This window comes from Rhipicephalus microplus, chromosome 5 (genome assembly GCF_043290135.1).
Source record: "Rhipicephalus microplus isolate Deutch F79 chromosome 5, USDA_Rmic, whole genome shotgun sequence".
Taxonomy (NCBI): Eukaryota; Metazoa; Arthropoda; class Arachnida; order Ixodida; family Ixodidae; genus Rhipicephalus; species Rhipicephalus microplus.
In genome coordinates, this window is record NC_134704.1 from 124,652,403 (window position 1) to 124,796,581 (window position 144,179).

General features: G+C 45.3%; 2 protein-coding genes across 6 annotated transcripts; one reads left to right on the top strand and one right to left on the bottom strand.

Moving 5' to 3' along the window:
* Positions 1 to 21,258: 21,258 nt before the first annotated feature.
* On the bottom strand, positions 21,259 to 84,527 carry LOC119174256 (26S proteasome non-ATPase regulatory subunit 6). Of its 2 annotated transcripts, none has more exons than XM_075895924.1 (8): positions 84,406 to 84,527; positions 55,519 to 55,724; positions 51,640 to 51,785; positions 46,390 to 46,609; positions 43,323 to 43,431; positions 37,679 to 37,847; positions 35,356 to 35,461; positions 21,259 to 21,368 (listed from the first exon to the last, which is right to left on the bottom strand). In XM_075895924.1, the coding sequence occupies exons 2-8, from the start codon at positions 55,720 to 55,722 to the stop codon at positions 21,300 to 21,302; spliced, it is 1,023 nt and encodes a 340-aa protein (XP_075752039.1). In that variant the 5' UTR covers positions 55,723 to 55,724; positions 84,406 to 84,527; the 3' UTR covers positions 21,259 to 21,299. The 2 variants fall into 2 exon arrangements, with proteins under 2 accessions (XP_075752039.1, XP_075752038.1); XM_075895923.1 differs by lacking the exon at positions 84,406 to 84,527 and adding an exon at positions 57,288 to 57,486.
* On the top strand, positions 63,442 to 76,334 carry LOC119174255 (uncharacterized). 4 transcript variants are annotated; one of them, XM_075895919.1, is made up of 3 exons: positions 63,442 to 63,659; positions 65,782 to 66,391; positions 74,176 to 76,334. In XM_075895919.1, exons 1-3 carry the CDS (start codon positions 63,635 to 63,637, stop codon positions 76,115 to 76,117), a joined length of 2,577 nt encoding a protein of 858 aa, XP_075752034.1. In that variant the 5' UTR covers positions 63,442 to 63,634; the 3' UTR covers positions 76,118 to 76,334. The 4 variants fall into 4 exon arrangements, with proteins under 4 accessions (XP_075752034.1, XP_075752037.1, XP_075752036.1 ...); XM_075895922.1 differs by having other exon boundaries at positions 65,786 to 66,391; XM_075895921.1 differs by lacking the exon at positions 63,442 to 63,659 and adding an exon at positions 63,862 to 64,008.
* Positions 84,528 to 144,179: the final 59,652 nt, after the last annotated feature.

Consider the following 144,179-nt stretch of genomic DNA (forward strand, 5'->3'; position numbering starts at 1 on the left):
ATTTGCAAGAGCGGTTGCAGCGCTGACCAGTCTGGCTCCGAGCTCGCGCAACAAGCGACCTTTATCCTCTTCGTCGGGCACACACGCGCATTGACAATTTGCATTGCGGCAGCCTACATGTAGCAATATAAATTAGAAGGAGAAAAACTACCTTCAACGCGATTATTGGTGCTATATCAAGTCTACATAAATGTTGCTCACTGACAGACGTAGACGTGCGCGCGGGGAGTTGGGTCAAAGGGACGAGAGCGGGCGCAAAGCCAGCCCCATTCATTGACATGATATAGGGAGGGGGGGGGGGGCATTGCGACGAACCTTTGCCCCGCTGAAGCGGACTCCGTGCACAAGGTTGTGCTGACGATGCAAAAAGTCAAGGAGGTGTTCATCGGTCAGTTAAGGGGGGGGGGGGGGGGGGGGGTTCTGACATCGTGTCACTGCGTGGTCTGCATATCAGCGCCCTGCAGGCCACGCATTGCCGACCACTACACTATAGGAATGGCATGGTTCATGTAGCTGCTGAGAAGCTGCCAACGCATTAAGAGAAATTGAGCGGGCTCGTTGAAAACAAAATAAAAAGCTTATGTATTTGATAGTTTTTTTAAGATATGTATAGCTGTAACCACGGTCGCTGTAACGCGCTGAATCTTACAACGCACGTTTGATTCTCTGCACAGCCGGCTGAATGTATTGAGAACCGCGTAAAAGGAGTTGTATTGAGCAGGGGGAATATACAAACAATAATAATAGTAGTATAATGGAGGAATGATGAGAACACCAGGAAACAACAAGCATTATCGCAGAGTAAGGCACAACGAGATCGGCGCTCGAGCTCCTCCATCTTCCCCGTCCAGTGGCTTTCTCTGATCTTCCACCTGTCTGATAGGTTCGCCCAATAAACCTCTTTACATTTGGTGGATCGTGCTGGGTAACCACATCGCCTACACCCTGGAACTCCGATCCCGCACCCTGCCGTTGACCATGCAAGTTGACGCTGCCCAACAAACAGTACCTCTCGCGGCCGGTACTTTCCCCGGCCCCGTTCACCAGCAAGACCCCCGATCTTTGCGGGCACCGAAGACCAGGATGTCGAGGACTGGCTGTCGTCATATGAAAAAGTCAGTAGACCCAACAGGTGGGATGACTCTGCTAAGTTGGGCACAGTCAGTTTTTATCTCACCAACGTGGTCAAGCTGTGGTATACGAACCACGAAACCGAGTTTATGAACTGGTCCACCTTCAAGGAGGCGATATGTGCCGTTTTTGGTCACCCTGCCTTGCGGAAGCTACGCGCCGAACAACGTCTGCACACACGGGCACAGGAGCCAGGTGAAACTTTCACCTCATGTATAGAAAATGTGATCGATCACTGCCGGCGCGTCGATGCTTCCATGAGCGAGAGTGCAAAGGTACAGCATATGAAGGGCATCGACGATGACGTTTTCCAGATGCTTCTCGCGAAGTATCCTAGCACTGTGGCCGAAGTAGTGACTTTGTGTGAGAGCTGTGATGAATTGCGGAGGCAACGAGCTCACACGCGACGCTCATTCCAGACAATCTAACCAGTGACTGCACTGGATGTCATGACTGACCAGACGAACCTTCTCGCACAAATGAAAGACTTCGTGCGAGAGGGAGCGGCTCGGCAGCTTTCTCTGCTGTCTTTTGCTCCATGCCAGGAGCTCTCGCAGCAACAGCCACTGCGACACCCGTCCACCACATGGGCTGCTCCCCTCGTCAACACTTTTTTTTCATTTTATTTCAAGTTATCTTATTACATGAAAATACACAACACTGGTTAGACCCATAGCCACTGGCTAGTAGGGGGTCTAAATAATATGCATTTAAAGGAACAGATTGTGTTAACAAAGCAGATATTTTATAAGTACGCTTCAATCATACAAGAAAAGCAAACTTGGCCAACGCGCGATAACCAGCCCACCTGTTTTGCGTGAGGCGGTCCTGGCCATATAGCCCGATACTGCCATCGTCACGTACCGAGATACGCAGACGCCCGGACACAGAACAGTTTAACGGACCTTCCTTCATCTCGTCTGGAAAATTCGGATTCTCAGTCAAGCTCGTCTTCGCAGGAATGTCCGCGTGCTATGTCTGGTCGCTCACCTTCACCCCGTGGTCGCTCCCTTTCACCGTTGCGTCGTCGGCCAGCTCTTGAACAGGAGGGAAATTAACCACTGCAGTTCAGGAGGCAAGAACTGCGCTGTCGAAATGTTGAAGTCCTGGGACATTGCCGTCGAATATTGTCGAAGTTTTTGTAGAAGGTACTCGAGCATATGCTCTAGTCAATACCGGTGCTGCCGTTTCCGTGATAGACGCTAAACTTTGCTGCAAGCTCCGAAAAGTGACTACGCCTCTTGATATGATGTCCTTACAAACAGCGAATGGGGACCTGGTTCAGCCTGTAGCCGCCTGTACTGTCCGACTGATCAGTGCGAAGGACCACTACACTGTTGAGTTTATTGTCCTTTCATCATGCTCACACGACATCATACTTGGATGGGAGTTTTTTTCGCGTAACCACGCCGTTATTGATTGCGCAAGATCGGAGCTTGAACTCTTCCCGTTTTACGACGAACCAACCGACCACACTCAAACTAGTCGTCAAAGAAGGCACTGAAATTCATCCGACAGCAGCTGTGTTTCTCCCCGTGTTCTGTGACGGCCTTATGGACGAACATGCACTCTTTGAACCATCAAGCCTCTTCCTTAGTCGAAGATCACTTCTTCTGCCTTATTCATCCCTCTCCATTTCTGAAGGAAACTAGTGCTCTTTGCTTAATCAATCCCCTTCCGTATACCGTCGAACAGTTTCAAGGTGAATCTCTTGGACACGTGCATTTCATTGATAAAGAACGAATTTTTACCATGCCACCACATTGTTCCGGTGACTACGACGCCATCAGTGCCCTGAACCCTTCTAACGCACCTCCTTCCGAGCTTTTCAATTCATCGATCACCGACGGACTATCGCCATCTGAACGCTCTGAGCTTCTTCAGCTGCTCTACCAGTTTCGTGAATCCTCTGACGCTGCTCATCCTACCCATGGCCGAACTCCCAGTTTTTTTCACTGCATCGACACAGGCTCCAACGCACCAGCACGACAGCGACCATACCATGTTTCTTCCGCGGAACGTCAGGTGACCACCGAACAGGTTGACGATATGCTCAAGTGCGACGTTATCCGACCTTCCCAAAGTTCATGGGCATCACCTGTCGTTCTTGTCAAGAAGAAGGATGCTGCGTTGATTACAGGCGCTTAAATAAGATTACTCGCAAAGACGTATACCCTTTGCCCAGGATTGATGACGCCCTTGATAGCTTACAAGGTGCCGAGTTTTTTTCGTCGTGAGATTTGCGTACGGGGTACTGGCAGGTGCCCTTAGCAGATGCCGATCGTCCAAAAACAGCCTTCATGACACCGGACGGGCTATATGAGTTCAATGTCATGCCCTTCGGCCTCTCCGATGCACCGGCCGCATTCGAGCTCATGATAGACTCGGTTCTGCGGGGTTTGAAATGGAACATATGCCTCTGCTATCTTGACGATATCGTCGTCCTTGCACCCTATTTCGCAACACATCTTGTACGCCTGAAACATGTCCTCGTGTGTCTGAAGAATGTGTAGCTCCAACTAAATCTCAAGAAATGCCACTTCGCTGCTCGGAAGCTCATCATTCTCGGTCACATCGTATCAAACGATTGCGTTCTTCCCGACCCGGCTAAACAACGCACTGTCGCTGAATTCCCCAAACCGACGACTGGAAAAGTTACGCAGCTTCGTAGGATTATGCTCCTACTTTCGTCGATTTGTGCGCAACTTTGCCTCCATAATCGCCCCTTTGACCCAACTTTTAACCAGTGCCAACGACATCTCGTCATGGTCTTCCGAGTGTGATCACGCATTTACCACTCTTCACCGTCTCCTGACATCACCGCCTATATTGCGCCACTATGATCCCACGGCTGCAACTGAGATCCATACAGACGCCAGCGGTGTCTTGTCGGTCTCGGTGCAGTTCTCGCTCAACGCAAGCCTGGATTCCCTGAGTATGTCGTCGTCTACGGCAGCAGAACACTCAACAAGGCTGAGGTAAACTACAGTGTTACCGAAAAAGAGTGCTTAGCCATACTTTGGGCGGTTTTCAAGTTTCGCCCATACTTATATGGCCGCACGTTTGCTGTAGTTACAGACCACCATGCCTTATGTTGGTTGTCATCGTTCAAGGATCCATCAGGTCGCCTTGCTTGTTGGGCTCTGCGACTTCAAGAGTATGACATCCGCATCGTGTACTGTACCGGCCGCCAACATGCCGATGCTGATGCGCTCTCGCGATCACCACTGTCCACTGAGGCTGCTGTAAGCGGGCCTGCAGTCGGGTGATGAACAAAGTTTTTTTGTGGTTGAAAGAAAGTAGATATAGGCAAGAATGGTGACGTAACAGGTCATGTGATTTCAACGAAATGTCCGGTGACGTCGGAGTGACACAGCCATGCTACATCTCCCTTTTCTTAGGGAAGCAAATAATTACACTGGTCTTTCTGGTTGTGGGTAGCGGCATGGCTCCCGGCGTGGGCTTGTGCTTCTGCGTAGCTCTTGAGCGGGCTGGGCGTCGTCTAGTAGTTCGGACCCGTCACGAGGTCTCTCTTCGGGATGTGTAGATGCGTCTCGCAGACGCTCGCGTGTGCGTCTAATTTCCTGGCCCTCTTCGGTCTTCACCACCACGGAGCGCGGCGTCTCAGTGGCCTTAAAACGACCGCAGGTATCCAGGTCTTTTCATGGGTATCGTATGTAGTCACCCTCTGGCCAGGTGATAGAGGTTTTCCAGGAGCGGCAATTGTAGTAGATCCTCTGGCGTTGGCGGATTTCCCGGAGACGGTTATGGACGGCTCGGTTGGGCACAGTTTCCGGTACCAGGTGGCTTGAGGGTACGGGCAGCAGGATCCTCGTCTGCCTTCCCATCAGTCTCTGCACAGGGGATTTCAAAACAGAATCTCGCGGTGTATTATGCCATTCAAGCGGAGCCATGTGGAAATCAGGCGTTCTAAGAGAGCACTTCTTTAATAGCTTTTTTGCTTCTTGCACGGCCCTCTCTGTCATACCATTTGAGCGTGGATGATATGGGCTTGACGTTACGTGGGTAATGCCGAGCCCTTATAAAAAGTCTTTGAATTCTGTGCTGTTAAATGGCGGCCCATTATCGCTGCACGGTTTAAGCGGTAATCCATGAACCGAAAAACGTTCTGTGCACCAAGACTTCAGCTGATTAGCAGTGATATGGCAAAATTCCCTTATTTCAAAAAAAGAAGGAATAGAAATCGACAATAATGGCAAACTGTCGGCCCCCGTAAAAGAATAGGTCCATTCCTACAGCTTCCCAGGGCAAATTTGAAACCTCATGGCTCAAAAGTGGCATCTTTGCGTTTCGGGACTGATGCTTTTGGCACATTATGCAGTTTCGGCAAAATTGCTTTATGTCGCTTGCCAGGCAGGGCCAGAACATGACGCTTCGTGCCCGCGCCTTCATCTTATCATCTCCGGGGTGTGCGACGTGCAGAAGAGCCAATATTTCTGCTTTCATCAAACTTGGTATGATCACGTTGTTACTGCGAAATAGGAGCCCGTCTTGTGCGTGTATCTCCTCCTGATAAGACCAGTATGGGCGGATGGCTTCTGGAACCTCGTGCTTCTTGTCAGGCGAACTGGTCAGCGCATATTCCCACAGCTTGGAGAGAACGGTATCGTTGTTGGTTGATGCGAGAATACTTTTTAGACGGGGTTCCTAGGCTGAAACAAGTTCCAGCACATTTACTTGCAACTGTGCAGTTTCCTAGCACATGCTCACTGTGTTAGAAAAACGCGACGAAGCATCAGCAAAATAAAGGTATTTGTTTGACTTATAAACCAGTTTGATAGGATAGCGCTGCAAGGTCAGCCTCATGCGTTGCGAGCGAAGGAGACACTGATGCAGCGGCTTATTGGTTAAGTATTGGTACTAAAGGCCTGTGGTCGGTCTATACAATCACTGCTGCCTGACCAAAAACATAGTCATAGAACTTCGTGTAACCATCCACTATCGCGAACATTTCTTCTCAATTTGTGCATAGTTTTGTTGCGCCTCTGTGAGTGACCGGGACGAAAACGCGATGGGGCGGCCGTCTTGCATGAGAACTGTGCCGACTCCTAATTGGCTTGCGTCAACCGAGAGAATGAAAGGCTTTTAGGGTTGAAGAAAGACAAAACGGGTGCTTTCGTCAAGGATTGACGCAAGGTCTCAAAACTCTTTTGCTGCGCCTCCGTCCAATTCCATGCAATGTCTTTTACGCAGCAGTGTTCGAAGCGGAGCGGTTACCTCTGACATGTTGGGAATGAATCGCTGCACGAAATTCATCGTACCAAAAAATACTTGCAGTTCTTTCTTGTTCTTCAGTTCCGGTATTTCTAGTATGTCTTGTACCCTCTCTGGATCAAGGCGTAGGCCTTCTGTAGTGAGTATGTGTCCCAGATACCGGACCTCCGGCTGCAGAAATGCACTCTTCTCTTCTTGGGGTTAAGTCGGAGGTTGTGCTGTTGACACCGGGATAACACAAGTTTTAAGCTGCAGTCGTGCTCTTCTTTAGTTCTGCCCCATAATAATACGTCATCCATCACAACCGCCACACAGGACAAGCCTTCCAAAACGCGGTGCATTGCTGCTTGGAATATTCTGGGGCCGAAGCTATTCCGAACGGCATGCGAAGGAATCGATAGTGACCATATGGAGTGCTCGTGGTGCAAAGTTTGGAGCTCGACTCGCTAAGCCGAAATTACCAAAACACTGAAGCTGCATCAATCGTAGAAAAGAATCTTGCTTCGGCAAGCCTAGGAGGGACATCCTCTAACGTTGGCCTGGGATAGTTTTCACGGAGTATGGCTTGATTGAGCGATGTTGGATCTAGGCAAATTCGAACTTTGCCTTTTTTAACAACGATAACCATATGGCTGGACCATTCTGTAGGTTCAGTTACCTTTGTTATGACGCCCTGATCCTCCATACGCTGAAGTTCCGCTCTAGTCTTGTCCTCCAGAACCACGGGGACTCTTCGAGCAGGTACGACGACACCCACGGCGCCGGGCTAGAGCTTTATTTCGTGCTCGTAGTCCTTGAGCTCACCCAGTCCTGTGAACACATCTGCGAAAGGTTGGGCTGGCTGATAAAGTTGATCGACATCAATGTGCTGTACCCAGTGGATAAATTCAAGGCGTTCGGCTGCTGAACCACTCAGAGTCACTGGTACACTTTGCTCTATGATGTAGAATGTTTTGTGGACCACCCTCTCATTGGCTGAAAGCCGCAGGTGCACTTTCGCTTGGGCGGTTGCCTTGTGAACGAAAAATGCTGTTAGCGCGACCCGGCAAGCCTGCTCTGGTAGATCCGGTAGCTTTGCAACGTCCCTCTTTAAAATGACGCAACAATTAGCCCCCCCCCCCCTATCGGAAAAATTGCCATGGTGGATACTGGAAAACATGGTGGGCGTAGTGGAAATAATAGTGGGCATGGTGGAAATTATGATGGATATGGTTTGACGTAGTGGAAAATATGGTGGGTATGCCGGGACATAGTGGGTGGTATGGCTTACAGATGATGGGCAAAGTGGAAATGATGGTGGAAAGCAGAGGCTAAATAGTGGGCAATAATGGGACACTCTGCCCACCATTGCGATAATGCTGGGAAGCCCTAAGCATATGGTGGGTGGTGCTTATTATGGTGGGCTACATGGTGTACCAAGCTGAGAAACTCTTCCCACCATTGCAATAATGCTGGGAAGCACTAAGCAGATGATGGGTGCTGCTTGCTATGGTGGGCCACATGGTGTACCAAGCTGAGAAGCTCTGCCCACCATCGCGATAATGCTGGCAAGCAGTGAGCAGATGATGGGTGGGCTTATAATGCAGGCAATTTATATAGTGTACCAAGCTGGGATCTATCTGTACACTACATGTTCTACCATTGTGATTTCCACCAAATATTAGGCCTACCGACCGAGCCCGTACAATTGTGTTATCCGTACTTCCGGGTTTCAGAATACACGATTTCAACGATTAAGTATGACAATACAGCGCAGCCATGGCATCAATTAACCTAAATGAAGCATTTTTCATTGTGTATGGTGTCCGCTCAAGAAGCAACAAACATCAATGCGACGCGATTAAAGCACTCCCAGAGAACGTGTCTTCTCAACGACAGCCGCCGGTCGCACTCGCCGGCATTTCTCTAGCTTTTGTACAAGAACACAGACGTGGCAATTCGTATGCTTGGTGAACCAATATGATAGCGTAGTGTTTCCAGCACACTGCATTCGTTTTGGCCAAGCCGTTATGTAGTTGTTGCTTCAGCGAAAGAGCTACAGCATTGCGCTGGCACGACCGCCCTCTACATTGCGCGAAAAGCATCCCAATACTCAATCAAATAAATTTGGCGGGCGTATCTATGAAATGAGCCTAAAGGCGTCATAAAGCGTGAGCAGATGTCGCCGTTTACAACGAGCGCGAAGCGGATATTAAACTTGGCAGAGCCCGCCGGTAAACTGTTGCTGCTCCCCAGTCCACTTGATTTTTTTCTTGAAGTTGTGAATTGTAAAGAAAAATAGCACTAGTGCCATTAACACAGTGGCAATTGTTACAGGCCGCAGTTGCTTGTGTTTAATAAATGTGCAATTTTTAGTAGCAGGTGTAGATCTTGTCTATGTTGTGTACACGACAAACATAACTTAAGTTGAACCTTAAGTTTGTATGCCAACTAAGTATTTAACACACGATCAACGTCATGTTGGTGTGGCGCAGTGGTTAGCGAGAAAGACGAAGACGACGTTCAGAACGGACGCGTTTTTCATGTTCTCCGCTTCGAAGGATTTATCGGCCATGGGCCGAGGTGCTGCTCAGGCTTCAGCCAGCGGCAATGACTACCGTGTTGTACGTCCTCGCCTTCCCACCAGTAAGCTTGTTGTGGACTCTGTTTTTCTACATGCGGACTTAGCTGGTCGCCCCTACCGGGTTCAAGATTTTAGAGATGCTCTTCGGGACATCATTGACTTGAAGGAAATAAGCTCCATAGGTCAATTTCAAATGTCTCATGTTTGGATGGTCACATGCAAGTCAACGCTGGCGAAAACAAAGTTGGTCACAAGAGGCGAATTTTTCGTCAAAAGTCGTCGATGCCTCGTTATAGACCCGGAGCCCACAGAAGTGAAGCTGAAGCTTATGTGGCTTCCTGAGCGCTTGGAGGACGCCTATGTGTGCGAGGCACTGCAAGCTTTTGGGAAGGTCAAGACAATATCACAAGAAAGCTGGAAAGTAGCGGACATTGAACAAATGCGGACGCTAAATAGGGATGTTGTTTTGTCCCTTGCTGATGGAGTTCGCATTGCGGATACTCCTCATATTTTTGTTGTCTGCTGAGTGTAAAGCCTCGTCCTGATACCTGGCCGCCCATCACTTTGCCTTCGGTGCAGTAAGGTTGGACACATCCGTCGAAACTGCAGGACCCCTCGCTTTGACAACTGTCGACGCTTCGGTCATTCGGCCGAAGATTGTGTTATGACATACGCCAACAAGCTGCGACAGCACACAAAACAGCCAGATGATAACCTACAAGAGCATATTATGGATGCCACCGAGGTTCTGGACGCAACGGGAGACACTCCGTCAATGTCATATGCTGCAGGCTCTACCACAAGGAATCCAGAAGAGGAAAGAAAGTCACTCGCTGTTGACACAGTTGAAACTTCTGCGTGCAAAGAGCCAAGTGAATCATGCAAGCAGCATACCCAAAACGACTCCACACAACCCATAGCACAAGTGGAAGTTCCTATGAAGAGAGCTGTTGCGCTGGCCTATAAAGATGCCGAAGAACCACCAGTACAAGATAGAGACTCTGGGCTGAATGCCGCAGAAAGTTCAACACCTGCTTGCGCTGCAGCTCCGCAGCAGCTTTTTCATCATGGTGCAGTGTCGGAAGATGATATGCAGATCTCTACGGATACAGCAATACTGAAACGTCGCGCATCCTCCAGCTCGGATTCAAGCAAAGGGAGTGACCCAGCGTCAGTGACTAGGGAGTCACGCCATCGCCGAAAGTCCATGTCAAAGGGGAAGTGTCGCCGATCCCGATCTAGGAGGCCTGCTGGGGGCTCACGGGAAGCCTCAGCGCCAACTCTTAGGACTGATCAAGAGGGACAATAAGCGAATTAGAAGGTAATCACCATGGCACAGTCTGAGCGACTCAATTTGCCACCTTGAACGTACGCGGCCTTAGGTCTTCGCAGAAACAAGCACAGCTCCGTAGACTTCTCAATCGGAAGCGTCTCGACTTTGTCGCCATCCAAGAGACGAAGATCGAGAGCGAGGAAGAGACTGAGAAAGCCCTGCGACCTTTTCTGTCTCAGTTCAATGTGTGTGTTTCACATGCTAAAGGTTTATCTGCGGGCTGTTGGTTGTTTCTGAGAAAAAGCCTACCCTGTTCAGCATTCTGCACTAGTGTTGATGAAGAGGGCAGGTATATATGCTGTGATTTTTTGTTGCAAGAAGTGCCATGGAGAATTATCAATCTATATGCGTTTAATGATGTTCCGAAACGACTATAGTTATTTGAAAAAGTGCGTAATTTAATTGACGTCGACAGATGCACGGTACTTATGGGAGATTTCAACTGCGTATGTGAAGCTATTGATCGTTATAATTCGTCTGGAAAAAGAGACAGGAGTGGTGAGCTTTTATCCGGTATTGTAGATAATGCAGGACTAATTGACATCGGTGTCTCTAATCGGGCAACAGCTTATACAAGAGTACAAGGCAGCCCTCATGCTCGCCTTGACCGGATTTACGTGTCCTCATCACTCCTATCTCGTAAAATTTCCTGCAGCACCGAGGCTGTATCATTCTCAGACCATTGTATTGTCATAGCGCAAATTGGTGAAAATCGTCACAAACAATTCCGTCCCCAGTGGGCCCTTTGGAAAATGAATGCGAAGCTCCTCTGTGATCAGGAATTCATGAATCGCGTCCAGATGGCATTGAGGCAATCTTTTTTGATTGGTTTTCATATCTTCACTGCTTGGGAGCTTTTTAAACAAGAAGTTCGTGCTATATCTTTAGAAATTGGGGCTGTTAAGTCTTTCTATAGAAAGAATGATGAAAAGATACTATTTAAAAGTCTTTGCAATCTTTATGAGATGGAATGCGAAATGCCGGGAAAGTACATCAAAGATATTGAGAATATTAAGTGCCAACTACAGAGATATGATGCTGCTCGCTACCAAGGGGCACGTATTAGATCTCGGAACCAGCGCACTTTAAATTCTGAGCAACCGACGCGCCAAGCTTTACTTGATGAGCAACGCCATGCGATTTCTAAAGTTATTCCAGACTTGTACTTTAACGATGTGCTCATAAAAGATAACGGAGACATTACTTTGGCGTTCGAAACGTACTATAACAGCTTATTTAGCTCTTCCTCTGATGATCTTGACGCTCACCTCAAGGCTTGTTTTGTTTCCCTTGTGAACCCCTTGAAGGACGATAATTGTGCAGTCATTAATGGGCCCATTACTATACAGGAAATCGAGCAAGCAATCGACAACTTGCCTTTATTGAAAACACCGGGGCCTCATGGCATCTCAGGCTAATTTTACAAAGCTTTCAAGAAAACGCTTGCTCCTATATTGCTGAATATTTTTCAGATGAGTTATGACATGGATACACTCCCACAATCTTTTTGCAAAAGTCACACTGTGTTAATACCGAAAACAACTGACAAGGAAAAACTTCGCTTCGTCGAGGGCTACAGACCAATATCGCTGTCAAATGTGGACTACAAAATTTTCGCAAAAGTATTAGCAAATAGGTTGCAATTTGCTATGTCCATCCTCATTGGGTCTCATCAGACATGTGGGATCAGAGGTCGATCCATACAAACCAATATACATGTCGCTCGAACAGTGCTTCAATACTGTCATGGTTCTCAAAAACATCTTGCAATGCTACAGGTAGACCTTGCAAAAGCTTTTGATCGTGTTCGTCATTCCTTCCTTTTTTCTCTTCTCGAACAAGCTAATGTTGGCAAAGTTGTTCTTAAAGGCGTTAAATTATGCTATAATGAATGCTCAACTCGTCTGATAGTTAATGGTCAACTCTCCAAGCCAGTTTCTATTCGCTCTTCTGTAAAACAGGGATGCCCGATGTCACCTCTTTTATTTGCACTTTATCTAGAACCACTGTGCTTAAGCATAATACAGTCGAGTTGCATTCGTGGCTTTAGAATATTAGGCAGTGAGGTTAAAGTATTGGCTTATGCAGACGATGTCGCATTCTTTTGCACAGATAAACCAAGTGTCGAAAATGTGGTATATACTATTGAAAAGTTCGGCGTAGTATCAGGAGCTCGTTTAAGTGCCTCTAAAAGTTTAGGACTGTGGTTTGGCTTGTGGGGTAGCCCACCGAACCACTTTGCACGGTTTAATTGGACAAGAACTCCTCCAACATACCTCGGTGTACTATTGCATGCATATAGATTCAGTGCGCATTACTGGAAGGAACGCGTCCCTATGCTTGAACGACAGGCCCAGACATTTGTGCCCTATCGACTTTCGATATTTGGGAGAGCTGAAGCTTGCAATACTTTCTTAGCAACAAAACTTTACTATGTATTGCAACTTATTCATTGCGCAAGATTCTATATACAACGCTTTCATCGAATTTTCGCTACTTTCATATGGTCTTCGACTTTTGAGCCCATGCGTCGTGATAATATATTCAAGCCAGTTAGTGAGGGTGGGTTAGGACTAAAACACCTTTATCTATGGCAAATAGTGTCCTGATTCTTCTTTTTTCGAGACAATTCCCATTCTGTAATCCGTTCCTTCTTGCAGGTTACACTCGTTGATTGCTTACCAGATTTAATTGTTTCATCCAACTTTTCCGAACGCCCATGCTTGTGGGGATTCATGCAGGAGGTTTACCTCGCAGTTCAGTTCCTTAAAGCTCGCTTCTCTGTAGAATACCTGTACACAGTATCGCGCAAGGCGCTGTATAAGGACCTACTGAGTACACTCTTCCCACCTCCATTGTACCGTTCACTCTACGCCAATCTTCCAGGTTACGATGTGTTGAAGCGAGTGCGCAAAATGTACATTCCACCGAATTCAAAAACATTCTTCTATAAACTCCACTATGAAATATTGGCGGTAAACACATGGTTAGAAAGAAAAGGTATTTTCATTCCGTCTGTTAACTGCCGTCTATGTGATGTGCCGGAAACGATTGAACATTGCTTTGTTAGCTGCAAAGATGCCATACTGTTTTGGGATGTCCTTCAGCGAGCACTGAAAAAACGTTTCGTCATTAATTCTCACACAATACGTTATCTTCTGCCAGCAGCGCTTGATGAAGTACCATATGATATGTTTTTCCTCATGGGTATGCACAGCTTGTGGAAGACACGAATGCAAGACCGCAATGTAGAGCCCACCACCTCTTCAAGCGCACACTTCATTCAAATGGCTATCCACCTGAAAAACATTTACGACGAGCTAGACTTTAGACCGGACTGGTACTCCGTCTTAGAGAACTGTTTGATTTCATCCCTTTTTTGTTTGTATAACACAATGTGAAGAACTCTCCATGTGAAGAACTCGCGCTGTGTTAGGCATTTAGTGTTTACGAGTAACACTTGAACGCTTACTTTCGCGATTTGATTGTACTTTTGTTCGCTTGATTTTTCCATGATTGCCCAAGTACTTTAATAAATACCATGTTTAAAAAAAAAGCGCAGTGGTTAGCGTCTTCGAATTGGAATCCGCAGGTTGCACGTTCGATCCTCCGTGGCGCCTTGTTTTTTTTTTTTTTTTTTTTACAGGACGGGTGTTTTTTTATACCGTTTTTATAGAATTATTTTTTATTTTTTGTGGCAGCTCGTCACGGTGATTCTGACGTCATTTCGCGCTCAAGCGTTGCCGGCACTGCAGCACCCACCATGCCTACCATGCGCCATGGTGGGCATTTCCCACCATTCACCCACTACATTAATCCACTATAATGGTGGGTGGTGGTTTACACCATGCCCACCATTCGTTTTTTTCCGATAGGGATTTGCAAGTCATTGGTCGGCCTTTAATGTCCACCATCGCGCTCCAGTGGTCTGTGTTGACCGTGCTCACCGTTAATGTTTGCAGAAAAAAATCGCCGTCTTTTGCGCATAGTTCCCGTATAGTTCTTTCTTCTTGTGAGGAACGGTTCGCGAAGGCGTTGCCGATTTGCATGCTCGGGCAAAGTGGTTAAATTTTCCGCACTTATTGCATGTTCTACCGGTGGCGGGGCATATTTGGCCGCGGTGTGCGCGATAGCCGTAGCTGCCGCAGGCATCCCCTTTCTTTGCGACTGCGTTAACTGCCGTGTCCTGCGCTGTCTCCGCGGCTTCACTGATTTCACGGAACTGCTGTTTCCCTTGCTCTTGCGTGCGACAGATATCGATAGTCTTCTTGTACGAAGGGTTTTCCGCAATCAGTTTCTGCTACAGGTTCTGGTCACGAATACCCAGAATAATACGACTGTGCAGCATCCGGTCTTCCATTAGCCCAAATTCACAGTTTGTGGCTAACATTCGTAGCTCGGTCAGCCACTCATTGAAAGGTTCGCCTTCCCTTTGGTTTTTAGACCCAAATAGGAATTGATGATAGGTCAAGTTCGTTTCTGGCTTGTAGAACTCTTCAAACTTGGCAATTAAGACGTCTGCGTTATTTTTGTCCTCTTCAGCCTCAAACGTGAAGGTGCTGTATACCTTCCTTGCCTCTTCGACAGTAATCACTAGCAACGTGGCTGCTTGCACTTTTTTCGCTTGTTTTGTCAAATGGGTAGCAGTGAAAAATAGCGTGAACTCACTCTTCCAAGTTTTCCATGCAAGCCAGGTATTGTCCGATGTGTCCAGCGGCTTTGGCGGCGGCAAGATTGTTGACGGCAAAATTGCTGGCGGCGTGACCATTTCAGCTAGGCACCGCTGCCACCATGTTGGCGGGCCTGCAGTCGGGTGAGAAGTGATTCTTAAGAGACAAAGGAAGAGAAAAGTGAGCCCCGTAACTGTCTGCTTCAGTGAGCGACACCTCAACAGTAGCTCACAAGGGATGGGGGTGAGGAGGGATAAAAGAGGTAGGAGTAAAGGTGTAGAAAAAAGGAAGAAGAAGAAGAAGAGAGGAAGAGACGTGAGGTGGTAAGCCAGAGCGAGCGACAACAAACTGAGGTAGGAAAAACTGAGATAGGAAAGATGGAAGCACGGTCACTGGAGTGCGAGGACGGGGCACACTTGCGAGAGCTCTTGTCTGCGTCGGTAGATAGCGTAGAGCAAGTCTAGTCGGTCAGAGCTACACTGTCGTCGAAGGTCGTCGGCGTCAGGAGGTGACGCAGGGCGAGCCCAGTCGGCCAGAGCTACGCTGACGCCGGAGATCGCAAGCGCACGCGTGCGTGCGCGCGCGTGCACACAGCCGGTCGGCACGGAGTCTAGCAAGCGACTCCCTGCAGTCGGGTGAACAACGTTTATTGTGGTTGAAACGAAGTAGATATAGGCAAAAATGGTGACGTAACAGGCCACGTGATTTTAACTAAATGGCCGGTGACGTCGGAGTGACTCAGCCATGCTACAGCTGCCTCTATATCTTCTATAGAACACACGCTGTCAGCTCTTCACATCGACACAATGTCCTCTGCACAGCGCGACGATCCATGGATAACTTGGCTTCTGGACATTTTATCTGAGGTACCGACACTTCCAACCACTTGAGCAATGCGACGCCAGGCTTCGCACTTCACCATTCGAGGTGGCCTCTTGTACCAGCGCAATTACTCACCAGACGGCAGGAAGTGGCTGCTCGTTATTCCCCGAAAGCTGCGCTCTACAATCTGTGCATCATTTCACTACGACCCACAACGAGCTCACGCTGGTGTCAAGACCTACGAGCGTTTAAGGAAGCGCTATTACTGGCGTGGGATGTTTACTTTTGTTCGACAGTGCATTCGCGGCTGCCACAAGTGTTAGCGACGGAAACAGCCACCGAATCCAGGTGCAGCTCCACTACAGTCGCTTGCGTACCCCGGCCGCCCATTCGATCGCATCGGAATTGACCTTTATGGACCACTGACATTGACTACAGCAAGTAACCGGTGGTCTATCGTTGCTGTAGATCCCCTGACACGGTACGCCGACACCGCTGCTCTTCCTACGGCTACCGCTCAGGCCGTCGCAGCTTTCATCCTCTATCGGTTTGTGTTGCGTCATGGTCCTCCTCGCAACCTCCTGAGTGGCCGGGGCCGTGTATTTCTATCCGACGCAATCCAAGCACTTCTCCACCAGTGCCATAATGTAGACTGGATGAGTACTGCTAACCACCCTGAGAAGAATGGCCTCACTGAGCGGTTTAATCGGACCCTGGGTGACATGCTCGCGACGCATGTGGCATCTGACTACACAAACTGGCACATGGTTCTTCCGTTTGCGACCTACGCGTACAACACGGCTACCAAAGTCACCACCAGCTTTTCCCCATTCTACCTTCTATACGGACGTCAACCATCGCACACAATTGACACTTTGCTGCCATATGCACCAGATGCATCTGAGTACACGACCGTGTCCGAAGCCACCCGTCGCGCCGAAGAATGCTGCCAACTAGCGAAGCAGTTTACTACGGCCGACCTGCAACGCCAGAAAAGGGCCCACGATGACGACCACCCTCCTGCCGCAAAGTTTGCCCCTGCAACCCTTGTATGGCTGTATGTGTACCACCCTGTGCACCTAATTTGTCTACCAAGCTACTTTGAAATTACCATGGTCCATACCGCATGGTAGAGCGCACATCGCCGGTCAATAGCACCATTGAACCCCTTATGTCGCTCGGTGACCATTGTCAGCGTGGGCACGATATTGTTCACGTGGACCACTTGAAGCCGTGCTTCGACCCGCTCGTTCCCACCTGTTAGAGCGCCAGGATTGCTTCATCTTTCTCAAAGGGGGCAATTATAATGAAGGAATGATGGCAACATGCAGGGAACAACAAGCATCATCGCAGAGTAAGGCACCACGAGATCGGCGCTCGAGCTCCTCCATCTTCCTTGTCCTGTCGCTTTCTCGGATCTTCCACCTGCCCGTTAGGTTCGCCCTATAAACCTCTCTGCAGAAGTATTATTAATAATTGTTAGTTTTATTAATATTGAATATAAAAGCTGCGACAGAAAGCAATCTCTTTCGCTCATGCTTGCGCCTTCACATAATAACGATCCATGTACTTCGGGGAGAGTAATGGCATGTATGACCCTGCATAATTACATCGAGAATTTATGATGCAGTGAAAAAATGGCTTCAAAAGTTGAACTAATCGTGTTTCCAACCAGCAACCTTGTTATCTGGAGTCAGACGCGCTGCCGTTGTGCCACTGAGTCAGTACTCAAACCCTCCGCCTTTGTCGGTGCTAGTGGAGATCAGTGAGCTTTATCAACGTTATCTTTGTTTGTCAGCAGCATTTATGCTTCCCTTACAAGCATTGCCGATTGTGAATTTAACCCCCCTGTGGCATTGGTACGCCAGCCTACCGTGGCCGCATGAACACGTAGCGCACCAGAGCGCCATCGTGTAGCTAATCCCAGCACCGACAGAATTTCTGCATGGCCAGGCTAGACACTTGTTTCCTTAAGGCCTTTTTACTCATCGCGAAAGCAATGAAAGAGTTTCTGAGTATGTTTCGCCACCCATCAGCAGTAGGCTGAGCGCTGTGACCCTGGCCTTGCTAGTTACTGTAGCTCAAGACCTTGCATCTCTTGGTCGCGCACACAGCACAAGAGTGTGGTTCGATGTGAAACTGCGGAATTGGGGTTCTAGAGGGAGATGGGGATTATTCAAGAAGTCGGGGGTAGAGGGAGGACGATCGCTTTCAAAAGAGAATGTTATCAGACGGCTTGCTGTATATTGTAGGTATACATGTGCTCGTGGATTATACAAGCTGAAAGTGTCGCCGCTGCTTCGAGTGTTATTATCCACATTGGTCTGATGTGGCCATACTGAGTAGTTCAATTTGCTAGGCAATCTCAACTCACTGAATATGCACTTGGGCAGGATTAGCTTAATCTGGCCTAATCTGTGTGGTCTTATTGTGAACATAGTCATTCAACTGGCTCGGCAGTCTCAACTAACTCAAAATTTACTTGCTATGTTATGGGCCTAATTTGGATTAGCTTAATCTGGCTCGAGGTGGTCATCATCTGGCTTACAGCCGGCTACGCAATCTCAACTCACTCAGCATTCACTTTTTAAGTCAGCTTAATCATGCTTAATCTGGCAATCATAATGTCGCGGCTACGCAAGTTTGTCTTGGTCCAAATTAGTGTGATCCAACATAATCCACACTAATTTGGCATAATCTCACTTAATCAGTATCAATCAGCACAGATTGGCATCGAGCAGGCATTGATTGACCTGTCAAAAGTTAGGCCATGGTTCCCTGGCTTAGCTAGACATTTTGTAATCTTACCTAGGTTTATTTAATTCGATGGTTAATTGGTACCAATTAGTATTATTTATAGCAATTTGTATCATTTACCACTGATAGATTTGACCAAGCTTAATTAGCCTGAACTGTTAAATTGTCTTAACCAGGCTTATTGAAACTCAAATTGGCTTAAGCAGACAAGCTGGCCCAAATATCTGTTCACTCTACACGGCATAATGAAAAGCTTAACAGCCCAGCTCTAATAGCTGTTTCTGACAGTGTTTAAGCCATCCAGCTACGGTGAGAAGTGTATATTATTTGTGCAATAATTAGTTCAACAGCATGTTCACTGCCAGCGATTAAAAAATGCATGGTCATATATGCTACAAGTGAACAACTACCACGCATATGTTGGTGCAGTTGATCAGATGCCAGCAGACACGTTTTACTTGTCCTTCCCATTTTTTTTTTCGCTCACTGTTGTAAGGCGAGTGAAACATTCCTTGGTCTTTTGCAGGTGAACTAGTGCACAGTGGTACACAGCAGCCTGTCATAGTCATCAAAGAACGGATCCCAGTGGCTTCAAAACAACCGTGTTTGCACAACCATTCTTGCGCTATAGCCACTGCTCTCTGCCCGACACTTTTGAACCCAAATGACTGCCCATAAAGAAACAGTGCCGCGGAGGCGGGTAAAAAAGTGTCTCCTATCTGGAGGTGGCAGTGCACCCATTGAGGCACCCTAGTTGCCTTGTAGAACTTGATGTCACATACACAATGTGCCAATAATTCTAGCAAGCCAGATTGGCATTAGGAGACGATCTGTAAAATTTATTTGAAAACAACATGTGAAGCTCTGAAGCCTGTAATTTTGTATAAAGGGCAGAAACGTGCAAATGAACGTACCTAGTGAATTTCACTGACATCCCTCTACATTGACAAAATTGCCAGAGTTGGGTTAAACAACTGTATTTGCAGAAGGCTTCAATAATACATTGAAAAGGCCAGTGCTATGGACAAAATCGTTCATTTCCCTGCTGTACGGTTGAAGCATGCGCCGAGGACCGAATTGAAGCTAGGGATTGAGAAGGTGATGCACATGGGACCCGATTACGCTTTCGCGTTTTGGTTTCTAAGGCACAATCCAAGCGGCCTCGAAGTTTTCATCTTTATATCTATTTTTGAAAGATGTGCAAACTTTAGCGAAGTTCCCACTACACGACTGCAAAGCAACATGTGCACCTAAATAGGTGCGTGCTTTGTTGATGCTGTGGATGGTGGTGCTGAGCCATTTGTATTGGGCGACACTCTTTACATCACTTGTTGCAATAGTCCCGCACTGCAACATCTGCTGCAGTTCGAAGCTTCTGCCACGCTACATTATGCCTCTTAACCTCTCAACGAGACTAGTCGCCTGACGCGATGCCCAACTTTTCTCAAAGCGCTTAAAGGACCTGTGGTGGAACACTTGGGTGCCACGCAGAATGTCTAGTTCGTCCCGGCTTTTCAGTTTTTTAATGTCACGCTTGAGACCGTCACATGTTTTTCCAGGCTACCGTCCGTTGAGGCATGTTAGACCTAAACAAAGGGCTGCTAAGCCTTCAACAGCAACTAACTATAACAAGACCTCCCAGAAGTCTAGTTCCCCCACATATTCTGGGGGAAAGTGTAGTGTACTACACTCAGTGACAGTAGGGTGAAGGTTATGAAGCAGGGCTTCCGCATATTCATGTTGCTCCCAAATAGTACAGCAGATTGCGGCTTATTTCAGTATCGCTCCCATTGATAACAAGTTTACAAAAACATTTGCACGAGAAGTGTGAATGAGAGAGACGTTTTGATCGTTCAGTGTATATTATAGTGCCATTTTTTGAGTATATTTTCTCTTGGCGAACTAAACAGTATGTTTGTGGCACGGCTGAACCACTACGTCAAGAATGCTATGTACACTTGGGAAAATAGGCGTGTTGAAAAGGCGGTGCAGACTAAGAAATGTAATGAAAAGAAAAGCATTTTTGCAAAGTGGACAATAATTCTACTCCTGCAACTGTTTCCGTCTCATCATGAATACAGCTGTTATTTATTTCAGCAAGTCGATTGAGAAAATCATTAAACATTAGTATGTACTATTTTTCGGCAAAGTACCAAACATGCCGGCTTCATAGCTTCCACAGTGCTACCAAAAACTCGAGTATTGAGCTACAGAAAAAAGACCGCGATTTTGTTTTTCCCATTGCTATTCTCACCTTCAGGTAAGTTTTCACCTTCACATAATCCTTCACTCAGAAAAAGCCAAAAGGGGCTCTTTTCCCATGCAGCCTACGACTTTGCTGTCACTTGTAACATTCTATTGTTTATCAAAGAATATTGCAGCCAACAGGTGTTCTTAAGTGAAACGCACCGTGTTTGCCATCGACGAGACACATAAAATAAACATTCAAAGATAGAATGAACTATTTCGAATGTAAATCATTGCCGCGGCACTGCACTTCTCCAGCAAGGCCACATACTGGTGAAATTGCAGCACTACCAGCCATTCATAATTGCCGAGAAATGTGCAGGTCTCGCATACCTAACAATGAACAGGCTTACACACAAATGAGACTCGAGGGCATGACATAATGCACGTTTTCATGACAAAAGCAGCAAAATTACGAGATTCCATCAAAATGTGTGGCTGTGTACGAGTTTGTACACATTTCAAAATGTGCATGTACATAAAAATTTGCAAAGTCAACATGGACATCAAAAACGCATTTATTTGCCTCTGCGGGTTGGGCTTAGATATTAATTACGCGACTCAGCTTCTGTATCCTGTTCAACAAGATGTCTCCTTGCTTGATGCAAGCCTGCGCAGAGAAGAAAGAGGAAATTGATGCCTGTTTTCACACGCTGCAAGTCATGCATTCACAACTTATACCACACACAATTCCTACACACTGCACTTTCCAGTCTCTTGCGTAAGGTTCCCAATATATACACTGGAACCTCGATTATATGTTCCCAGGTTTTGCAAGTACCTGCATTTTATGACGAATGGGCTCAGTCCTTGCAAAACTCCCATAAAAATATTGTATTAGGAAACTAGGTTAAAAGACACAATATTACGCCGACCCCGCATTGTACAATGGCCTTTTGACACCATCAAAGAAAAAGAAAATCACCTTTTTAAACTGATACCTAACTCTGACCAAATATACCCAGGTGCGAAATAAAAACTCATATACTTCTAGGTTGACTGCGAAAAAAGTAGAGCGAGACAAGGACAATATGCCTTCTTAGTGAAACGGGGGTCTGTGTCCACTGCCCTCGCTACATTAGAATAAAAATTTAATTTTCTAGGCCAGAGAACTTCTTTTTTTTGTGATTCAGTTTTCCTGGCTCTAGAGACCTGAAGAAAAACAATGACTTGGTTTAGATTGACAAACTGCGCTCTGAGAACTCTAATACCGTGGGTTTCACTATCATAAGTTCTTTATTATCAAAAGAAATAAAAATTGATGTGTCATTTTTCAATTTTGCTCCGAAATTTTCGCATGCGATGTAACAAATTTCAAAATGTATTTTTTGGATTTTCATAACATTGACTCGATAAAATTTTTGGAAACTTCATATGCTACGCCTATGGCACCTACAGATGATAACCTATTTCAATTTTAAAATTAGAAACAACATAGGATCCAGTAGACTACTTCAAAATCTATGATGTTTATGGTGTTTGGTGTGGGAACTTCAAGGTGCCATTGTTGGAAATCGTGCTCGCGCATCTACGTCTACGAGGAGAAGAAGAAGTTGAGTAGCATAGCTGGCGGAAGCCCAAGAAGAAGTTCCGTCATGTCCTGGCGAGCGGCCTTCTGCGAAAGCTGAGTGAGCACTCAGGGGTTTCGTCTAAGGATCTAAATAATAGAGGATGTTAGACCAATTACAGTTTGCTTTGCTAGCTGAGCTGATGTCGACGAATTCTCCAGGAGGTGGCCACGTGCAGCTTTCGCCTTGGTCGGCCTCTCTTCCACCCGATCAAATGCCCCTTGAAACGTTCTTTTGCGGTGGTGTAAACAGTATTCCTGTAGCTCTAGTGCCCCTGCATGGAGGATCCATTCGGCTTACCAACCCGAAAGCGGTGCAAGCTGAGCTCCAGTCGGCCACGCACCACTATTTTCACATTACTGACGTTCAACAGTTTGGCAAAGGTGGGATAATTTGTTGATCGCCTGACCAAGCTCGTGTGCATGATCTTCTGAAGTGCTCGACATTTGGATCGATGAAAGTGAATCCTTTCATCCCACCACACTTCACATGCACCAAGGGGATTGTTCGCGATGTAGATAATAACTTTATAAGCTGAGAAGAGACACTCAAGACGCTTTCCGCCGCTGGCGCGATAGCCATGCACCGGTGCAACAGAACAGTAGATAAACAACAAATCCCCACTGAGTCGATGATAGCCACATTTGCCGGTATGTCATGCCCTTTGGAAATCAGAATGTGGCTTTTGATTTTTAGAGTAGACCCGGTAGCCTTACATCCATTACAATGTCGTAACTGCTGGCGCTATGGCCATAGTATGGGAGCTTGCAAATCTGCACTTTGCATTGTTGTTCTTGTGGTGAGGGTCACTCCCCGGACGACTGCTCTGCTCAAGTCCTCTCAAGTGCTGCCCGTGTGGAGGCTGATAACCCACACAAGGCTGATAACCCTACATGCCCAGCTAGAAACCAAGAGATACAAGTCTTAGAGATAATGAACAAAAGGCGATGCTGCAGAGAGGCTATTTCAGCGATAAACGAAAGCCAAAGAGAACATTGGTTATGCTAGCGTAATTGCACGTCACCAGGCAATGATTGAGGCGAATATTTTACAAGTGATCGCAGAATCGATCGAGAAAGCTATGGCAAAACTGATGCAACGTGTCGTAGAGACTGTGCCCGAATGCCTTAGCGGGTTATTAGCGTCACAAATGGGGCTATTGCCACAAGTGGGTAGTGTTCCGACAGTGGGTCACAGCCAAGGAAATGTTCCCTCATAAGTAGACAGTGTTCAGATGATACCCTCGAATGAGGGTCCTAGTTCCAGCTTGTCTGCAGAGAGTGGCAGCTCATCAGACTCACAAATCTGCCATGCAGATTTACAGGAATGTGCAAGCGTGGATGTTGACCCGCGTGCACAGAAACGAAGGGGGCCTCCGCTAAAAGTTTCCGATACCTGTACTAACTATAAATCAAAGAAAGTTCTGCCTCAGGTCAAGGGTAGAGCTAACATTTTGGAAGAGGCTGTAGCCTCAATGGTGCTTTTGTCTCCGGACGGAGATAGATGAGAGTGCTGCAGTGGAACTGTCAATCCATATTTGCTGCTTCTACTGACCTCAATGTTTTAATTTCTCAGATTCATCCAGATGTTATCACATTACAAGAAACTTCGTTACCTCCAGATAAATTCTTTAGTCTGTGTAATTACCGACCATTTCGGTTAGATCGTCCATCCAGAGAAGGTGGTTTACTCACTCTTTTGTCTAATATATTCGGCCATAAAGCAAGGCTATCCTTTCAGCTAATGTCTACAGAATGTGAAATATTAGCAGTAAAACTAATTCTTTCAGGAGGTCACATGTTTTCTCTGGTTAATGCATATTTTGCTTTCGGTGTGCTAAATACTAAGTCACTAGATTCAGTTCTTCTAAACTGAGGGAAAAAGGTTGTGCTAGCTGGAGGTTTGAATCCTCATCATATATCATGGGGATTAAGAATGCACAAGAATGGAAAACTTTTATGGGACTGGGTGGCATTGAACAATTTCACCTGTAACAACACTGGATCATTAACCAAGACTGGATCATTAACATTTTTACGGGGCCAGTCCCGATCAGTGCTAGATCTTACGTTTTCTGGTCCAGTACTTCTAGTGTTGTCCTGGGAGACTATTGACACTAGTTCGATCAGCGACCACATTCCCGTGATATTTGAGATCCAGGGGTTGCAGTATAATGCACAGTGTCTCATTCGTTGGTTTATTGATCACAATAGGTTTAAAATAGATTTGCGGACAATTTTTACATCTTTGGCTGAAAATCCAAGCAGCACAGGTAATGTTTGCAATATTCTTGACTCTGCTCGTAAGAGGTCGGAGCTCAAAAAAAAAAAAAAAAAGGAAAACAGCCTACAGCTATTATTTGGTAGAATGACGACTGCTCGAGGGACTACAAACGCCGGAAAGCAGCGTGAAAGCAACTCATGCATAATCAGTCTCCTAGTAACTGGAACAAATACAAGTTTATTGCAGCAAGTTTCAAGCGTACTGTCGCAAAAGCAAAAGATGAATATAACCTTTGCCATTTTGAATTCCTTTCAAAATCAAACTATAAAAGCATACTGTTCCCGTATCTCAGATCTATCAAATCAATTCCAGGTCCCTTAAATGCAGAATCAATAGTGCATACTACCCAAGAAATAGAAGATTCACTAGGTGCAATTGCCAGTGGTTTGGAGGCTAGATTTTCTACCTGCATTCATTCGCCTCTTGTGAAGCAAGAAACTGTCGAAAATACTGAAGATATATCGTTATCTGTCCTCTCGTCAGTTGTAGCACATTTACCAGCGGCAGCACCAGGTTTTGATGATATCACTACGAAGATGCTGAAAATCTTCTTGAATGTTGCTCGGAATGTGTTATTGGATACCGTAAATTATTCTCCAAAATTCTCTTGGATTCCATCTGTGTGGAAGGTAGCTAAAGTGATACCCTCTACTTAAAGATGAGACAAAGCAACCTACTCTCGACAACATTCGACCGATTTCATTAATATCCAATTTTGTAAAATTGATTGAGAGACTATATTACATGCCCTAAATTTGTTACTGTTAATAAATTATTAAGTCCCTGTCAAATTGGTTTTAGAACAGGAATGTCTATCTGGTGTGCTCACGTTAATTTGGAGAGCAGAATCCAGCTAACACGGCGAAAGAAACAGTATACAGCATTAGTTACACTAGATATCTCTAATGCCAACAATAGTGTCGAATACCCAATTTTACTAAGAAGGATGAGAGAGATTGGCTTGCCTGACTTTTTTATTGCGTGACTGAGTTCTTCCTGGACAGGGAGTTTTACTGTGTAAAAGGTGGAATATCAACAGAAAAATTCAGAGACACGAGGTATTCCCCAAGGAGCGGTTTTGTCCCCGCTACTATTTAATATCTTGCTTAGCTTCATTCCTCATCATCAAAGAGTGAACACGTATGCTTACGCGAATGACATAGCATTCTTTGCATCTGCAGATGACATTGATTGATATGTGGAGCTTAACGTCCCAAAACCACCATATGATTATGAGAGAAGCCGTAGTGGAGGGCTCCAGAAATTTAGACCACCTGGGGTTCTTTAACGTGCGCCGAAATCTGAGCACACAGGCCTACAACATTTCCGCCCCCATCGGAAAAGCAGCCGAGATCTGCGGATGGCATTCAACAACTTTATACCCTTTTACAAAAATACTTATCTACCTTGGAAGCTTGGCTAGACAGCATTTGACTCTTAATGTACAGAAACGTGCAGTTCTAGCATTCTCCCTGCAAAACAATATATCATTCTCATTCCACCAAGCAGATATTCCCCAAGTGCCAAAACTCAAGTACCTTGTAATCATTCATGATGGAAAGCTCCACTGGCGGATGCATATTGAACATACAGTGACCAAAGCGTCACGTGCGTTAGGCCTACTCAGAAGGATTAGTAACAGTCGATGGGGCATGCGGACAGATGCCTCAATAATGATTTACCGGATGTACATACGCCCTATACTGGAGTTTGCGTGTGCCTTATTTTCTGGAGTACCAGCACGGAAGATACGTTCGTTAGTTCTAATTGAGCGCCAAACACTTTGCTGGTGCCTGGGGTTACCCAAATTTGCAGCAAACTCTAATCTATATCACGAATTCCTTCTTTACCTGTTAGATTCAAATTGTTAACAATTCAAACATTCTTAAGAGTCTATGACTCACCGATAAGATGAGAAGAGTATATAGTTATCAGTGATCCAGCTCTGTTTTTTAATATAACATGGCCTCGCTTTCATACCCCTCAGGTAATCGTTACCCAGAAGCTGTTGGACCCATTGCAGGTAAGGCTTAATGATATAGTGCCTATGAGTGGCAGGTTCAGTGAATTAGCCATATCTTATGACGATACATTTCCTAACAATGCGAAATTACTACCTAGTAATCTTTTGAATGGCATTTTTCAAGAGCACTTAACTCAAATTGATTGTACAATTGTGATAGCATCTGATGCTTCCCGGTGTGAAAAAAAAGACCGAAATGAGAATTTTTTTTCTATACAACTAGACTGGTCATTTTCTGTTAGGCTTCCTGAATACACCCAAATATCTTTGGTCGAGTTCTTAGCTGCTATATCAGCCATGCTTAAAATTACTTTCACTATAACTTCTGTGGCTATAGTTACAGATTCATTGTCGTTGTGTTCGGCACTACCTGCTTCAACAGATTCGGATATTCTAAGATTATTGCGATTACTTGTTTCTCATCATTTGCGAGTCCTGCGATTAATTTGGGCGCCGGGACACAAATGAAGTTGCGGACTCTTAGGTGAAAGCTTCCCTGTCAGGTCCAGTTGTCTCTCTCCTTCCTGTTATGGCATTTGTTGCTGCGGCAAGGTTCTGAAAGTATGCACTATCTGTGTTTACTCCAAGTCTCGATTCATCACCGGACTTTCTGCACCTACAGTTCCCTGGAGCAGAAAATGATGTGCAGCAAGACGAGCTGAAGTTGTAATAACTAGAATGCGTTGTAGAATTCCAAATCTAAATTTTTACATGCACAGAGCGAATTTGGTAGTCTCCCCTTTTCGCTCCTATTGCAACGAACTCGAAACTATCGAACACTTCTTATTGCGCGGCTGATGTTTTTCTTAACACAGCAAACGTAGTATCGGAATTATATTGCGGCAATGTGGTTCTAGATCTAATGGCTAGTACGTTTGGAAGCGGTCGACCACAGCATGCTCGCCAGGCTAAAATAGTGAGCATTGCACTTCACAGCCAGCACGAGAATACCTCAGTGCAGATAGAAGCGATCGTCGTGCCCTTCATTTGCGAAGATATGATCGAAGGGCCCCAAGACAACCACTTGTTTCGTTCAATCGTTGCGGAAGGCAAGCCACTAGCAGACACAGTGGTTTTCCCTAGGGTCACAGGTGAACCTGGAGCGAGCCTGTTTATCGATTCCAACCAGATATGCAAACTTATGCTGAATGCAAGTGAGGTGAAATGGGACACCGAAAACCACCTCTGGTAGCGATCAACACAAACTTTGGATAGACTCTTCAAGGACCATTGGCGTTCTCAGAGAAAGTTCATAAGAAGACCAGCAGTCATATATGTGTTTTGACAGTAGACACATAGGAAAAGGAAGCACTTTCCTTCCCGTTATATACTGGCAAATGGAAGCCATTGGAATTATGGATACACCATCATCCAAACAAGATGAAAAGTTTGAGAACTCAGCTGACACATTTCCTGACGAAAAAAAACCAACAGATAACGTGGTTCTAGTTGCCCAGAACAGGACGCTGGACCCTCTGTTTTGGGTCACTAAACACAGTCACTGGAAGACGGTCCCTCGAATCACGGCTTGGGTGAGGAGGTTCTTTCACACCTGCCGAGCAAGATTTATTAAGACAAGAGAAGGTCCTCTATCAGCTGAAAAAATTGCTGAAAGTGAAGAAACGTGGATAAGGACTTTGCAAGCACAAAGTTTTGAATATGAGATTGTGGCCTTAACTTCGAACAAAGCTTTCGAGAAGACGTTGGCCATACGAGACTTTCCCCATTTCTTGGATAACAAGGGCCTCACAAGAATCAAGACTCCCCTAGAAAACATTGATGCATCAGAAAATGTCAAATGCCTCATACTGTTACCAGCAGATCATCACTGCACACACCTCATCGACGTCTTCTGCACAGTGGTGTGGGTGTTACACTCGCAGAGTTGCGTGATAGGTTTTCGATTATGCGTGGTCGTCAATGTATTAAGAGAGTGCTTCGCCAGTGCGATGTTTGTGCGAGGTTTCGTTTAAAAGCCGCTTCAGCTTCTTTGGCCCCGCTACCTGTCGACAGTCTCGAGGTGTCTCCCACTTGAAGTCACGGGCCTAGACTTCACTGGTCCAGTTTTTGTAAAGGAAGGCAGTTCGGTGAAAACATTCATTGTGGTGTTTACCTGTGCAGTAGTATGAGCAATTCACTTGGAACTTGTCAGTGTGAATTCTTTTTTATTGGCTTTTCGTCATTTTATTTCACGTCGTGGCTTACCGAGTGTCATTTATTCTGATAATGCTTTAAGGTTTAAAGCAGCCAGTCGGGAACTCAAGCTGTCGTACAGACTTCTACGTGACGAGCAGGTACAGAACTTTTGTGCGTCAAGTACTGTATAAACCGGACTATAGGTCGAGTGGGAATATAGGTTGACCCCCCCCCAAGTTTAGGTTACCGAAAAAGAAAAAAACAAAAACAACCCAAAACTGCCGAACCACATCTATTTGCGAATTGGGCGCACCGCACCCTCACCGTCGGAGCTCCCCACAACCACCATCGCAACAGCTCCTATTCGTCCGACGAAGCACCACTGTCATCTGAAGACGAGAGTTTGTCGCTGGCCGCCTCCCACAGTGCGTAGTCTTCCTAGCCATCCAGCGAGTTGCTGATGCGACATTTCTTGAAAGCCTTTTTCACCATGAAATCTGGCAAGGAACCCCAGGCGGAAAGCACCCAGCCACAAACAGTCGCAAGCGGAGGCCTCTGTATGCGGCCCGTCGGTGTTTTTGGGTTGTCGCCGGACATCCACTCTTGGTACCCCAGCCGCACTCGGCCCTTGAACGGCTTTTAGCACAATGTCGAACAGCTGGAGGGTGGACGTCATACCACTTGGTATCACGGCGAGGTCAGTTTTCCCGTCGCCGAGTGCGTATTTCACAGCGTCTGTAAGTGACCACGAAACGTATCCAACACCAGCATGCTGCGAAAACGCAGCAGTGCGCCTGGCCGACGGTTCCACACCACTCGTATCCATTCGAGCATCATGGCTTCATCCATGTATCCCTTTTTCTTGGCGCGAACGACAACACCGGGCGGGAACACTTCCTTTGGCATTGTCTTGCATTGATGAAGGGCGAAAGCTTTCTAACATTTGCTGTGCATGCCAGCATGACGGTGAAGCACGAGTGCTCGTTGCAAGCGGACAACAGCTTCACATCCTTGGCGCCACGCTGCATGTTCATGGTCGACAAAGGCATGTCAAACCACACGGGGGTCTCATCGACGTTGCCAATCTGCCCCATCATGTAGTCGTTCTGCTCCCAAAGCCGGTTCACGAAGTGCTGAAAGTTTATAAGCTTGTCCTCGAACTCCTCCGGCAACTTTTGACAGATGGATGTGCGCCGCCGGAGAGAAAATCCTTTGCGTCGCATAAATTGACGCACCCAAAAGCTTGGCGCACGAACTCTTCTCTCGTGAGACCAGCTTCTCGAGCGAGTTTCATGGCTTTCTTGCGAATGGTAACCATGGTCACTGGCAGCGAGCGCGCACGAACTTCCCGCACAAAGTTTGCTAGCTTATCCTCCAGCTGCGGATGAACGGCACTTCGTCCACGAAACGACATTTTTGAGGATTGCAGATCTGCAGCTTCCCTTTCTGCGCCCTCCAATAGTGCACGCTTTTTTCCGATACACCAAAGCGGCGCTGAGCAGCCATATCCCCGTTCGCTTTTGCGAACTCAAAACATCTAGTTTAAACGCAGCAGAGTACTGCCTGCTTGTACAGCTACTCACATTCAGTGAACGAAAAAAAAAAAAAAAAGGTTACTAAAAATGCAGCGCAATGTCTAGCGCAGCGAAAACTCAGAACAGATTGGAAGCAAATCACGAACACAAAGAAAACAGACAGAGCGAGAGAAAAAAACCTGCCTGCGATTAGATTTGGATGCGGATTTGAATGCAGATATGGCTGCGTCCGGCTTCTCAAGCCCATGCAAGCCACATGTTGCCAGGCAGCGGCACACTTTTGGCTAGTTACCGCTATATAAGACGAGGGGCGACTTTAGCTTATTGTTTTATTGAAAATATTTCGACTTATATTCCGGTTTATACGGTAATATCACGTGGAAATTCATTGCTGAGCTCGCTTCAGGGTGGGGAGGCTCTTGGGAGCAAATGCTTCGAACGGTTAAAAACTGCCTCAGAAAAACTGTGGTAAAAGATGCTTCAGCTTTGAGCAGCTTGACACTCTATTGAATGAAGTCTAGGAGTGATAAATTCAAGGTCACTGACATACATTTCTAATGATACTGCCGAAGCAGAAGTACCCACTCCTTCACACTTTTTGTCAGGTGGCCTCACGGCCATTCTTTGCTTGCTGAATGGCCGTGAGGCCATTCAGCAAGCACAAGTTAGCGATAACTCAGAAGGCTGCACAGAGACCCTGGACGCCTGGAAACGTAAACAAAAACTAAATGACTTTTGGCAACACTGGCAGAAGGAATACCTACTGACACTAAGAAGCGTGCACAGCAGGTCCCAAAAGCTAGGAAACACTTTAGTGCGTGGTGACATTGTCATAATTAGAGATAACAAAGTGCCTCTTACGTTTCAGAAATTAGCTAGAGGGTTTGAAACCTTAAAGACTAATGATATTCACGTCAGAGCATGCAATGTCAAACTGGCAGACGGTACAGAACGCACGAGGCCAGATCAACTTCTTTGTCCTCTAGAACTGAGCAAGTGATATTGTTGGCCGCAGAGGATGCTGGAAATCGCGCTCGCGCGGTGCATGGAGGACGACGACGAAGTGATGTGAACAAGCAGTGAGCGTGGACGGTTTGCTTGTGACTGATTCGAACGCTATGTTTTGGACAGCTTAGCACACTGCGCCAATAAACCCGGCAGAAGTGTCTTTCGCCTACAGGCATCTCCCCCCATAGTTCCTTTTTGCGTGTTTTCTCACTTACCGAGCGCCATGTCGCAGTAAGAGTGGTGTTTTCGGGATTGTGAAAGCGTACTTTACTAATACGTGAAAAATCGTTATGCTCCCTGGTGTCGTTTTAAGTGGATACTAAAGGCAAAATGCAATTTAGCGTTCACTCTTGAAATGCCATTCCAGAAACCGCGCAGCGCTTGTTTCATGCCAAGAAAGCGCTTAATGTCTTGAAAGAAAATCTCACTTGAGTGGTCGGTTCGCACACTGCTAACCGAATTCAAACTGCCTGCCTCTCAAGGACTTGTGACAGAACCACTCCCAGAGATGCCATTAGTGGTAGCTACACAAGCACCTTGCGTTATCTGGCAAAATTGTGCCTCTACCAGAAACACAGGCAAAAATACTTCTTGCTAGGCTCGTTCCTTTTGCTGGCCGCTGCTGCTTATATTACAATGAGATGTTTTCCGGGGAAGTGCTTGATACTCGGACACCGTTTTGTCCCCTTTGGAAGCTGCATGCGATCTGGCCTTCAGAGGTGGAATATGATTGCTCCGTACGCTTGCACCGTTCGCTGAGCCTTTCTTTTATGCCTCTGGTGAGCCGTGGCCTTGAAATGCAACACGATCAATGCATGTATACCATGGAATGTAAGTGCGCAGCCTTCACGTGTGTGATCCACGTAGGACCAATGTGCTTTCAGACTGAGTAATGACACCCAAGGTGCCCGACACCTCAATTGGCTCTGAGGGGCGGTCAGAAAACCAGCCATGAGAATGATATGTAACCCTTCCTATTAATGCAGTTTTGCTTTTTAAAATCTTGAAATCTGTTCTTTAATGTTCCATGTCTCTAATGCAAGCACACAGCGTCCCGACAAGACTGGTGAAAGAGCACTATGGACAAGCCGTACTTTGAAGGGCGGGTTGCGCGACTAGCTTAGGTTACGCTTAAAAGGTTACGCTGCTAATGCCCATCTCACATTCACAGAAGTGCAGCACTGAACACGCTTCAAGCATAGGAGTTTCCTCCATGGCACCATCGGAAAATCGTTATTTCGTTGTAGCAGCAGGTATTACACGGACGCGGCATGTTCTCTAAATCGGAGTTAAAGCGAGTGTTGGGGGCCAGCAAAACCTGTGCAGCAATTCGCGATAATGAAACTATTGCTAAGATGCAACTTCGCAAACAATAACTACCACTGAAACACAACGGTATGAACGGATTCCAGCCCGGCGAAAACTGAATTTTCGAACAACTTGCGTCACTCCCCATGGTAACGCCAAGTTGCATTCTTCGTAAAGCAAGGAGAAGCGCTTTACTACAACTTGTAGTGCATGGAATATTATCTGTCTTATAGGTGGTTTGAGTACTAATGATTAATTGTAATATAGATTCTTGACATCATCGGTCCCATTCCAAATGTCCCACTGATGTCACATACCTTACATTCACATTGGATTCTCAATTAGTAGAGCACTGATGTTCATAATACTGACATTTTAGATGTTCTCAAACATTGGCCTTTCACTTTGACATGAATCGTTATAAGCCTTTAGAGTCCTTTGGAGCCTTTACATCACTTCCGAACCTGCCTGGATTGCAAGCCTTGTTAAGGACTTGCCTATACAAGCTCGATTTCCATGAAGTATCTTCAGCTAGTTGAGCCATAGAAGAGTTGGAAACCGAGAGCTGGGAATACTAAAAAAGTTCCCTAGTTTGCTATGGGCACCCCGAAAATTCCACGAAGCAATCTCTTCTCTCCAGCACTTTCTGGCTTACGCGGTGACGTGTGCAACGTTGACATGTTGGATCTGTGCCTCCCGGGTTAACATGCAGTTCGGCGCAGACAAAGAACAAGAAACCGATGACACCAATTAGTATACCTACTTGCCCAAATCGCCGAATCAGTTGGATCTGCAATGGTATTGGCAACTCATGCAGCGATTGGCTGAACAATAACTTACAACTTTTGGTTAGTCTACAAGCTCAAGCAGCTGCCTACGCTTCTTGCTTCAAGGTAAACTAGTGTGCGTAAATAAAGACACAGACACAAAAAAGAAGGAACAGGGCCAGCCACAACAGGAGCAGGGACATTGTGTGTGTCCCTGTCTTTAGTTGCATACACCAGTTTACTTTGAAGTGTGAACAAACTTGTCCATTTTCAAGTTTTATTGAATGCTTCTTGCAGTTTTCCGTTATCTTAACCATGGGCGCATGCTTGCAAAGTGGCAACTGCGGCCCATAACACAAGTGCCAAATTGCTAGCATATTGACAGTGCCCACACCATCATGATTCCTACAAGCACAGGCCAATATGGCAACAACAGTAAGCAACCGAGGAGTGCGCCGTTGACAAAGTCACGGTAGCCGGATCGAGCGCATTAGAGACGACGGATGTCACATGTGAGATTGGGAGGGGCATTCGGCGTAAAGGGCAAAGCGGCTTTGAGAGAGGAAACCAGCCAACGAACGAACAGTGGCAAAGGAAAGAGCAAAATGAGCGATTGATGCGTTTCGATCATTAAACGCGCATAACTTCGCTAGTATAGCACCATTTCAAGGAACTCTCACGGATGTGTGTTTATGGTAGACTCGTACATAGCTACAACACCACACCCATATTTAGACCTCTGGGCGGATTAGAGGCCCTTTAAGGGTACACTGTTCGTTGTAGTAGTGAGCTTCATCGATTTACCAAGTCCCGGATCACTCGCGGACGGCCCGCGAACGCCTCGGCTCAAAGGTGGCTACGTCACATGCACGTGATCTAAATGTTTAAGAGCCATCCCGAGCGGCCTCGGGCCATCTGCGCTCTTGATGCTGAATGCATCCGCTGTGGCATCTGCTATGCCTGGCTATGCCGTCTGCTCCCTTCATAGCTGAAACACAGGCCACAACACTGACCCATTTGCAACCAAAACAGCAGTTAGGTAGTGAATTATACCTATTTCTGTTGTGATGCAACTTACTGTAAGTGAACTACTCGAGCGCATGCGCATCGTAGACAGGCGCGGTCGTTCCACCGCTGTTTCTCCCAGCAAGCATAGCGCGTGTTTGCCCGACCTTCGGGAATACGCACATGCTCGACGTGGCTCAGAACACCGATGACAAGAACTGGGTGCCCTAAAAATGCGAAATCTAGAAACATGCGAGAAGCGGACAGAAAAGCAAAGAGAGAACAAGAGCGCATCGAAAATTTCCCGTGTCTAACTTAAGATGGCCGCACAGCATGCGCACTGCGCTGTCATCTGCCAGCTGCCCGAAAAAAATTGTTTGGACGGTCCCAAGCCGCCCGCAGGCCGCCAGGCACGCGAAAAACGAACATGCGTCCGAGCGATCCCGGACCAGTGGGCGGAGCTTCCAGCTGGTCCCCGAGAAAAAACGAATGCACCACCGGCGTCCGGAGCCGTTCGGGACGTGTAAATCGATGAAGCTCACTGACTTACACATCTACCATCTCCCGAGACCACTATTACCAACATGTCATGAAATCACGGATTTCGACTGTGCCAATTTACACCCAGAGAATTACTTCTCGATCAGTATAGACTGCATTGTAGTCTAAGAGGGCCACGTACTAAACTGAGTAAGATTGAAAGCTTTGACTTAACATCAATGGTTAACGTCAATGAGGTTAAATATGCTTTGATATTTCTGACATCACAATTACGATGACACTATGGCTTTGGCACAGACTTTTTCTTTTAATCTTGACCTTAGCCATTTTATGTTGCAGCAGTCAATATGTTTTGGTATAATCCAACAAATACAAAGTTTTCAAATTACTAATCAGCCAGTATTAATTTCCCTTTAGTGCCCCCTTACAAGGTGCACGGTGATGCAAGGCAAATCAATCTCACCTGATACTGGTAATTCTTGCTGTCTGGCCGATTGGTCTCGACCACTTCGCCGACCTTGTCAATCTTGCAGTGCAGTCGCCCAGCGGCAATGTACCGAGCCAACTCCCTGCAAGTGGCAAATGTTACTATGTGACGGCAGTCCTAGTGCGGGCACATTTCATGCAATCAAAAAATACTACTAATAATAATAAAAATAAAAGCTGAATTCTGGGGCACTAACAAATGCTCGCGTTTCGCACACCTAAACACTGATATGGTTATGAGGAGCCCTGTAGTGGAGGGCTCCGAAAAATTCCACCATCTGGGGTTCTTTAACATGCTCCTAAATTCCAAGTACAATGAAATTTTGGTAGAACGAACTATTAAAAATGCCATGCTGACTGCTAATAGTTTCAATGTAAAATTATTTCACTACTACATACTTCGGAATACCAAACTTTTCAGAAAAACGAGCGTTAATTTAGTTCCACGTTATATTAACAACGCCTCAGTACTACGAACTAATGTTCTGAAATCAGTCGTAACTACCAGAGCATGAATGTTCATTCATGTTCATTCAATATGCATGAATGTTCATTCATTCTGCTCTTCATTGCTGAGCTACATAGTATACTAAGTGAAGTAGTTCCTTTAGCAAAAAGATCCGAGTACAATCTACAAGAAAAAAAGCTATTTTCCCAACGGCACAGTACAAGAAGAGTCAAAAGGCCAGCAGCACAGGGCACACTGAAGAATGAGTTTTGAGAAGGGCACCCCATAACCATTACATGTACAGCAGACACTCATTAAACAAAACCCAAAGGAACCAGGAAAACACGTTCCATTTTAAGGGGGGACGCGGCACTTAAATGTTGGAAATCGGCCAAAAAATTGCATTTTCTTTCTCACCGTTTTCGCGTTCCCGAGGCCCTTCTGCATCTATCAGCAAATTTTGGCTTCGAAATTCCATTTATTTCTGGAGTTATAAGAGATAAAAAGAGCAACTATGCGCAAGCGAACCTTTAAATTCAAGTCTAAACTAGCCTTACTTCAACCGCCGACAGCACGCGAACTCCGCGCTCCACCAGCGCCATTTTGGTCTAGTTTGAAAGGTCGCATTTCCACCTTTTCTCTTGTTTTCAGTAAGCAACCATGTGCCCCACGCGGAAGCAAAAAAAAGCAAAGCAAAACCACACGCCTTGCGTGACTCCCTTGGTTGCCTGACGCACGTGACCAAAATGGCGTTTCTCGATTGGCCATGAAAACTTGATGGCAGTGTCAGCCGCCATTTTGAAAAGGTATCGCTCTTGCGATGGTGTCTTATCGCTAATGTGTTCGTGCAGTCAGTGTGTTAGAATATTTTGGTGTGGTTTGCTATGCCCAGCGGTGCGAAAAAGTTCCGGTCGAAGCATCATTTTGGCAGTTCACGGAAGAAAGGCCGGGGTAGAAAGCCCCCTTGGTGCTGCTACTGCATCGCGGGAGCAAGCTCCGACATCGTCTGATAACGTCGACGTGGCCGTAGACAATTCCTCGTGCATGCGCGGCGTGGACGCTGGTCGCACGAGTACTGATGTTATCGTCAACAGAGGAGAGCGCGAAACGGGTTAGCGTACGCTCTGTGGACTATGACCGCGCCGATGCTATCGGAAACAAAGAAGAGCGCGTTGAAACACGCCTCGAGCTATTAGCATAATTTTTGTTTTGCCAGAAAGATAAATGCATGCAGTAAGCAATATGCCTATTTTCAGAAAAATATACATTTCACAAAATTTTTTAAATGGGTCACATATATGATATGTGACAATGGCTTTATTTTCGATAAACATTGATGACCTCTAACTCTTGTTAAAATTCACCAAGTAAATTGATTTATAGCATCTCGCTATCCTTGAACATCCTGCATTGTTTCAATACTATAACCACCATTTTTGGGCTTTCTGATTAGACGCTAATTTTGCTCCAAACAAAGGACCCAGCTTATGCAATGATAGCACAGCATATTGGGAACTACTAGCCCTATCACAAAAGTAATTACATTTTTGGAATCTGCACATCAAAATACACAAACTATGAAAATTCCAACTGTGAAACTGTGAAACTGTTCAGATCTATCCATAAATGAAAAAGTCGCTTTTCAAGTGCAGCTTCCCCCCTTAACAGGGGTTCTGTCTACAAAGAGTAGAACAGGGGTGCCGAATACAGCCCCATCGGAGGCAGTTATTCCTATTAAGCAGCACTTCCGTTCAAGAGATTTGAGTGACTAAACTTTGCTCCATTTTCTATGCTAGTGCAGTACTTTGATTTCATGTCACTGCGGCATGGGCGACAAAACACGTGTACTCACTGATCGATGAAGGCGACGGTTACGCCAAAAGCATTGGCCATGTACTGCAGCGTCAGGCTACGGTAGGACTCTAGCAGCTGGGAGTAGGCCAGGATGCGCATTTCGCGCACGTAGAAGCGCACGTGTGGAGCCCACAGCCGGTCACGCTGGAGCAGCTGTTCCACGTGAGCTGCAGCGCACACACAACGAGAGGAGTGAGAGCAGTTTTTGCAACAAAAAACATGCTAAAGTCTTTACAAAGGCTGCATTTACAGACAAACAGGACTAAAGCATTGCAGTGTATACAGGGTGCCTGAGCTATCGTGCACCGAGACCTCATCGAAACGGCTTAGCTGTCGCGCCAATGCCCACAACAAGCAAACATGCACATTTTTTAGCACGACGAGGATAGTTACAGCACTTTGCACCCGTTTTTTTTAACTGTCACTCATCTAAATGTTTTTCACATACCTGACTTAAACCTAGCAGCCCTGTCTAACGTCCATCTGGTTTTTTCCTACTGGTTCATACTAATTCAAGTTAATTGATTGAAGCTAACCCAATGAGCAAACCTTAATGTTCGCTGATACATATGTAAATTATGATTTTGTTCGAATAAAACGAATTCGAATTTATAAAAGCTAAATGAACGGAGGGCTCACCATGCAAAGGTGCATGCACATTGAGCTGACACACAAGGGGGAAGTTTCAGAAGGCTTACATTTATTCACAAATCACAGGACATCTGTCATTACAGTCAAACCTCATTATAACGAAGTTGAAGGGGAAGTCGTAATTACTTTGTTATAACCATTAGTTTGTTGTAGCCAATATCCATTTTTACCGACAATTAGCCAGCAAGAGAGAATGTACTCGCCAACGAATATCACAGCTGCCCTCCGCGCAGATTAAAATGGCCGTCAGAAGGCAAGAACTAGCAAAATAATAAAAACAAAGCACTTTATTTCCGCCAAATTCAGCATACCAGCTGACAGATCACTTCGAAGAAAAAGAGTCCTTAATAAACTTTTGCCGACTCTTCCTCACACGGATGACTGCTTTTTCAGCTGCAGCAGCTACTTCGAGTCCGTCCTCGCCGTCATCGTAAGCGACAAAGAAGCGGCACAACAGGTCTGTCCCATCCAGCGCTTGCGTGGGCATCGGTACGTTGGGTTCGCCAACATTAGGCTCCAGAGTGTCGACACATACGTCACTGCTGTCATGCACACCTGTAACTGCGGGCACAATTTCAACATCTGACAACTCTTCCGTTGTCACCGCGTCAGCATCGGCATCAACGTAGGTGCAGAAAGTGTTGCAGTCGAGCACAAAGCCAGCGTCAAATAGAGCATCCCACAACGTCTAGGCCTGGTCGCCCGCGGCACCCACACATCGTCGAAATTTTCTGCCACTTTTTTTTTGCTTGATGCCAGACTCAAGGGCCTTCAGCATTGCCAACTTCTGCTTGATTGTTATATTTTTGCGCTTATGTTTGCCGCTGCCGTTGTCCATCTAGTGTCTAACGGCAGAAACTGATGGAGGTGGTGTAGCTCTTCCACAGCGAACGACAAAGAAGAAAGCCACAATCTCCGCCGCTCTGGCGGCACGCGAGGGCACTGCGCCGGGCTGAAGGGGACAAGGAGGTCAGATGCGCGGGCGGGTTCTACAGGAGAGGGGAGGCCGGCTGACGTGCGGTCGAGTCCATCGGTTCCAGAGGAGAAGGGAAGCGGGGAGACTCGCCCCTGTAGGCATGTTGGCAAGCGGCTCCCGGGAAGCGCAAGGCGTGAGTTTTGGATTACCGCGGCCGTGATGAGACGTAAACCGTCGCACGCTACAAGATATTGAGAATTGACCAAAATGATCAATAAATGCTCATTGCAAAAGAGGAACGGTTCGTTATATCCATTGTGGGGAAATTTTCGCTTCATTAAAACGAGGTGTTAAATATATGGGCGTCTATGGGAACTTCAAGGAGAATGGCAATTGCTTCGTTATATCCATCAGCTCGTTATATCCCATGTTACGACCGTCATCATTATTGAAGTTTTTCGGCCTATGTGAACGGGACGAAATATTTCGACGCATTCCAAGCAAGGGTGTGCCGTCAAGACGGATTAATTTCCTCTCGGCGAAACCTGAACGAGGGGTTCGGGACTGGTTCGCGCAGAGAAAACGCACGAGCCAAGAGAGGCCATTGTGGGCTCAACTCAAAAAAGGCCATTGTGTTTGCTGCAAGCAAAGCTTTCGAGGCAGACAAGGAGGCAGCTGGGTCGTTTTCGAGGTCACCGAGGATTTGGAAATTTCGGAACCAGCATGGTATTTGCAGTTCAGGCTGCAAGCTAAAGCCAAATTGGTTGTGGCTGCATCTTGCGAGGACAAGCAGAGCCCCGGGATCTGTGTAGCTAAGCCACAGCTTCTAGCAAACAACCAGGAATGGAATGTGGGGGTGAAGAAAAGAATAATGCATTACCTGCTGCAGCCCTTGCCGGAGCCCGCCTCGGCGATAAGGGATTAGTTGACTACTCCTCCTCCCCCCCCCCTTACTCCATGGGAGCGGCTGAATGGGGTGGCATATTTTGACGATATGCTGGCCCACCGCTATATTGTCCTACCCAAACAGTCAGGCAAGTTTGCCACGTGTACTGACAGCCGGTTTTTCGAACCTCACCCAGCTGCTAGAAGAATCTTGGAAACCAAGATCATCGGACGTGCGCGAAACTTGGTGACGTGTGCGAAAACGTCGGTGCAGTGCGTTTGTGACCATATTTGGGCATGGCGTAGACTGTGCCCTCTCCACATGCATTGTGTGGTGTCTTTCCCCTCCTTCGTGGGTGGAGCACCTAGACTATGGAGAGCCCTATTGGCGGAAGCCACGGACAATGTGCCCAGGGTTGGCAACGAGGCGCTATATAAGCTGAAGACTTTCGTGTATTCTGATCTCTAAAGTTCTACAGTTCAACAGTTCTCATGTACAGTTTTTGACTTCTCATTCCCTTTTCTAATTCTCAGTTACTAATCATGTATATAAATTGTCGTTTTTACGAGCGCCTCATCAGACTTGTTCGATGATGGGTCCTAAGACAGGGGCCCGCTACCAAACTGAGACCCGCAGAACCCGGAGTCACAACACCCACTTTGTTATAACGAGGTTTTACTGTAATTGAAGTAATCGGTGATGGGCGTCTGCACACATTTGCCTTGCAGTCCAATCAATTTCGCATGCAGTTTGCAAAGCATTTCTACTTCGGCTTCAGCATTCTCCTGGCAAGAGAAGTAGCACGCGGCAATGTCCAGCGCCAACACCCTTTAAAGACGACGGCAACGACTGCGTCTCCACTGCTACCCTATGCGCCGTAGCCTTGCGTGGCCAGCACATGACCAGAAAGGAGGAGTGTCTCCACAAGGAGAGAAGCAGATCGGTATTTGTGAAAGAACCAACACTCCGCGGAAGCTTGTTTTTTTTTTCTCTCTCTCTCTTTGCGGGCGGCATTGAAAGGACAAGGGTCTCCACGAGGCAGGGACGAGAAAGGGGGAAGCGTGGCACCGGCCCGTCGCAGATCGGCATTAAGAGAGAGCCAACAATCCGCTACAGCCTTTTCTTTCCTTTTGTTCTTTTCCTCCTTCGCACGCAGCATTGAGGTGTCAGAAGTGCCACCGAGGGATTCGGCGTGGGGCTGAGAGCATTATCAGAGCGCGGTATGTTCGAATTAACTGTAGCAAGTGCTAGCGCATTCAAATTACAGGGCGTTTTCGCCAATTGAAATACACATAGCTCTGATGGGACCACAGCGCGAGTTCGAAATAACAGGAAGTTTGAATTGGGCGTGTTCAAATTAATGAGATTCAACTGTATAGTGAATGTTATTACAAGTATTTGCAATGTAAATGTGAATAAAGAAAAGTGGACGAAGAGATAACTTGGCAGCGGCAGTGCGAACCTGCAATCTTCAAAAACGTTATTAGAAGGTCACAGGTTCAGATCCGGCGTTATTCGAAGGTCGCAGGTTCGTATCCTGACGGTGGCAAGTTACCTTTTCATCCACTTTTCTTCACATTTAAATTAAGATTACTTCTAATAACATTCCCTATACAGTAGACTCTCAGTAAACGGAAATCTGTTAAATGGAATTACTGCTTAAACGGAACTATTGCCTCTACAATGCCTGGTTTCGGACTTGTATTCTGCACCCATGTTCACCTCTCAAGCCCAAACTCCATAAGCGCGAAAATGCACGCGACAGCGACGAGCGACGCGACGTAGACCGGCGTCGCGCGATCAGTCGCTAGCGCAGGCAAACCTCATTCACGCGACGGCTTCGGCGAGCGAATTCCACTGTTGCTGGCATGAGGCCGTCAACTCGCACCAAGAAAACCGCGTAGCGAGCGGTTTCCAATTAAAAAATAAGATATATTGTTGTGTAATGGAACGGAAAGTGTTTATTATTGCCTTGCAGCATTTTTTATATGCGCATGCGTAATAAACATAGCGTTATTTCTTGTTGCGCATACGTGACTCGGGCAGGGTCACGTGCACCTATGTAGTCTTCGTCTTTTCCGGTTTTTCGCTATTGGCTGCTTGAGCCCAGCACTTCCGGGCGATGAGCGACGGTTTCCAAATCTGGAGAACCGAGCGATCGCGCGAAAACGAGCACGCGACACGTCGCGCGAACGCCCTGTTTCGTCGCTCATAGCGTCGCTCGTCGCTGTCGCGTGCATTTTCGCGCTTATGGAGTTTGGGCTTCAGTAAACAGAACGCCTGTTAAATGAAACATAATTTTCCGGTCCCTTCAGGTTCCGTTTACTGAGAGTCTACTGTACTTTCCCTAGCATTATTGTCTGTTATGACTCATTACTACTTAGTAGCCGTCTACATTACCCATTCGTATTTCAAGTATTCATGAATCACCAACACACCCAATCTGCCATTTCATTAAGGTGGGGCGGATTATGATCACTGCTTAGCCGGAGCACAATGTAGGACAACTGGACAACGTGAGTTTCAAAGAAGCAGAACCCCTATGTTGACTTGAAGCACCGTGATAAATTTGTAGATTGTGTACATGGCGTCATGTGTGTGTGTGATCCTTTGAACCTTTGAAATGTGCTGGTCACCATGTGTGTCTAACCGACAGATGGCTGTACAATTACCAGCAAAAAAATTCCAAAATTTAGAAAGCGAAAGAATAATTCTAGCCATGCATTTAGCGCCCGTGTATGCCCATTCCTGTTCCACCAAGCTCAAGCGTTTTTTTTTCTTTTTACGCATAAATAACCTAAGCAGCACCTTCATCATTTTGAAAGCCGTTTTCATGCCTAAAAACAGCTTTCCTTTTATTCAGTTTACGAATAAATGTAGCTAGGCTGAGTGATTAATAATTAAATAATTATTTATGCAGTCGTTCAATTTGATTGCTACAAAATGCACTATAACTTCTATCCTTTCTACTTGCTGCCAATGTAGTCTCCAAAACGTTGGCATAAAATTATGAAACATGTACACATTAACAGACAGTTGCTCATAACACATGGCGCAAAGGAATATACTAGAAAGAGCAAACTGAAGGATCAGCTCACCTAGCTTCTTAAAGAAGACCGCATATTGACAACGCATAACACATGGCGCAAAGGAATATACTAGAAAGAGCAAACTGAAGGATCAGCTCACCTAGCTTCTTAAAGAAGACCGCATATTGGCAACGGTAGAGGGAGAACAGATACTCGCTGATGTCAGGAACACCGTGCAGGACTTCAAGAATTTCAGAACCCTTCACAACCTGTACACAGACAACATAGCTATGAGCACCTTGGCCTTACAAAAAAACACATGTACGTGAGACACTTATTCATATAGAAAGCAAACCCAGGTAATAAAAGCAAACAATGCACACTTGCAATACCACAGTCTTTATAAGCTATAAGCAGGAGCAATGGCACAAATCCAGAAAAATCAGAAGCGGGGACACCCATCGTGCAATAGCGACCATTTTATTTTTATAAATGTAATAAATGTACATTTTATTATTACATAAAAATTGAAATCATGCCTTGAAATCAAATTTAAACACGAACATGCAGATCGACAACAGGGCAGATGTCACGATTTTAGTAGTGTCACACCTACGAGGGGCACAGAATGTCGGTGCACACTAAAAATCCGGCAATAGAATTGTTTAATGTGCTAAACTTAACCTGTATGACATCTTAAAGAGAAATTTCAAGAGGGAGGTTAACACCCCTCCAACCGCCAGCGCACAATGGGGGTCGACACCACCCTGACCTCCCCATGATATAGTTACACCACACAGGATTCATAGCACCTGAGTGAAATTAAATTCAAGGCTTTCCTAGGACTTTCAAGGACCTCACAAGTACTTTTCAAGGACATAAAATAACACTTGAAAACGCAGAAAATGGCAATGCCACTTTCTTACAGCATAAAAATTTGTACTTTATTTTGTACGGTTGGCACCATGAATGCACTCAAGTTACCGTGGACTGTAGTCGCTTTTGTGTTCTCAATGTGTTTTGTACGCTTCATGCGACTTTCAAGGGCAGACTTCCCCATTGATGACACATAGAAGCTCTTCCAACATAAGAAAACTTTGCCTGACAAATGGGCGAGACAGTTATCTCGGCCTCCAGTATGAAGCTGCATGGCGAAAGTAGTTCCGGGGGGTTTGTTGTGTAACCGCCTTCCACAATGGTGATAAGGGCTGCAGCGCGAGCATGAAGGTGCTAGAATAAACGTGAAACGAAAGGCGAGGCAAGGAAAGCAAAGAGGACAACACGAGCGCTTTGCTTTCCTTTCTCTTTGCTTTCCTTGCCTCGCCTTTCGTTTCACGTTTCTTCTAGCACCTTCGTGCTCTCGCTGCAGCCCTTATCACCATGGATTCTAACCAACTAGCCCAAATAGCCGTTCTTCTTCAACGCCTTCCACGCCGCCGACAGCACACCAAGCATGCCGACAGCACACCTTAGGTCAACAGCACAGCTTTTTCCACTGTCTAACCATGCGACTGTGGCCACAGGTTCGACTAAGCTACGGCTGGCAAGGAATTGGCGTGCACTAGATTGCGGCATTTGCAGTTTCGAGTCTAAGGCAGCCGCGGCGCGGTGCTGCTGGCCACCTGCGATGTGAGTACAATAGTTTCGAGGGTACGTAGCTGTTTCCGACTGCACCGGTGCTGAGATCATGGCTGCCGTTGCTGGTGTCACAGAAGTGTACCCGTGCGGTTATGAATATGCCAACGCCTTCCCTGCTGCCGTTAACCAACATTTTGCCGCGCTACAAAGCTTGCATCAGCATTCTGCATCAACGCTGTTGTGGCCGAAGGAGCTGAATTCGCTTACTTAAAAAGCTTCAATGATATTGAGGATTACTGGAACTCGATGGCGTGCAAGAAGCAAGACAAGTCTACAGACTATTTTCATGCGAAATAAAGTGCAGCAACTTGCAGTTCACACCTTGTTCTTCGTTATACTGTGAGCGAATCGCTATGTTAGCGCTTGTAACGATTCGTAAGGCTTTAAATGCTTTAATTTTGGCCTTAGATGCACACAATTTGTATTTCAAATTATCCATGTGTGAAACTATTTCACGATCTCTTCGAGTTTGATATATACAGGATCGACTGTATACAGGCACCGTCTCGTATGTTGACTAAGTTCCTTATACCTTGCATCAATACCAGAGCTGTGAGAATACCCAAATTTGTGGTGTGAAGCGAATTCAATTATTGAAGAGTGAGCGCAAATAGAATCGAATATATCTTAAAACATTTCTTGAATATTTCTAGAATATTTTTTGAATACTTAAAAGCAAAATTCAGGACAAAAAATTTGGACGGGATTCCTAAGCATATTCTTAGTGCTTCTTTTCGCTATATTGATGAATGCTTCTTTTCGCTAGGTTGATAAAGCCCTGGCTGGGTAATGTATGAGGCAATGGAGAGACTGAACTGTATTGGTACATGATTTGGTACAGACAAAGTGTTGCCGACAACCCTTTAAATGTGAAAGGACTGATAGTTGGACTGATAGTTGTTTTTATCTTATGTGTTCAGATAATTTGTGTGCTTCAATAAATTCTTCAATTGAGAGTCAGCACTTGTTTGTGTCTCTTCTCTTCGTCCCGTGAGTTTGTGCGCTGCTGCTGCCCATAATGTGAAAAGCAAAGATGCTATTTCGTGTGCCTCTCCTCATTTTCAAACTTCTGTGGGAGCCCACCTGTAGTGACCAACAAGGTTGTTCTCCCTTTGAGTTAGGAGGTTCAGCTCAGTTTCATAGATGTCAACATACATGCACATTCAAAATTTTGCATGCTAAATATCTTTGGCATCAACTTTTTGAGCTTCCTGCCCGAATTTCGGGTCCAAAACAGCATTGATTGAGCTCCCACATTTGTTACATCTTTCATCTCCACGTTGGAGTAAGCTTTGTCTAGAGCCAATACATATGCGACCTTAAGGGAGCTTGAAAAGCAGCTTTGCCGCAATACGAGATTGTGGGGAAGTGCAGATCATAGAAGATTTGAAAAGGTCACTTTTAATCGGATGCTCACCATATATGTCTACATAAAGTTCGAACAGTGAAAAATTCCTGTGCAAATCTAATCGAATAGCAATCACTATTAGAAAAATATTCGAAATTTTGAAGATTCTCACACACCTAATCAATGCCTCAGCCAAAAGAATAATTTACATTTACATAAAATAAACAAGTGAAGCAGCCACCTTCTCGCGAAGCTCGACTCGCGGCAGAGCGATGATGCTGACGAGCACGGTGTAGGTGACGAAGCGCTGGTAATCCATCAGCTCGTAGCAGGTGAAGGTGGACACAGTGTCTAGGAAGGAGGCCGCAGCTGCTTTGAAGTCCCGCACTGCCAAGCTGTACAAGCCCTGGTACACTTTGAGACGGTTCCTACGGTCCCAGTCACCACCTTCCTCGATCAGGCTGCACACAGAAGACGTGAACACAGTTCATTGCAGCGATCGTTCTTCCGCATGCAGGGGGACCGGTAAACTGGCAATGCCTTCATTGTTCCCTTGAAGACTGTCCACTTGGGTTGCTGCATAAAGGAGGTGTTGACAATAACACAAACAGCCTAGTTTTAAAAGAAAGCAAGATTCAGTTCGTTCGACTTATGTCCTCTCAGCCAAAAAGAGACTTTACTACAGTCTAGCCCACATATAACGGCCCCCCTTAAGCCGAACTTTCGCTTAAAAAACGAACAACATCGGCGTGACCGTGAAAATGTACATTTTTTCAATGACACGAAATCGCGCTTGCAACGAACGCCTCCGAGTGCCGCCCATCGGTTGCAGCGAACGTAGTCGACGCTCTGCCGACTTCCCAGAAAACCACTTTCGACCACCGATCAGGCATCGGTGAGGTGCCCATAGATTCTTATTGTTAAACGCCGACCATGCCACCGCACCCCTCTAGTTGCCGCTCTCCCCTACCACTTTTTGTTACGCACCCCTCTGTCCTTTTACCCCCGCTACTCCAAGCACCCCGCATCGCCAGTCGCGGCCCTTGTTTTCACACTGCCACCAATCTTTCAAGGACTGGTCCGCCATCTTCCCTGTTTTTAATCACTGGTACTGTCGTTGGCGTCGCCGCGCTGAAGTAACCTGACCATTTGCCAACATCGTCTCTTTTCAATCGTTTGATTCTTGTCTCATCGTATCGTTCTAGTGCACGCGTGTACACTACCCCACCCACTCTGATAATTCGTGATTTCTTTCGTGTCTAGAGCCTGTTCTCGCTCACTTTGCACTCGGCTCAACATGCCCTCTGCACGCGTGCAAAAGCGTAAAAATGGCTGTTAATTTGCGTGGAACAAATCGCAACATATCGAAGTCGGTGAGGCCAACTCGGCGAACTCGGCGGCGCAAGAAAACGATTCTTTAACCACAGCCGCTAATTCTTTGAACACCGCCATGCGCGCCGATCCAGGCGGCCGTGCTTAGACCTCTGTGCGCGCACGCCCTCTTTCAAGATTCTCTACGCGCGAGTTGCGCGTTTCGCAACCTTTCAAGCAAGCTACTCGAACTGCCTCCTTTCCGCGTGTTTTGGTTTTCAAGGTCGCTTTCCCAACCGTTTCCTCCCCTCTCTTTACTCTATCGCAACTCCTTGCCCTTCTCTCGCGAATCTGCTCTCTTCTTTTGATCACAACTCCTTCGCCCGTCTCCACAGATTCGCACACGCTGGCTCGAATTCAGAAGTTTTGTTTTCCGACTAGAAACGGGCCCACAGCACGCGTTCTGGCATGTGCGCTGCATGTGCGCGCCTTGCATGCTCTCGGTCTGCATGTGTGGTCAGGGTGGCGGACGGAAGGCCTTGCACGCTTTTTCCTGCCGCTCAACAAAACTTCGAAAGTGTGACCGCTTGGCTTGGGCCTAATCCGCGCGTTAGGTGCCGCGTTGCGGAGCACTTGCTCATAGCTGTTGACCACCTGGTAGCCAACTTGCCACTTCGGGCGTCTCGGTATTCAGCTGTGGAGATGGTGAATATTACGTGGGCGGCGGCTACATGCGCGCAAAACTGTTTTCGTGAGGCCGACTTTGTCGACGTCGGGCCCGATGCCAAGCCTGAAGCTTCCGAACAGGACCACAGCGGCGGCGATTTGTAGCAGTGCGTCATCGACTCCGCGGAACCGTGCACGGATTAGGGCATTGTGGATGAAGTACGCGGCAAGAGCGTTTTTGGAGGAATCGGATTGCCAGAACGACAAAACTTTGGAGCCAGTGCCTCACGCATTTTATGCAACAGGCCTCGGCGAAGAGCACGCTGCCATTTGAAATAAACTCGAGACCGGCCTTATCGCTCTTGCTCTTCGAAACACGTGCATTACGGACTTTTTGGGCAAAAAATTTTATGTTTTCACTCGACTCTTCTTTAAAAGCTGTGTTTCATTTAGTACGAACTTCGGGATACAGCGAACGAATGCCGTGTCAGGCTCAGGTTCAATATAAGCGGACTTAACTGTACAATATTTATTTGAGGGAACTCTAGGTCTGCGATTGTTCAGTCACCACGGGAATGATGGGTAGTACGTGTCTGTGCCTCATCTTCGTGCTTGTTGTTTCGAACGCACTAGTGGCTTTGTTTATTGCAGTGCTTTGGCTTCAGTCTCAGGTAAAAGAACGAGTCATTGTGAACATAAGCCCATTTGAATTGGCGAGCCTAAAAAAAGTGAAGCGAAACATTAGCTGAACTTCGTCTAGCGACAAAGCACCTCCACACCACATTTAGCCAAATGAAGCTCGAAAGGCATGAAGCTTAGACAATTCCGTGTGCTACCCCTCATTCCCGTGCTGGCTTTAAAAGGGGACCTGCAACATTTTTTGAGCATGGTCAGAAAACGAAGCCGATCGTTAGTAGAGACTTTGAGAACGTGCAAGTCAAATATTATAGTGCATCACATCGGCGTGGAATTTGCAATAAATTCTCAAAGTCATTAAAAATTGCTTTTTCTTCTCTCGACAAATGGCAGCAGAAGCTCAAAAATCACTTTTCAGAGCCAATATATTAGCCATTGGCCGTTTTGAGCATGGTGCCCTTTGGTGTGACGGCGTGACTTGTCCATGTGTGCGTGTGCCATTGCGTATTCGCATATTCAAAGAAAAAAATTCAGAAAAAGTGATAGAGGCACACATGCCGTCTCTCCCTGCTTGGCATTTAGGGCTTTCGCCTGGACGAGAGAAGAGAGAATACAGTTGCAGTGGGCGACGAATTTTTGTAACTCTGCTCGTACAGCACGGTTTTCATAAATTTTTGCAACAGTGAATTTGTGAGGCAATATTCTTTGGTGATTCCATTCTATGGCTACTTGAAAAAGTGCTGTGGGGCCCTTTTAAGTGTCATGCTTTGCAGCTCCCATAGACACTAGCACCAGATTTCCCTCTAGTGAATTATTAGGAAACTCGATGCTCTCAAGAGCTCAATCAGAAATGAATTGTGTCCTGGAGAGAACCAGTTTATAACTGATGCCAGAAAATGTAAAATCACTCCATTCTGTTTCTATAAAGCACCCTGTGATTAGTCAACATGTTCCAATCTATGCACATTAAGCTTGGTTGTCACAGAACACGACAAAAGCCGCGGAAACAAGCCGTCGCATTCATGAGCCACATAAAACAGCTTTTTTTGAAATAAGTGGTCAGTGCCTCCTGCTCCAAATAAAATAAGAGATGGCTGCCTACCAGCTGTTCTGGCACTTGGCAGTGAGAGTGAATTTAATTTAGCATTAATATTATAGTGACCCCGCTACTAACTGCAGCGGATCACCGCGGGTTCACACTTAGCGAGCCACAGGGCCGCGACTCCGTCACCTACACATGTGTAGCGCACCGCTCCGCGTGCGCTCAACTAATAAGGTGTTTAGCGCGGCGCGGCAAACAGACAGTGTTCTAATACAAAATAGACAACACTTTATTGCCTTTGGCGGCACCCCGAACAACAGTATAACGTCCGCTCCCGGGACGCAAGGAGCAAAGGCACCCGCACGCGGACGTTCACAATAAGGGGAAAACCGCGAGCACGTCGCAGCAGGCCATGGCGAGCTTTGACACGCCGGTCGGGAAAAGGTCCCTCGTGGCTATGCTGTGCACTCTCACGATGGCCAATGGGCCTGGTCACGAGTGTTAGGGCAAACCTCGTACGCGTAGGCCTACGGCAAGTGCGGCTCGGTGTGGTACGACCACTTCAAGCACTAGGCACCGCTGTGGGCTTCGCGTACGCTACAGAAGCTAACACTCAAGTAAACACGCCTGCAGAGGTGCCCAAGGTCACCCCAGGCAGGCTACAGTCCGGCGATTCCCAAAGGGGACGCGTACGAAGGAAAACATGTGCTTACCCGGCGCCGACCACGGAGGAGAGAGCCCGCTCCCTCGACACGCGCATACCGCGTGCCGCGCCCGCACGTGGTGCCATCTATCGCCACGCGTCGCTATCAGAGCAGAAAAAGCAAAAGGGTGTGGCTGTGCGGCAGAATGCCTGCGAAATGGTCGCGGGCGCGCTTCAGATTCCCACAATATATCTCACATTCTTGCATAATAATGGCTGTCAACATGCTACTTTTCTTCCAGAACGAAATGTGCTGCAGTCTCCTGTTCCGTTCCAAAGCATAAGCACATGTTTTTGTTTTTTTGTTGTTGTTTTTTCCATGCTCTCGATTATGATGACTTTTCGGCAGTTCCCGCAGAGTCTGAATGAACAATTTATCATTCTATATAAGACACAATGTTGTATAAGATGCACAGCGAAAATATTAAAAAAAGGTGTGTCTTATACTTAGGAAAATATGATATCTATGTTCATGTTTTGATTTCAAATATGCAACCATTTTATTCAGTACAAACCTAGTTCTTAAAATGCCGAACATTTCACGTGCCTTGTTCAGAGCCTATTTTTTCTAAATTGAGTGAGTGACAATGTAAATCAGCTTAATACAATAACTGATATGAGAACTGTAAGCAATAAAGTAATCATGCATGTTCTAAAGCCACTTAACATTAGTCACGGCATATTAAAATTGACGAGTTAGTAAACGTCAAGGTGGGATTACACTGGCAAGTGTAATCCCACCAACGTACCATTACTTTTGTTCAAATAAATTTAGAACACCCATTCTTCTTTCGCACGCAGTAATAATTCTAGATTGTGATATGCCCATCCACTTTGCAACTCCCTCAATTTAGAAAAAATAGCGCTAGAAAGAGCAAATGAAATGCCTTGATATTTTAAAACCTACATACATTTTACAGGCAGAATGATGACATACATGAAACCAGGACCCACATATAGTTGTTGATTTTGTTGACTCCCCAAGTGTCAACAAAATCAACTAAGATTTTAAAAAAGCAATGTTTTAAAAAACTGGCCTCCCCTTCTAATAACCGTGCATTGATGCAATAGAAAACGTAAACCACATTGGACAATAGTGACCCAAAGGGTCAGACAAACGCGACAGCGCTTGCCTCTTTGCTTTGTCAATGTTGCGGGTGATGAGGTCATGGTCCAGGTAGAACAGTCCAAGGCGGATCAGGTGGAACAGCAGATCTAATCGGTGGCCCAGCGATACCGTCTTGTCATACGTCTTGCGCAACTGCGTCAACGCAGCCTCCTGCAAACAGCAAGTGCATTCGACACATTAAGATCTTCTAAACAAGGTGCTTCCTCTAGTGGTAGTCTACCAGACAAAAAGACTCCTGTGAGAAAGAATAAACTTCTATAACTGTGCTTGCTGTTGCTCACTGCAAATGCAACATGCAGCAAAACTTTCCCTTCTCCCTCTTACTAAAGGTTAATGCCAAATAGTGTTGCTATGTTTTGGTTAACGAATGGTAAGTGTTGCCAAATGTCCACTGTTACAACAGCAACATTACATTCATTCGATTTCAACGCAGTGATGCTATTGCACATATGCATACAGCAGCCAGAGTTACTCTAACGTAATTTTTCTTCCCTTTATTAATCCCATAGGTATACACTATGGTTCAACTCATATAATTTTCCTGAACTTTTACTCTATATTTGACACATTAGCATTTGCTAATAACAGATTCAAGTTCTGCATGCTTTAATTGATCTACTTGTCATAGCTGTCTTTTAGAAGTGCAATAAAGCTCAGCAAGTTAGCTTGGAAATGTGAGGTTATCTTTATTTGCTCATCGCAGAAACCTAGTCAACCCTTTGCAAGTCTCGAAGACAGAACATGTATGTAGTCCCTAACAGCCACAAGATGCACACATGTAGGTCATTGACTGTCGTTTTGAAATGCGCGCCTTCTTCAGTCATTTCTTTTGCTCGGCATGTGCCGCCACACTGCGGGAAAACATAGAATCATTTTTCCTGACACAAAGGTCTCCACGTTTTTTTTGTTTGTTTGTTTTGCTTTTTTTTTCTATAGCGGTGTGCCGGCAGTTTCATTCCACAGCCAGTTCCTGCTTAATGTTCTTGCAAAACTGATGCTCTTCCTGTTTAGAATACTTCAAAATGTTTTGAATTTTTTTCATGCTCTCATTCAGTGCTCCTTGGTACACAATTACGCTTCTGTTATTGCAGGCACTGACCGACAAAAACAATGTCACTGAGGTTGCATTTCCTGTTTCAGGGACTCGCAAAAACCCCTTTCATGTCACTGGCGATCAGACAAAGGTTCCTTATGACTGACAAAAACAATGTCACCGTGGTTGCGTTTCCTGCTTTGGGGACTCGCAAAAACCCCTTTCATGTCACTGGCAATCAGACAAATATTCCTTATGACTGACAAAAACAATGTCACTGTGGTTGAGTTTCCTGCTTCGGGGACTCGCAAAAACCCCTTTCATGTCACTGGCGATCAGACAAATGTTCCTGCTAGCTTTCGGACTTGTTCCCACTTCCCGAATGTGCTCATGTTCTCGCTTTACATATATGCCCGCAACTTCAGTTTCCTTCAGTGCACTCACCTGCACAGTTCGCTTTCGGTATGGAAGTGCATGCCAGTTTCTCTGCCAAAAGCGAGTTCTCCAGCGATTCTTCAGACTCACCACTCGACTTCCAAATCGGAATCTGATACGGTAAATGTCGGCCCACCATAAGAGGAGTTACGAGTTGAGACTGCTGTTGACGAGCGAATAGCATCTCAAAAGCGTGCCTGGCAAGCTGATGCTGACTGGATCGGTAGTGGCTTTTTTTGCCCCGAGCTTGCATTCGATGCTACTTTTGCACTTAACACCACTTAATTCACTTTGTTTTGTATATCTGTTGACTACAGAGATGTTTATTTCAATGCATAATATTTTTCAACAGTTGTCAGTCGGTCAAGAACTTAACTGAAAAGTCCAGAGGAGTCCACAAGTAGTACAGGTTTTTATTTAGCATTTATCTTGCTTTTGCTCAGAAATAAACCCTGTATATAATGACAAAAATTACCTTCTGTCACTTTATGGTTTCCAAAACTCTTCTAGACGATTTTTTTCTTAAAGGAGCCCTGACATCAAATTTCAAGATCGAGATGTGCCCATCATTCAATCGCTTGGTATGCATAGGTCTTCTTGGCCAAATTTGAACGGCATCCGTTGCGTGGAAGTTATTTTAATTCAATGTCAAACAGCGTAGAAAAGCTAAGGAGAAAAAACTGAAAATAGACTGCCCTGTGACATCGACACTAGTGCTACGTTTTCGGTGTGATATATTCCACAAATACCATCCTGAGTAACGATGCCCTAGTAGCGATGACGTGTACGATACGAGTGTTCTTATCGTGGCGCCGAAGCGCAGAAACGCACTCGCTCGTTCACGGCCGGGTTAGCGCGCGCAGGTGCAGTCTAGCCCGGCCGTGGCTCGTGGCGTCTGATCTTCATCGCAGCGTTTTGAATGATTTCGTGAAATTGTCAAGATAAAAACCACCTTTAAAAGAATGGCGCAAGAAAAGAGCATGATTAAACGTGTGCATGTCGGGGAATCGTTGTGAGTTGCAGGTGAGTTGCAGCCATCTAGTTCGAAGCACGGAAGAAGTGCAATGAGGGTGTCTTTTCATATCACGTATGTGTTACACATCAACACGATATCAAAAGTGGAATAGCGTGAAGTCAGATATCATCACAAACAAGTAACATGCAGGTATGGTTGAAGTTCAGTTCATCTGTAGACTTTGCGTACACGTAAAAGTGATAATACCGTGTTAACCACGAGAGGCTGGATAGGTAGGGCCATCTGGAGGCGCAAAAAAGAACCTGACAAGCAAGAAACGTGTTCAATTTCTCCGCTGATGCTCATTGGCGATAGCTATAATGCCCTGAACCCTTTGCGTATACCTGAATGCTTTGCAGGCCAAAACACACCAATATAGCTAACTGAGACACATGAGCGAACATGGCTGAAGCGTGCATCCTCGGGCACCTCTGCAGTGCTGCTTGGAATGGCATCCATTTCGGAATAACTGTTCTGCAAAAGGTCGATCGAAGCAAAAACAATTCGCGACATCGCGAATCGCGGGGATGCCAAGCTCCAGACTATCGTATTGAACCAGAGTCAACACTTTGTACGGCGACAACAGCAATGCAGGTGACCAGGCATGACTGAATGTGCCCGCCTAGCAGATGAAATGTTTGCGGAGCAGCTGAGATTAACGTCACTTTTTTCTATGGAGAAATGGTCAGCTATGGTGTGATCTGGAGGTGACCACGAGGTAGTGCCACTGCTGGTGCTCATAGCGCTAAACATAGCGGGATTGCCGGCTATTTTTGAACAGTGCTAAATCCCAGTGATATAAATCAATAAAAGTGATAGTTATTCATCCCTCAGTTGCGTTTCAGGTCGCGAATCGCTGCTATGGGGTCTATAGCTACTCGCTGACGCAAAAATTTTGGCATGAGTAAATTTGATGTCAGTGCTCCTTTAAATAGATTCATCTGATCGATTAATTGCATCAATAAAAAATAAGAATTTCTGGGATGCATTTCAAGAAAAAAATACACCCTCAAAGGGTTAAAGAAATTGAAGGTTCAAACTTCACTTCTTGATATTTTTGCTAAACAGAAATGTATTTGCATGTGCTCAGGCAGTTTTTTCTGAAAACATTTTTCAGACGTCCCAAGTTCAGGAAATCAAAGCATATCGCAGCATTCACCATTACTTACTTGCAGAACATCTTCAAACGCTTTCTGAAAGGGAATTGGCGTACAGGACACTAAGCAATTAATGGTGTGTGGAACACACCTAAAACAATGTTTGCGTGTCAACAATAACACACAAATAATAAAAATTACATTCTTAGAGTACACCTCTTACAACTTAGAACAGCAGCGAGAGGCTTATGAAAAAGGAAACACCTGGAAGGTAGCAGGAACCGATAAACACTATAAACCCACCTTGTCACCAATGCGGCTCAGGTACTCAGCCTTGGCAAGGTGTGCTTCCCGGACCTCCATTTCACTCAAGTTCTTTTCGGCATCCTCGATTGCCGAATCAAGCTTTTCAATTTCGGTCGCATTGGCAGTCTTCATGTTGTTCAGGAAACGCTGGTCCACGGGCCAGCCCAGCTCGGCGCATGTCTCCTCGTAGAAGGGTGCCATGTCTGCAAGTAAACGTGAGCCAATAAGGTCGACAAGCTCAATTCTCACCTATTTAAATGTGACATCGAATTTTCGTCATAACCACGAATATGTGCGATCGCCAGAGATAACCACACCATGTCATGATAAGTCTGGTATCCATAAAGATGTTGTTGATTGATTTGATTGATATGTGGGGTTTAACGTCCCAAAACCACTATATGATTATGAGAGACGCCGTAGTGGAGGGCTCCGGAAATTTAGACCACCTGGGGCTCTTTAACGTGCACCCAAATCTGAGCACAAGGGCCTACAACATTTCCGCCTCTATCGGAAATGCAGCCGCTGCAGCCGGGATTCCAAACCGCGCCCTGCGGGTCAGCAGCCGAGTACCTTAGCCACTAGACCATTGCGGCGGGGCCATAAAGATGTTGTTGGCTTTAACCTACGTGATTAAGTTGAAATTACGCAGATATATGACCCGAACTGAAGATGATGGGGAAAAGTATGCATGTTGGCTCTGAATTGTCCCATTTCAATTTGTCAGTCCTGTACACAGCATTACAGCTTCTCGAACCCAAAGTTGCTACCTGATTTGTGCCCCAGCCATGGTTTTCAGGCAAACACAGCCTCAGAACTGTGCACCCTGTTTAGTGCCTTGAGCACTTGTTATGCCTCAGCTTGTCAGGAAGGGCTAAACCTACAACCTTCAGACCCGAAATGACAAGTTAGCTTTCCGTTTACTTTACTTTCATTGCATCTATATTAAAACTACTATATAATACACTTATAGCAGTATAACTTCTCCTATATCATCTTTGGCTTCATTATGAGTTGGATTTCATAAAGGTTGTGTCAAGCACGAGTTGGGTGATTTAGTGATGACGACTCACTTCCACGAACATTACCACAAACTTCCCCCCTTTCAGACATTGATTTTTTTTTTCTTTTTGCGCACTGCTTTCGCACATTGGCTATCGGCAACGCTGTAAAAGTGCTCGCTGAATGCGCTTCGTGCTTCCCCACGCAGAGCATAATCACCGTTTCAGTCTTAGTTCTGAATGAAACTATTGCAAACTTACAGCATTATGAATGACAGTACTATGAAGCTGTACACACTGCGTGAGCAACTTGTTCGGCAGCGGCTACACGGTTTTCAAATAACACCTCACTATAGCATCTGCTAGTTACAAATAACCCATAACAACCAACGCGTGCAGTCCGCAATGCTCGACTTTAAAGCTGAGTCATTGCGGTGTACCGTGCCTCTCGACAACTGCGTTACCGACTATTAGCACAAAATATGAATTAAAACTGGCAGTTAAGAGCCAGGCGTTTACTTTAAACTCAGCTAACTGTAATGAAGTTGCGGTTATTTTTCCACGCTACATTCGTTTATACAACTTCCAACTGAAAAGAAAGTACGCCTTCAACTTCATCAACAAAACTTTACATAGCGCGCCGAGACACAATGTTAGTCAAAATAATTGATCACGGCGCCGTTAAATCCTACATACAGTTCACAATTTACTTTACATGAGAGCTAAAAAGGGGTTTGGTGACGTTCCGAGTAGCTCGTTGCTTACTATGCTCGGTGATCGCGGACATGAGATCCTGCTTCAGCTTGTCGTTGCCGGGCTCATGATGGGCGAGAACAAACTTTATCTGCGCTAACTCGAGGTTGGGATTCTTCTCCAAGCTCTCTTCTTCCAGATTCTCGAGCGGCATGATGAATCAAAATTTCTCCAGCAACCACTTCGCACAACAGGCAAACTTGTGCAAAAGCTGCTGCAACAGGAGAAATGAGTAAACCGGTTCTCATGTTGCTGGTTAAGGCAAGTAGGTGCTGCCCTCTGCGCTCATAAATTTAGACAAAATATATTTGTGGTCTTCGAAGCGATAAGAATTGCCGTTGCCTTTCATGTGATTCTCCCTATATTCGGTGCTAGATACTGAGAATGCTGCGGAATCGCTGTTCAAAGCAAGACACTTTCAGTCGTGAAGCCCCGAAGGGACTCCGCTGAGCACAAAAAAGTGGAAATTGCGTCGTCCTCGTATCTGTATTGATTTACTTTTCTTATCGTTTATGCATTTTCGCTGTTACTTACGGTGGCCATAATCCGCAAACAACAAAACAGGACTGAGTCGAGGAGGCGGTGTTGGAGAACGTTGGGGAAGCCCCTGTATTCAGTAAAGTGGATGCGAGGAAAAACGATTACATTAGAGGGGAAGAGCGGAGCGAAGCACAAAAAGTGGTGTGGAAGATGTTTGAAAGCTTGGATGCAAGAGAGTGCAAGAACGCTGAGGCAAGGGGAATGGAGGGTGGAGGCAGGCGAGAGTTGAGAAACACTTGATTGGCGAAGTGGAGAAGAGGGAAGGAAACGAGGCAGAGATGGCAAAATGGGAAGGGAAAGGAAGAATTATATAAAACGCTATAAAATTTCGAGGTGGGATACACAACCACTGCCGGGTATCTGTGTTTCAAAGGCAAGCGTCTGAACCACTCGGCTATCCAGGCACAGCAGTCGAACATTCATTCGAGAACCATATTATACTGTGGGGATGAGAACAAGAAAATATAGAAAGAGAAAGAAAGCGGACCATATAATCATGTATACATAGTATATAGAAAAGGGGTGTGGTTAAGCTGACCATGAGTGAGAGTGATCGGCCAAAAGTGCGATAAAATACCATCACGCAAGCAGGATGGTGGTACAGCAGGACCTGCAGCTGCAAAGCCGAGACATGTACCACCTAAATCGGACTGTCTGGTCACATTATTAATACTACAAATAAATACGCCCCGTAGCTGAATTTTCTTGTGGGTGGTCAAGACAAAAATAGCTTGGAGCCAGGCTTTCACATATGTGCTTGAGGAAAGTGTATAAATAAAGATGCACTTCCGTAACTATACATATATGCCAATGCAGAGCGTCGATCACCACCAAAGAGGTTACGCTATAAAACCTCCTTGATACCACATGCAGCCAAAACTTTCGTGAAACTTTCTTTTAACATCTGACATACAAGTTCAAAGAACTATGGGCAGATCAACTACAGCAGGTGCGAGTGTTAGACGGAAACAAACGTGTAAGAGAGAGAGAAAGAGAAAAATAGGGTGAAATAAGAGAAACAAATACATAGGAAAATAAAAATTGAAATAAAAACACAGAGAGAAAAAGATCGGAATGAAAGAGAGCAAGACAGAGAGACAAACATAAAAAAACAGAGAGAATTAAAGAGAAGATATTATTAGAAAGTAAAAAATTAGATAAAAGAAAGGGAGAAGAAACTAATTACTTGTATAGAGCTGAATGCCATTGTATCGGAGTTACATACATGAAATTAAGTACCTTAATTTGTTGCTGTAGCAGCTGCTATTTGTATGAACCAGTTTATGTAGAGTGTGACAGCTACATAAAACTGTTTATTGTTAGTACGGACTTCATTTCGTAGCATAGTTTTTTCTATGTCCCGTCCGGGCCCTGTTTTAAGGAAGTCAATTAGTTATATTCACGTATATACTGTTGCGAACGACGGACCGATCCCGCCGAAATCACCACTGTTGCGAAAGACGGCGACGCCAACACGGTCCCGGAGGCGCCACTGCTTCCAACTCCGCCGGGAAGGTCACCAGCCGTTTGATAGCGTATGTTTATCAGCTCGCGACTGCTTCTGCGCAGAGCTGATAAGACGAGCGGACGAGACGACGGTGAGTTAAACAAGGTTTATGTACAGCATATATACAGAGGCGTTACAATTTCGGCACTGGGGCCGACAGAGACTCGAAGAGCCGAGCTCTCCTCTCTAACACATAGATCAGCCTTTCGCCTAAGACCGCTGACTCATACACATGTCGGCCCTCCGACATGGGGACTCCTCTCTCAGGACCGCCGATCGCGACGCGCCGCAGGGCTTCTTTTATTTACACCGGGTCCAACCAAAATGTCCAATCAGAAGCGCCGCTGGTCGTCAGGGCAGATTCCCCCAATGGGGTGGCCGCGCCATGCGTCAGACCACCTGACACGAGGACGCCGGCTCGCTGTCACGTGCGCAGCTGACTCACTGCACATGGGCCAGAGGGGCGCCGCGCGTGTTCACGCCGTCGAGGTGATCGCGCCCGGCGGACTGCGGGCTGGCCTTGACCCAGATTGCCTTTTTCAGAGGCACGGACGTTTGACGAGGACTCGCTGGCATAACAATACATACACCTAATATTTGCCATGGACAGGTATCGGTTAGACTTCACTATTTTGTGACCTTAAGATTTGACTTATCTACTGCTTTGTTCTATTCGTGTTGACTATAAGGAGTTGTTCATAAAGTTTGCATCATCAGTGTGATCGATTTATGAAAATTATATGCGATGGTACAACAAAATGAGTGTGCATATATATGTAGTTTTAGCGTGCTATTAGGACACCAAAATGAAAATGGCAGCAGCAATTTAAACACCCAAAGTTCAGGTTACTATGCACAGGTGACGGTAATGCATGCAGCCTCTTAAGAATACGAAACATTGCATGACCACCCATATTCACCTGAGATTACACCAAGTGGCTTCTTGCTCTATTCTCAACTGGCACTGAGAGCGGTGAACTGAGTGTTGGCTGTCGATCAACTGACAAGCGATGCAGCATGTCTGCATTTATACACGTGTCATCAAATATTCTAGCGTTATCGCTAGTGGTCACGTACGTTTCAAAATAATCTGTAATGTTTGTGAAGTGGGCGTAATCTTAACGAAAGCTCATGAAGAATACACTGCACGGGAAACATTTTTGGATGATGCAGAAGTGAACATTAAAGTCGAGTGCTTTCTGAACTTCCAAAATGGAGAGTTTTACGTTCTACTGCAATGGCCTGTGCCATGCCCACACATCATTCGCAGAAGTGCGAGACTCCAGGAGAAGATAGTGTATAGAAAGAGTGAACTTCTGCATGAATTTCGTTTGTACGTTCCACCTCTTTTATCACACTATTAATACAGATTTTATGAACACCCCTCGTATTTTTTCATAACGATTTCATAAGCACCTGTCTTTCTTGATGAGGTGACATAATACAATAAAGCGCAGCAGTCCATCCTGCAAAAAATTCAGCGTCTACAGAATGACTCCATGCAATATTTTCATAGTCGATCGTCACAATTAGGGTGAATAAGCATGTGCCGGAACAGGATCACAGTGCTTAAACAGGACAAAGTGATAGATGCCACACTTTACCAATTTATTTTGCAATAAGTAATGTCCTGTGCTTTTTTTTTTCAGAAATATTATTTAGCTTCTGAATGAAAAACACAGGCGTGGAGGTTCATTGTTGGCAAGACACATTTTGTGTGCTGGAGTAGTGAATCGATAATGTACTGCGTATCAATGTATCAACTTCCATGATGTTTTCTTTTATCACCGCTGCAGTGCAGAACTGGTAAGAACGAAAGTGAAGCGTGCAAATGTGTACATTATCAAGCAGGATAGTTCTGCATAGTGACCAAGGATGTGACTGCTTCCGTTTCCTCTGGGTGCAGGTATCTGTAGTGCGGACAGGCATTAACGTGCTGTGTAAAGCCGCAGAGAAACTCTGCAAGAGGTTCTGATGCACAGATCTCATGGCAGCTCCAATCGCTGTGGCACATTATTCTTCAAATAAAGCCTTCAACTCACACTGCAATTTTTGTATCGCTTGACATCATACTTCACTGTGGCGCTGACATAGCTCTGACGATTAAGGACTACCAAATTAACCAATAAATGAACATATTATCTTTTAAAGCCAAGGTTCTGAAACTTGAAGCTTTCTGAATTTTATGTCACACTAGCTGCTGAGCTGAATTTATCTTTCATGGCTGTGTGCATAGTAACTGGTCTTCTCACCACGCGCCTTCTTCCAAGTGAAATTCTCAAACGCTAGCTTTCCTTCTGTTGTTTTGTTTTTTTTTTTTTTGATGCCACGGCTCTTCAAAGAAACTGCTTTTTTGTTCCGTCTGAAAATATTCAGTGCCATCTATCGACAATGTGGCAAACAGTCTTTACCATACTGCTAGGCGTGAAAAACAAGGCCATTTGCACATAGCAGTGTTTTAGCTACCGATTATCTTCGCTCCGCAGTGCCTTCCAATTGTTTTGTGCCAGTGTGCAAGCAATGTGGGCAGCAACCATGACAATGCCAATAAATAAGGCAAAACTAAATGTGTGCATAAATTATTTGGATGAAGGAAAAATATTCCCGGAAACTGGTATTGTCAACAAGAGCAGTGTAGTGTTTTGACACAGATCTGTGCAGATGCATATGGTCAGAGAAATGTGTGGAGGAATACAGCACAGTGTCATGTTAATCATGTAGAAACCACTTGCACAGTACCAATGAGAGGTGAGTGAATGGCACTGTATACATATATACCACGGCTAAAGTAATTCACATTGCCCTAATAATGTCTTCCGAGTCCATATTACAGATTTGGTGATGCTCGCTTATACTAAAAAAAAAAAAAAACCTTTACAAATGCTCCCCCTCTCCTCACCAAAGCTAATAGAGTTTTTGAATAGGGGCCCCGAAAGTCCTTTGTATATGGACGCAATGGGTCAATGAGGAGCGATACGAGTTTTCGAATAGGGTTTGAAGCGCAGGGGTGGATCCAGCCACTTATTTTAGGGGAGGGTGGGGGGGGGGGGGCGATCGATTGAAGTAACACCTGATCGAGGGGGATGCGTAGTCATGATTGTTCTTTCTTTACTAGCATAAAAGCCACTTCATTGCATAAATACTGTAAATATGTGCTCACAGTGATTTCACTCGACCCTTTGTCCTAATCAGTGATAGGAGGTAGATTACAAGCACTGAATGGGGGGGGGGGGGGGGCGCTGGCAAATACTCCCCTCCTCCCTCTGGATCTGCCACTGTTGCGGCGCCTGTCACTAGTCTTGGCCGAGAGCCGTCACTCAGTGGGTGACGTCACGTTTGTCTGACCCAAAACATCTGGGGCACGCTTTGGGACTCCCGCTAAATTCGAGAAATAGCGTCTCCAACCCAAACGCGGTTAGGGTTTCGCGCATGCGCAGTGGCCTTGACGCATTCAAGGTCAAAATTCACATGGCACTGAAGTGGCTGTGCGCGGTTGGCGCATGGGTCGGCGTACCAAAAATAGCATGAAGTCATCAATAATGAAAGTTCCTGGCGTAGCAGAGGGGGAGGGTTGGCAGAATTGATTAAGAAAAAAAAAAGATGGCTTTAGTCTTTCAGTCGTCTTGACGAGTGCCGCTGCGACGTTTTAGCAATTTCACATACTAATATACACACCTAGAATAGTTACGACCAGATACGATGCACATGCTTCGAAGCAGTACTCCTTTTGCTGGTGCCGCCAGGATTACGAGAATTTGCAAAACTGCGGCATCGTGTTCCGGTCTATCAACCGCTGGTTATGTCGAGGCAGTGCCTCCTTCAGGAGACAGTGCCTTGTTAGGCGAAGGGAAACGACCGAGAGTTCTGGCCATAGAGTTATTATATATATTAACTCTATGGTTATAGCCGACGACTGAGGCCCAGCCTCACCTAAACCAGGTTCAAGAAGATAATTTAGCTGCCGTGTTAAAGCTGGCATAAGTGTTCTTTGAACACACCAATCTTTTAGTCTTGCTGTCGCCCCACTGCCCTACACACTGCCCCTCAAGTTGCCGCGCGCGCCAGACCGGACGTCAAAGCTCAGAAGCTGACAGAAGCCAGATCAGAAGCCCTGCCAGGCCACGCCTACGCCAGCGCCGCGCGCCCGCGCTATGCGCGCAACTCGAGTGGTCACGATGGAGCATGGGGAGGAAGGAAAAGCTGTTATGCAGTGAATGTTTTGGTAGCGCATCGGATGTATATAATCGCTGAAACGGCGCCCAGGCGCTGCTATTCGCTGGTGCCAACGGCTGTAGCCCTTTGACAGCCCGAAATGTCGTCTTCTATTTGCGAGAAACGTAAGTAGCACTGCAGTGACTTGACTGCGCTTTTTGGAATGCTCCCTGACGAGCTCGCGCGGTTGGCACCACCACAGAACGTCTCCTCACGGCACAACATCTCTAAGCGTGCTCAGGGGGAATCGGCGCACTCTGCGCGCTGAAGTATCGCAGCCTAAATGTGTGTTGTTATGGTAGGTTTGTACTGACGACATAGCTTTTGCGCTACTTTTTTCACGCCGACCGTGGCGGCATGGTGCGGAGAATTGGGACACCTGTTCCCACAACAACGGGAAAGAGCGTCTGTAGCTTGCTGTGACATTTCGGCCATCCTCCGTGCATGTTCTGCTGCGAAGCCCGAAATCAAAAGGTGATATTGAGAACTGAGGTAATGTTTCGCTTATTGCTGAATGTGTTATAGCAAATAAGAGAGAGCATTTTTCTAGCGGACACAGCCAGCAAAGTTCCAGCATAGATGATGAATGAGCTTGTGGTGTGTTTCGTTATTGATCTGATATTCGCAAGCGTGCAGGCTTGCGTACCGCAATGTTGGATCATATGAGTCGGTGTTCACTACAATATAACTTCAAAATTTCACCCCTCCATTTCGCATTTTGTAGCTCCCGATATAGTGACTGTTTGGGCTAGTCGGCAGACGTAAGGGACACAGCGCACAACGATGGGTCCATATTCAAGCGAACCGATGGCAGCCTTCGATCGCTACAAACTAGAGCGTATTCATAACGATCGCAATATTCCGAAGTACCCCTCGAAGGCAAACATGTATGATCTCAGATTTTCGTCCGAGTGATCAACCGGCCGTGAATGAAGATGTGTTTATTTCACGACGCAATTCGACTTTTTCGTGACGCAACTCCATTTGAGAACTTCGGGTTAACTTCCGATAAAGTATGATAAAGAATCCCACTGTAGTCTGAGCCACATGTAAAGCTAATCTGCACTGAAATTAGCATTGCTGCGTTCGTTTACATTACTCATATACCAGATCAAGCCGCTGAACGTACGTGTTGAGTTCATTTCAGACAGTAGAAGAGAATGTCATACATCTACAGTCTATAACTTCTGTGTTTGGGTTTGTATTTAATTAACTGAAAAACGAGTTTTCTTCAGATGATCTGTGTTGCTCTCTACTTATCAGGGGCGAATCAAGTTTTACTTTTGTGCCGAAACGGCAGTCGCTGAATGCCTATGTGTGACATAACTGGTTTTAAAGTCTTTTCTTTCAATTTTTCGTGCTTTGACAAGATCGACTCACTAGTATTTTTTAGAACGTGTGATATTGTCTGTTGTTCACCTGAAAAACAAGGTGATTAATATTTACTCATAGTCACGTAGACCATAGCAGATTCCTTGAATATCTTCACAGCAAGCTGGTCTAGTCAGCACTATTACCTGTATTTTGTTCTAGACCATTTTCTCATTTTCCAAGCTTATACTCTTTTTTTTTATTATTTCCTGCACGACCAGTGCTTTCGGTAATACGAAACAATAACTTACCTTTGACTTGAACTCGTAATGACCGACTTCCAGTGATGTTCTGTTGAACATTTGCTTGCCAAAAGTGCTCATACAGAAAGATTGCACAGTTTTTATAGGAGAGAGAGAGAGAGAATAAGAGAACAAATTGAAAGAAAGGTGGGGAGGTCGACCAGAATTGTAGCATCCGGTTTGCTACCCTATACTTAGGGGTGAGGACAATCTCAAAGTGTGAAAGGAAAAGCCTGCTTGGGCATTATTTTGATCTGCTGTCGAGTGCACCGGCTACACGCGTTTGCACACTCATCTCATTTTCTGGACCATAAGATTTGGACCAATACAACCTTCTGGTATAAAGATTTAAAGCTTATGCATCAAAAAAAGGAAACAAAGCTTGAAATGCAAACAGGCGCACGCAAATAAACCCATAGACCACATTTGTAGACATTGCTCTGTAATATGAAAAAGTTTTGTGTGCTGTTGGTTTCACCTGTTGGTCGTGCCATTCCTAATAAACGGCTGAGAAATCCTAGTAGTTAGAATGCCTCAGTAAAAGTTGTATTGTCAATGGGTTCAAGCTGTACCCATTTAAAAAAAGACTCCATACTCCTGAAATTTGTCACAAATAATGTGCTCTTCTTTCCAGCAAGGGTTTCCATGCTCCCGGCATCTCCTCAGGCAGCTTACAATGCAAGTAAGACCAGCTCCGAGTCACCCAAGCCTAGTGACAAGCCCAGCGAGGAGGGCGCGCCTGGTGATGCGGGAAGTGACGAGGTGACTTCGCCAAGGACACTGAGGCTAACCAACAAGACACGCACGTGGTCTGCTGCCGAACTTCTCAGCAGCGATTCAGAGTCATCAGACACTGGCAACAACCGTCCTCGTGGCAAGAAGAAGAAGCCACGACCAAAGGGCACAGCGAAAAAGTCGCTGCACCGATCCGCCAGTGAACCAAGTTCTCAAGCCGGCAGCAGCAAGAAAGGGCTAGCGCAGCCTTCAAAAAAAAATTTCTGCAAGTCTGGCGGCGGCGAACCAGTTGGACAACCTAAGACAAGGAAGAGTCCTCAGAAGGGTCCGGTGCATTGTAAGGCCAGCTCTGAGAAAACTTCACTAAACAGTGCCAATACGACGGATGCCGCAGTCAGCTTGAACAGTGCTTTGCCGGTGAAGGAGGCAAGTATGGATAGCGGGCGTACGAATGCAAATGCAAAAGCTCCGCCAGCCTTGCAACGAGACAAAGCTGTGAGGCAGCCCACGTAAGTTTTTTTTTTTTTTTTCGCGGGGATGGGAACAGAGAACAATGTGACATCGGTGCCTGTATTTTCATGTCCTTCGTAGAACTGGTCTTCTTTCCCTGAGCCATAACCTAGTTTCAGCAGTAGTATTACATTTTCACTTCACATAAATGACCTTGACTTCGTGGGCATTGGCATGGCAGGGGTGCAAAAAAGGCACTTGCCCTCCACCCAAACTACAACAGCGCTTCCTCTGCCAGCCCCCCGAGAAAAAATCACGCCGACACACATGCTCGGCTGGCTATGACGGCTTAAAGGGACCCTGAAACAGTTTTGACAATTTTGTACAAACACATTAGGCTGGTAGACCAAGTCCCAAGGGTAATTTAGAGACCGATTTGAGCTCTTTGTGTAAACTGTATAATTTAACACATTTTAAAGCTGCAAATCGCTCCAGATCACTGCGAATTGGCCAAACACATTTTCAACCACCCATACACTAAGAGACACGCTCTGCCCCACTGACGTCATCGTTTCCAGCTGATCTGATTGGCTGTGAAGCGCACAGCACGGACTGCCGGTATTGGATCGTCGGCGGGATTTACGCGTATGCAGTCTCACGCCACATCATGACGCAGGTGCCATGGAGGCGGAGCTTAGCGCTGAGCGCTCGAAGGAAGAGTTGAGTGCAGTTGAGAGTGAAAGGCAGAGCGGAGGAGGAGCGTACTTTTTTAGTACTCGTAGCTCTGTTAAGAATGGGTGTTTCGATTGAACTCTGTTGCCAACAATTTGCTCCAGTAATAGTCTAATCAAAAACTGATTGTGAAAAAGCCGTTTCAGGGACCCTCTATAGAGGTATACTAGGGTAAACCGCACAAAAAGTCTAATTTGCAATTTCTTGACAGTGAAAAATGCACTGCGCTCTGAAGACCAATCCTGTGAAAGCCCGACGTCGAGGGGCCGCTCCAAGCAGTTTAAGTGCCCCGCCCAGATGCGCCTTGTGCACTCCCCTGGTGTACATAAATCTTCATTTTTCATAACTATTTTAGCTTCGATGTACCTATTCCCAAAAAGTAGTGAATCAATTCTGTTCAAATTTTGCATGTGTGAGCTACAAGTTGGGAAAAATCTGAACTGGAAAAATTGCTGATTTCTTAAAACGTGAAGCTGTAAAAAAATACAAAGCAATGCTCTGTGGCTTTGTGAATGCAATTGTTATTTTTTTGGCAGTAGCTCCCTAAAGGATGTCCAATTAGTGGCTTTGTGCATGCAGTTATTTTTTAGCCGTAACTCCCTAAAGTATGTCCAAGTTTTTTTGCTGAGATAATCATGATTCCAAAACTAAATAAACCACTGGGAGTAGGAAATATGTGACCCATATCCCTGACATCCTGCATCCGTAAGCTGTATGAACATAGGGTCCTAAACAGACCAACTCCATACCTGGAAGAAAACCGATGCCTGCCTGACACAATGTAAGGATTCGGCCACCATTGGTTAGCGTAAGACATCTTGTTACAGTTGAAGGAAGATGTCATCGATCACCTAGGCAAGCTCAGCAAAAGTGCAATCTTGGCATTAAACGTAAAAGGAGCGATGGGCAAGGTTTCTCATACCGGGACACTCTGCGGCAAAAAAAAACGTACCACTTTGTACAAAACTTTCTTACCAGCAGAATAGGAACAGTGCGCCTTGGCACTCTGATATCTGATCAGTTTGAAATGGCAAACAAAGGAAACCCTCAATTCTCTGTCATCTCACCACTCCTTTTTTATATTGCCGTGATTGAACTGCCAAACACATTGAAAGAAACACAGGAGATAAGCCATGCCCTATATGCAGATGACCTAACCATCTGGAAAACTGGCAGCTCTTCGCAAGATCTCAGCAGGATGCACTTCAAAAGGCAGTGGACCACACAGAAAAATACCTCAATGCTTGTGGGCTCACATGTGGGCCACAAAAGTCTGAGCTTCTTATGTTAAAAGCCAGAAAAAGGGGACGGTCGCCAACAGGTGAAATCCGAGAACCAAGCTTTAGTTGAATGGAGTGCAAATCTCTAAAGTGGAATCGCTCAGAGTCCTGGGTTTAGACATCCACAAAGATGAATAGGGTGCAGCCACATTATCAAAACTTCAAGAAACCGTAATGCAAGTTGTGCACTTGGTACGACGGGTATCAAACAAAAGGCACGGCTTAAAAGAACAAAAATTAATCAAGCACTCATCATCAGCAGGATTACTTACGGAACCACTTGCTTGACCCTCAAGATTGCTGAAGTTGAAAAACTGAATATCCTCATACGAAAGGTCATCTACACTGCCATAGGGATGTCTGAATGTGCTTCCACACAGCGACTGTCATACTTGGGTCTACCCAATATCTGGGAGGAGCTTGTGCTATCACACAAAGTAAATCAACTCGAACGGCTTAGACTTAATGAAACAGGACGAGCAACACTTCGAAGATTGGGCTATTCTGAAGCCATGCAACAATGTGACAAAAAAAAAAGATTATCGCAACAACAATTGGAAAGTACATCTCAGTAGCCCGCATCCCACGAAATATGCATCCTACCTACCATCTTGACAGAGGAAAATCCGGAATAAAGAAGCTCCGACAAGACTATGAATGCAATCCAGACACATGGCACACTGATGCAGCGAAATATCTAGAAATTCCAGGCCATGCTGTCAGTGTAGTTGACAGCGAAAGCAAAGAAGGGACGCCAGCTAGCTTCTCGACTGCATAAATCGATACGGCAGAAGAAACGGCGATAGCACTATTAGTCTCAACCTGTGCTGATACAGCAAAAATACTAACCGATTCCCAAGCACATTGTCGTAATTTTTAGAAAAGGAGAATTTTTAAGCAGGCCTTAGAAATTCTCGCTGTTGCAGCGAAGAATGATCAACTTGAAACGTACATCGTTTGCACTTCGGGTCACGAATTTCTTGTGGGAAATGAGGCAGCCAACACATTAGCTTGAGCTCATATTCACAGGGCATTCCGACAGGACGCACCAAGGAGGAAAGAAGCAGTACCCGAAAAGTACAATGATATATTGCAGCACTACAGGCTAAGCAAAAGAATTTATCTGCCAGCTCACACCAGCCTGAATAGGGAAGAGGCAGTAACACTTTGGAAGCTACAAACTAACAACTAAGTTCACAGTATGCTACTTCACCGCATCTCCCCAACTGAGTACTCTAGGCTTGTGTGAATAGTGAATTTTGAAGTTCAAAGCGAATTCGAAGTGAATAGTGATTTTGGTTGAATAACTTTGAATCGAATTCGAATAGTATATACGACACATAAAAAAAATGGGCATATTTATCATGACCTAACTAATCTTCACAATATTTGTTAAAAATTGAAATGAAGCCTCTATGCAAGTGCCTTTTTTTTTTATTCAAAGGAAGTCAAAAGAACTTTGAGCAGTACCAGGATTTGACTTACAGCAGGATGCAAGTATTAACCCTCAAGATACGTAACATTTTAAAATTCATTATTCTTAGAGCATATAAGCCATCAACAAGCTTTTAAGGTTAATAAAATGAATTTATTTGAGAGTAGTATTTTCATTGAAAGGGGCAGTGCAACACCTTTTCAAGTATCCATAGAATGAAATCATTCAAGAAGTTTATTGCCTCGTGAATTCGGCTTATCGCAAAAATTTTCCAATTTTCTAGTACGTGCAAAGTTGTAAAGGTTTGTCGCGTGCTGCAAGTGCACTCTCTTCCCATTCAATGAAAGTGCTGGAAGGTTAGCAGAAAGGGATGTTACGAGGAAAAAAATTAGTCAAACGTGCTTTCTGAGCTTGTGGGGTCATTTGCTGAAAGAGGAAAGCAACTTTCAGCTGACTTTGAGAATTTATTGTGAATCGCACGCCACATCCAGCGCTATAATATTAGGCTTGCATGTTTTCGGTAAGCCTTGACTATGGATCAGCAGCGTTTTCTGGGAATGCTCAAAAAGTGTTGCAGGGCCCCTTTAAATTTGAAAGGGACTTTGTAACAGAGCGTATTTTTTTGCATGAGTGCTTTCACGGTTCAGCATTCCTACACTGCAGTGAAACGTTCTTTACAGGTGGTATATTCGGATGAGTATGCATTTATTTGTTCCTTGCGAATACTTAGAAATGTTTAATATTTTAAATTCAAATCGAAGCGGATTCGAATACGCTACTATTCGTTCTAATATTTGAAGCATTCGAATATTTGCACAAGCTTAGAGTACTCGTACATATGCAAGTGCTGTGTTGTCCCGGACACACTATGCTCTATGGTATGGGGATGCAGACAAAACCCTGGAACCACTTCATTAATGGAGAGCAGTGGGAGGCCAAGTTATCGGACCCAGGCCTGAAGAATTAGTGCAGCCTGGTTCAATGGGCATGGCTACTTGGAATAAGGAGGCCACCCACCATGGGTGCCGAGTGCACTCGCTCAAAATAAAAGTTTATTATCTCTCATATATAACCAACGTGTCTCTGCAATAAGATGGCTGAATATTATTACATTCATTTTGGTTGTTACATTGAATAAGTAAACCCACTTTAAAATCTGGGTGTGGGCCATATGAAGGATAGGCAATATAGGCATATAAAAAAAATATCGCGTGACATCCAGTGGCATTCTTCATGAGCATCTGAAATTCTATGTGAATACTTGTAGCCTCTTCTAAAATACTACGTAAAACTTATGTATACCGCTTATCCCACCATAGCGCTTTAAGCAGCTACAGTATTGCACTATTCACAAGGGCATGAATTCAACTCGTTGCCATGGCAGCCACGTGCTGCTTGCAATTGAAGGATGTCTGTATTAAAGAACACTAGTGGTTGAAAATGAATTGGGAGCACCTTAATAGAGCTTGTTGATTAATCTTATCCCAGTTTTGGCTCATAAAAGCCTGATTACTTAATTACTGTTTTTTTCGCTTGTGGATTTCTAATGCTGCAGGGTCCATTTATGGCCTTTCCAGTGGCTTCTCATTGGGCAATAAGAGCTTGGGCAAGATTTGCTTTCAATTTTAGTCAGTTTCAGGTGTCACGCTGAGGCATATTTTGTGGCACGCAGACACTGATGTCTGATCTATGCATAGAACTATTTAGCAGTGGTGAAACATGGTAAAGAGCCATGTTCATCTTAATATAGCTGTAAATTTCTAGGTATTAAGTGGGACTGGGAGTGAAACTTGCACCCAGCTCACTGGGATTGATGTGCACGTTATTTTGTTCACATTGCTTGTTCTGTGCATTACATCAGATGTAGCTAATAGTAATATAGTCAGTGCATTTTCGTAGCATCATCCCCAAAAATCGGTTCCTTCTGGGGATTTCCTATCGATATGATGCATTGCACTTGGCTTGTAATGGCCTCATTAAATCGCACCACTGGTAAATCTGTTATTTATTTTAAACTAGCTTATCCAGGCAAGCTTCTTATTTAGCAGAACAAATTGGCAGTAACCAAGCTGGAGAAAAAATCACTGAAATGAAAAGACATTGTGATGCTTTTCAGTCTCTGCCATTCAAAGCGTGCTGCTGTTTATGGACTGCACGTAACATTCAACTTGTGTAGTATTGAGTTCATGGAGGAAGGAGAGCTGTGGAGAGGCCCTCGCAATGCAAGCTGCAGAGCGAGAAGTGTGGCAGGAGTCATGTTCCTTTGCAGGGGGCTTGTGAGATTCCGCGGTCACGCCGGCGTCTCGTGTCGTCTGCATCACCGCGTTCTTGGCCGCGTTGTTGATCACTGGCTTGACTTCTGAATACAGCTGTTGCACTTCAAAGATGATGCAATGTGTTAAAAGCTTACAGTGAGCTTTGGTCTTCACAATTTCAAGTTTAGTTTATATCGTTTTATACCAAATGTGGTTGCTTTCAAAGCTCGCGACCACTTTTTCTAAAATAGTTGAAGCTGTAGCATCGCTGTTTTCCTTTGGCACTGTGCTATTGCGTGCATCAGCAAAGGAAGCCTAGAATTTTAAGAGGAGAACGGAAGCGTATACGGCTCATAATGCAAGAGACAGCGGTGCGCCGTTCTCATGTACGCTGGTCACAACTATCAGAAAGCAGTATCTAACTCGTCTATTGGTTGACGACGGTAGTGCCACCTGGCGCATCTGAAATCGGCTCGCGCGGCTCGCCCTCTCTCTCTGGCACCTGCTGCGCATGATTGAACCGCCGAAGCCTGACCACGCTTGTGAGGGGGAGTCCTCTATTCTTCTTCCCTACTTCTGGCTTCACAAAATGGGATGTAATGGCCTCTTCTCAGTATATTCCTTCCTCCATGAGTGAAGCACATCTACCACAATAGTAGTGGACACATGGAACACATGATTGCATGCTACTTGTAGCTCATTCCTTCTTGTCCAGTCTTATTAACACTTACAGTTACAGGGTGGCATAGAAGCTAATGAAGTGAACGAGCATAATTGTCTTTTTAGTCCTCTGCTTGTGAAAATGAAATCTATAAGACTTAGATGTCTGCATACAGCTTGGATACAAGGGGTGCCATTCAAATGTCATGAAGAGGCACTTCTTATATATTGGCAAGTACAGTTTGACTGTTCTTGGTCAAGAGCAGTCTAGTTTGTAATTTATGATCTTGATAAGCCTACACACAATGTGGGAGTTTTCTTACACTAGTATGTTAACTGAAAGGACAATCCGATGATCAGCTGTGCAGCATTGAAGGCATTCTAGGTCGTCCATCATTTAATTTTCCTGTTTCTATCAGCATGCTACACAACGCTCATCTCACTGGGTTGACTATGACTTCTTTCCTTGAGGGTTTGGGAAGGCTTCGTGTCTGGGAACCGCCACCCATGACAACCTCGGTAAACTTGCACGTCAATGGAAGATAGTACAGTTCAGTACAATTAAAGGCTCTTCCTGTGTACACACACGCTGCACTTTTTTGTAATCTTATCTTATTTCATACAGTATGTCATTGTAAATTCTGTATTCATTACAGTTTTACTTGAGGAAAGTTGGCGGTATTAATTGGATTAGCCAAGCTAGCAAATATTAACCCAATGGTAACATGCAGACGATGGAGGCGAAAATGCTGTAGACTGAGGGCTCAGTTTTGGGTGCACAAACCCCAGGAGGTCGAAATTTTCAGAGCCCTCCACTATGGCATCTCTCATAATCATATGGTGGTTTTGGGATGTTGCAGTTATGTTTCATTTCAGCTTCTTATGCACTGATTGAGCCTGTGTAGTGTTGAATTTTTTTCATGGGTTTTGTTATATTCCGCTGCCTCATGGCTCTATTTAACAACTTCACACCTTATCTGAGCCTCAGTAGAGTGGCTTGTTGGACGAGTTGGTTCATTCTTACTTAGCGCGAGAAACGAAGGCGAGAGAAGCTGTGTTTGTTTAGTCCTTTTCTCATCTTTGTCTTCTGCATCATCATCACCATCATTATCACCAGCCTGACTACGTCCACTGCAGTACAAAGGCTTCTCCCATGTTCTGCCAGTTAACCCGCCTGCATCAAGTCTATCTAAAAATATCTGAGCTTGTTCTTTTTTGAATGCATGATTGATTTTTAGATCCTGCTAAGTGACAACTTGTTACTTTGTATCATAGTGATTGTTGTATTGAAACCTCCATGTGATGCTCAGTTGTAGTTGCCGGCATAGCCTTTGTGGCTGTTGTCTGCAAATAAATTAACACTTAGAAAGATGAGGACGTTCACTGATTGTTTGTCCCTGTGTAACATTAATTTCCGCACTGTTCATGTCTCATTCAACCATGTTGACTCAACAGCCCCTCTAAACTTGTTTTCTCTGCAGGATAAAAGAAAAAGACAGCCCATACAGGTGCAGTGTTCAAGGATGTCCATCAAACACAGACGAGTGCTGCATCGGTCTCTGGCTGTTCGCGCTACCTTGTGAAGAAGACAGTGCACCACTGCGCTCTGCTTGGCTTAACAGTGTCCCTATTGATGAGGAGGTCAACAGACCACGAAGTCCCCGCGTGTGCTTTCGGCATTTCGAGAAGGACGACTTTGTGTCCAACAAGAACCGCCTTGCTGGCCTTTATGAAAAGGCTGTGCCTTCAATACGCATTCCAACACAAACCAACCCAAAAGTGAAATGCAAGAGCTTCCAAGGAAATCAACCAAATGTTAGCATCAGAACTGGTGCACCAGTTGGCAGCAGTAACCTCCAGACAGCAGACAAGGCTAAATTTATAAACAGAGCCAGAACAGATGGCAAACTCAAGTCGAAATTTGGAATTTCCAGAAATATAGGTTTAATACGAGCCAGGATGATTTCAACAACAAGCAGCAGCTCAAAAGTGAGAAAACTGCCAGAGTTAAGGCCCAAGCCGAAACCTGGCCAAATATCAAACATTTCTCTAACTTATACTCAGCCTGCAGTTTCCAGTAAAACAAACGCATCAAAGGAGGCCAGTTCATTGTTGTCGAGCCATTCGAAAGGCGCAACCACAGCAGGTTCAATAAGCAGCAGCTCAAATTTTGTGTATCATTCTAAGCTCCTGTTTCACAAAGAGACAAGTCCAATGTCTCACTGTTTCTCAAAGATAATTGACCAGTCAATATCTGTTTTTTCTGGGACAAGCTCAGTACCGAGCAACACTGACTCAATGAGCCAGCTGAAACCCGTTGGTGAGATTACATCGGCACCGATGCCAGACGTGTCGCAGCTGGTTGCTCCAGCATTACTAAGTGGTGGAACGGTTGCAACCCTTGAGAAGCAGTTCCGCGCACCAGAATTGACTGTTGCAAAGAAACCATTTACGGCGTCAAGCGGTATGAAACCAACAGCTGAGTGTTTCTTTAGTGCAAGTGGCTTGTCAGTAGTAGAAGACGCCATAAAGGTAATGATGAAGCAAAAAGTTGTCAAAGAGACCAATCTTTTCTCTGCAGGTGTTGGCGGTAATGTCGCTCATTATGGTTCACGGGAGAATCGCGAATCACTTGCTGCCCAAATAGATGGTACAGTTGGCCGCTCTGATTCACGCCTCTCTCTTCGATCTAGTGAATTGAATAGTTCCCTTTTACCTGTGCCAATTCGCTTGCCTTCGACAGGCGAGTCTTGGAGTGTGGGATCGAAGGGTGAATATCAAAATCGGGCTTCAAGTAATTCCATTGGCACCACTAGCCTCACTTGTGCATCATCTGGTAAGTGTGAAATTGTGGAGTCTTCTTACGCCGTAACAACCCAGTGGGACTGCAGCAGGGGCTCGGCACCATTGCTCAGTCCGAGTGAAAGGTTACCTCAAAATGTTTTTAGTGCAGTGAGTTCTAAACATTCCTCATCCCAAAGTGCCAAGGAGCAGACATTCGAACGTACTGCAGAGGTAGGTGCGGGTAGTAGTGAATCTAACCACACTACTGCCTGCAATGCTGCCTTCGCATCTAAGGACCAATGCAACACTTTGGGGAACATTGTGGCCATCGGTCAGGAATGTAGGCGTGAACCTAGTGTACTTGAGCGAGAAGTTATTCCCTACCGGGAACATGTGTCGCGTCCAGGAAGCAGGAGTACGTGCTGCACTCCTGATCATTCCAGTGTGCTTACTGAAAATGGTGACAGTGAGCAGAGTGAGGGATCCGCCGACGAATGGGTACCGTTTGATCCTTCACATGAAAAGTACGTTATAGAAAAGCAGTACATAGAAGGGGAAGATCTGGGAATGAGCGTTTATTGTAAGATAAGGTGGCTTCCTACGTCTGCAGCTGCCATTAAATTCGGCGGTGGTCCTTGAACCGCTGGCTGCTGACAGGCTAATGGACTGAGGCAGAATTTCAGCAGCACAAGTGCTGTAGTCGACTGTGATAAAAAAACAACTTTAAAGATGCAGCAGTGTGCAGTTGTGTTTCGTGCTGATAACTCATTTTATTGTTGCTTTATTTATTGCAGCATGTAGTTCTCTGTCTTTTTCCATAACGTATGTCGTGTAATAAATGATGTGTCGTTGTGAAGTGTGCGTGTGTCAGTGTTATCAAAACCATTTCAAAAAAGAAAAGTGTTACTAAACAGTGTTGGGAGTGTGATTGCTAGGAGGTGGTATTCTTATAATACATGCTAAAATTGTACATGTATATGCTGATGGCTATTGAGATGGGGAGGCGTGTAAACACCTTGGCGTTGTTGTCTCTGCACACAATAGAGCAAATGAATCAAAGTGAATCTGTTGCCCTTCTATGAACAATCTGCCAACTAAGCAAATGCCAGCCAAATGTATGTGGCATGTAGAGCAAACATATTGTATAGTTAAAGGAATTTGACTCGAGTAATGTTGGAGCACCTGCCAGAGATACACGGCGCATTACAGAAAGCGTTTCGGGCTCGTCTTTAGAAGGGCGAGGGTGTTGTAGGCATCGGTCAGCAACGAACGTGGAGCTCGCTCACACTCACTCATGGAATATATTTTGCCTTTAAGACTCACTCGGACCCATACCAAATTTTTTTTTACATGGACTTGCTGAAACTCAGACTCGCTAAAATTTTTTTTTCAACCGAACTCACTCGGACTCTAACCCCCTGTATTCAGAAATGCTCCTTGATTTGAACTTAACTTGCACCGCCTTCAATGCAATTCGTTAGAAGTGTAAAATGTATTCATGCATTTGTGCTGCCTTGGCACTACCTAAAGCAGCACGTTTGAAACCTGTTTGCACTGCATTATAGGTGGTGGCAAGTCGAGTTCAAGTGAAGCAATGTTCCTGAATACGAGGGTGACTCGCCATAAGGTTACTTACTTGGACTCACTCAGGCTCACGGCTCAGTCTGAGTCGGTCGATTCATGAGTCTGTTGGCGTTCATGTAACTTGTACCGAATTTTCAATGCTCGTTAACAGCAACATCTCGCATAAGTGCCTCACTAGGCACTTCTTGATCTCGTATATTTAATTACCAGTTATCGCTGGCTGTAATCCAGTAGATGCACACTTATAGAAAGAGATGACCCGTGAAATATATTAATTAGAAATTTTCTTAATAAAAAGCTTATTGAGAAGGTCAAAGCACCTAACTGGCCCATGACTCGTCCCTCTGATAAATAAATGTTGAGCTGGCTTACGAGTGCTAGTCCATTGTGTGTGCGAGTACACGAGAGTATAAAAGCATGCTGACACAAGGCTGATAATAATGCTGAAGTTTAGTAGTTATCGCCATATTTTGGCACAAAAATGAGGAGCTCGCTCTGACTCGCTCGTGAAATACATTTTGCCCCTCGGACTTGCTTTAACTCACACTCGCCAAAATGTTTCTCAAGGAGACTCATTCAGACAGAGGCTTACTAAAATTTATCTCAGCTTATCTCACCCGCATTTAATCTCCTAAAAGTACTATATATACTCACTCACACTCACGGCGTCGTCTAAAGGAGTTGGACTTGTGAGTGAGATTGCATGCAGACATATAGTGGTAGGTTAACCTTTCTCACTGAAATATAATTCTAGTTACGCCCATTTAAAGGTATCCGCCTGAGTAGATATAAAGTAGAGTGAAATACACTGAACAATGAGAAACTGTGCTTTCTGAACTTTTGTATGTTTTCTATGAGAAAGTAACCTGCTTACGACATTGCTCGCGTGCCACATTTTTGCTTATAATAATGAATTCTGGCTGTTGGGTGTTTGTGCCCAAAGTCAGTGGAGTGCAAAATCAGTGGAAATTGAGAAAAAAAAAATTATGCCGCTGAATCACGCCCACAACCCCGTCGCCCCCTTCATATTCGCATTATGCTTCACCGTGTAGCGTCGTGGCAATGAGGCAAAGCTGACTTTTGAAATCCGTTACTGCGTGAGTGCGGTGGTAGCCTCTGTTATTGTACTTTGGGATATGCAGTTCGAATACAAACTTGACACTTGGCAGAGTTTTAGTGTCCGGAACCTCAGGCATTGTCATACTTCGGCTGTACAGGGTTGTGGCAGCTTTGCTAGTGTTTCAAAAACGTCCGAAAAATCGGCAGCCTTGTCATCTATGTCTTGAGCTTTTTTATATGTGGGTTTGACTTCAAGGAAAAATTCAGCCTTTTTTTTTTAGACAAATTAAAAAAAAAGATTCTATCAAAGCGCGTTTTCTGAGCCAAAACCACGATGTGCTTATGAGGGACGTCGTAGTGGAGGGCTTTGGAAGTTTCGACCATCCGGTATTCTTCAATTTGCACTGCCATCGTTACTAGTACCTCGTGTACTAGCATTTGGCATCGATCGAAATGCGACCGCCGCAACCTTGGATCAACAGCGAGGCACCGTAACAGCTATGCCACCACGGTGTATATAGCATAATATGTATTAATATGTCTGTTTGAACGTGATCACAAAAGTCCGCTGTGAGTTGGTGCATTTCATAGCGTTATTTTCTCTGGTGTTGAGTAAATAAAGGCTTCCAAATCTTGTAACCACCTCGCGACTCTTTTCGAAGCTACATTATTTTTAGCAATGTCGAAAGTTTGACGTCACTGCAAGCTCCTACAATACTTCAGCGGCATCGCCACTCATATTTTCGTCGATTTTTCTGACTTACGAAATTTTTTTTTCTCTCCTTAATATATCTCATTAAGGGACACTAAATGCAACTATAATGTCGACGTTTACTGTTGAAATAGCGGTCCAGAAACCTCGTAGTGTTAATTTTGTGCCAGGGAAGGGCTTACTTTGAAATAAAATCATGTTTTATTGGCCCGCATTGGGTTAGCGCACTTCAAATCACTCGCCCCAAAAAGCGGAATGACTCGCGTCACTGTTGCCGTGCACAACGTTTCTCGGCTTTACTGCGCAGTCGCCAACACTAGTAGACAGAACGAAAGCAGCGGCAGCCACAGCAGCAACAACGGTCATTGATCAATTTCCTGTCATTGGCTCCAAGATGGCAGACATGTTTTGGTTCAACAGTGCCCCGCTAGATAGCACGACATGTTCATTGCAACTAGAGTTACTGCATATGCTACCTCTAGGTAGCATATACAGTAAAACGGTAGCATGTACAGTAACTCTAAGTGTAACCACGCAAAAATGAATTTTCGAACCACTATGCGCATAAGCTCAAATGCTCGACTTATTCAATTAGAGAATACTTTTCTGTTGCGACCAGGTTAGCAAGGCGAAAGTTACTTGAATTCGCCGAGATGCAGGATAAGAGAGGCAAGCTTGTCTTTGATAAACTACTGATTGATCAACAAACGTACGTGCATAATAGTGCAACAGACACTGTTATAGCAGCTGCTAGATAGCTAGGCAGGGATAAAAGAACTCGAGCAATACCTAGACCTAGTCGCAGCAGCTTTCAAACATTATCTTTATTTCTTACTAATATTCAAAGCCTTCTTCCTAAACGTGATGATTTGTGTTCCTTCTGGGAAGATGCTGATAGCGATATTGTTGCACTTACGGAGACCTGGTTGCATCCGAATGTAATGGACAGTGAAATTTTTGCCAACCCAAATAAGTATAGCCCTTATAGACAAGACCGCACAGCTAGAAAAGGCAGTGGTGTTTTTATAGCTATAAAAAAAGGATTAGCGCCGTTTTTGGTGAATACAGACTCCTGCCTTGAAATAGTGTGGGCCGCCTGTACTACATCAACGGCAAAGGTACTGGTTGGCGTCTGCTACCGTCCGCCAAATTCCAATAGCTCCTTCATTGACGAACTTCGAAGTTTAATTGCTTAATTCGGCTATCAGTAAATACCCAGCCGGCATTACTTACCTGGTTGGTGACTTTAACTTTCCGCAAATAGACTGGTCTCAATTGTCATCTTCTTGCAAGAATGCAACAGAGCTCATAAACCTCACCGTAGACCAATTTTTTCCAAGCAATTAACCAGCCAACTCGCGGTACTAATATTCTAGATCTCGTTTTCTGCAATGCTCGTGAGTCATTTGGTGGAGTTTTATACCTTGACGGTTTTAGTGATCACAGGCTTATCCAATTACAACTCATCATTCCTCTTGCATTTCAAGGTAGCACAATCACTCAAATCCGCGATTACAATCTAGCTAATTGTAAGGATATGACTATTGAAGTTAACAAATTTTTTGTTCGGACATATTTACCTTCGTTTTTTGATAGGAGAGTTGAGCAGAACTGGGTGCTTTTTAAGAACGTGCTAACAAATTTAGTGCACCGATACGTTCCCGTGGTGTTCATTTCCAATCATAAAACTTATCCCTGGTTTAACGAACATCTTAATCGTCATCGTAATAAAAAGAAGCGCCTGTACAGAAAAGCTAAGCTTGCAATTACATCATCGGCTTGAAAAAAATATCACGAATGCTTAAAAAGCTACTGTTGCGCCATTCGAACTTCAAAAAAGAAATATTTTTGCCAGGATCTTTACTCTCTCTTAAAATCTAATCCTAAGAAGTTTTGGCGTGTTGTGTTTCCGAATAGCCTTAGTAATCACATTTCACTGTGTGTCGATAAACAGCGGCCACTCGATGATAGCGAATGCCCGCATGTCTTTAACAGATATTTTGCTTCTGTATTTACGAGGAAAGATCATTCCAACATGCCCATTGTTCCTGACCATGATTATCAGTACATAAGTACGATTGATGTCTCCGCTGAAGGTGTCGCTAATCTCATAGGAAATCTCAAGATCTCAACCAGTGCTGGAGCTGACAACATTAACTCAAAGATATTAAAAAAAACATAATCCTAATATCAAGTAAAATTCTTTGCTATATTTTTTAGCAATCATTATCATCAGGCTTATTACCCACGCACTAGAAGATCGCCAAGGTTATCCCAATCAAAAGTGGTAATAAAAATTCCCCGCACAATTATGGACCCATATCACTAACATGCATTTGCTGTAAGTTACTTGAACACATTATCGCCTCCCATATTTACGCTCATTTTGAACATAATTTCTTCTTTTTTCCTCGGCAACACGGTTTCAGAAAAGGACTGTGATGTGACACGCAGCTGCTAGAATTCACAACTGACTTGCACTCTAACATGGGGGCTAATCTTCAAACGGATTGCATTTTTTTTAAATGCGAAGCATTTCTTACCGAACTTCGGCGACTTTGAGCGTATCTATCTATCTATCTATCTATCTATCTATCTATCTATCTATCTATCTATCTATCTATCTATCTATCTATCTATCTATCTATCTATCTATCTATCTATCTATCTATCTATCTATCTATCTATCTATCTATCTATCTATCTATCTATCTATCTATCTATCTATCTATCTATCTATCTATCTATCTATCTATCTATCTATCTATCTATCTGTCTGTCTGTCTGTCTGTCTGTCTATCTATCTATCTATCTATCTATCTATCTATCTATCTATCTATCTATCTATCTATCTATCTATCTATCTATCTATCTATCTATCTATCTATCTATCTATCTTCTATCTATCTATCTATCTATCTATCTATCTATCTATCTATCTATCTATCTATCTATCTATCTATTATCTGTCTGTCTGTCTGTCTGTCTGTCTATCTATCTATCTATCTATCTATCTATCTATCTATCTATCTATCTATCTATCTATCTATCTATCTATCTATCTATCTATCTATCTATCTATCTATCTATCTATCTGTCTGTCTGTCTGTCTGTCTGTCTGTCTGTCTGTCTGTCTGTCTGTCTGTCTATCTATCTATCTATCTATCTATCTATCTATCTATCTATCTATCTATCTATCTATCTATCTATCTATCTATCTATCTATCTATCTATCTATCTAGCCGCCTAAGACTTTTAGCTCTCCTGGCTGTTTCAATAATGGTATCAATACCAAACTTGGTATGGCATAACATGACTGTATGAACAACATATTTGACTAGTCATAACATGAAAATCATGGCATGTATGTGATGAATGTCATGATTTACAGTCCGTGGTCCTGCAGCTCTTGCAATGGTTTTGTTCACATGGCATGTTGCAAAACTGGTATGGTATTACATAATTGCATGGCGAACACAAGCGACAGACCCTAACATTAAAATCATGACATGCGTGTCATGTAACAACATGACTACATGCCACGCTCATGATGCGCTCGCGGCCGTTTCGCTGGCGTCACATATAGCAAATTTGGTATTACGGTACGTGAATGAATGACGAAGGTATGTGACTGGTGCAAACGTGATAATCATGAGATGCGTGTGATGTGACAACATGGCTACATGCCATGCTCATGATGAGCTCGCGGCTGTTTCGCTAGCTTCACTTATACCAAATGTGGTATTACGGGACGTGAATGGATGACGAACGTATGATACTGATGCAAACATGATAAACGTGAGATGCGTGTCCTGTAACAACATGACTACATGCTACGCTCATGATGCTCTCGCGGCCATTTCGCTAGCTTCACGTGTACCAAACTCGGTATTACGTGACACGAACGGACGAGATAGGTAAATGACAGATACAAACATGATAATCACGACATGCGTGTCATGTAACAACATGACTACATGGCGCACTCATGATGCACTCGCGGCTGTTTTTCTAGCTCACACATGCCGAATTAGGTATTACTTAATGGACGTGGATAGATGATTAAGGTATGTGACTTGTGCAAACATGATAATCATGAGATGTGTGTCATGTGAGAACATGACTACTTGCCGTAGTCAAGGCGCCAATACATTTCGACGTGACGTGGTGCGCGTGCTCGCCGGCGTTCATTTCGTCACGTCACGCCGGCGTTGCGACGCCAGGCACCGGTCCTGCCATATATTTGGAGCAACGCCTCCTCTATAGGGAGGCGTTGTTTGGAGGCGCGTGCCGCGCTGTGTTGTTTTGACGCATGCGCGTTTCAGTTCGTCGGGCGTCCCTCCATCACGAAAACAGGGAGACGCAGTGTTGTCTGGGTAACGCATCGGCGCGAAATGCAGCATGTCGCACTTCGGACCAGTTGCCGTCGGGCCGCGGCGACGGACGCTAGTCGCGCCTGGCGTCAGTCTGCCCGCATTTTGCTAACGTAGCGTCGCTGTGCCCTGCGTGCGCGCGCGTCAACACTACATTGAAGTATATTGGGCCCCTCATGAAGCGCTCGCGGCCGTTTCGCTAGCTCCACATATACCAAATTTGGTGTTATGGGACGTCAATAGATGACGAAAGTATATGTCTGGTGCAAATATGATAATCCTCACATGCTTGTCATGCTAGAACATGACAACATATAGAACATGACAACATGCTCATAGCGTGCTCGTGGTCGTTTCGCTAGCTCAGCATATACTAAATTTGATATCATGTAACGTGAAAAGAGGACGAAGGTAAACGACACATCCAAACATGATAATCATGACACAAAAGTCACGTACAGCATCATTTCCTTCCACCTCGTAACGTTCTGCTGATTTTAAAATTACATATCAACCTTTCTCATTCGTGCTTCGCATATCATCGATTCCCACTGTACGTGGATGGGATCTGCCATTTTTTTTTTTTTAGATTTTGCTAAAGCATTTGACTGTGTGGCACACTCGCGTTTATTCTCGAAATTATCAGCTCTCTGTCTGGATTCTTTAACATTATCATGGCTTCGTAACTTTCTTTCTTTCCGTCAGCAGTTTACTTCAGCTAACAGTTTTACCTCATCTCTTTGTAACGTAACATCAGGTGTGCTTCAGGGCAGTGTCCTTGGTCCTTTACTGTTCCTAATATACATTAACGATTTACCCACAGGCATATCTTCTAACCTACGTCTTTTCGCTGAAGACTGCATCATTTACCGCTCAATTAAATCCACTGAATATCACCTCGTACTTCGAAATGATCTCATAATAATTACAAAGTGGTGTGACAAATGGCAGATGAGTCTTAACTCTACTAAATGCAAGGTTATCACTTTCAGCCGCAAGCGCATCAATTCCGATTTTTCATACCTCATAGATAGTACATTTGTATCCCAGGCATCATCGTATATATATTTAGGCGTACATCTCAAGCACAATCTTTCATGGGACATGCATATTAACACCACCACTGCCAAGACATCTAGGTCACTTGTATACCTGCGCCGGAACTTGCGGAACTCACCAAGCAGTCTAAGACAACTCACCTATGAAACCATCGTTCGTCCGCAATTAGAATATGCTTCACCAGTGTGGTCTCCTCATCAAATCTACCTTACTAAGAAGCTTGAGTCTGTACAAAACAAAGCCGCTCGTTTCATTACTTCCAGCTACATCCCACATTCCAGTATAGTGCAGATAAAACATGATATGGCGCTTGTGCTATTAATTGTACGTCGTTTCATTGCTCTTTTATCTTTATTCCATAAATATCGCATTAGCATCAGGCCATCTCCCTTACCACTGGAAGCGCCTTCACGCATATCACGCCGCTTGCGTAATCAATATATAGCATTAACACATCAGTGGACGAACTACCACTTTTTATTCATCAGCACTTCCCCGAGCCATTGTTCTATGGAATGATCTTCCCGACAATATTGCATCTATCAGTAACCATCATGCAGTTCTTGACCAATTGCGTAAGCATTTCTTGTCGTCACCATTACTTTTTATTTCGCGAATTCTTTCTCCATTCTTTCTTTTGTGTGTGATTGGCGAAAAATTGTTTTCTGGAATTGGAAATGCTGTTTCTCTGTGGGAAAATGCTTTGCACTGTACATGTATATATATATATATATATATATATATATATATATATATATATATATATATATATATATATATATATATATATATATATATATATATATATATATATATATATATATATATATATATATATATATATATATATATATATATATATATATATATATATATATATGTATATATATATATATGTATACATACATATATATATGTATATATATATGTGCTTTTTTTTCTTTGCTGTTGATTGCTGTTTTTTGTCATGTGTAAAAAAAAAGAAAAAGGATGGGGAAAAGTTCCTTAACTGCACTGTACCTTTTTTCAATTTTGTTTTTCTGTATTTATTGATGCATCTTTCTCTGACATTTTTTGTTTCGCACTTGCACCCCTTACTCAATACCCTATCGGGCCCTGTAAAGTATCATGAATAAATAAATAAATAAATTAAGTTGCGCAAGACTTGGTCACATCAGAGCTGGTGGACACTTAGCCGGTCTCGCACTAGCTATGTCGGCTATGTGCTCTTAAAGTGACATGAAAGGCAACTATTAAGTCGACGTTGATTGTTGAAATAGAGGTCCAGAAACCTCGTTACTTTTGTGTCAAGCAAGGGCCTATTTTTAAATAAGATCACGTTTTAGTGGGGGGCATCGGGTTAGCGCACTTCAAATTACCCGCCTCAACAAGCGGACCGATTGGACCGTTGCACGTCATTGTTGCCGTGCACAACGTTGCCCAGCTTTACTGTGCTAGTAGCAGCAAACCGAAAGCAGCGGGAGCCACAGCAGCAACAATGGTCATTGATCAACTTCACGTCATTGGCTTCGAGATTACAGATTTTTTTTTCAACTGCACCGCGCTAGATGACACTTCCGGTCCTGCGTAACCACGCAAAAATTGAATTTTTGAATCACTCGCACCATTCCAAATAGCATTTTTTTTCTTGAATCAAACAGTAATGAAAGAGGACCATTTAATTGCGTCTCTTGGTGCAAGGAAGGTTCTTTATTTAGTGCGGTTAGATTGATTACTAATGATTATTTGTAGGCGGTCCGTCTGAAGTCATCGGGATCATTTTAAAATATCCTACTGCGGCACTTTTGTTCATGTGCATTTACCTTAATTTCTCGGTAAGAGGGTCACTGTTGATGATAATATTGTCGTTTTAGGTGTTGTCATACATTGAGCTTTCACTCTCACGTAAATTGCTATTTGACTTTAGTGTCCCTTCAACCTCCCACCCACTCGCTCTTATGCTTGCTCCCTTATTTTTTAGTACGTCTCTTTCTTTCTCTCCGTCTACTTGTTTTTCTCTATGTCTTTTCCTGTCTCCCTTCCACTTCTTGCTCTCTGTTCTTTTTTTGTACTTGCAACTTGTCATCTACGTTTTTCACTCTTCGTTTCCTGTCATTCTATGCATTTCTCTTTTTATCCTTGTGCTCGCCCCCCCCCCCCCACTCCTTTTTTCTTCTCCTCCTCACATCTGTCCTGACACTCCCGGCTATGCTACATCAGCTATACAGGGTACCCCAGCTATTTTTAGCCAGCGTTTAAAAATATACCGACACACGCAATTACGACGCGACCAAATGCATGTTGCTGACGGCTGCCTGTAGTTAGTCAGGCATTTTTTGTGTTATAAAATATTGCCTTATTAGACATGTTTAATTAACTAAGTTTAGAACGAACGAAGATGGACGAAAAATTTCAATTAGAAAGTTGTAGATCGGTTTGCAAAACGTCCAATTAGACAGTTTCGAACTTTATATCTGTTAATAATTAGTGTTTTTCTGCTAATTACAAATGTTCGCAAAATACGAAAAAAAGGCCATGTGACAAACCCACTGGCGCGCCTAGCCGCGCCGTGATTGCGGTTCTCTCTAAACGTTCCGCGTACGAGCGACACGCTTCCCTCGCACCGGTTCATGACTGCGATTTGCGGTTACAGCGGTTATCGCTTTCGTAGTCGATAGCAAAACGTGTTCGTCGTAAAGCCGCCACCATCATTGCGGCCCTGTCGAGACAGCACAATCGGGCACTATGGTCGTTCGTACGCGAAAAGTTAGGGAGCACTATAGAGTCAGCGTGTGCACTGGCCCGCCAGCGGGCTTGCCACGTGGTATTATTTTGTATTTCGCGGGAATTTGTAGTCAGCATAAAAACACTGACAACTAACAGATATCAAGTTCGAAACTGTCTACTATGACGTTTTGCAAACCTATATACATCTTAGATATGTGTGGTTTAACGTCCCAAAACCACTATACGACTATGAGAAACGCCGTGGTGGAGGACTCCAGAAATTTCAACCATCTGGGGTTCATTAACGTGCACCCAAATCTGAGCACACGGGCCTACAGCATTTCCGCCTAACCTATCTACAACTTCCTCATTCAAAATTTTCATTCATCTTTGTTCTTTCACGAGTTGGTTAATTAAACAGATCTAATAAACAATATTTTAGAACACAACATAAACAACAGATAGAAGAACAGAAAAAATTGTCTGAATAACTATCGTCCGTTCTCTTCGTAAAGCTCTTGAGTATTATTTGTGTTGCCGCCGACAGAAAGCAAACGCCAGGAAATGATGAGGTAAAGTTGCTATGCCAGGTGATTCCACAATTTGAGAGCTTGAACAATGAATTCGTGGTGGTACGAAAAACACACAAAAGCAGCTCCATATGCTGCGCGATTCCTGCAGCCATGACCGATATTTTGAAAATGCGCTGTTGCTGAAGTCTAATGCCGACTCTCAACTTGAGCCAAGGTGGCAGGCGTGAAAAATGCGGACCATTCTCAGTTGCTTGAGCTTGTCTGCGTGTTTGTAGAGGGATTGTTGCAGCGTCAATATCCGGCTGCTCAGCTCTGTAGTTTTTCTTCCCTCTGGCCTCTTCGGTAGCGAGCAGAGGCCGAATGGTTCAGGACCTGGACGCTTTTGTCGCATGGGCCTCCCTGCTCAGCCTCCAGAGCCCGCATTCGTTACGACACTGTACGTGATAATTCTTATGGTGCCCGTGAGCTCCCATTTAGCTTCGGGGCGTAATGCTAGCTTGCACAAGGGAGGGATCGCGAGGCGGCGTTGCTACTGATACACTCATTCGTTGACTGCTCGGACGAAGCGCGGTCACCTTTAGTGATACCAGAGTCCCTTAATACCGTTCTGGTCACGAAACTTCTCCGTCACTCTATGGGAGAGCTTGATATGGTGCCACGAGCGGCCGCTACGCGGCGCAAGCCGTCCTAGGGGGGCCATCGCCCCGCTGCGCCCGGCGGAACGCACTGGCCGCGGCGGCATCCCGAAGGCGTTGTGTGGTGGCAGCTCGCGGTTTCTGCATCAGCGAAACGCGAACTTCATGTGCCAGTGCACCGTGCTCAAGGTGGACGGCATGAAAATTCGAATGAACAACGCCTAAGACGTGCTGTGTGACGGGTTGCAGCTCCGGATACCGAAGCAACAAAGAAAAGGCGTCGCTCTTCTGTTTCCCAAGTAGCGCCGAGAGAAATGGAAGCGAGCTATACCGCGGATGGAAGCTGGAGGTTTCAGCTTCGGAAGTAAGAACGTTCGGGTGTGCGAAAAGCATTTTGATGCTAGCGACGTTGTGAGAACCGACGAGCACATCGTGAACGGGGTGGTCGTGTCGCTTCAGCGAGAGAGACCGAGGCTTCGCACGAACGCCGTTCCAAGAATTTTTGACGGGCTCCCGGCGTACCTGACAAAGCCGAAACCGCTTTCACGCATGCGGTGACGTGTACGCGAGGATTGTTGAGGGCATTTTGCTCGACAGCCGCACAGCGTCAGCAAGTGTAGGTTGTCTGATGCACTTTTTAGGGACAACAGCTGAGGTTGTACACTTTCTTTTTGAGATGTAGATTACATTTCTTCACTCGAGAAAAAAACACAGCCTCGCGGGCAACTGTGCGCAGTTCATGCCCTGCAAGTGGTGGGCGGAAGCCACAGTGTTAAGCATAATGGCTGTGTATGTGAGCACGCCTTCCCATTTGTATATAGTGTTGTATATCTTGTATGCATTACACTGTAATATTTTCGTACTATTCATATTTATCTGCATATAGTGTATATTAAAATACAGTTTATTTTAGGCAGTGAGCTGAGGCAGAGTGCAGCTGTTATTGAAACGAAATACACATTATACAGTAGAGTCACAGATTGTGTAACATTGCTCAGAACAGCTGCAATAGTTTTTAGTGCTTTTCTTCACCAAAGTGTTGTTCTCAGTGTATTTTGGGTAAATAAATGTTTTCCAACTTTCTCCTCATTACATGCATCATATGTGAATCTCCCATTCATAAGTACACAGCTGACTACTAGGCGGCGTATCATTAGCACCAAATTTAAGATTTATTGCATGCCTTAAATCATAACCGCCCTTCCCCCCCCCCCTCGCACCCAAAAAATAAAAACAAATGTGTGATGCGGTACCTCGGTAGTGGCAGAGGCGGCCAAGCGGCTAGCACTGGCATCAAAAGAAACTTCCAGATTAGGCTGCTGTACTTTCGTTCCCGGAGAAATCATAGGTTGTCGGCCGGTAAATAATAGTGCCCTAAACAGTAAACACAAGGAAACGTCAAGCGGCGGGTGTCCCGTGTAAACTGCGTGGAAAGAAGTGATCAATCAAATGTTGGGCACGTTTAGAGCGATCGCGAAAGCTCTCGACATCGAAAGTCCCCGCGTCAAAAAAGCGATCGGCACTCACAAACGTGTGTCCAAAACAACTGCGCCTTCGGGTATAAACTCAATTGAAAGGTCTGGAATAAAACTTCTGGCTCAACCATTCAGTTCATTTGAATACTTGGGTAGTAGCGCGCGAGAGGCGAGCCGGATATAAACCAATGTGATTGCTCCTGTACTACCCAGTCGTGTTTCATTTCGTTCACCTTCCTCCCCCTATTAGCGGCCCTACCAGAATATAAAGCTCACCTACCGCATAAACATAATCGCCCTTTGGCCGGGCGCAAATACAAACATGTTGTCGAGCAGATCAAGCAGTAGCTGCTCGCATCAAGAGCATGGAGCATAAGCATCGTCTTTCAACACTTACAAGCTATAGCTCACAAGTACCGCTTCGAGCCATCGTAAGTATGCATATAATTAGGCTATGAGACAATTATTGACACAATGCGTTATCGCGCGGTGTGAGAACACTTTCAATGCGCTGCTGTTTATAAGGTGGGCCCGCACTTCCAAGTAAACTAGGCGTGCGTTCCAAAGTAAACAGCTCTCATTCGTCGTCGACACTGGATCCCGTTTCAACTTATTTATCTGGTGGCATTGATGCGTTCAGAGACGTTTAAAAAAATGTAACAGGAAAAACAGCACGCACATAATCGCGTCGAAACGTCGGCCGCAGTGCGCATACAAGCCCAGCAGTGGCGGCGGCTTGTGGCCCCCATACGACGGGTGGCGCCTCTAGCGACAGATTTTGTCCCTATATCAACCTTCGGGCGCAGTTTCGTGACCAGAAAAGCATTGAAGGACTCTGGTGATACGTTGCCATGCTTGCAAACGTGAAGGGTAGTCTTGCTCCACCACTTCTTGTAATCACATCTACAAAATGTTTGGGTTGTAAATGGCGGCTACATATTCAAGTGTGAGTACATCGAAGATGTAGTTGTTATTAAAAAAAAAAACTGTCCCACTTGATTACTGAAAGCTCCCTTCAGCAGCAGCTGCAATATCACGAAACGACCCGTACAGTGTATTAAGGCGAAAGACTTAAATGCATAATCAAAGCAAAAATTGACCGCCGGCGGTGTCTGGCGTCGGCAATGCGAACACACGTGATGCGAGAAATCAAAATTGTATACGTAAAGACGTCATCATATGACTTCACAGATCATACAATTTTGGGGCATGTCAGAAGGTCACATAACGTGACATCATCATATTGCATCTTCGCGTGGTCAAAATGGGCCGATCACAGAGTCAGTGCATAAACTAGGAGCAGATAGGTAGCATTGTTTTGAATCCTTGAAACAGTAAAAAAAATCGTTAGGAGCATAAATACCGCGGAGGGAAGCAGGAAACGTTCAGCATATTGAATAGGAAGAAAAAGGAAATGGCTTTCGCATTACAATCGTCTCAGGTGAATACATAATGAACCTGTGAGTTACTTATTTTGCTTTACCACTAATGATAAATAAAAAACACGGTCCAGCTGATTTCTTTTCGTTTGATATGCAGAGTGGTACAGAACAGCATGAAGTACTGAAGCATACAAATGATGTAATTGCAATAACAAGCGAATTATGTCAAACTTGAACGCAAGTACAGAACCGCCAGCATGGCCTGACAGACTGCGTGGGAAATACGCGCAGTGGCCATGGAAAGAAACGCAGGCATGCTGTATTTACCTTCTTTGCTGTTTCGCGTTTATTTTTAAGCGGCTGCAGCCTGGCTCAACGCTACAGAGATAGAGTCGTATAAGATGCAACGAAAGACCATGTAACACCTCTTTATTGCCGCCACCGTCAGAACCCGGTCAAAACAGCACGCCACTATGTGCGTGTCACTTTTAATTTTCCCTGTACCCGCGAAAGCCTGCGATGAGCACGAATGCAACTAAACTCGCATGAAAACGTGAATTCGCGAGCTTCCTATAACGTGCAGCGGTTCAGCGCCGGCCTCCAATAGTCCTGAAGTCACCGGAACGGGAGAAAAAAATTGGCAGATCCCACGTACAGCGGGAATCGATGATATGCGAAGCACAAATGAGGGATGATGATATGTCACTTTGAAATCAGCACAACTTTACGAGGTGGAGGTAAATTATTTTGTACATGACATAGATATCCCGATTATCATGTTTGGATGTGTCGTTTACCTTCATCACCTATTCACGTCACGTGATACCAAATTTAGTATATGTGTAGCTACTTCGTCGTCCATTGACATCACGTAACACGAAAGTTGGTATATGTGGAGCTGGCGAAATGGCCACAAGTGCATCATAAAGGGTCCAATATACTACAACGTAATTTTGACACGCGCGAACGCTGGGCATGGTGACGCTACGTTAGGAAAACCGCGAGCACTCTATAATCTGACGCTAGACGCGACCAGCGTCCGTCGGCACGGCCTGATGGCAACCGGCGCGAAATTCGGCATGCTGCATTTCACGCCAATGCATTACCCAGCCAGCACTGCGTCTCCCTGTTTTCGTGATAGAGGGACGCCGGATGCACCGAAACGCGCATGCGTCAAAGCAACGCAGTGCGGCGCGCGCCTGCGAGTATATGGCAGGACCGGCGCCTGGCATGGCAACGCCGGCGAGCACGCGCACCGCGTCACGTCGAAATGTATTGGTGCCTTGACAGTGCCATGTAGTCATGTTCTCACATGACACGCATCTCATGATTATCATGTTTGTACCAGTCACACACCTTCGTTATCCATTGACGCCCCGCAATACCTAATGTGGCATATGTGAAGCTAGCGAAATGGCCTGCCTCGAGCGCATCATGAGTGTGGCATGTAGTCATGTTGTTACATGACACGCATGTCGTCATTATCATGTTTGGATGTGTCATTTACCTATGTCGTCCGTTCGCATAACGTAATACCGAGTTTGGCACATGTGAAGCTAGCGAAACGGCCGCTAGCGCATCATGAGCGTAGCATGTAGTGATGTTGTTACATGGCATGCATCTCATGATTATCATGTTTTCACCAGTCGCATACCTTCGTCATCCATTCACGCACCGTAATACCAAATTTGGTATATGTGACTTCAGCGAAACGGCCGCGAGCGCATCATGAGCGTGGTATGTAGTCGTGTTGTTACATGACGCACATTTCATGATTTTCATGTTAGGGTTTGTCGCTTTTGTTCGCCATGCAATTATGTCATACCATACCAGTTTTTCAACATGCCATGTGAACGAAACCACCGCAAGAGCTGCAGGACCATGAAATGTAAATCATGACATTCATGACATACGTGTTATGATTTTCATGTTATGACTAGGCAACTATGTTTTTCATACGGTCATGTTATGCCATACCAAGTTTGGTATTGATACTATTATCGAAACGGCCATGAGAGCTAAAAGTCGTAGGCGGCTAGATAGATAGATAGATAGATAGATAGATAGATAGATAGATAGATAGATAGATAGATAGATAGATAGATACGCTCAAAGTTGACGAAGTTCGCTAAGGAATGCTTCGCATTTAAAAGCGCCTGTTGATGCCGCGGCCACTTATAAAATGTCATCCGGGCACCTCTGCGCTGTCATCTGATGCGACAACAGCCAGCGCAAGAGGAAAAGATTGCTGAGCACTGCCTGTGAAGTTCACAGCGCATCCCGAAAATCGTGCCGGCATGCGGTGTTTTGCGATTGAACAAATTTCCGTCCACAACGAAAAACGCCGAGCTCCGCCACCTTGCGATATATTCGCAATCAGCAGGAAAAACAACGAGCCCAGTGAAGTGTACAAGTAAGTATATTTATTGCGTTTATTCAAGCGGGACTCCAGCTGTTTCACTTTACAGCAGCGATTTGCGGGCAGTATTCCTGTAGTATGAGGCACGAAACTATTGCCGTAATCTTTCGCAGGCCGCATGTCAATTATATGATATACGTATTACGAATCACGCGTGGATGCACGCACCGCGGTTGTTTAGTACAACTGCAACGGCCTACTATCGCGATGCGTGAATGGCGCGGAAAGCATGACTTTCGACTCGGTCGAAGTGCAACATGCCTTCACTGTCATTAGGCGAATCTACACGAGCATTCGGTCGGCGTCACCGTAGCATTTTAAAATCTTGTTCTGGCTGGCACTTTTGCGGCGCGTGTGTGTTCCGAGTGCCCGGCAAGGCTGGCAATTGATACACATACGGTGTATGAGCGTAAGTTGGAACCAGATTCTAGCGCTCCGTTGACGCCGGCTTACAGCACAAATTCTGCCTTTTCACAGCCAAGGCACGCAGCAGTTCGACTATGTCGAAAGCAACGCTTTCCGCTGTTCGCGTTTCTTTCAATCGGAATAGTACGAACCTGATGAAGCTGCTTCCGTAGTCTGCAATGCACGTGCTGCATACATTCCGGACTTTCGAGGAAGGTCTCCTGGATGTTTCACACAAAATCAGCATAAAATTCCTGCACAGGAACAGTGCGAAACATGCTCACAGCCGGACTCAAGTTGTGAAGTTTCGCGTTTGATATGCAGAGCATCTGCTCGCCTGGCAGTTGAGAGTGTTGCTTTGCCGCACTTGCAACAGACGGCGCCACATGCTTTTCAATATGACAGCAAGCACTGAGCTCACTGTGTTCTGGTGTATGGTAGTCGTAGTAGTAGAAAACTTTATTATGTACACAATCCAGACAGGCTAGAACTCCAGTGAACCGAGGAATATACAGGGTGAAGAGCGAAGTCTGTCTGGCAGGGCAGTGCCCCTATTCCAGGGCCCCACTGGCGCAAGCCATCCGTTCAGCTCTGTGGATCAGTCGCAGCTGATCCACCATGGCTGGGCTAGACAGCAGCGCCTCCCATTCTTCACATGTGCCATTGGAGTCATATTTTTCGTCGTGCTCTGCACACTCACACGTGATGTGAGAGTGTTGGGGTGGCTCCACGCCACGGGCATATACGCCGTGGGGTAGATCAGGTGAAGAGTGGGCTGATTTGTGTAAGTGTTAGTCTGTATTCTTCTTAGCGCTGTTGCCTCCGCAGCACTGAGCTTGCTATGAGGACGTGTATACAGCTGCCTATTTTCCTGTAGTACTTTAGAATCGTTGTGAAGCAACGGTCCAGGGGTGTAGGTGTATATAGTGGTCGCGTTTTGCTAACGCAGCCTCGCTGTGCCCAGCGTGTACGAGCGTCAACGCTACATTTGAGTATATTGGGCCCTTCATGATGCGCTCGCGGCCGTTTTGCTAGCTTCACGTATACCGCATTTGGTGTTACGTGACGTCAATGGATGACGAAATATGTGACTGGTGCAAACATGATAATCCTGACACGCGTGTCATGTAAGAACATGACAACATACCACACTCATAGCGTGCTAGTGAATGTTTCTCTTGCTCCACATATACTAAATTTCGTAACACGTGAAGTCAATAGATGACGAAGGCAAGCGACACATCGAAGCATGATAATCATGACACGGAAGTCATGTACGGCATCATTTACCTCCACCCCATAACGTTCTCTGATTTTAAAGGGACAGATCAACATTTCTCATTCGTGCTTCGCATATCATCGGTTCCCACTGTACGTGGGATCTGCCAATTTTTTTTTTCTGTTCATCATATTGACAATGGTTTCAGTTGGCAGTCAGCGCTACCTGTTGTTGTATGCGTGTTTTTACTGTCCTGGTCCTTTCAGTTGCTCGCCTACCTGCTCGAAGAGGCAGCCTGTCGTCAGAGTGTAGTCTTGGCTATGACAGATCGCTGTTCTGATAAAACAGATTTCAGCACCGAGAATGTCCTCTGTATATGCTGGCACGCGTGACAGGCACACAAAAGACTACTTGCTTTATTATAAACTACAAACAATTTTGGTTGCCACTGTTCTTGTTTTTTGCACAATTTCAACACGTCTGTACATTAGCATTCCTACCGGAAATGCGCCCTAGTATCTTCTCAGATATACATTATTGCTCACGTTGCATGACTATCGATGTCCCAGATTGCCAACTTTTCACATGAACCATGATACGGTGAAAAAAAAAATGGTTTGACTCCGACACGAAATAACATATAAAGTTTCGGTTGCCTTTTGTGAAGGTAAATCTACTTTTTTTTGCGTGCGCGGCCGCATCTTGCGGCAGGCGGCCCGGAAATTTCAATTCCGTTATCGCAGCAAGGACAGCGGCGACCTTCCGGAAGCGATAGCCTCGACGTCGACGTCCTCGCTTTTCGAAACTGAAAATGCGATGGCCTACCTCCCGTGGACTCCGCTCACACAATGCAGCGTCCCGCTCGCAGCCAACCAGGCCACACCACGGCTGGAGGTCTCACTTACCGAGCCGCGGCCGATTCGGTGGCTGCCACCGTCTCCGAGACATTATTAACACGACAGCAAATGGAATGGTCGTGGGATAATTGCCTGATCACATTCAACGACATTAGGCAACATTACAGACTAAACAGACGCAAATTGCATCACCACACAACAAATAAAACAAAAAACAGTCATGACTCTGCGATTATTACAAACAAAAACTGTTTGAACCTGGCAGGATGCCCAAGAAAGAACCCTGATGGGATGTGAAGCAGCAGTGGTGCGCATGGCGTTGACCCGGTTGAATCGGGTGTCAACGCGTGTGCTGGAAAAATGACTTGAAGCGAAACCCGGTGTAGCATTTACTCCTGTAAACGTTTGTTTGAAACACTAACGGCAGGTGGGATGCGTCGAAGACGCTTGCGTTCGGCTTCCCTGGCTCGTGCCTTGTCGGTGTTGACGTTGCCATTCGCGAACGCTATTGGCTTCGCTAACCATCGCAACGCCGGCGACATCGGGGAAACGTATGCGCACACTAGCTGGAAGCATGTCACGATGCCGTCCCGCCCGTCATCGCGATCCCATAGAGTAACATCTTTACTATGGTACTCTAAGGCGCTCGCGCGGCAATCAGCGGCGCGCTGTCCACATTGCCAACTCCGCGAGATTCGGCTTACCAGGGCCATCTGGTAAGCCGAAGATGCCGCCCCGGTCGAAGGACTTCAACCGGTGACCTGATTCACCGCCATCTTCATCGACGGAGGGTGGGAAAGGACAAGAGTTTCCCGCCTGCCTCTCCCGATTAAAACTGCCGGACTTTAAATGAACTATATTCATTCATTCATTCATTCATTCATTCATTCATTCATTCATTCATTCATTCATTCATTTGTTTTCGGTACATTCTGACACACTGCCCAGATCTATATGGATATATATGCCACAAGTGATTGACAGATAGTGTAGAAATAGAGAGAACAAGAGAACACATCTTGCTCATTTTAACGCCAGAGCGTTAAAAAGCTGACATCGGCAGCGTTGACCCGACGAATGCATATAAATAATAATAAATAAATATCAGGACCACAGCTGTAACTGAACCCAGGCATTCTGCATAGTAATCAAGTATTTTACAATATAGCCATGACAGGTTCGAACACACTTGAGAACATAAACGTTACATATAAGCGTCCGAATCAGGTGTTGCTGATACTCATGTTGCTGTGGGCATCGTTACGCAAGTGTCAAAAAATGGTCGTCTAAGACATGTATGCACCGGTAAGAATGAGAAATTATTGAAAAATGTTTTGTTTACACAGTCACAAAGAAAATTAAGGAACCCTAAAACTTCGCCATTACGAGTTTAACGCGTTAGCGTCATTCTTTTCCTAGTGCGTACATTAAACACTTAGTGCATGAAACCTTTCTGAATTCACTATGCATCCACTACGTGGCCTTAAGATAATAGGCGCAGTAGCTAGTGCCTTTTGTAGGGGGTACCAGCTTTCAACCAGGGAGCCAATATTATGATCACATATTCTGACGCCCGTGGGCAATAGACGCTTGTACCACGCATTATTACTGCAATATTTCGTGTCGCATTGTGAAGCATGTATACAGAACGCGTGTGTTTGTGAAGCATGAGAGCTACTTTAATTGCATTTCCTAGCAGAGGAAGTTCTTTTCACTGTTTTCAGAAGCACTGTTTTTCGAGGCGTGGCCAATATTAAAGAAAGAAAAACGAGGCGTGGCCGTGTGGTAGAACATCCGCTTGCAACGCAAACGACCCCAGTTCGATCCCCACTGATACCTAAACAATCCTAGTTCAGTCTCCACTCAGCTCCATTATTACTTATTTTATTTGTATCCTTCTCAGTTTCGGTCACTCATATGATGATTTTTCGCTCAAAACAAACAAAAAAAAAACTGATGCCGGATTTTCTACGAAACGAGCTCATCAATGCTATCGCTATAAGAGTGGCACGGATTAAACGCATCTCTCTCGCAGCCACGCGCACTAAAAGATGGTAACTTAGACAAAGAAGCAAGAAGAGCTCTATCAATTTCAGTAACACATTTATTAAATTTTGCGAAGTTTCATAACACACCGAGGAAACTGTTGAGCGAAGGTGAAAGTGTTCGCACAGAACAGGAAGTACAGTATACACATTTGCACACACAGTATTTGCATGTATTTACACAATCAAAAAGCGTACAAAATTTACGCATGTATACTTGCAGCTCAGCACAAGTAATTGAACATTGCACTTTCACATTGAGTACTTGTCACAGCCAAAGAACGGGACACTGTCGCCTTCCGCATAGCAAAGCCAGACGTGCCAGTGCCCCGAATGGCACCACGAAAGCACGCACTTTTCGGTCTCCGTGAAAACCCAGTTGGTGTACAAATACAAGGCCAGAGCCGAGTTTTGACAGAAAACAAAAAAACACATAATTATTTTATGCTGTTATAGGCAGTATACATAAGGGCACACATGAAGGCGTGCACGACAAAACTTCTCAGTGAAACAGTGCTACAGTATAAAACCTTGCATTGACGAATGCTCTAAAAATCCAAATGTCTCTTTACAATCACCAGTGCTTGTTGCTACTCAGCAGTCCATGGTTTTAAATATAATTCTTCTTACAATGAGTGAGCTGCAGCGCCCGAATGTGTCCTTCCACCTCCCGGTTGGTAATCCAATTTTTCTGAATGACGTCATGGCTCGTTCACCTGCACGCCAATACGTCGACGTCCACCGGCAAGTTGTCGGTGTGACGGTCTGAGTAGGCCTTTTATGCAGTACTTTCGTATAACAAGAATCTTGTCGTGGCTTCGGTTGGCGACGGCCGCCCTGGTGAAGGAGTGCCATCTTGCTTTGACTTCGAGAAGCTAGGGTCGAAGCCAGCAAGGGATATTTTTGGCGACGTGGTCGTTAGTTGTACATTGAAGTTGGCTATATGAAGCATTCGCGCGTAATTTGTGTAGGCGCACTTTTTTGACAATGGTGCCAGAGGTGCTAGACTTCGGCTCATTAGTCTTAGGCTGAGCTTAGTGCAAGTTACACTTGAAAATTGAAGCAAGTGTACATAAAATACATTGTAGAGTGGCACCGGGTCCCGCACAACGGGTAAAAAACACATTATAGCTCAATAATGCGTATATACAACGCGATGACTATAATTGTCTCTGGTATGAGCGCATATTGCATTCAAACGATCTATCGCGTACATATTACAAACTATCCATTGCAATATACTGTCGGAAATAATTATACATTGATACTGTAGACTTTCCCAGTGGTTGGACATCAATAGTGTTTCCCTGAATGAATACCACTAGTAAGTCATCTTCTACGCCTCGTAATAACGTTGTAGCTTCAAGAAGAACCCACTCCCACCATTGTTTAGTGGTTACAGTGCTGACCCGAAGGACGCGGGAGAGCAGCCCGTCCTCGGCGGCTCTGCTTTCAGTGGAGACGAAAATGCTTCAGGTCCGTGTATGCAGAACAAGAGATGGCTTAAATTCACGAGGCCCTCTATTGCGGCATGCCTCACAATCATACCGTGGTTTTGGATGTTAAACCCCTACAATTATTATTCTACACAAAGCATGCCACATCCCAAAGTGAAACAGTAGAACAAAACACAACATCACAGGTTCGATTCATCACTAGCCTTAAGGTGCGAAACTGAAGGCAAGCACGGCGGTGTATTTAGATTTAGGTGCACGTTAAGAAACCCCGAAGGGCTCGCATGTCAACTTCACATGTGGGTTGAACAGCGCGCCAAAAATATTAACAAAGTAAAAAAGTCACATTAAATGCGGTACATTCTCCTCGTGTTCTGGCGGACAGCAACCAGGACTTCCTCCAGCGGGATGCCGCGCATCGCCGACAGCTGCGTGGCCACGTGGATGGCCATCCCTGGATGGGACTGCTTGAGACGGTTGGACTCCTGCGAGGCACGAAAGAAAGCACATAAGCAGCTCGTCCCGTCACCTGGCATTATTTGCCTATAGGGAACAGCATTGTTCTACAATTTCAATGGTATTCATCCGTAAGCTATACATGATGTCAGACCAAACTTCATGACTGCGCCAATTGCAGGTGGTTGAAGTGGAAAAATTGTAAAAATTACTGTTAGCCAATATTTATTCGATAGTTTTAGCAGGTAAGAAAATTCTACGTAATAGGCACCGCACACTGGCCAGATGGAGCTGCATTGCTCACACTGCCCCGTCGCAAAGTCTTTGACATTCGACGTTACGGGCACGCAGAAAATACACGGTTCCTCGCATCCCCCATGTATCCCAGCCCCAATCCGCCGACAGATGGAGGGCGCGAAACGGGCACGTCACGTTCCCTTTTCATTGGGGCCATCTCAAGGTTGTTTCTTTCATCCGCTAGGCTACGTATTCTGGCGCTGCAGTCAGACTGGAAAACTCGACTGAACGGTGTATATCTGCGCCAAGCTGCGCCTGAACGGAAATTTGAGTGTGTCATGCCAAATTTAGTCGAGTTTTATCATCGAGTGACCAACGCGCGTTGGCTGCATAAAGCAACCGCATCCTTGTGAAATGCACTTCGGTCACATCGATATATCGGTTCATGCATGATTCATGAGTCACGGGAACAAAGTGCATAGATCTTGTTAAAGTGGCGTTTGTGTGCATACTCACGTCATTATGCGAATCTATATAGTGTTAACAGCAAAGCTGTTAGTCAGACTCTCGGTGTAAGAAAAATAATTTCCGCCGTGCATGACGCAGAGCGCGTCTAGATAATTTCGCCTTTTCTACATGCACCGTCTGCAGTTTCGTGGGAAGCGCGGCGCGACGAGGCAAACGTGCGTTTTTTCGTTTCTTTGTAGCTCGTAGGATTCTTTTAAATCGTGCACGCTTGGAACAAGAGTTACAAACGCATACCGCATTTTCCACGACCGAGAAACGCCCGTGCTGCGAACGCCACAAATAGATGCGTAAGAAGGAAAAAAAAAAAGATTATAATTCCGGCGCTGAGTTATGTGCGGCGCCCACATGAAAGCTCCCTTAGGGTCCCTAGATGAAACAAGTTGTTCCATCTAGGGACCTTAGGCTCCCTTGAGTTGTCATGTGCGCAATGCCGTTACGGACGCTATACGCACGTTGTAGAGCTTCCTAAATATACACTAGAGGGAACTCTGGCGCTAGTGTCTTAGGGATCTGCAACGCGTGATGCTTCAGTGAACCTGGGAATTATGGGTATGACATGGATTTCCTAGTCTTCGTACTTTACATTAGTTCTGGCTTTGTGTGACTTGAAACTGCTTCGTCACGAAACAACAATCAGCAAACTTTCGGCAGTTACGCTTCATGATCTTAATATTTTAGACTTACCACTTCAAATCGGGTCCCAAAGTGAGAAACAATTTGTTCTTTCCTTCGAAACAGAAAGAAAACACTGCAGTAAACGAAGCTACGCATTCGCCGCCCACAAGGACGAATGCTAGGCAAAATCATGTTATATTCATATTTTCCATAGTCGCTGAACGATCGCAGCGTCAGAGTCCCCTCTAGTAATTTCAGGAAACTCAATGACGCACACAGCTCGTTTTCCATAGCTCATATCCAGGCCACATCGGGGCCTGGAGGAGGAAAGTGTCGGACATTATCTAGATGCGGCGTTGGTAATAGTGTCCACACCTAAATGGTTTTTCATACAGTGGTCAAACTAACAATACGACAGTAGTGTTAAAAAAAAAAAACTCGCCACACTGTTGCTGAGCAACCGCTGAGCACAGCACGGGCTATGCGATCGAGACCTTCGAACCATATAAATTGAAAAATAAAAATCAGTTTCACCGGTGAAGTGATGAATTCAATTGCACAGTTTGTATTGTAGTAGTATTACCTCATGCGCTCCTTTTTTTCTATATTTGTTACCACCGCATTACGCGTGTAACGCTGGCTTGCGCAAACCGCACTCGAAATTCCGAATGATTGAAAACCAACTAGATAATCTTAAAACGACCCGATTAGATTACGTTGACAACGCGTACATTAGAGTTTGTCATCAACTTACGTGGCCGCTATCGATAACGCTGGAACCTTCGATGGCGCGTGTATGAGCGCCGACGAAATTCGCCGCTCGGCAGATCGACGACCGACGCTGCCATCAGTGTACAGCGTGTATTGGTTGTGGAGTTACGTTTTGTTTCCCGCTCACAGGTTCGCCGAAACAGAAAGTTCACCCCTGAAAGCAGCGGCTGCTGCCTTCGTCAACGTCACAGACCCGTGACAATTCGAAGACTGAGAGCTAAGTCTTTCGGATCCGACAACGCATAACTCTACAAAGCGCTGGGGTAAGAGAATAAATGCGGCCGCTCCAGGGAGAAGTGCTCTTATGACACAATCTCTTCCCATTGAGTGGGCATCACGCAAAACGGTTTACGAGCTCGCCGAGGTAGCGCGCTTGCCAGCCGTCGCAACCATGACCTTAGAATCCGAGTTTAACGCAGCTGCTTGAGGGGTCCCCCCCCCTCCCCCGCGTCTTTTCATGCTTGTTCGAGGAGGGCAGTGTTTTTTTTCTCCTGCGTGAGCATTCGTCGGAGTGTCTAACACGCGGTAGCATGCCATCGCGTCCACCAAACGAGCGAGGGAGATGAGCCGCCTGGTTTAATCACAGCCTGAGCGGCGCTCGTCACCCCAGCTCACTAGCGTTACTGTATATCCTACCTTTAGGCAGCGGCCTCTGACAAAACTCGCCGCTCGCGCTACCAATCGTCTAGCGCGCTCACGTGCGCAAAAAGGAATCGTTTAAGGGAAAGCCAACTTCACGGCTGCGCGGGTGCTGGCGACCGCAGCGCCACCACTGCACTGTCAAGCCGTCCGCCCGGCGAAGCGCGAGGCGGTTCGGCTCGAGCAGTGCGGATTGTTTGTCGGTTTTGCGGTGGTGTTTCCTGCTGTCCGTTTTAGTTTTGTTTTTCTTGTAAGCGAGAGTCATTGCGCCGGCCCATATGCAGTATTTTTTTTTAGCGGGGTAGGGGGCTGACTTGCTGAAGATCATGAAAAACTCACTTTTATGGGCCATTTTCAGTAAAATACACGTACCCAAAATTTCGGTAAAGAGCCCCCTCCCCCTTCTCTTTAGCCAAGGGCCAGCGTCAGCGACACGTTATGAACGAGCGTATACTGAGAAAGTACACGGAGCCGCTGAGCAGTGTAGGCTCCTACAGTCCAGAGGGGTGGCTTTCCCGCTTAACATTGCCGTGCCGGCGGGCAAAATGGCAGACCTATGCGCAACTCTGCTGCCTACGGTATCATGTACAGTAACTCTACAGCTCGAAAGAATTTACGCGCGGCCAGAATGTACGATGTGCGGGGAATGCTACCAACTTGTAATTTACGCGCAACATGGGTCGACGGTAAAAACTCGTCGAGTGCCTATATCGTAATAAAAAAAATTCCACCCCATCGCCAAGCAATGGGCGGTGAGCGCGTATAAATTCAGTTGTGGCACGTTGATGACCGGAACACAAGTTTTTTTTACATTCATTTTTATAGAGCCCTATTGGGTTTAACAGTTAAATAACTGTTATTAGCTCATTTCTAGACCTGACCTGCTGTTCTAAGGGTGATGTGTGGCCCTACAAATCTGTTTCAAAACTAAATTTTGATGCTTCAATACACAACTTTTGGTCCTCCAGAGTTGCTCTTAAACTCCCTTTTACTGCTCCAAAACCAGATTATTCTTGCTCCCTGAGCTGCTCCTGAAGGCTGAAGGCTGCTTCCTTCCCTGCACTAAAATAATTTTTTTTCTTGCAGCCTTTCTTTCGTTTCCGTAGCTTGAACAAATTATCTTAGCTCATGACCTTCAGAATTGACGTTCGATATTATTTTTCTCGATCCCTTTTTCCTCTTCGGTATACAGCCAGAAAGTGGTATTTGCTATACTTGGCAAATATGAATTTCAGTCGACAAAGTGCGCAATATGATGTCTTCACTGTTTTGTTTCACAATACAAATATAAACAAAGCACAACCACTGAGATGATGCTGCACAGGCATGTAGTGAGAGGTGTCTGTGGCAGGCTTTCAAATGCTTCACAAAAATGCCACAAAGATCGCATTGCAATTTTCCAGGCATTACCCTAAGTACATGAAAAACAAAATCTCTGGCCTGATGCAATACTAATCGATATTGGGCTTTTTTATTTTTTCAGTTATGCAGCTCGCCACAAGTTCTTTGTAGTAGATTAGAAAGGACAACTTAACAAGACAGTACCACGAAATTAGACAAGCACGTGAGCAGCCATTTTGCACGCGATGAAGTTTTCAATTATATACCTGAATGTAGGAAACGATTCCTTAGGTTGTTTCAATGTTGAAATAAACCTGCAAATTTCGCTCATATTCTTTGTCTATTTTACGAGAAACACGGAGTATTGTTTGAAAGGACTAACATAACTTATGCTATTTATGCGAAACACTGTTTGCAGTTAAAAGTGAATATTTCACTTACGCTCTTTGGGAGTAAGTAGGGTGCATCCGTCTCCAGCAGCAGGCGGTCCAGGGGGATCCGGCGGCCAACCTCAGCAAGCGGTGCAGCGCTGTGGAAACCCACCAGCGGAGTGAGGCCCAAGAACAAGTTTGGAAACGTGTCCATCCACTGCTGGGCCTCTGACCATCCGCCGGTGAAGCAATGCCGGTGGATGGGCCAGTCCAACGGCATCTCCTGGTTGGTGCAACAGAATAACCAGAATGTTGGTTGGCCCATTCGTAAGCCTTGATCACACGTGTGGTCACCAGACAAATATTAGGAATGGCGCGCACAGAAATAAGAATTATTGAAAGTTTCCAGGCACGTCAAATGTTTCTTATGAATAGCAAGCAGGAGCAGTGTGACTGCGTTATCTAAACACGCAACCGCCCTTAATGACCATACCTGCTCCCCAGGTCATTCCTGTAACAGCCTTCCCAAAGAAACACCACCAAAACAGCAGATAAACGTAAGAAGTTATTCAGAATTTTTAGGCTATTTCACACAACTTTGACTAGGCAAAAAAAAAAAAAGACGATAAAATATTACTACTAGGATAGGCTGAGTTATACCACTCCCACTGTGTGGTTCGGTTAGCGTTCACTAAAAGCAGGAATGAAAAATGTCTAGCTGGGTAAATCTTGAGTGCGCATGCGGAGTTGTGCATTACACTCGAAAGAATAATGAAAGGAATTTATCACCAATTTATTCTATCTTTCAAGATGTTTGTCAGATATTTGTTGCCCTCGCTATGAAGCCATGAAAAAAAGTGCGTATAGCCGCAAAAAATGGTACCTAAAAACCAAGTAATCTTCATTTGGCTAGTACAAGTGCCAGGAGATGAAATGAGATAAGAGTAGATGGCATTACTTTCGTTTCATGGCATTCTAGGCAGTCATGAGCTATGGTGCTGTAATGCTATTTCCTAGGGCTATGAGCAGTGACTGTAGAATATTTAAATCAACAGTTACCTGTGTCTGTTTCCTTGTGGTTCTTTATCAAACTGATACAACCGACCATTGACACACGTTGAATAAATACTGTTTACCTACGAACACCACAAAAAATTAAGGCTTATATCCTTCGCTGTTACTATACGCTTATAGGTGCGTTAAATAATCTTCATACGCAAGAGAGGCAGTATTTACGATATTTAGCACACTGAATCCAAAATCAGTGCAAATTATCAACAGGATTTCATCTTGTCACTTAGCACCATGTGAAGCACTCCTTGCAGCTGGCGATAACCGATCGCGTACAGTGCGCGGTACCCCAATTTCCCTTAGGTGAAGCATATTTTGAATAATAACTGCCGCAAGAAAGCCGCCGTACCTCTTTGAGGATCCGCAACGTGTCCTGCGAGGCATCCCTCGAGTGGATGACCAGCGGGAGCTTGCCTTTGCTTGCCAACTGTAGCTGGCGGCGGAAGACGAGCTGCTGGAGTTTGTGGTCGCAATTGTTACTGAAATCAAAAAAGTTCAATGAAGTGATGCGGGATAACAGAACACGGTACAGATTACGTAAGCTTCCGGTAAGGAAAGAGTCAATCCTAATGATAACCCTAACTGCACTCTTATGGGTACTCGTAATGGTAATAGCAGTCTCTTTAACACTGCTTGAAATGATTATATGCGTCTTTGATCATTGTAGAGCGCGCTATCAGAATTTTTAAAGCTCTATATTCATTGGGTGAAAGCGACAGCTCCCTGTTGCATCTTGACGAATACAAGTAAAGCTTGAAAAAGCGGGCTAATCTGTGGTGTGTTACCTGCAGCTAACACAGACTTGACATTTCATGGGAAGCGTGGACATTTTCAGAAGCAAAATGCAGTGAGTCAAGTAAACCAATCTGCAGGAGGGACAAAGTTATTCACAGGACAGTCTTATTTGAATGCATCCTATGTATTGCACAGATTCCAGGCACTGTAAACGATGGAAACAAAACACACATGTAGTACATAGCCCTAAGTTGGCCCACTTCATGTTGTGAGTACTGCACATTATCTGTGCAGTACTCACATATGTGCAAATAACGCTTACGCCTTATACAACAGCTTATGGGTCAGTTTGCTAAATATTGGTTCTCTATGACCTTCTAGAATGAACTTCAAGCAGAACACTTAGCAATTCAAGCTGCATTGCCAACATTTGATGAAACCTGGAAAAGATCACTCACTTGGAAGAATAGTCCAGACCTATCTCTCCAAGCGCGACCACCTTCGGCTGCTCCAGCGCATCGATCATCGCGTCCTCGATGTCTTCGTCATACAGTTTGGCCATGTGGGGGTGACACCCGAATGCACCCCAGACCCCCTTCTCCGCAAGAAGGCCTCGCCAGACGCTCCGCTGCGTTTACAGACGATGAAGTAGTGTCAAATTCATATTGTCAGAAGACGTGTGTGAAAGAAGCTGCAACCATCAGGATAACATCTGAAGATAGTGCGAATATTTTCAGTACGTGAGCGTAATATTTCTCATGAGGTGCAAGACAATTTTCTAACAGTGCGCATATGTATTGAGGCGCACTTGTAGCAATACACTGTGTATTATATGCGATGCACCTCTTCGACGAGTTTGTGTAACGCTTTCCGTCCGTGTCTCCGTGCCAACACCTCTAACACTCGACAGCACGTCGAGTGGAAACACTGTTTTGGCTCGTTTATCAGCGATCGAACTTACACGAAACCCAGCCCGCCTCCCATGTCTTTGCGTTTCAAGGAAACGTTTAATGAAGTAAAGGCTACACCGAGTTTCGCTTTAAACCATTTTTTCAGCACCCGCGCCAAAGCCCGTTTCTGCCGAGTGAACGAAGTGCGCACCGCTGCTGCTTCGCATCCCATCATGATTTCCTTCGCGGAGATTGTTCATAATCTTTATAAAACTGCTGATTATAAAAGTGCAATTGAATTAGTAGCTCCAAATGGTCAATCAACTTAGCAGTGTGCATGGTCGGATTAGAAGACAGATTTCTGGTGGAAGATTTCTTCTTCGCGAAAGATGTTTTGCGAAACATGTGTATGGAAGGCGACTGTTTTAACGTTACGACATGGTGATAAAGATACCTACGAATGCACGCACAGACACAGATAAAACATCGGCATGTATTTTACATAACCACTTCTTCACAGTTCCCTAACGATCCAAGAGCAACATGGATATTATGAACTGCAGAAGTGGTAAGCTGATATGAAGCAGTGGTGCTCACGAGGATGGTGGCACTGGACAGTGTTAAATGAATCAACATCAGCGGATGGTGCTTTGTTAAATTGTCATTGACCTGACGTCACGGCTGTGTCATTGGAGTACATACGTAATGCACGTGAAATTTGAATGAGAGCTGCAGCCACAATCGACGTTTCACGAACACAAGGGTCAATTTGAAAAATAGTTCTCAGACCTGGCGGGGGTCTGTGACAGCACACTTGATTACCTCCCAGAATGCTGAGGTTCGATTCCTGCTGAGACTCTGGGACATTTACTTTTTGCATTAGTCGTGTCAATGGTGCCAATGACAGTTTTTTTTCTTTTTCTTTTTGCAAACACGTTCAATTTCCTCATGTCTGTTCTAGCCATTTCTGAGCAATCATAAACTGCCAATCAGGTATGGCACATTCCCGTACTCACCCATGGGTACGTGGCACACGTCTGGCGGAAAGGGTTTGAAGATGTACGTGAGTGGATTGTAAGATTATTCGTGTCATGAGTCACGACCAACCAGTCATAGTTGTTACACCTTATCGTATATGTCATAACCTTATCCACATCGAATTTGTTGAAGCTGCCTATACTAATTTTAGTTTAGGCCAAGTTAAAGGAGTGATCACGAGAGCACCAATGCGCAACAGGGAGCTAGCTAGCTCGCTAAGTATGGAGATAGATAGATAGATAGATAGATAGATAGATAGATAGATAGATGCACGCTCAAACTTCCTGCAGGAGCCTGAGGAATGATTTGCAATTGATAAGTGGAGTTTAACGTCCCAAAACCACCATATAATTATGAGAGATGCCGTAGTGGAGGTATCTGGAAATTTCGACCACCCGGGGTTCTTTAGCGTGCACCCAAATCTGAGCACACCGGCCTACAACATTTCCGCCTCCATCGGAAATGCACCTGCTGCAGCCGGGATTTGATCCCACGACCTGCGGGTCAGCAGCCGGGTACCTTAGCCACTAGACCACCGCGGCGGGGTATGATTTGCATTAAAAAATTATCCGAGAATGAAGTAATTCTTTTCATGCCTTGAGAAAGAGGATTCTTTTCTGGAACAACAAATCATTCCCCACCGTATGGAATAGTAAATGCGTAGGTCGACAAAAGTGTGGAGCTCACCCAGAATCGCTGCAGAAGTATGTTATGCTCCGATAATTCAGTAACTTTTTTCTCTGCCGGACTCAAGTTTAGCAACATATTACTCTTTCGGACCAATTAATTTCCTGAGGATGCTTGAGATAAATACGCACGAGTCCGTAAGCATAGAATTACCTTTAATGACAACGCTGTGAGTTCAACGCCTCAGGTAATCGGAGGTCTCCAATATGCCTTTTTATCTTGTTTCTTCAAGTACAAGTTATTAGTGCTTTTACTACAGAAAGGACATTTTTTTACTTAACGAGTGACTCACACAAAATATTTTTATCAACAACTTCCAACAAAAGAAGTTGCAGGTTTATTTCATGGCGATCATTTTCTTCTTAACCGAAGCCTCTGATAGGTAAATATAATGATGACGCATGTATGCTCGTGATTTGAGGCTCGTACGAATATAGTTCTGTACAAACGTAAGCCAATATCAGGCAGGCGGCAATGCTGAAGATGAGTAGGCATTATCATAGGTCAGCAATAAGAGGTGGGGCTAGATGATGAAATATTTTGCGCTTGTGGCTCACCCGCACTCAAATTCAGCAATCCAGACTCACGGTGCTATACAACTCCGATTGAGTTCGTCGACATGGGGTGTGTTCCAATACTCACCGTATACGGCTAAATAGACGGCTAAATGGACGGCGGCCATCTTAAGCCACATCCCAATTCTCACGTAGGCGGCAACATAGACAGCTCCGAGAAGACCGCATGGTAAAAAAATGCGATGCAGGCTACATTACTGTCTAAACAAGATGGCGGCTCAGCGAATCACTCGGATAGACCGACTCTCGCCGGAATGATCATCTGCACACAAGCAGACGCTTTCCCAGATGCTCAATGTAAGTAACGTTCATTTGTTTTTTATTTCAACACAAAATAAGCCAGAAATTACAACTGTTACGTTTTATTATTTCAGATTTTTCTTATAGACGCGAGGTGGCGCATCGTCGCGTGAAAGCCGTCTAAATGCGTTGCATTTCTCTGACAGCATGGGCTCGATGTTTTATTCTAAGCAGTCTTCGTAGACTGCCTACGTGCTGTCTAAGAATTGGAACACAGCCATACGAATTCGTATATGTTTCCCCAACGAAAACCATTACGCGAAATATGGTCAGCGAAGTCCCAGCTGGGATGCAATCGCCGTTCTATTATTAGTAAATCGCAGAGATTGGCTTCAATCGTTACCGTACCATGGAAACGTTTTCAGTACCCCTTTTCACCGCCTCAGACAATCCAAAGGCTTCTGGGTTACCGATGTTATCACAAAAAGCCACGTACCTTCTTCAAAGTATCCGGATCGCAGAAAACAGCCACGCATCCCTCGTAGTTGAGGGGGAACGTGGCCTGGTGCTTCCTCCGGAACTCGGAAAACGTGCCATGGTGCCTGGTTTTTCGGAACAGGAAGTCCAGGTGACGGTGGGTGTCGATGAGGCCCACTGACGAGGACACCGAGTAAGGCCACTGCTTGGCAACGTGGTCCATGGCAGAGAGGTTGGGTTCCTGCGTACAATAGAATATTATTATGCAATTTTAGTCATATTGTTTGCTTTTCGCAGTGATTATCGTAACTGCACTGAGTGGCATACCAGTAGGCTGACATTGCGGCAATGTTTCGTGGAGTACTATTATCCATGGTGCGTGAAATAAGAAAGTGAATTATACATAACTCGCAAGTACGTCACAGCGCGAAACTGAGGCATACATCCTCGGCATATGGGCCGCCTTCACCGACCACATAATACCAGACGACACCGACTCACGCTGTGTGGCTCTCGTATTGAAGCGATAACGTTTCTGCGAGCTCCTTTCGTAGAATTGCGGCGTTGGTGCCGTTGGTTGTGAACGACAAATCATCATCTTGTGCCTGACCATAAAACCGAGAAAGCTGAAAAAAAAAACAGTAGTTAAACGGGACTTCAGTGTTTTGGAGAAGCTCAGAGAGCAGAAATAATGCTGTTTTTGAGCAGCTTTGGCGCAGTAAACGGGGACTTTCGGAGCAGATTGGGAGCACCAAAAGATGTGTTTTGGAGCAATGCAAGTTAGTTTTGGAGCAACTTTGTAGGATCGAATATCATCGTCAATCAATTTTTTTCTCACGAAAAAATCTAATTCTGTTCACTAAATGTTGAGTACTTACTAATTAGCTCACCAAACTTACCAACCAGAAGTGTTTCTGTGTGTGCCCATTATTGAAAATTACAGCCAACAAAAAATAACTTGGAGAAAACAAGGAAGGAGTGATATGCTTATCTATTGTTTTCACGACCACTTGGCAATCGCAGTGCACTCCGCTTGTCGGATGTTTGTCATCCCCACGCTAGTTAAACACAAAACTCTGCTATCAGGAGATCATCGAGTCCACGCGACCACTCCGTGGTTCAATGAAACTGTCACTTGTCACTTAGTATCAGGTCACTGTAAAGAACTGCACATGTACATCTTGAAAAGCCAACAGTGCCCGTTTTGTGGATATCTCAGTCAATTCGTATCCCACACCGTGTAAATGTTTGGAAATGCTCCTCGGCTTCGCCACTGCGCACTGTAAAAGATCATGCGAGAGTGGCAGCCTAGTCTTTTTCGCACTTCTGGCAGAAAGGAAGAAACTATCTTTTGGTGAGAGAATGTTTACAGTACACGGAAACACCCAGAGTTACCCTGTTGCAGTTCTATAGCGAAAATGAGCGTACAAAATCTGCTTGGAAGTAAACTCAAAGGCTAAAGTCATTAGTCTAGGAAAAGTTCATGTTGTGCTGCACAAGAAAAGTGGCCAGGCTAAGCACCTCACCATTGTGGGGTACCGGACAAACCAAAAGTGAAGTTCATCCTAAACATCCCTGAAATTAATATATATCCACTCCGAGAAATTGTGTGCGGGAATGAGTGATCGGCTCTGCGTTGCGGTCATGCATACGCGTCTTTCAAAACATTGTATATGAATAAAGAAAAAAAAGCACATAGTGTTGCACCTCAAAAAGAGACGCTGGCTTAGGATAACGGGCAGTGTATGAATTGATTTTTTTCAGACTTCTTTCGAGGACATATGCCTGAATAAAATGTCGTCTTCTCAGGTCACGAAGCAGTGCTTACATGTTTCATGTTCATTACAGAGACAGCAATTGACCGTAGAGACAAAATTATATCTTATTTGCTACCAAGCTTTACTGGGCAGTGTTTGAGACTGAAGTTTCTAAAAGCATGTTTTTGAATTGGGCGATGTATACATTTTGCACACCCGTTGTGAGACACTATATCCTTGAAAATCTAGGTATAATGAGCGGTACAGCGGTAGAAGGAAATAAGTCTCCCTACTTAGTGCCTTGCGTTAAACTGTCAACAAATATTTGATTGAGAAACAAGTTTTAAGAAACCAAACTGCGAAGTAAACTTCCTCGATAAGTCCCCCAAAACACGGGCGCGCGTGGATTAGATGAAAAACCAACAAGGTCAGGTAAGGAACTAACAAGTGTAACTTGCAAGATCGAATGAATTACGGGATGGGAACTATCGAGAAAAAAGAAGAATCCTGAAACTGTTTGCCATAGATAACGAGGTCTCAAACCCAGTCAGCCATTTTTAACTCTCCTGAATAAGGCTCGCGATGCATGGGTTCAAAAGTCGAGTTCGTATGAAACTTGTAAAAATACGAAAGAACCGTTGCACACTAAACCTGGCAGAATGACTAAGCAGCAACACATAGTAAGTCTTTGATGCTAAAATTGTATGAGAAGCTTTGGCTCGACCAATAATTGAAAGGCGATATGGGAGAAATGCCCGTGCCGGCCGCCCTAGCATAAGGACGTACTCGTTGCAATAGCATGCGCTGAATAGATACGGATTTAGTGGAATAACAAGATACTTCGGCGGAATGATAGTCCAATTTTACCTACAAACAGGTTCGGCGTACTGCCCAATGAGCCAAACCATAATCTTAATTTCTTTAAGGAGTTTAAACGAGGTCCTTAAACAACACGTAATCTTCAAATTGTTTTTGTTCTCACATTTTCCAAACGTTGTTTATAGGTACGAAATATTCCTATATCATCTGATTAACACAACGCTTTAGCATCATTGACTAGTATATTGAATTTTCGAATACCATTTGATTGTAATGTACACAAAGAGCGGTTAGAAATAAAGGTAGAGCACAAGTGTCGACATCGGGTATTCTTGGTTGATAGAAGAGCAAATAAAAGCAGGTTTAGAGAGGAGACTGTTGACAATTAGACGGGTCGAAGGAGGATTACAACAAATCCTGACAATCTCAGATTTATGAAGCCAATATTGACATGTTCAAGAAAGCAAAAGAAATGAATCGTTCACACGATCTAAAGCTTTTGCAAGATCTCCATTTAGAACCGCAAGATGTTTTTGACAACTGCAGTACTGAAGAAAGTGTACGCTCGACGTGTATAGTGACCTGTGTGGAGCCTACTCCAGTTCCGTAGGTCGGATGGGAATCAATTAGAATCGACGTCGATAATCGTAACTGATTTGATAACACCTTGGCAAAAAATTTATAATCAACAATCGCCAGCGATATTGGTATGTAGCACTCAACAAAACGCAGTTGTTTTTTTTTATTTACAGAGCTATTCGATGTTAAAGCAGTGTGGCTTTTAAAGAAAGAGCTCGGGAGCATCGCCGCGTTGTTGTAACTATAGTTTCGAAAATATTCAGAAAAAAGGGAAAGACAGAGTCCTTGAAAGTTTTTTTATAATTGATTTAAAATGTCATCAGGACCTAGTACTTTTGAAATGAGGTAATTTGTGCATTCCATGCTTGATATCTTGTATTATATCAGCACAATAATCATCATTCAAGGACTTCAAGAAAGAAAAAAAATCTCGCTTTGAGATCAATATCTTCATCAACAGAAAGGTCACTCACCAAAGCTTCATAATACCTCTAGACTGCAAATTGATATCAGCTGTATTTGTTATAAGAGCTCCTTTAGCACATAAACGAGGAACTGCCTTAGACATTCGTGAATCCTTTCACCAAGCAAAGCTTGACGAGTTCGTTCCTCAGAGCTTCGAACCCGTGCTTCAGTATAGCATATGGCATTATAACATTGTAGTTGACACTTTGTGTTTTTATGTCAAGATATATTCCCCACCTTTTCACATTCCATTTCAAATAGGGGTCATGGGCTTTTAAAAAGTGTCTTTTCTTCGTTCTTCCTGTAGCAAGGCTCGACCGACCCAATATTGGTGGATATTGGTGCTCTCGTGTTGAAATTCTTCCCAAGCAGGGAATATGTGCGACCCCGTAGAAAAAGAATTCATCATTGCCGCTCTAAGTGGAATAATGAATCGCTGACCTTGTAGGAGCTTGGAGTTAATATTCCAAAGTGCCCGCTGTGGTCGGATTGGACCTCAAGAACTTGCACCATTTTTTACATTAACGATACACTTGTCAGAACACAGAACTGGTTCAGTTTTGCATGACGAATCACGGGAAAAATTTATGACGCTTATTTTTTGAAGGGCACGCAGCGAGTGCATAGCAAGTTTGAGAAAACTTCATGCACGAAGTGTTTGAAGTACGCAGAAAAGACGGGACATCTCTATCATGTTCAGCCCTGTAAGGAGAAGTTTAGGGTTCACTAAATTTTTTTCTTTGAACACCATACGTCTGTAAGGATAATTAATGAGATATACTGACTGCCGCACGAGAAGTCATTGTAAATTTTAAAAAAGAGCGATCAGAAGCGGGGTTGTGCTGTTCAACAAAGGTGATCACAAAACTCGTGTGGCCGCACGAAAGAGCTGTCTGTGAGGGGGAGCACATGAATATAACACGTATAAAGATGAAAGGACTTCAAGACTGAATGACGTACGTGTGTGTGAGCGTCAGTTCATTACAGCGAGGTGATGCTTGAACATCTCGTGCGAAGTTGTCTTCCCTACACGCGAGAACTTAGAATCGGACACTGTCGACACGGAGAACCCGAGTTTTCCAAGCAACGCTGCTTCGATGCCGGCTGCATAGTCTCCTGAACGTCTCTGCTTCGTCATACGCGCAAGGTCAACAGCCAAAACTAGCGAACTACGTAGACAAGCAATACGCCGTTCGAATGTAAACACGTCCTGGTTACTGAGACACATGTGCTCGGTAAAGGTGGACGCAGAACAGCTACTGACGTCCCTTAGGGTTCACGCAAGAAAATAAGTATACTCAACCTAGCAGTATCTTTACGATGATAACTGCGCGTGACAGCACTATCAAAAAATAATTAAGAAATGTAATGATATAACTGTATCTTACCTGCTAATGACGGGGTGTCGAAATCAGGTTAGTCGCTGCTCCACCGAAAGTCTACAAAACGTGCGTCCAGGAAACGGTTTCCGAAGGGTCGAAACGTGTACCAGTCGGTTAGGTTGGCTTCTCGCACGAGAATATTCGCAGAGAATGTCAGACGAGAGAGCTCCAGGCATATATATGGAGAGGAGGGTCAAGTGAAAGGAGGTCCCCTTTTGTCGCAAGTCCGCATCCCTTTCCCTTAGAGAGAGGGCCAGCCAATTGGTTGCCTGTGCTTTCCCGAGGGAAAAGAAGCCAGTTCTTCCTCGGCCTTTTGTGTAGACAGGAAACAAGGGTGGACCCCTCTCCCCCCTCCTTTAGCGTACAGCCACGGGATTTTAACGTGGTGGGATGGCTCGTCATGGCCGATTTTCACAGCTGTTAAAGACCAAGCTGCCCTCCAACTCATTGTACATATGCGTGAACCGTTGAAAATTCAATTACCTTAGTTCAAGGCCTTACACTCCCCTGCATGCCTCCACGTGTCTTCGCTGAAAAGCTATTATGAGAGAGAGCACTGGACAAGGCTCCTGCGGGATACAAGAACTGGTGGCGGTTATTCCTCTACATGACAGAGAAAAAAGAAAGAAAAAAAAAAGATTCACGCGCAGGTTTCAAAGAACCTTCACTTCCGAGATTTCTTCTGTGAAGACATTGTTATCAGAGTGAAATTGTCATTGTAAGCGTGTACTCTCTTTTGACAACTATGCATAATTGGGTGAAAAAGCTACCTTTCCTTCTACGTTGTTTTTACCCTTCCCAACAGTACGACATCTTTCTTTTTACTGTTTGCTTTTTGTGACAAAAGCAAATGTTTTACTAAAATAAAGAAAGCACACATATAATTTCTCGTGTCAAGCTACAAAGTGTACTCGTGAATGGACACATTGCAAATTTGTGAGCGCCGACTCGCGCATGCATTAAAGACATCTGACAGTTGGTTTTTCCACAGCTCGGTTTGAAAGCGGAACTTTCGTACGCAGAGTGTTTTTCTAGTTGGAAGCAGGTCTCCCGTCCGATTTCCAGCATGGTCGTCTGCACGGGAATACGTGGCTTTTGTTGTAGAAGCAAACTACAGGAATTTCACGCCTCATTGTATACATAAATAGCCCTTTCAGTCGCGGTGTGTACAAATGTGCCCGCGAACATCAGTGACACGTCATGCACTGCGTATTTCATCAAAGGGCTTGAAAAATAGCTCTTTGTGCAGGTCTGCAGAGCGAAAAACTGGCGATAGTTTAACTTCGCCATGATGCGTATTGCTGCAGAACACCGCTTTGCTGAATACACTACCACGTTCGACGATTGTTCGACGTGACGCGTTCAAGACCAATGTGAATTTTTTGCTTTACTCGAACAAATGCAACCAAAAAGTTAACTGTTCGTGCATTTAGGGCATAATAGTTGAATCTTTTATGCAAGTATACTGAAGCTGACTGGTGGAAGTATAAAGATAATTATTTAAACACTAATTAAAATTAGTTACTCAACCTCACGCACAACAACGTATTTTTTCACTTTGAATGTTATACCTAGTGTCTTGGAATTATGCCACAAGTATATGACGCGTTTAGGACAGATCATCATAATTTGTGACTTATGAGAGGTATCCCCCCCCCCCCCCCCCTTGGAACGAAAGAATGGGAGACTCGAAACGAATAGGCTGATGGTTAACATGAAAAGTAGTATACCTGACACTAGAAAACAAAGTTGCTCACGCATTCACAGTAACTATTCTGCTACCCTTTAATTACGAATAGTTGCGTCGTCATTGATATATTTTTCTTAATTTTATATCTTTGGTTTTACCGCGGAAACGAGGCTGTGGTTATGAGAGACGGGGTAGTGGAGGGCTCCGGAAATTCGAATGGTCCTGGCTACTTTAACCTGCTTTGACATGGTACTATGCATGGTGTTCTCGTGACGCCTGACTGGTTCTAAGCGCTGGGTAGTCAGACATGGCAGTCAGGGTAACTTCTTACCCTATTAGAAAGGGTCAGTGCAGGGGAGACAGCAGTCGTTCGGTCCCCGCATTATTTCGTGGTTTCCCTGGTTTCTTCGTTTTGCCAATCTCCCCAAGAGTGAACACAAAGGAACGCGAGGGGTCACCGGCACTAATCACTTTCTTGTTCCGCGCATTCCAACAGGAGCGCATGAGGAGTTTAAACCAGCGGGTACACGGATATGGCGGCCAAGGTGATCTGTCCGAAAATTGTTCAACGGGTACCCGCAGTGACCTTTTTGAGAGGCACTCATTGGCGTGACCCCTCGAGAATGCACTATTGTGCCTTTAGCCTTTGTACTCCAGCGCGCAGCCCATCGTGGCGACTTTTGTTCTTTCTGTGAAAAGATTCATAAGCTTCCACAGAGAGAGAGAGGAAACTTTATTAGAACTTGGCCGGCAACTTGGTCTTGGTGGCCTCAGATGGCGGCGCTGAGTCCCTGAACTCGGGCTGCATCTTCGGCCTGCCGGACAGCCCAGAGCTGGTCGTTGAGCTCCGAGCTTCTGAGCGCCGCCTCCCAGCGGCGGCGTCGCCGACGGAGAAGGTCCCCCGCGGCTCCCGCAGACGGGACGGCGGCGGGAACGAGTAAGCTTCCATGTTCTTTTTTTACACGCCCCACCGCGGTGGTTCAGTGGCTAAGGTACTCGGCTGCTGACCCACGGGATGAAATCGCGGCTGCGGCGGCTGCATTTTCGATGGAGGCGGAAATTTAGGCCCGTGTACTCAGATTTGGGTGCACGTTAAAGAACCCCAGGTGGTCGAAATTTCCGGTGCCCTCCACTACGGCGTCTCTCATAATCATATGGTGGTTTTGGGGCGTTAAACCCCACAAATCAATTCTTTCTTACACTTCATGCGCAACGTTACCGAAGCTAGCGAGACTTCTTGCAGTCGATGCTATAGGGAAAAAAATGTAGTTCGATGTTCTTACCACCACTAGTTTAATTTTTCGTTCGGTATTGCGGCAAGAAGTAATTGAAATATTATGTGCTTTAAAACAAAAACGCCGTTCAACGTGTGTTATTATGTGGCTGGATTACTTAGTTTTCACGTGACGTCATATACAGGCTCTCTGCTTTGGGTACGTCATCACGGAAACCAACTGCACTTGCCCTGTCAGTGGAGGATAGGACACCGCAGGGTCGTTCATTACCAGCGTTCTTTCGTGCTCACCCCACTCTTTTCTGTTCGACAGTCGCGCCAAAAGGGGACACAAAGAAACGCGAGGGTGAACGGGCACTAATCAGATCTGATTCGAGCGACCACGAAACCCGTGACCTTCGGGTGAGCAGCCGAGCACCGTAACAAATGGTGCTCCACGTCGGGGTAGTACAGTTTTTTAAAGACGACAGTCTTTCTTGGGGCTTTTGACGCAAAAATTTTTGTCTTTCTGTCTGTACACTTGTCTGTTTGTCCACTCTTACCAGCATCGGGTATTTGAAACGGCCGAACCAATCCACAGCACCCACCTAAGTTGCTCAAGTTTCAGCGTTCATATTACACAATTGTCGATTAAAAAGCAATTATTGCGCATGGCTGGGGCACCATAACAACATGAATATATTCTGCATATGCATCTCTTACTATAAAATGCATGCATAACCAATTTTAAGGACCATAACACTGATCACGCTGCGCTAAGCATGCAACGCTTGCACGGAAAGGCGAGTGTTTTCAATGTTTTGCTAAAACGAGACGGTGGTGGCACCTACCCGTCGCCTTGCGTTCTACACCTTATCACCTCTGAGACGGGTGCGCACACCCGTCTCAGAGATGCGCGCTTTGTTTTTGAAAAAACCTGTCAGATGGCGCTCATGTCTTACGTGTGACGTGGCTTTATGCGCTCGCTCGCTTCCGCTGCACGCTCGAGGCACTCTAAAGCAGCGCCACCAGAATACCAGCGACCGATTTTCTTGAGCAGAACATCAAATAAATGTTTATTTCACTCTCTCCACACGCAAGACGATCGTCTTTCGACGACGTTTGCAGATTAAATGCAGATACGGGGCCAAATTTTTTCTTTGTCTTAATTTTTGTTCTAATAGCGATAGAAGGCTGCTTTCTTAATGCAATGTGGTGGTGTAATGTGCAACTATGCGTATTTCAATAGCTTACATGACACACATATAAAACAATAAGCATATTGTCTGTCATGTTTAGACCAATATATCTTTTTATATCCTCCAGTCTTCAGACCACGTTTCATCAAACTTTCGATTCTTGGTGAACCACTTCTCGTAGAGTGCCGCAAAGCCCCATGTCCTTCATGGCTACGACAACGACCGAAAGCAGTCAGGTCGGGGTAGACGACAACGCTTCTCGACGCCCGCTGCTCAGTATGAACACTGCCCTCGTTGACCCGTTCTCTGTTCTTTACATTCTAAGCCCAGCGCCATTGATGAAAAACTCCCGATGACACCAACTTGAGTTTACTGCCCATGCCAGTTTTCGATGCGCCCTATGCGCTTAACGTACGGAGTTGTGTTTTGTTTTGTGTCTTTTGCGAAAAAAAGAAAAAAAGAACAGGCATGCTTGTTAACCGACGCAACAGTCGTAAAGCTAAGCCAAAACGCTGATGTAGACCAGCTAGGAAGAGCGCGTATCAGAGCTCTCATAACCGACACAGAGCAGGGCCAAATTACAGCGTATGAAAGCTGCCATGTGGGAGCCGACGACTTATCAACCACAAATAGAGCGCCGGGGTGCCCGTCATTGCCGTCTGAACTGGTTTAAGCGATAACGAGCATGAATTGTCAGAGCTACGTGCGTTCTGTTGCCACGGGTTCGCAAATCGTGAAAATTTCATGGCATGCAGCAGACGTCGAACTTTTAGAGCTTCTACGTACCGCGAGTGTCCGTCGCTACCCGCAGTCATCCGATGTTCGAATACGGCGTGAGATGCCTTCGTTCAATAAAAATTTAAATGAAAACTTCTTTGTGTACGTATTGACTATTTACCCATGAGATATGGGTGACGTCATCTCGGGCTGTTATGCCGATGTTTTCGCTGTATTTCATATTGCAACGGGAAGTAATTAAGCCACGTAATATTATGTGCACAAACCCAACTGTTTTCTTGCGTATGTGTCTACCGTAACACTGTTCCTATAGTTCTTTAAGATGCCAAACACAAATGTTAGCAGTCTCCAATGGCGGCACCAAAACCAATCCTTAATATAGTATATATGATAGATGCTAGGGTTGGTAAAACTGATAAAACAGGAGCTGGTCACACTCCTCTTTGCTTTTCGCAGAGCCGTAATATCTACTTCAGGGAACCCCTGGGTTCTACGGAACACATTATGAGAAGCCGTGCTTTAGCATTAGATGATCACCAATAAAAAAAAATGTTGCTGCACTCAGTTTATTCGATGGTGTAAACGAATCATTTCTCTTGTCATCTACGGATTGTTTTTTTCTTTTAGTGTGAAGAAATTTGAAATGAGTGGCCAAACTTTTCAATGTAATATTGAATAATTTCTTACATCCCAGAGGGTCATAAGGCATCCGGGATTGTTATAACTGAATTCACACAAACAGTCCAGCATTGAGTGGTCATGAATTTCAGTCAAATGTTTTGGTTGTTCTAAGTTTTCTCATTCTTTCTTTTTTTTGTTCGACTTATTAACGTCAAGTGGAAAGGTAGCCCACCTTATGGTTCGAGAGACCGTCAACCAGTTCCCAGAGTATGCAGAAATGTTGTTAAAAGAATGTAATAAACGGGTGCTGCCTGCTTCTCTGGTGTACTCTGCCCGCTTAACAAAAATTGGCCTCAGCAGTTTACTCTAACGTACAGAATCTCGTGACCATGAGTTTGTATCTCTTTGGTGGCCGTGAATTTGTCTATTTCAGTATTTTGTGTCACTATTCCTTAAACCTCGAGAATATCAACGGCGTGTGTAGCGCTGGTTGGGCGGAGTGAGCCAGTGTGCCCTGCCTAATTCCATTTTTTTTCGTAGATTGCCGTTCAACTGCGACTCCCGAGACAAGCCATTTCAGAAATCGATGTTCTGGCTTCCTGTTTGAAAAATCTATAAGCTCTCGCCCACTTTCCTTTCCGTCCTCTTCTAGTTTTCCCAGATTTCTTTTAATATAGCGTTCTTATCATCGTGACCCGGTCTTTATCATGGTGTACTCAGTCTTGACAAATCATGATCTACGATAAGCTACCTCTCCCTTACGCTGTCTTCATTCTTTTCCATCGGTACCCACCTTTCTTTTCTCTTTTTTTACTTTTTCCTCTTTTCTTCTGAGTCACCGATTTTGCCACACTAGGGCCCCTATTGACGCAGTGGCCATTTGCTCCGATTTCGTCTGGGTTGGAAGAAGGGGTACGAAACATGCACAGGCATGAAACATGAAATGTTTCTTGAAACACACCTTGAATTATTTAAACACCCCATGCTTCAAAATCCCACTGTTCCTCGAATGACTAATTCATTTGGATATCCATATATAGTTTCGAATATCTGTGCAGTGCGTGCTGAACGATTTGCGTAATTCTGTGTAACATAGAATGCTGAAGTGCTGTTTTGTGGAGGGACGGTTATTTTATCATATTAACACAGATAGTTAAAAATGCATTGAGAATGAATTGTGTACCGCTTATAAATTCGTTATTTTCCATCCTTCATGCGTTCAACTAATGTTCATGTATTGCTGACCTATTCATTATCATGGTGTACTCACTCTTGACAAATCATGATCTACGATAAGCTACCTCTCCCTTACGCTGTCTTCATTCATACTTTTTCTCTTTCTCTCTTTCTCTTCTCTTTCCCATCTCTCTCATCTTTATGCCCCCTTCCCATTCCCCCAGCGTAGGGTAGCAAACCGAGCATGTGCCTGGTTAACCTCCCTGCCTTCTCTCTGTTGTTCATCCCCCCTCCTCTCCATGTATTGCTACTCTCATATAAAGTATTTATAATATTTTCAGAATTGTGCTGTAGAAATACCAAGGGGTGGGGGTAAAAGTGATTGACAAACGAAAAGCAATACAACAACTGAAACAATAAAAACATGAGGTATTAGAATCAATGAAGCCAGTCATATTGTAACGGGTTCAAGAGAGGAATAATCAAAAGCTAGTTTATTACGGGTGAACTTGTGCCCTGAAAATAATGGGCAAGAAAAATGGAAGAGTCCGCTAGAGCGTTCTAAAACAAAAACTGTTCATCCGCCAACACGCCTTCTTCGCAGCCCCAACCCACACTGATTCGTGCCAGTGAACAAGAGAACAAGAGGCATGAGTCGTGCGGCCACAAGCAGGAGTGCGCACAAGACTGTGGACGCTGATTCTTCCTAATATCGCATTGTGTAATTTGTCTTTGTGGTATTAGTCCCCCTTCGAAATACGCATCGTCCCGATGCGCGATGGAGGAAGGCAAACAAAAAAGGGAGCTTTTTCATTGCCTCTCATAATAGGGCTTCCTACGAACGACGTGTACGACTTCTGCGCTGTTTTGCCGCTTTGAACGAATGTGTCCATCGGCGATGACTTCGTAGTTTAGGTCACTAATTTGTCGGAGAACCTTAATGGGGCTAAATTATCGACAAAGGAGCTTTTCTGATATGCCGTGGCGTCGGATTGGTGTCCATATCCACACTCGCTCGCTTGGGTTGTAGTGAACTTTTCGGCGGCGCAGGTTGTAGTAGCTTGCGTCCTTGTTCGCTGTTGATGTATTCGGTGCCGTGCCAAGTGGCGTGCTTCTTCAGCCCTTTGCAGAGAGTCGTCAACTTCAGATGGCTCTTAAGTGCCGTTGTCTACTGGCAACATGGCATCGAGTGTCGTAGTGACAGTGCGACCGTAGGCCAGCTGAAATAGTGTGACGCGGATGGTCTTCTGTACGGCCGTATTGTAGGCGAAGCTTGCGTATGGCAAGATTTCGTCCCACAATTTTCTCACTGTCAACGTACATCGACAGCATGTCAGCGGTGCGGTTCAGGTGTTCTGTCATCCCGTCGGTTTGGGGATGGTATGCAGTGGTCTTCCTATGACTGGTGTTAGTCATTGTCATTAAGGACTGCATAAAATCAGCCGTGAATGCTGCTTCTCGATTGGTAATCACGACGAGTGGGGCTCCATGGCGAAGAACAATATTCCGAACGAAAAATTTCCGTTGCCGGTCCTCGCGCAAGGCAGCCGGTTTCAGTATATCGTGTCAAATAATCAGTAGCAACTATTATCCACCATTTTTCTGATGCTGACATTGGAAACGGTCCAAGGAGGTCCATTTTAACCTGTTGAAATGGAGTCACAAGAGGCTCTATAGGCTGTAGAAGGCCGGCCGTCTTGAGGTGTGGTGTTTTGCGCCTTTGACACTCGTGACATGTCTTAACGTAATGCTTCATGGACGCTAGCAACTTGGGCCAGTAATATTTCTAATCAATTTTGGTGAATGTTCAACTCGCGCACAAGTGACCCGCAGACGGTTCTTCATGACAGGCTTCTAGGACTTCATGACTCATGGCTGATGGTACAACGAGTAAGAACTTCTCCTTGTTTTGTTGGAAATTCCTCTTGTAAAGTGCATTATCTCGGAGGCAGAATAAGTATAACCTTCTTTTAAACACGCGAGGAACTTGTTCGTCGTGCCCTTTGAGATACTTTGTAAATGGGGAAGTTCCACGTCAGCCCGTTGATGCTCGGCGATATCTGTGATTTTTATCACACAAAGGAGTGGGAGGTCCCTTTCTTCTGAAAGAGTTGAGTCGACTGGTGAACGTGATAAGCAGTCAGCATCATCATGCTTTCTGCCAGACCTATATACGACCGCAATGTCGTATTCTTGGAGCCTCAGACTCCATCTCGCAAACCATCCTGTTGGGTATTTTAAACTCACCAGCCAACAAAGGGAGTGGTGGTCGCTAACGGCACGGAACAGCCTGCCGTAGATGTATGGCCTGAACTTTCTGATCGCCCATATGACTGCCAAGCACTCTTTTTCGGTTGTAGAGTAGTTTCTTTCCGGTTTTGAGAGGCTGCGGCTAGCATATGCTATCACTTTCTCTTGTCTATTTTGCCTTGGCACCTGGACCGCACCTAGGCCAAGATTGCTGGCATCTGTATGAACTTGCTTATCCGCGGTTTTGTCAAAGTGGGCCAGGAGAGGTGCGGCTTGCAAACGTTTCTTTAGTTCGTTGAAAGCACTGTCTTGTTCGGTGCACCAAATAAATGGCCCGTCCTCTTTCGTGAGTCTTGTTAGAGGTTCGGTAATTTTCGCGAAACTTTTCACGAACCGTTTGTAATAAGCACATAAAACCAAAAATCGGTGTACCTCCTTCTTGTCTTTTGGCTTGGGAACAGCCCCACGGCCACAGTCTTGTCCGAGTCCGGGCCAACACCTTGGGCGCTGATTACATGACTGAGGAAATGAAGCTTCTCAAATTCAAGCTGGCATTTTTGCGGTTTAATCGTAAAGACAGCTGACTGGATAGCCCGAAGTACCAAGCGTAGTCGCTCTACATGCTGTCCAAACGTTGCTGAAAACACCCCAACGTCGTTCAGGTAGACTAAGCACGACTGCCATTTGAGGCCTGAAAGGACGCTGTCCATCATGGCCGGAAAATTGCAGGCGCACAAGAGAGGCCGAATGGGAATGCTTTAAACTCATACAGACCATCCGGGGTTATGAAAGCAGTCTTTTCAGGGCCCCTTTCGTCCACTTCAATTCGCCAATAACCGCTTTTTAAATCCAATGAAAAGAAATACCTTGCGTGCCGTAGCCGATCCAACGTATCATCAATACGTGGCAAAGGGTAGACATTCCGCTTGGTCACGCTGTTCAGTTTTCTGTAATCAACGCAGAATCTCAGCGTGTTGTTCTTTTTCTCACAAGGACTACAGGCGACGCCCACAGACAATTGGATGGCTGTATGACATCGTCCTCCAGCATCTTTTTCACTTGGCTCTTTATGATCTCTTGTTCCTTCGGTGATACTCTGTACGGATGTTGGTGTACTGGTCTTGTAGCTTCATCTGTTATTATTCGGTGTTTAAGATTCTGGGTCCACCATACTTTTGACGAGGTAGAGAAGCATCCGGCGAAGTCTCTTATGAGGTCTTGAATCATTTTATTCTCGGCTGGTGATAGATTTTGGCTGATTGCAACTCTTGCCGCAACATCGGGTGCAGGTCCCGAAGCAGGGGGTCCTGACACCAGACCACATATGTCTGTCACTGTTTCAAAACCGTGCAGGAAGGTGATAGCAGTGTCCTTTGGAACATGTTGAAATTCGTTACCGAAATTCGTGAGCAATAAATACATCGGCACATCCACTTCGTAATTGAACCATGCCTCGAGCTACAAAAATGCATTTCTTGAGCAGCAGTTCGAATTTTGCATCCGCTATAGCTTCAGAATCAATGAATGCTTCATTTCTTACACTGACTATTACGCTGCATTGTGGTGGCACGGTAACATCAAAATCTAAAACACATGATGCAGTGTACTCTGGCTCATTTGTGTCTATGGCCAGTGTCGTTAAAAAAAAGACACTAGAATTCTGGAGGTAGATTATAGCTCTGCTTGCTAGCAGAAAATCCATTCCGAGTAATAAATCTCTAGAGCATTCCGGAAGTACGACCAAGTCCGCAACGTAAGTAGCGCCTTGAATTCCAATTCTTGCAATACATTTTCCTAGAGGTGTAATGAGATGACCCCCAGCCGTGTGAATTTGGGGTCCACTCCAAGGCATCAAAACGTTCTTTAAATCCATTGCGGCAGCGTAACTGACAACCGAATAATCAGCAGCTGTGTCAACTACAACGTTAAATTCACACCCGTCTACAGTAACGAGTAAGTCTGAAAAAGTTTTGTCTTTACCTAACCTAGTGGTAGTGTTCCGCTCGTCGTTGCTGCACTGGGACCTTGAAGATCTTCAGTTGGTCGGACATCAGCGGCCTTGCCTCCACAGGTCGCTGGCTTCAGTTTCCCTGATGGGAACTGATTGAACGACGGAGTGTTTAAGTTGAAGGTGGAGAATGGGAAGTAAATCGTCGAGGGCTTGGTGATCAATAGCGAGTAGGCGCTGGTGATCTAGGCTGATGCTGGAAACCAGCAGCTGGAAACAGATGGCCGGACAAGTAATTTTCGATTTCAACGGGTCTTTCGCCATTTCGGGAGCATAGTGCGTTTAGAGAACACCCACGGAGACCAAACCGTCGATATGGGCACATTTTGTACAGGTGTCCAGCTTCACTGCCGTGAAAACAGAGCGGCGTCCTGTCGGGTGTGCGCCACGCGTCGCTTTTCCATGGCCTCGACTTAGCTGGATAGCTTGAGCCACGGGAAACTGGTCGGTAGCCACGAGGAGCTGCAAACGAAGTAGTATGCAAGGTGGGCTGGCGCGCAGCATCGGCGTAAGTCGGTGCGGAGTGTTCCTGCAATTGATGTTCAAGTCGAACAGGTTGCGCCTCGGGTTCCGCTTGTAGAAAAGCGTGGCGAACTCCATCTCTGATCAGGGTAGTGAGAGACGAAACAGGCGTCGCAACTTGTCGGGGCAGCAGATTCTGGAGTTTTTTCTTCGCAATAGATCGCACAATTTCCCTTAATGCTTAAGGATGTCCTCTCAGCCCAGGTTTGCTGAGAGGACATCCTTAGGAACAATTGTCGTATCAGGACTGTAGTGACGGGAGTGCTGCTGCAATGACTGCTCTATGGAGGTGGCCTCGGTGTGGAATTCGGCAATTGTATGAGGTGGGTTGCGTACCAAACCGGCAAATAACGCCTGTTTGACACCTCGCATCAAGTGACGAAGCTTTTTCTCTTAGGTCATGTTGGGGTCAGCGCGTTTGAAAAGGCGGGACGTGTTCTCAATATACATGCAAACGCTTTCGTTCGTGCGCTGGTTCCTGGACTTTAGAGTATTCTCCGCCTTCTCACGCATACAAACACGCATACAACAACAGGTGGTCAGCGCTACCTGTTGTTGTATGCGTGTTTCTACTGTCCTGGTCCTTTTAATCGCTCGCCTACCTGCTCGAAGAGGCAGCCTGTCGTCAGATTGTAGCCTTGGGTATGACAAGACAGATCGCTGTTCTGATAAAACAGATTTCAGCACCGAGAATGTCCTCTGTATACGCTGGCACGCGTGACAGGCACACAAAAGACTACTTGCTTTATTATAAACTATAAACGCTTTTGGTTGCCACTGTTCTTGTTTTTCGCACAATTTCAAGACGTCTGTACAATAGCATTCCTGTCGGAAATGCGTCCTAGTATCTTCTCAGATATACATTATTGCTCACGTTGCATGACTTTCGTTGTTCCTGATTGTCAAGTTTTCACATGAAGCATGAGACGGTAAAAAAAAGATGGTTTGACTCCGACACGAAATAACATATAAAGATTTGGTTGCGTTTGGTTAAAGTAAAGATACTTTTTTTGTGTGCGCGGCCGCATCTTGCGGCAGGCGGCCCGGATAATTCAATTCCTTTATCGCAGCAAGGACAGCGGCGAGCTTCCGGAAGCGATAGCCTCGACGTCGACGCTTTTCGAAACAGAAAATGCGATGACCTACCTCCCGTGGACTCCGCTCACACTATGCGGCGTCCCGCTCGCAGGCAACCAGGCCACACCGTGGCTGGAAATCTCACTTACCGAGCCGCGGCCGATTCAGTGGCCGCACCGTCTCCGAGATATTATTAACACAACAGCAACTGGAATGGTCGTGAGATGATCGCCTGATCACATTCAACGACATTACACAACATTACAGACTAAACAGACGCAAATTGCATCACCACACAACAAATGAAGCAAAAGCCAGTCATGACTCTGCGAATATTACAAACAAAAACTGTTTGAACCTGGCAGGATGTCCAAGAAAGAACCCTGATGGGATGTGAAGCAGCAGTGGTGCGCATAGCATTGACCCAGTTGAATCGAGTGTCAACGCGTGTGCTGGAAGAACGACTTGAAGCGAAACCCGGTGTAGCGTTTACTCCAGTAAACGTTTGTTTGAAACACTAAGGGCAGGTGGGACGCGCCGAAGACGCTTGCGTTCGGCTTCCCTGACTCGCGCCTCGTCAGTGTTGACGTTGCCATTCGTGAATGCGATCGGCTTCGCTAACCGTCGCAACGCCGGCGACATCGGGGAAACGTATGCGCACACTAGCGGAAAGCATGTCGCGACACCGTCCCGCCCGTCATCGCGATCCCATAGAGTAACACCTTCACTATGTTACTCTATGGCGATCGCGGGGCAGGCAGCGGCGCGCTGTCCACATTGTCAACGCCGCGAGATTCTCGCGGCACGCGCTCCCCCCGGCTCGCGGCTTCTTCTCGCCGACAGATGGAGAGAGGTGGTGCTGGTGAGATGATGCCAACGCCGACTAAATTTCAAAGCCGAAAGGCTGCCGCAGTGACGTCAGAGGGTGGAGGCCCAGTTACGCCGTGAACGCGGCAGAAAGCCCGTGTTTCGTTCACGTTTTAGGAGAACCAACGCTCTCGCAGCTGCTGCGGCTTGATTGGGCTGAATAAAAGTTGTGGAAAAAAAAGTCTTACTGAGCATGCTCAGTTGAGCAAATGGGCCCCCAACCTCTGACGTCACTGCGGCAGCCTTTCGGCCTTGAAATTTAGTCGGCGTTGGATGATGGCCACGTGAGAAGTGGGATCGAGCGTTGCGAGCTGTGGAGAGGGTGAAGCGAGAGTGAGCTCACATGCGGGAAGCGCGCGGAAGGCGAGGAATAGAGACGTCACCGCGAACTGAGCGGGACCTACTTGGCACCGCTCCAACACTTGCCATGAGGAGAGCGGTGTGGACGGAGAAACAGCGTTACACAGGCTTGACAAAGAGCTGCTTCGCATCTAATACGCACGCCAGCCGGGCGATCTTACGCCTGTGTTATCCAAGCCTATACTCGACGGACGCGTGTAAAGCGTGTGGGGAAAGGGCCACACTACAGCACATCCTTTGAGAGTGTGTCACTGCCACCGCTCACTTCGCGACGCATGTTTCGGCAGGGAGAAACTCCGAGTCGAAGTGTTGCTGCTACAACCGTGCGAGGACAGGGGTCTGCCACCGCCGCGGCAGCGGTCACTGCTGCGGATCACCTGCGTCAGCGGCGCTGTCGCTGGGAGGCGGCACTCACCAGCAACGAGCTGGCTGACCAGGGCCATCTGGTAAACCGAAGATGCCGCCCCGGTCGAAGGACTTCAACGAGTGACATGACTCACCGCCATTTTCATCGATGGAGGGTGGGAAAGGACAAGTTTCCCGCCTGCCGCTCCCGATTAAAACTGCCGGACTTTAAATGAAGTTCATCACTCATTCACTCATTTGTTTTCGGTCAGTTCTGACACACTGGCCAGATCTATGTGGATATATGTGCCACAAGGGATTGACAGTTAGTCTAGAAATAGAGATAACACGAGAACAGACAATGCTCACTTCAACGCTGAGCGTTAAAAAAAAAGCTGGCATTGGCAGCGTTGACCCGACGAATGCAAATAAATAATAATAAATATCAGGACCCAGGCTGTATCCAAACCCAAGCACCCTGCATGACAATAAAGTGTTCTACAACATAGCTATGGCAGGTCTGGACATTGCTCTGAAAAAATACACTATTGATTCGTAATTGATGTTGGTGAAACGTCAATTATGTGCAGTGTTCGTTGTACAATATTATAAACAATAAAAATTACATATGTATTTCTATGATACAGCCGTCACGTTAGGTTAACGTCTCTGTAGTTAAGCGCCATCCACTGACTTTTATTCATGTGGAATCACCCAGGAACACAAGCGTTACATATCCTAGGGATGATATGTAACGTTACTTGTATTCCCGAGGGCATAAACGTTATATACAACCTCGCCGCATCAGGTGTCACTAATATTCAAATTACTGTGGCCATCGTTACGCAAGTGTAAATAAATGGTTGTCTAAGACATATATGCATGAGTAAGAATGCCAAAATAATTAATAGTTTTTGTTTATAGAGTCAAAAATTTTAGGGGGCCCTAAAGCTTCGCTTTTAGGAGTTGAACGCGATAGCGACATCCTGTTCCTTGTGCATATTTACAACACATAGCACATGAAACATTTTCGAATTTGCAATGCACTCACTACGTGGCCTTAAGAGAATAGGTGCAGTAGCATATGTGCTGTTTTCAGTGGGGTACTGGACGAAGCCATTATGATAATCACATATTCAGACGCCCGTTGACAATGAACGCTTGTACCACGCATTATTACTGCATAATTTCGTGTTGCATTGTGAAGCATGTATCCAGGACGCGTGTGCTGGTGAAGCATGAAAGTTACTTTCCCAGCATTTAAAAGCAGAGGAAGTTTTCACAAGCACTGTTTTTCGAGGCATGGCCGTTATAAAAGAAAGAAAAAAAACAAAAAAAACGAGGCGTGACCGTGTGGTAGAACATCCGCTTACAACGCAAACGACCCCGGTTCGATCCCCACTGATACCTAAACAATCCTATTTCAGTGTCCACTCAGCTTCAGGATTTCTTATTTATTTTATTTGTATCCTTCTCAATTTCAGTCACTAATAAGATAACTTTTCGCTCAAAACAAAGTAAAGAAACCGATGCCGGAATTTCTACAAGACGAGCTCTTCAATGCTATTTCATTAAATGTGACACGGAATAAACGCGTCTCTCTCACAGCCACGCGCACCAAAAGAGAGTAATATAGACAAAGAAGCAAGAAGAGCTTTATCGATTTCAGTAACACATTTATTAGATTTTGCAAAATTTCATAACACACCGAGGAAACTGTTGAGCGAAGGTGAATGTGTTCGCACAGAACAGGAAGTACAGTATACACAGTTGCACACACAGTATTTGCATATATGTACACAATCAAAAAGCGTACAAAATTTATGCACGTATATTTACAGCTCAGCACAAGTAAAAGAACGGGACACTTTCGCCTTCCGCATAGCAAAGCCAGACGTGCCAGTGCCCCAAATGGCACCACAAGTGCACGCACTATTCGGTCTCTGTTCAAAGCCAATTGTGGTACAAATACCAGGCCAGAGCCGAATTTTGACAGAAAACGCAACAAACGCGTATAAATATTTCATGCTGTTACAGGCAGTACACATAAGGGCACACCTGAAGGCGTACACGACAAAACTTTGCAGTAAAACAGTGCTACAGTATAAAACCTTGTATCAATGGATGCTCTAAAAGTCCAAATGTATCTTCATAACCACCAGAGCTTGTTGCTACTCAGCAGTCCATGGTTTTAAATTTAATTCTTCTTGCAACATGTGAGCTGCAGCGCCAGAATGTGTTCTACCACCTCCCGGGTGGTAATCCAATTATTTCTGAATGACGTCATGGCTCGTTCACCAGCACGCCAATAAGTCGACATCCACTGGCAAGTTCTCGAGCTCAAGGTCCGAGTTGGTATTTTAGCAGTGCTTTAGAATAACCAGAAACTTCTCGTGGCTTCAGTTGGCAGCGGCCGTCCTGGTAATGCAGTGCCATCTTGTTTTGACTTCGACAAGCTTGGTTTGAAGCCGGCAGAGGATATCCTCAGCTAGGTGGCCGGTATATAGTTGTACATTGAAGTTGGCTATACGAAGCATTCGCGCGTAATTTGGGTAGCCGCACTTTTGTGACAATGGTACCAGAAATGCTATAGGCTCCGACTCCTTAGTCTGAAGCTGAGTTTAGTGCAAGTTACACTTGAAAATTGAAGCAAGTGTACATAAAATACATTGTAGAGTGGCACCGGGTCCCGCATAACTGGTAAAAACACATTGTAGCTCAACAATGCATATATACAACGCGATGACTATAATTGTCGCTGGTATGATCGCATATTGCATTCAAACGATCTATCGCGTACATACTACAAAATTCACCATTGCAGTATACTGTCGAAATAATTATACATTGATATTGTAGACTTTCCCAGTGGTTGGAGGTGAATAATGTTGCCCCTGCATGAAGCCAACTAGTAAATCATCTTCTATGCGTCATAATAGCGTTGTAGCTTCAAGAAGAACCGACTGCCACCATTTTTTAGTGGTTACAGTGCTGACCCGAAGGGAGTGGGAGAGCAGCCCGGCCTCAGGGGTTCTGCTTTCGATGCACACGAGAATGCTTCCGGCCCGTGTATGCAGAACCAGAGATGGCCGACATTAACCACGCCCTCCATTGCGGCATGCCTCAGAATCATATCGTGGTTTTAGGATGTTAAACTCCTACAGGTACTATTCTATACAACCACATCCCAGAGTGACGGACTAGAACAAAACACAACGTCACAGGGTTCGATGCATCATTAGCTAGCCTTCGGGCGCAAAACTGAAGACAAGCCCGACAGTGTACTTAGATTTAGGTGCGCGTTAAGGAACCCCAAAGGGCTCGCATTTCAACTTCACATATGGGTTGAACAGCACGCCAAAAATATTAACAAAGTAAAAACTCTAATTAAATGCGGTACATTCTCCTCGTGTTCTGGCGGACAGCAACCAGGACTTCCTCCAGCGGGATGCCTCGCATCGCCGACAGCTGTGTGGCCACGTGGATGGCCATCCCTGGATGGGACTGCTTGAGACGGTTGGACTCCTGCGAGTCATGAATGAAGGCACATAAGCAACTCGTCCCGTCACCTGGCATTATTTGCCTATAGGGAACAGCATTGTTCTACAATTTCAATGGTATTCATCCGTAAGCTATACATGATGCCAGACCAAACTTTATGACTGCGCCATTTGCAGGTGGTTGAAGTGGAAAAATTGTAAAAATTACTGTTAACCAATATTTATTCGATAGTTTTAGCACGTAAAAAAGTTCTACGTCATAGGCACCGCAAACTGCCAGATGGAGCTGCGTTGCTCACACTGCCCCGTCTCAAACTCTTTGATATTCGCCGTTACGGGCACGCAGAAAATAGACGCGTGCTCGCGTCACCCACGTATCCCAGCCACCATCCGCCGACAGATGGAGGGCACGAAACGCTTACGTCGCGTTTCCTTTTCATTGAGGCCGTCTCAAGGTTGTTTCTTTCATCCGCTAGGCTATGTATTCTGGCGCTGCAGTCAGACTGGCAGTTTTAGGGGCGAAGCTTATAACAGCACCTGTTCGTCCATCGCAGCTGTTTTAGTGTGTAACGAGTATAACATTTTGACCACCAAGGTAGTGCCGGTGAGAGATTTCTTCTGTGCGTTGTTGAACAATAAAAAATAGTGCTCAATGTACATGCCAATGGCTGCTAAAGGGGAATGAGAGACAGGAGCATTCGGCTTTTAGTTAACGCGCACGCTGTGATCCCCGTTAGCAGCCATTGGCATGTACATTGAGCTTTATCTGACAAGAAATGTTTGCTACGTTATACTCGCTGGGTGTAACCTCTTTAGTTTTAGAAAGGTTTAGCGAGCGTTGAGCCGCAGTGCCATGAATACAATGAACTAGTATATACCATGAACTCGAGGCGGTTAAAGGTGGGAAGTAGACCCGAAGCGCAAGCTGTAAGATAGTGTGCGTGTGCCACCTCTCGTTTAGTCCTTGAAATGTCCGCTGGATGGCGGTTCTTCTATATGGGGAATATATGATGAAAAGATGCGAGATGGTGGTACTTGGAGTGTTGAATAGATAGACGAACGGACACACAGACAGATGCATGAACGGACGCAGGGGCGGATGCTTGGACGAACGCACGAACAGACGCACGCACGGATGGGAGGATGTATGCATGGACGGTCACACAGACGGACGCATGGACGGACGGAAGCAAGAACGAATGGACGGACGAATGCTTCGTCCCACTCTCCATCATTCACTCCGTGGATAGGCTGCCTTTTTTTTCCTGCGTGAGCATTCGACGGCTTGTCTAACACGCGGTAGGATGTCATCGCGTCCACCATACGAGCAAGGGATATGAGCCACCTGGTTTAATCACAGCTTGAGTGGCGCTCGTCGCCCCAGCTCGTCAGAGTTACTGTATATGCTACCTTTAGGCAGCAGCCTCTGATAGAACTCGCCGCTCGCGCTACCATTTTTATAGCGCGCTCACATGCGCGAAAAGCATGCGTTAAAGCCCAAACCACATAAGCGCGAAAATGCACGCGACAGCGACGAGCGACGCGACGTAGATCGTCTTCGCGCGATCAGTCGCTAGCGCAGGCAAACCTCATTCACGCGATGGCTTCGGCGAGCGAATTCCACTGTTGATGGCATGAGGCCGTCAACTTGCACCAAGAAAACCGCGTAGTGAGCGATTTCCAATTTAAAAATAAGATATATTGTTGTGTAATAGAACGGAAAGTGTTTATTATTGCCTTGCAACACTTTTTTATATGCACATGCGTAATAAACATTGCGTTATTTTTTGTTGCGCCCACGTGACTTGGGCAGGGTCACGTGCACCTATGTAGTCTTTGTATTTTCCGGTATTTCGCTATTGGCTGCTTGAGCCCAGCACTTCCAGGCGATGAGCGACGGTTTCCAAATCTGGAGAACCGATCGATCACGCGAAAACGAGCACGCGACACGTCGCGCGAACGCCCTGTTTCGTCGCTCATAGCGTCGCTCGTCGCTGTCGCGTGCATTTTCGCGCTTATGTGGTTTGGCCCTTAAGGCCGCGAGAGAGCTGGCGACCGCAGCGCTACCACTGATACCAATGCACACTCAAGCCGTCCGTCCGGCGAAGCGCAAAGCGGTACGGCTCGCGCAGGGTGGATTGTTTGTCGGTTTTGCGGTGCTGTTTCCTGCTGTCCATTTTTGTTTTGTTTTTCTTGTAAGCAGGAGCCATTGCGTCGGCCCATATGCAGTGATTTTTTTTTTCGCGGGGGGGGGGGGGTGTAGGAGGCCCACTTGCTGAAGATCATGAAAAACACTCACTTTTATGAGTCATTTTCAGTAAATTGCACGTACCCCAAAATTTCGGTAAAGAGCCCCTCCCCCCTTCTCTTTAGCCAAGGGCCAGCGCCAGCGACGCGTAATGAACGAGCGTACACTGAGAAAGTACACGGAGCCGCTGAGCCACGTAGGCTCCTACAATCAAGAAGGGTGGCTTTCCTGCTTAACAAAGATGCGCCAGCGGGCGAAATGGCAGACTTATGCGCAACTCTGCTACCTACGGTATCATATACAGTAACTCTACAGCTCGCAAGAATTCACGCGCGGCCAGAACGTACGATGTGCGGAGAATGTTACCAACTTGTAATTTTCGCGCAACATGGGTCGACGGTAAAAACTCGTCGAGTGCCTATATTTCCTATCGTAATACAAATAAAATTCCACACCATCGCCAAGCAATGGCACCGTGTATGCGTCTGAATTCCCTTGCGGTTCTCAAGTCAGCTGTGGCCCGTCAATGACCAGAACACAAGTTTTTTTTTACATTCATTTTTATAGAGCCCTGTTAGGTTTAATAATAATATATATCTGTTATTAGCTCATCTCTAGACCTGAGTCTAGAGATGAGCTAACGGTGATTCTAACAGTGATGTGTGGCCCTATAAATCTGTTCTAAAACTAAGTTTTGATGCTCCAATACACAACTCTTGGTGCTCCAGAGTTGCTCCGAAACTTCCTTTTACTGCTCCAAAACCGCATTATTCCTGCTCCTTGAGCTGCTCCACAAGGCTGAAGGCTGCTTCCTTCCCTGCTTTAAAGCACTTTTATTCTTGCAGCCTTTTTTTTTCGTTGCCGTAGCTTGAAAAAATTATCTTAGCACATGACCTTGAGAATTGATGTTCAATATAGTTTTTCTCGGTCCCCTTTGCGTCTTCGGTATACGGCCAGAAAGTTGTATTTGCTATACTTGGCAAATATGAATTTCAGCCTACGAAGTGCGCAATATGATGTCTTCACTGTTTTGTTCCACAATACAAATATAAACAAAGCACAACCACTGAGATGCTACTGCACAGCCATGTAGTGAGGGATGTCTGCTATTGTGGCAGGCTTTCAAATGCCTCACAAAACTTCCACAAAGATCACATTGCGATTTTCCAGGCATTACTCTAAATACATGAAAAAAATATTTCAGGCATGACCAATACTAATTTATATTGGGCTTTTTAAAAATTTTTTTTGGTTATGCTGCTCGCCACAAGTCCTTTGTTAGTAGATTAGAAAGGACAACTTAACAAGCCAGTACCACGCAAATAGACAAGCACGTGAGCAGCCATTTTGCACGCCGATGTGCTACTTCATCACCGATGCGATGAAGTTTTCAATTACATACCTGAATGCAGGAAACAATTCTTTAGGTTGTTTCACCTACTTGTTTTATTGTTGAAATACGCCTACAAATTTCGCTTATATGCTTCGCCGATTTTACGATAAAAGCGGAGTATGCTTTCAAATGACCCTAACATAACTTATGCTATTTATGCGAAATACTCTTTGCAGTTGAAAATGAATATTTCACTTACGCTCTTTGGGAGGAAGTAGGGTGCATCCGTCTCCAGCAGCAGGCGGTCCAGGGGGATCCGGCGGCCAACCTCCGCAAGCGGTCCAGCGCTGTGGAACCCCACCAGTGGAGTGAGGCCCAAAAACAAGTTTGGAAACGTGTCCATCCACTGCTGGGCCTCTGTCCATCCGCCGGTGAAGCAATGCCGGTGGATGGGCCAGTCCGCCGGCATCTCCTGGTTGGTGCAACAGAATAACCAGAATGTTGGTTGGCCCATTCGTAAGCCTTGATCACACGTGTGATCACCACACAAATATTCGGAATGGCATGCACAGAAATGACAATTCATGAAAGTTCCCGGGTACGTTAAATGCTTCTTCTGAATAGCAAGCAGGAGCAGTGTGACTGCGTTATCTAAACACTCAATTGCCCTTAATGACCATACCTCCTGATTGATTGATTTGTGGGGTTTAACGTCCCAAAACCCCCATTTGATTATGAGAGACGCCGTAGTGGAGGGCTCCGGAAATTTCGACCATCTGGGGTTCTTTAACGTGCACCCAAATCTGAGTACACGGGCCTACAACATTTCCACCTCCATCGGAAATGCAGCCGCCGCAGCCGGGAATTGAACCCGCAACCTGCGGGTCAGCAGCCGAGTACCTTAGCCACTAGACCAACGCGGCGGGGCAATGACCATACCTCCTCCACAGGTAATTCTCATAACAGCTTTCCCAGAGAAACACCAATGAAATAGCTGCTAAATGTAAGAAGTTATTCAGATTTGTATGTTATTTTATACAACTTGGACAAGGCCAAAGAAAGGCAATAAAATATTACTACTAGGATAGGGTGAGTTATACCACTCCCTCGTGCACACTGTGTGGTTCGATTAGCGTTCGCTAAAAGCAGGAATAAAAAATCTCTAGCTGGATAAATCTTAAGTGCGCATGCGAAGTTGTGCATTACACTCGAAAGAATGAAGGTAATTTATCCTCAATTTATTCTACCTTTCTAGATGTTTGTCAGCTATTTGTTGCCATCGCTATGAAGCCATGAAATAAAGTGCGTATAGCCGCAAAAAATGGTACCTAAATAACCAAGTAATGTTCATTTGGCTAGTACAAGTGCCAGGAGAGAAAATAAGAAAAGAGTAGATGACAGTATCTTCTTTTCATGGAATTCTAGGCAGTCATGAGCTATGGTCCTATAATGCTATTTCCTAGAGCTATGACTGTAGAATATTTAAATCAACAGTTACGTGTGTCTGCTTTATTGTGGTTTTTTATAAAACTGATACAATCAACCATTGACACACATTGAATAACTACTGTTTACATACGAACTCCACAAAAAATTGAGGCTTAATTCCTTCGCTGTTACTAAACGCTTAGAGGTGCGTTAAATAATCTTCTTACGCAAGAGAGGAATTATTTACGATATTCAGCACACTGAAGCCGAAATCAGTGCAAATTTAACAACAGGATTTCATCTTGTCACTTAGCACCTGCACGTAGCACTTGAAGCTGGTGATAACTGATCGCGTACAGTGTGCGGCACCCAAAGGGCCATGAGGCGAAGCATATTTTGAATCATCACTGCCGCAAGAAAGCCTCCGTACCTCTTTGAGGATCCGCAGAGTGTCCTGCGTGGCATCCCTCGAGTGGATGACCAGCGGGACTTTGCCTCTGCTTGCCAATTGTAGCTGGCGGCGGAAGACGAGCTGCTGGAGTTTGTGGTCGCAATTGTTGCTGAAATAAAAAAAAGTTCAATTAAGTGATGCGGGATAACAGAACACGGTAAATTTTACGTAAGCTTCCGGTAAGGAAAGAGCCAATCCTAATGATAACCCTAACTGCACTTTTATGGGTACTCGTAATGGTAATAGCAATCTCTTTAACACTGCTTGAAATGATTATATGCGTCTTTGATCATTGAAGAGCGCGCTATCAGAATTTTGAAAGCTCTATATTCATTGGGTGAAAGCAACAGCTCCCTGTTGCATCTTGACGAATACAAGTAAAGCTTGAAAAAGCGGGCTAATCTGTGGTGTGTTAACTGCAGCTAACACAGACGTGACATTTCATGGGAAGCGTGGACGATTTCAGAAGCAAAATGCAGTGAGTCAAGTAAACCAATCTGCAGGAGGGACAAAGTTATTCACAGGACAGTCTTATTTGAATGCATGCTATGTATTGCACAGATGCTAGGCACTGTAAACGATGGAAACGAAACACACATGTAGTACATAGCCCTAAGTTGGCCCACTTCATGTTGTGAGTACTGCACATTATCTGTACACCCATCAATGTGCAAATAACGATTACGTAATGTACAACAGCTTATGGGTCAGTTTGCTAAATATTGGTTCTCTATGACCTTCTAGAATGAACTTCAAGCAGAACACTTAGCGATTCAAGCTGCATTGCCAACATTTGATGAAACCTGGAAGAGAGCACTCACTTGGAAGAATAGTCCAGACCTATCTCTCCAAGCGCGACCACCTTCGGCTGCTCCAGCGCATCGATCATCGCGTCCTCGATGTCTTCGTCATACAGTTTGGCCATGTGGGGGTGACACCCGAATGCACCCCAGATTCCCTTCTCCGCAAGAAGGCCTTGCCAGACGTTCCGCTGCGTGTACAGACGATGAAGTAGTGTCAAATTCATGTTGTCAGGAGGCGTGTGTGAAAGAAGCTGCAACCATCAGGATAACATCTGAAGATAGTGCGAATATTTTCAGTACGTGAGCGCAATATTTCTCATGAGGTGCAAGACAATTTTCTAACAGTGCGCATATATATTGATGCCCACTTGCAGCAATACTGTGTATTATATGCGATGCAGCTCTTCGACGAGTCTGTGTAACGCTTTCCGTCCGTGTCTCCGTGCCAACACCTCTAACACTCGACAGCACGTCGAGTGGAAACTCTTTTGGCTCGTTTATCAGCGATAGAACTTACACGAAATCCAGCCCACATCCCGTGTCTTTGCGTTTCAAGGGAACTTTTAATAAAGTAAAGACTACACCGAGTTTCCCTTTAAACCATTTATTTCAGCACCCGCGCCAAAGCCCGTTTCTGCCGAGTGAACGAAGTGCGCACCGCTGCTGCTTCGCATCCCATCATGGTTTCCTTCGGGGAGATTGTTCAGAAGCATTATTAAACTTCTAATTATAAAAGTGCAATTGAATTAGCAGCTCCAAATGGTTAATCAACTTAGCAGTGTGCATGGTCGAATTAGAAGACAGATTTCTGGTGGAAGATTTCTTCTTCGCGAAAGATGTTTTGCGAAACATGCGTATGGAAGGTGACCGTTTTAACGTTACGACAGGGTGATAAAGATACCTACGAATGCACGCACAGACACAGATCAAACATCGGCATGTATTTTACATAACCACTTCTTCACAGTTCCCTAACGATCCAAGAGCAACATGAATATTATGAACTGCAGAAGTGGTAAGCTGATATGAAGCAGTGGTGCTCACGAGGATGGTGGTACTGGACAGTGTTAAATGAATCAACATCAGCGGATGGTGCTTTGTTAAATTGTCATTGACCTGACGTGACGGCTGTGTCATTGGAGTACATACGTAATGCACGTGAAATTTGATAGAGAGCTGCAGCCCCAATCGACGTTTCACGAACACAAGGGTCTATTTGAAAAATAGTTCTCAGACCTGGTGGGGGTCTGTGACAGCACACGTGATTACCTCCAAGAATGCTGAGGTTCAATTCCTGCTGAGACTCTGGGACATTTACTTTTTGCATTCGTCGTGTCAATGGTGCCAATGACAGTTTTTTCTTTTTTTTTGCAAACACGTTAAATTTCCTCATGTCTGTTCTAGCCATTTCTGAGCAGTCATAAACTGCCAATCAGGTATGGCACATTCCTGTACCCACCCATGGATACGTGGCACACGTCTGGCGGAAAGGGTTTGAAGATGTACGTGAGTGAATTGTAAGATTATTCGTGTCATGAGTCACGACCAACCATTCGAAATTGTTACACCTTATCGTATATGGCATAACCTTAACCACATCGAATTTTTTGAAGCAGCCTATACTAATTTTAGTTTAGGCCAAGTTAAAGGAGTGATCACGAGAGCACCGATGCGCAACCGGAAGCTAGCTAGCTCGCTAAGTATAGAGATAGATAGATAGATAGATCGATAGATAGATAGATAGATGCACGCTAAAACTTCCTGCAGGACCCTGAGGAATGATTTGCGTTAATTGATAAGTGGGTTTTAACGTCCCAAAACTACCATATGATGCCGTAGATGAGAGATGCCGCAGTGGAGGGATCTGGAAATTTCGACCACGCGGGGTTCTTTAGCGTTCACCCAAATCTGAGCACACCGGCCTACAACATTTCCGCCTCCATCGGAAATGCACCCGCCGCGGCCGGGATTTGATCCCACGACCTGCGGGTCAGCAGCAAAGTACCTTAGCCACTAGACCACCGCGGCGGGGTATGATTTGCATTAAAATTACTTTTCTGGAACAACGAATCATTCCCCACCGTATGAAATAGTAAATGCGTAGGTCGACAAAAATGTGGAGCTCACCCAGAATCGCTGCAGAAGTATGTTATGCTTCGATAATTCAGTAACTTTTTTCTCTGCCGGACTCAAGTTTAGCAACATATTACTCTTCCGGACCAATTAATTTCCTGAGGATGCTTGAGATAAATACACACGAGTCCGTAAGCACAGAATAGCCTTTAATGATAACGTTGTCAGTTCAACGCCTCAGATGATCGGTAGTCTCCAATATGCCCTTTTATCTTGTTTCTTCAAATACAAGTTATCAATGCTTTAACTACAGAGAGGACATTTTTTTGCTTAACGAGTGACTCAAACAAATATTTTTATCAATAACTTCCAACAAAAGAGGTTGCAGGTATATTTCATGGAGATCATTTTCTTCTTAACCGAGGCCTCTGATTGGTAAATATTACGATGACGCATGTATGCTAGTGTTTTGAGACTTGTGCGAAGATAGTTCAGTATAAACGTAAGCTAATATCAGGTGGCCGGTAATGCTGAAGATGAGTAGGCATTATCATAGGTCAGCAATAAGAGGTGGGGCTAGATGATGAAATATTTTGCGCTTGTGGCTCACCCGCACTCAAATTCAGCAATCCAGACTCACGGTGCTATACAACTCCGATTGAGTTCGTCGACATGGGGTGTGTTCCTATACTCCCCATATACGGCTAAATAGACGGCTAAATGGACGGCGGCTATCTTAAGTCACATCGCAATTCTCACGCAGGCGGCAACACAGACAGCTCCGAGAAGACCGCATCGTAAAAAAAATGCGATGCAGGCTAAATTACTGTCTAAACAAGATGGCGGCTCAGCGAATCACTCGGATAGACCGACTCTCGCCGGAATGATCATCTGCACACAAGCAGACGCTTTCCCAGATGCTCAATGTAAGTAATGTTTATTTGTTTTTAATTTCAACACGAAATAAGCCAGAAATTAAAACTGTTACATTTGTTTATTTTAGCGTTTGCTTATCAACGCGAGGTGGCGCATCGTCGCGTGAAAGCCGTCTAAATGCGTTCCATTTCTCGGACAGCGTGGGCTCGATGTTTTATTCTAAGCAGTCTTCGTAGACTGCCTACGTGCTGTCTAAGAATTGGAACACAGCAATGCGAATTCATATACGTTTGCCCAAAGAAAACCATTACGCGAAATATGATCAGCGAAATCCCAGGTGGGATGCAATCGCCGTTCTATTATTGGTAAATCGCCGAGATTGGCGTCAATCGTTACCGTACCATTGAAACGTTTTCAGTACCCCTTTTCACCGCCTCAGACAATCCAAAGTCTTCTGGGTTACTGATGTTATCACAAAAAGCCACGTACCTTCTTGAAAGTATCCGGATCGCAGAAAACAGCCACGCATCCCTCGTAGTTGAGGGGGAACGTGGCCTGGTGCTTCCTCCGGAACTCGGAAAACGTGCCGTGGTGCCTGGTTTTTCGGAACAGGAAGTCCAGGTGACAGTGGGTGTCGATGAGGCCCACTGACGAGGACACCGAGTAAGGCCACTGCTTGGCAACGTGGTCCATGGCAGAGAGGTTGGTTCCTGCGTACAATAGAATTTTATTATGCAATTTTAGTCATATTGTTTGCTTTTCGCAGTGATTATCGTAACTGCACTGAGTGGCATACCAGTACGCTGACATTGCGGCTATGTTTTGCGGAATACTATTATCCATGGTGCGTGAAATAAGAAAGTGAATTATACATAACTCACAAGTACGTCACACCGCGAAACTGAGGCATACATCCTCGGCATATGGGCCGCCTTCACCGACCACGTAATACCAGACGACACCGACTCACGCTGTTTGGCTCTCGTATTAAAGCGATAACGTTTCTTCGAGCTCCTTTCGCAGAATTACGGCGTTGGTGCCGTTGGTTGTGAGCGACAAATCATTATCTTGTGCCTGACCATAAAATCGAGCAAGATGAAAAAAACAACAGTAGTTAAACGGGACTTCAGTGTTTTGGAGAAGCTCAGAGAGCAGGAGTAATGCTGTTGTTGAGCATCTTTGAAGCAGTAAACGGGGATTTTCGGAGCAGATTGGGAGCAGCAAAAGATGTGTTTTGTAGCAATGCATGTTAGTTTCGGAGCAACTTTGTAGGATCGAATATCATCGTCAATCAATTTTTTTGTCACGAAAAAATCTAATTCTGTTCACTAAATGTTGAGTACTTACTAATTAGCTCACCAAACTTACCAACCAGTAGTGTTTCTGTGTGTGCCCATTATTGAAAATTACAGCTGACAAAAAATAACTTGGACAAAACAAGAAAGGAGTGATATGCTTATCTATTGTTCTCACGACCGCTTGGCAATCGCAGTGCACTCCGCTTGTCGGATGTTTGTTATCCCCACGCTAGTTAAACACACTAATCTGCTATCAGGAGATGATCGAGTCCACGCGACCACTCCGTAATTCAATGAAACTGTCACTTGTCACTTAGTATCAGGTCACTGTAAAGAACTGCACATATACATCTCGGAAAGTCAATAGTGTCCGTTTTGTGGATATCTCAGTCAATTCGTATCCCACACCGTGTAAAAGTTTGGAAATGCTCCTCAGCTTCGCCACTGCGCGCTGTAAAAGATCGTGCGACAGTGGCAGCCTAGTTTTTTTCGCACTTCCAGCAGAAAGGAAGAAATTATCTTTTGGTGAGAGAATATGTACAGTACACGGAAACACCCAGAGTCACCCTGTTTCAGTTCTATAGCGAAAATGAGCGTACAAAATCTGCTTGGAAGTAAACTCAAAGGCTAAAGTCATTAGTATAGGGAAAATTCATGTTGTGGTGCACAAGAAAAGTGGCCAGGCTAAGCACCTCACCATTGTGGGGTAGCGGACAAACCAAAAGTGAAGTTCATCCTAAACATCCCTGAAATGAATATATATCCACTCCGAAAAATTGTGTGCGGGAATGAGTGATCGGCTCTGCGTTTCGGTCATGCATACGCGTCTTTCAAAACTTTGTATTTGAATAAAGAAAAAAAAGCACATTGTGTTGTACCTCATCAAGAAACGTTGGCATAGGATAACGGGCAGTGTATGAATTGATTTTTTGCAGACTTCTTTCGAGGACATATGCCTGAATAAAATGTCGTCTTTGCAGATCACGAAGCAGTGCTTACATGTTTCATGTTCAT

Bases quoted from the DNA above. Each gene is read 5' to 3' on its own strand.
- LOC119174256 (XM_075895923.1), bottom strand. From the start codon at position 57,429: ATGCCGCTCGAGAATCTGGAAGAAGAGAGCTTGGAGAAGAATCCCAAC. The intron at 55,725-57,287 runs GTAAGCAACGAG...GTTTACTTGCAG, and splicing joins GTCCGCGATCACCGAGCATA to ACATGGCACCCTTCTACGAG. The intron at 46,610-51,639 runs GCAAGCGCTGTC...TTCTGTGTGCAG, and splicing joins AACATTGACAAAGCAAAGAG to CCTGATCGAGGAAGGTGGTG.
- LOC119174255 (XM_075895919.1), top strand. From the start codon at position 63,635: ATGTCGTCTTCTATTTGCGAGAAAC. The intron at 63,660-65,781 runs GTAAGTAGCACT...TCTTCTTTCCAG, and splicing joins GTCTTCTATTTGCGAGAAAC to CAAGGGTTTCCATGCTCCCG. The intron at 66,392-74,175 runs GTAAGTTTTTTT...TTTTCTCTGCAG, and splicing joins AAAGCTGTGAGGCAGCCCAC to GATAAAAGAAAAAGACAGCC.